General features: G+C 50.4%; 2 protein-coding genes across 5 annotated transcripts in view; both read left to right on the top strand.

The window, feature by feature from the left end:
• The window catches only part of Atp9b (ATPase phospholipid transporting 9B (putative)), a 219,926-nt gene extending 213,143 nt beyond the window's left edge, over positions 1-6,783 (top strand). Inside the window, exons 27-30 of one of the 2 annotated variants that reach the window (XM_055628014.1) lie at positions 1,657-1,714; positions 2,597-2,800; positions 4,821-4,853; positions 5,602-6,783. In XM_055628014.1, coding sequence (XP_055483989.1) covers positions 1,657-1,714; positions 2,597-2,800; positions 4,821-4,853; positions 5,602-5,738 — 432 coding nt within the window. In that variant the 3' untranslated portion in view covers positions 5,739-6,783. The remainder of the gene's footprint in view (positions 1-1,656; positions 1,715-2,596; positions 2,801-4,820; positions 4,854-5,601) is intronic. The other variant, XM_055628015.1, reaches the window with a different exon arrangement.
• A 21,721-nt stretch (positions 6,784-28,504) lies between these two features.
• Nfatc1 (nuclear factor of activated T cells 1) lies at positions 28,505-134,341 on the top strand. Of its 3 annotated transcripts, none has more exons than XM_055628019.1 (10): positions 28,505-28,631; positions 41,944-43,045; positions 57,389-57,548; positions 73,335-73,537; positions 74,985-75,157; positions 76,874-77,014; positions 85,636-85,691; positions 89,358-89,490; positions 103,227-103,612; positions 132,509-134,341. In XM_055628019.1, exons 1-10 carry the CDS (start codon positions 28,505-28,507, stop codon positions 132,509-132,511), a joined length of 2,484 nt encoding a protein of 827 aa, XP_055483994.1. In that variant the 3' UTR covers positions 132,512-134,341. The 3 variants fall into 3 exon arrangements, with proteins under 3 accessions (XP_055483994.1, XP_055483996.1, XP_055483995.1); XM_055628020.1 differs by lacking the exon at positions 28,505-28,631 and adding an exon at positions 32,852-32,989; XM_055628021.1 differs by lacking the exons at positions 103,227-103,612; positions 132,509-134,341 and adding an exon at positions 90,371-91,363.
• Positions 134,342-142,153: the final 7,812 nt, after the last annotated feature.

The following is a 142,153-nucleotide window of genomic DNA, read 5'->3' as shown; positions in this document are numbered from 1 at the left end:
ACAAATGCCCCTATTAACTTCCAACATCTAAACTGATCATTTTCTCTCAGTCTCAGTGTATTTCAGAAAATATGGCTATCAAGTAAATCTCTTTACTTACACAAGACATTAAAATTGGGTTTCCTAAAGTAAAATCAGTCACATGCTTAACTACAAATGGATTTTATGACCAAAGACCAAACACACTACTGTCTGACAATGGACATGCTGTTGAGAATAGGTGCTAACCCTGCTAAAGTTCTCTGCTTTTTAAAACCTGTACTAACTCTAACAAATTACAGCATAGTTGAAGTCTTCTTGTGCCCATATATAGGAAGGATTTGGGCTCAGTCAGCATCTTCATGGATGAACACTTACAACCAAGGAAAATACTTAAATAAAAGTGTAACTGTTGTTTACAGTGCCACTTATACAGTGAGACTAGTACATGGGATACAGTAGTTTGCACATGTACCTGCATATGTGTAAGTTTTTTGCATGTGTGCAGGTTCTCAGAGGCCACAGTGTGCTCACATCCCTGGAACTGGAGCTATAGGTGGCTCTGCACTACCTTAGGTTGGAAGGGCACCGCTGAGCTGTCTCTTTAGCCCTGTAGCACACATCTTCCTATTCGTGCACTTTAATCACTAAACGTCCCCAGCATCTTCCAGTTCACTGTGGGATCTAGGCTTTGTGTGTTAGTGCTGTCATGCATCCCTGATGTTTGCTCCTGGGCCCCCATAAGAGTCCACCTTTCCTCACGGGCACATACAGCCACATTTGCTACAGGAAACTTGCTCCCATGGGAGTGAAGCTGGGGGAAAGGCATACATTAAGTGTAGAACTTTGGATTCTGGTTCACTGACACCACAGGATGCAGGGAGGCACGCAAGTAGGAGCTGAAGGAGAAGCCCAGGCTCCCCCATTCTTGACCTATGCATGCAAGTACCTCCGTAGTGAGAGGCTCACACCCATCTACTCTGGCCTGTATCGCCCGACAGATCTCTAGCGCTGAGAGTTAAAGGGATGGAGCCCATGACTATATATATATATATTTGAATTGCAAATCTTAAGCTGTGAGATTCAGTGGAGATGAGTGTGGGCAGCATGTCTTGTCTCTGGCCCACCCTGCGAGCCTGTGCTCAGGAGTACATGGGAAACCATTCCATCTATCTGTGCTGGATTTACTTATGTGGCAGATTTTCCTGAAAGGATTAACAGTCAGAAAATTTCACTCTAGCTGGGACAAGATATAATTGAAGTTCCATTTTTATTTGGAAACTGAGAAGTAAATATTTATTTCCAAAAAGTAACAAAGTAGAGGGAAAACATTTTTAACACAGTCTTTATCTCCTATTTCAATTAAATTCTTGTATGTAGATACTAATGTTTGGGTTACTAGGAATTCAAAGGGCATGGCTGTGGCTTAAGAATTCCTCAGATGAGATGAGAAGGCATATGAGACCCCCAGCCAACCAGAGGCATTCAGAACATAGCCATGATGCCCACCCAGGCAGCCTCTGAAGGTATTACAGCAACACCTGAGGGATCCTTTTGTCAGGTCAGGATAACAGCGAGTTGGGAACCCTTGAGGAGCTCCCCATCCCCTGCTCTTGGGGAATGTAGTCCAGCAGGATGTTCTGCTCTCCTAATGCACTGTTCCACTGTTCACCTTAGGGGAGATCCCTTTCCTTCAAGACCTTCCTCATCTGGGTGTTGATCAGTATTTACCAAGGTAAGACGGACTCTGATTCTACAATACCAAAGCATGTGTATGTGTGTATGCATGCGCACGGAATGTGTTGGCAATACTGTTTTCTGTTGGCACACAGCCTGCAAACTGAATTTCAACAGCCTAAGATTTCTTTAACAGTTATTTATTGGCCTCTGTTTACCTTGGAGATTGGTATTCCAGCATGCGGATGTGTGGATTGACATTCTGAGAAGAGCTTTTTGGTTTGACGTTGAGGTTTTGAAATTTAGAGGTTAGAGTCTCTTATGGGTTCAGTCAAACTTGTGTAACTGAGGCTGGTCTTGAACTCCTGATCCTTCTATTTCCACAGTCTAAGTGCTAGGATTACAGGAGTGTGTCCCCATGCCCAGGTTGTATAGTACCTACTTAGCTGCATTCTCCATCCCAGACTGGTACTATTTAACTGCTGTGTGTCAGCTAATCAGAACACGTTAATAAGCAGTTCTCACGTTTGCGCTGCACAGTGGTTTTCATAGAGTGAAGATAGTAAGGCTCTGAAATATCTGTTATGTAACCGGAAGCTATGGCCCTCTGCTGGAGTTCCAGGGAGGGGTGGATTTTCCTTGCATAACTGGGTGGCAGATCAGAGAGCTCATGTGAGACATACTGTGAAGTCAACTAAAGGGGAAGTTGGCTTCCTATAGATCTTTAAAGTTTGTGAGTCTCTGCAACTGCCACAATTCAGTGTTGGACTGAACTGCTCATCCCCCTCCCCCCTATGAACTGTCTGTGTTCGTGGTCCCGAATGAGTGTGTGTGAACCAGCCACTCACGTGTGCCCTTTTCTAGCTAGTTTCTATGGTAATGCGGTTCCCAGGCCAGCGAAGCAGCTATCCTGAGAGTGTCTGCTGTGCCCTTCTTACAGGTGGCATCCTCATGTATGGAGCACTGCTGCTGTTCGAGGCGGAGTTCGTCCATGTGGTGGCCATCTCCTTCACAGCGCTGATCCTGACGGAGCTGCTCATGGTGGCCCTGACCGTCAGGACATGGCACTGGCTGATGGTTGTGGCGGAGTTCCTCAGTCTGGGCTGCTATGTCGCCTCACTTGCATTTCTCAATGAGTATTTTGGTAAGTACTTGTAGCTTTGATTCAGTGTCTGCAAGTGGTCCTTAACCCTTTGTGGTCATCTCTTCAACACCTTATATTATAGACAAATCCCATAGCAGAAAGCTTTACAACACAGAAGTTTGTTTTATGGAAAGATAAAAATCTGGTAGTGATTTATAAAATTAAGACCTTTACCATCTTGCTTATGCTTGTTTCCACTCATTTTCTCTACAAGAGCTGTGCCATTTATGTTTTTCTGGTGCAAGGCAGTGACTGTTTCAAGACGCCTTTGGAGAGGGAGTCTGGGTGGCTGTGAGGCACACATGTACCGCTTCCTTCTGCTGTCTGCAGAAGTTACAGCAGCCGAGCCAGGCTCGGATGGTAGCCTTAGGCTCCTCACCATGTGAAGCTGGTATCTTTACCAGCTCTTCCCTGAAATGGAGTCCAGTGCCTGTTGCTTCCAGCGCATTCCTTACGTTGGCCCCAGCCCAGCTCACAGTGATGTGCCAGGTAGCCTTGGGACTAAGGGGTCTCTCTGAGCCGAATTCCCTAAGAAAAAAGGTCCTAAGTGAAATGTACTGGGTTTCTTCAGGAGTTCCCCATCTGTGAACCTACACTGTTCAGTCCTCAACATTCCCAGTACCTCCCATGCCCCTTGGCTGGTCCACCCTCACCTGGCCCACTCTGTTATACACTGCTAGGTTTTGTCATTCTTCTTCCTCAGCCAGAGGCTAAGAATGGCTGAAGCCAAACATCTCAACTGTGTCATTGTGGTTGATAATACAATCTCAAGTTTGACTCTTCTTGAGATCTGTAAAACCAAGGCAGAAAGGGAAGAGGATGATGTGCTCATTTGAGTATTGATGAGTGTGCTGCCTCACTGGGCCCTTAGAGGAAGAACAGTCCCAGTTTCCTGGGTTCAAAGCAGGAAGTGTGGGCATGGTCAGTGTTATACATTCTTTCAGCTGCCTGAAAGCCAAGCAGTGTACTTCCTGGCCCAAAAAGAAAGGCTCCAGGCTTCAGAAAGGAGAAGCCTTTACATGTCCCTCCTGGGTTCTTCACACCCCTGACAGCAGCAACAGGTTCCATCCTGAGCATTTGTCCATACAGATTGGTCACTTACCTGCAGTCCCTGCACTTCACAAAGAGACACTGTGACTGTGGGTGATGGGTGTAGTTTGCACACTAGTGCATACAAAGCTATTCCAGGTTCTGGATCAAGCCACAGTGAGCAAGTTCAGTTCACAGGCCGTCACCGTTTAGACTGAGCAGAGGGCGATACAGTTTGGAATGGAAGGAGTTAGCTGTACATTAAAAGAAACATGAAATACGCACACGCACACACATAAAATGCCTGTGGCATGTAAGAAAAGACTTTCAAATGAGAGTGACACCATTATTTTTCTTTGGAGCACAGTGTGAACCACATTCTCCTATGGAGAAAGGTTTTGGGTTTTTGGCATTTCAGAATGTGTCTATCATTGTACATTGACAATAAGTCAAAATACTAGGGCTGGAAAACAAATGACCATTATCTAGCTCATTGCTGTAATAAGCAAAGGTTCATGGATTCTATAAATAGGAGTTACACAAGTGACACAAGAAAGCCTGTCACAGGACTGTTGCCTCTGTGCCCCATGCTCTCCTCTGCCAGTTGCAGCTGATGGTGCCTGCCCTGTCCAGCCAGGCTGCACAGAACACATGTCATGCACATGAGCAGGCATGAGAAGCCCTGAAGTCACTCAGGTGCAGCAGAGCTCAATAGTGGACATGCTTAGACACTAGTGCACATTCAGGGAATGTGTCTTGGTGCTTGCTTCAAAGTTACAGTGACATAACTGTTACATTGCCATTCATTGAGATTATGTGGCAGCAGGCCATGGAATGAAGGGTAAAACCCCAACCACAAGTGCATTTCATGCTAACATTCTACTGCTTTTTAATGCATTTCTCTAATCAGTAGCTAACTAACCACTTAAAATGTCTGAACCTCTTTTAATCTATCCTTCATCTGCTTTGTTCATGTTTTCTCTTGGCACAGGTATAGGCAGAGTATCTTTTGGCGCTTTCTTAGGTAGGTAAAGTTATTATTCCCTTCCAGAGTATAGAAACTTAGCAAAATAGCAATGTTAAGCATGCTTAACTAATTCTTTAAAAATTCAAATAAAAACCAGTCTTCTTCTAACTTGGCACTTTTCACCTCACCGAAACCTCATGAAGCCTCCCTGAGCTAACTAGCTACACAACGTGCTTCTAGGAGCTATCTGGCTAGGTGAGGGAGGTCTCGGGTCTAGCCTGCTTTCTTTCCCTAGAACAGACTTGCTTATAAGTTGCAGCTGGGGGCTCTTTCCAGCTGTGTGTGAGCATGGCCTGGGCTCCGGTCCTGGATGTGAGAGTCTGTGACTGGGAAGCAAATGCTGTCAGCCCAGCTGCTCACAACAGTCTGGGGATTTCTGCAGTTTGTAGGCTCTTAAGCACGTTAGGCTTTTCACATGAGGACTTTGATGGCCTAGTTAACATCAGAGTGAGCCTGTGTCCTCTGAGCAGCAAGGTGCAGGTCCTGTCAATCATGTGAAAGTACTGTCTACCTGTTAGCCATCTGCAAGCCCTTCCCAGTGCTAGGCTGTGCTCACTGTGTTGAGAGAGCATAAATTAGACAGGTATACAGATTAAACAGCTAGGCAGGACAGACCTGTGTGCACAACCATGATGGAGCCAGTGGCTCTGGGGATCCTGAGGGCTCAGTTTGGGCTGTGGCTATGATCTTAGGGGCTGGGAGCTCCCGTAGTTGGCTCTCATTCTTCAATACCTCCTCCTGACAGATGTTGCCTTCATCACAACCGTGACCTTCTTGTGGAAAGTGTCAGCCATCACTGTGGTCAGCTGCCTTCCACTCTACGTGATCAAGTACTTGAAGCGGAAGCTGTCCCCTCCCAGCTACTCCAAGCTGTCCTCCTGAGTATGACATAAGGCCAGGTAGAGACCCTCCTGTGCTGGCAGCATGAGGGATTGGCACTGCTGGTGGGCCAAGGGCTGAGCTCACCTGGCCTTGCTCACCAGTGTCTGTACTAAAGCAGCGTGAACGGCCACTGGAAGGAAGGGATTGCCTCAGCACAGCTGGGCAGGGCTCAGTTCCGGGGCATTGAAAGCATAGCTTCTGCAGTGTTCCAGCATTCGCCAACTTTCTTTGATGGTGTGCTGTAGAAAGCCATTCCTGCTCAGACTGGAGATGCCATGCCTGCGCCCGCCACTGCACCTCAGCAGACAGCGGGCCTGCTCATCCACGCTCTGCCACTGGCACACTCCTCTTCAGATGCAGTTTCGCTTTTCAGTGGACACCACACACATTCAAGTGGCCAAGCGGTGACACCTCTGATATTCTAATTCCGTTGCAGCTATGAATGTAAACCATTTTTCAAGGCACTGCTGTTAGCTGATACATTTTATATCTGTAAAACCATGCTCGGAACTGTTTACGTAGAGCTCAGCTGTCCTGTGCAACTCACAGCACCAACCACGATGCTTTGCTTCCTGAGTAGGTGTTCTGGTCCATGCGGTTATACTCTTGAGTACTTGTCTGAGCTTGTGATGGCAGGCCTTCTGTGGAAGGCTACACTGAGGGCTGACGGGACCTCCTTGGAGGGCTGCTGGACTTAGAGCTGGCCCCACACACTGTGTGTGCAGCTGCGCACTGCGCAGCGTGTGCCCATCACACAGCGGGCCTCTGGCCTTGGCGCTTCACATGCTGAAGCAGGCTAGAGGAGTCTCCTTTGCACTACTTTTTTGTATTTGCCTAGACTCTTCAGCTTGACTTCCCCCTCAAATGTGGGTCCCTAGGACCTCAAAATCCTTGGGGAAGGACAAGCTGTGTGAGTGAACACTGAGGAGATACCTAACAGGCCATGGGACTGTGCAGTACCCTCTGCCCTCTCCAGGCTCCTGTGAGCACTGCTTTTCAGAGGAGAGACTCTCTGGTCACAAATAAAGCTTCATTCATCCCTACAGTGCCTTTTGACTTGACCACCTTTATTTTAGTAAGGAACCTGGGTCGCCTGGTCCTTTCCAGACCCAACTGCAATCAGGAAAAGCTGTGTCTTATATTCCCCACAAGGTGTCACTGTTTGTTGTCAGTTCACAGGCAGGTTTTCTTCCGCTGAAAGAGGGAGCCCAGAGGTCACTGACCAGCCTATCTGGCTGGACTTCATGATGTCCCCATCCCTTCGTTGATGCAGTGTGAATTACGGGTATCAGAGTCACAGAAATGCAAGAGGCCATGAGATAAGGGCACATTGCTTGGGTCAGGGTGTAGACTAAGTGCAGATCACAGGCTCGCCTGTGTGCTATTTAGACCTAGAGCATACACAGGAAGCCAACCAACATGGCTGTAAAGAGTTACCGCCTCAGAAAACAATACCACAAACCTCTGGGGTTCAGCAGCTTTGCTGCCCAGGCTTTCCCACAGTGGTGGAATAAAGCAGGAGTAGTCAGGCTCTCAGTCTTCGGAAGCTGAAATGCACAATGTCCTGCTTAGAAGCTGTGGGAAGCCAGTGTGCTTGCTCATCCACAAAGTGAACGTAATCTCCCCCTCAGGATGCCACTGTTCGGGTCACAGGAGACAACGATGCGAGGAAGCTCTGACCAGATGCCTGGCACCGTGACTCAGAACATCTGGGGAGCATTGGTCCTTGTCTGGATTGAAGAAAAGTACTGCTTAATAAAGGATCATTAGACCTGATGTAACTCAGGCCTGCGAAGTAGCTCTTCAAGTGTCAGGGGGAAAGAGCCATCGTGAAGAGCAGCGTTGTGCTCCTGCTGGCTTCTGAGACAACCATGCTGGGTGTCATTTTAAAGTCTGGAGCTGGCTTGCCTCCAGAAATTCTCATGGACAGGCTTGCCTGCTGGTGAGCACTGCCCAGCCCTCACCTCACAGGGCTTCCACATCCTGCTCCTCTGCCTGTGCAAAGGAATGGCCTTAGTCTATCCAAGGGTCCTGGTCTTGCACTGGGTGCACACAGGTATGTGCACCCATTGGGAGGAGTTTCCTTCCCTAAGGCAGGAAACTTCCACAAGTTCCTCCAGTACACATAGGGATGTGACAGATATGGTCTTGCTCATTATGCGTAAAAATGTGTGTGTAAGGAAGCTGGCAGAACAGAGAACAAGTGGAAAGACTCCCTGGAGAGATAGAGTTGAGCCAGGACCAGAAAAGATCCATTCATGCCAAGAAGGAAACAACACTGGGGCAGAGGAACAGATGGAGTGGAAGCGGAGTGCAGAGTAGTGGAGTAGAGCTATAAGAGGGTGGCACAAGAAAGGCCAGTGAGGCAGATATGGCTGAACAGAGGGAAGAATGAGTAATAGATAGATAGGAGTGGCTAGATTAGTGGGTGAGTAGAACAGTGGTTGGATGGATGGATGGATGGATGGATGGATGGATGGATGGATGGATGGATGGATGGATGGTCCAGTAGGTGAATAAATCAGTAAGCAGATAGGCAGATAGCTATATGGGTAAACAGATGGATATAAGGTGGGTGCTGGGTGGATAGGTAGTCAGGAGAGTAGATGAACTTCCAAGACCTCATAACAGGTCCACCTAGGAACCACCATGCTTTTTCTTTTAACTCTTGTGAAATCAGAGAGGGCCTCATTGTGTTCTCAAAGCCTGTGAAATCCACAAAACCATAACAATTTGTTACAATGGCCATTTTTTTTTTCCTGTGGTGTTCAGGGCCCTGCTAAGAGGCTATAATAGAAAGACCAAGTGCTGCTTCACCTCTGGCGGAGGCCTAGGGACCTCTCCTGTGCAGCATCCAAGCATTTCTATATTGCCACCCTTGCAAAGGAGGCCATGGGTGCTGTGTATAAAGATGACTTCCTTAAGTGCACTAGAGGCCTTAGTCAAAAGCCAGGTGACCCAGCTGGGCAAAAGGCAAAACCAACTACACACTAGACAGAGACAGAGGACTAAAAGCAAACTGGTGGAGCAAGTACAAGCCAACAGGAGGTATCCTGAAGCCAGGTGACTACGAAGCAGTATTCACAGTAGACTGCATAATAAAAAGGATAACTTCTGACAAAGAGAACACGATGGAAATTCTGTTAAGGTAAAGCAGATTCGTGACAGAACACTCTGGTCTCAGTAGACCAGTTGCCTTCCTAAGCACAGGTAGCTTTTTCATTTTAGTTTCATTTTTTAAGAGTTTTTGTTTGTGTTCATACGGTGTATGCGGCGCACTCACATGTGAACGCAGGTCTGTGCACCCATGCACACAGAGAGACCAAAGGGGGTTATGGGGTGACCTGCTCTCTCACTCCCTGCCTTTCTCCTTCAAGACCAGCTCCCTCAATCTGGAGTTAGGCTGATAACCAAGATCTCGAAGTGATCCTCACATCTGCCATCTGCCTCACCTGGCACCTGGGTTATGGGTGCAAACAGCCACACCTAGATTTTTCTGTAGGTGTTGTGGACGTGAGCTAAGTTCATGCTTACGTAGCAAGTGTTGTTACCCACTGAGGCTCTCTCCCCACCTCTGTGATTGGCATCTTTACCACTGTCAGTAGCAGCAAACCTGAAACAGGAGAAACTAAGGTGATGCTATCAGCCCTCTACCCTACCCTAGTTGGCATTTTCAGGCTATGCACACAGCCACTGCAGAAAACAGACCAAGTTAGACCGTATGCTGGGTCAGTAATAGTTCCTAGAAAAGTCCAGAATCAAGGAGATGTTGGCACACATCTGTAGTGCCAACACTTAAGAGGCTGAGGCGGGGGATTGTACGTTTGAGGACAATGTGCTCTACATAACAAGACACTGTATCAGAAAACAAGAATCATATGGCCTACTTCTAAAGAAAGTGGAAGAGGGAAGTGATTAGAGGAATTCTAAACTATTTTCAACTTAATGAACATGTCAAAGTTTGAGAGACACAGTCAAAGCCATGCTTGAGGGATGTATAGGTTTAAATGCTTATATGGGGTGTAAAATCAATAGACTTCACTTTTGGGGAGCTAGGAGGAAATAGCAAAGCAGGCCTAAACAGGAAGCAATAGTAATAATAATACATCACAGAAAGGTTCACACTAGAGCCAATAATCCCAGAAGCCACAAGACTGCTGAGGAGGATAAAGGACTAAATGTCCACCCTGTGGTTCCATTTGTTAGTGGACACAGCAGCAGGTGGTCACCAGGGTTAGCGGAAAAGCACACCTGGGAAGATCAGAAAAGCAAGAAGGTCTGTGTGGTTCGTAGTTCCTGAGGTGTCAGCCCATGGTCTTTAGTGAAGCAGAGAGTCACATCAGGGAGTGTGTGCTGGATCACAGCTGCATTGTGGAGGGAGCAGGAAGCAGGGAGGCAGAGGAAGGAAGGGACCAGGTTCCATATCCCTTCAGTGCACACTGCAGTGACCTAAGCTCCTCTCACTAGGCCCCATCTCTGACTGGGCCCCATACTCCCCACAGCACCATCTCCTGGGAATCAGACCTTCAAGACCCAAGCCTTGGAGGGAACATCTAAGATCACTGCGGTAACATTCTTGGGGCCTGCAGGACGGGGCAGGGCGGGGCAGAACATTCTATGAGAGACGGGCAACAGCAGCACTGTAGTCCATTCCTGGCCCATACTGTACATGGCAGATGGGCTGGGGTCTTCCTCATAACTCACATGTTTAACCTGTATTCAAAATAAAAGTTTAAAGAGGACGAAGATCTGCTGAGGACTGAGAGCTCAGACATGTGAATACTTTCTGCTGAGTGGTCAGGTCAGACATGTCAGACCCCTAAACTAAGTGTGGGAAGCAGGCCCAGGCCTGGGCAGCAACTCTTCAGATTGCTCTGATTGTTCTGGAAGGGGCGCTAGTTGGCCAAGCTAGTCAACTGCAAGCAGAAGTTTCCGATTGGCGGCAGTGCATGGCCTGCAGGTAGCCCCTGTGTGGGCCAGGCCTCGAGGCCACAGATCCTGTGGCCTAAGTAATATCTGCCGAAGCTTTAGGCCCTGCGCTATTGCCGAGGAACAGGACTCCCCAGGGTTGCAAAGGCTGCCGTAGGTGCTGGGAGACAAGGCTGCCAACCTGTCCTCACTGCTCCGTGGTCACTTTTCCCGGGGTCAGTCCCACACCTCTCTAGCACGGGGTTCTGGCATCTCCTACCACTGGCATCTTTGAGGGTAGGCCTGACCTTGCAAGCCTTCATACCTTGTAAGAACAGATGTGCTTAACGAGTGCAGTATCAACAAGAGCTGGAGAAACTGAGGCACAGAACCTTGACAGGCTTCTCAGTGCAGGTTGCTGAGCTGGCCGTGCACGCAGGGGGCACATGTGTGGACCTGGCTGTGCCACAGATCCCTTACTTATCCCTGCTAGCACATCCAGGCCACTAGAGAAGACCCGAAGGGAGTGGGAAGGGCTAAGGTCGTAGAGCTGGACACTGACAAGCACCTTTGTCCTTCCAGCTGGACCTGCAGCCCCAGCCCCCGGGAAGCCCACCCAGGGACTCCACAGGATACCATTCTCAAGCCTAGCCTCTCCAGTCTTCTCATCCGGAGAAGACTGGCTGACCATCACATAATTGCAAAAGCTATTATAAAAGCTGTCCAGTACTGTAATTGCACAACCATGCCAAGGCCACATTTTCCCTTCAGCTCCTTGCAAGTGACCACAGTATTTGGCCGGAGCCACAATGAGACATGATCTGTTCAGCTCTATCCACTCCCCTCTTTCCTGCCTTTGGGCATTGGCTCATGACTTGACAGAGCAGGATCTCAGTCTGGGAAGAGCCCTAAAGTGTCCAGCTCTGACATCGAACAGGCACATGACACCAACCTGTGTCAGATTATAAAAATGCCCTCCACTGGGAGAGATGCCCCCTCACCACCTGTGGCAGACAAGTAAGCTGGTCCCAAGGTCATGAGAGCAGGAGAACTGGCCCCATCCTTCACTGACTGCAGCACTTCACAAGGTGAAGAGCGGGCCCTTCACCTTGCCCGGGCAGCACAGTAGAACTGGCCTTGGTGGCAAAGGCCCAGGTGAGCTGGCCCTGCCCCTTGGTGGCTGCAGTATTTAATGACCTAGCTGGGGCAGCAGCGGAGAGCTTACCTGGGTGGTGTAGGCACAGGAGAGCTAGCGAGCTGACCAACTCAGATATCATCCAGGCCCCACATCCAGGGCTTTGAGTTGGCCACCTCAGTATCTACCCAATCTATAAACTGCCGGAGCACATGGAAGGGCTGGTCCTACAGATACAAAACTACAGGTTCTCCATGACCCAGGTATCAACAGGATGTCTGAGAGGAGGCCCGTGAGGATCCAGTCTATATAGTTGAACAGAAGTCAGAGGCATGGAAACAGACCGTTGGTGTGTTGCAGTGAACATTTGCAAGTAAAGAAGTATGGACAAAAGGGTAAACTGACACACTGTGACACAGCTTGCCCGACATTTTAAACTCTTACATTCTTTGTGGAGAGTTGCAAGGGTGCAAGGTGAATACAAAGGATTGGGAGATTGAGTGGCGTTTGGGGTGCATGATGTGAACTTTACAAAGAATCAAAAAAAAGGAAAAAGTCCTCCAGTGCGTCTCCTCCCTCAGTCAGCTGGGGACCTCTGAATATGGGTGTAATTCCAGATCTTCCCAGGAGGGGGCAATAGAAACCAAGAAACGGTGCCTCCAAGTTACTCTGGATGCCCAGGCTCTGGAAGGGTTAGTCAGCTATTGGACAGAATTAGCACTCCCTGGATGCCACGTCTTCATGGGATCCAAAGAGGAATCCTGGCTTTATTCTGACAGAGGAACGTGCTGCTGCTCACAGTCACTTGCGTGCAGTTCGTATCTGGTTTTGCCTGAGTGGGAAGCCAATTTTCCTCTGCAGCAGAGCCCCAACATCCAAGTTCCAAGTGTCTGGTCCTGGCTTTCTCTTGTGGGAAAAGTTCTAGAGCAATAACCCAGGGCCTGGGGCTTTCACAAGCTGCCATGCATCTGGAATGTCCTGTGTACCTGTGGAGCCAGGGGTCTCTGGATGGCTAAGATCTCCCCATGCATTATGCTGATCCTGACACAGCATTGGTGACAGAATCTCTCAGAGCCCGCCACAGTAGCTTTGACCTAGAGAAGAAGTCGGCATCCTGGCATCCTCCAGACAGACGTGGAGTATTCCAGAGTGAGTGTACTGCAGGCTGCGTCCTTCCCCCGCAGCCCGGGCAGTGCTGTGCCTGGCTCACGGGCAGCTGGTCTGCTTCATACAGGCCCTGGACAACCACGCCAGGGTGCACCATGACCTCATCCTGGGTGCTGCTTTGGCATAGGTGCACATACAGACGTGGGCAGCTTTGCAAGCGTGGGGTTCAGCAGCAAGCATTCTGGTGTCTTTGAGAGCCCACCCTCAAGGGGAAATGTGCTGGGATAGTCCTTCCCTCTGGAGGAGGAAGGGTGGAACCTTAAAAGTTGAACATTAGTGTAAGCCAGAAAGCAGGGGTTTCATGTGAAAGTGGAGTTGAAACATTGCCTCTTGATGTGTCCACGGTTTGAGAATCTGAAGATTTCTGGCATCCCAGCCAGGATGTCATCCATATCCACAGGGCCATCCAGCTGCTCCCAACCAGCAGCCCTCTTCTTGACCTAAGTGCTGAGTGGCCCTTGACTCAGTTTCCCCCGAGGAAAACAGCCTGTGTTTGAAGACAAGGGTTATGAACAGGGCTCTCTGAACAAGTGAAAGGCTGAGCATCAGAGCAACCTTGGGCTCTTTGGGAAAAGTGGCTGTAATTCTATGCCCTTAAACTGCAGGCACTACGTTACCCTGCCAGGACCTGGTGCTACTGATCTGCACTCAATTAACCTGCGAGGACCTACTGTCCCCAACATTCATTTTTTTGTTTTAGGTTCTCGGTTGGGTAAGGTGCTCACAATACTAGACACTCTCCACTTCTCCCAATAGGCCCCAAGCCTGGGGGAGAGAGGTAAAGTGCAAAGAACATAGAAACGGTAGGTCCTGGCCTACTGGCCTGACCCCTCTACCCTCCAGCAGCTCAGGCCCCTCACATATAGGTCAAGTTCTGCACAGAAGATTAACCTGGGTCACGAGAAGGATGTGGGCCATTTCCTTTCAATTATGCATCTGACTCCCTCATCCTGGGGGTGCTATTAATTGTTGGTCTCTCTCTCTCTCTCTCTCTCTCTCTCTCTCTCTCTCTCTCTGTGTGTGTGTGTGTGTGTGTGTAAATAGTACTTTGTAGCTCCCCAAGGTTGTGAAGCTAACATTACCTGTTGTGGGTCTGTGGGAGAAATCACTGTCAGCTATCCTAATTTCAATGACTAATGAAGTGTTCACATCATACATGCAGAACCCATTCATGTTCATGACATATATATATAGGAGTCCCCAGATGAACCCCATCATATCGTGTAGAGCAGCGCAGAGGAGCCCTTCCCTGTTGAATGTGCAACAGCTTCAGGACATCCACATGCAGCCGTTTCCAGGGTATCCTCCATGACAAAGCAGAGGGGAGAATGGGCAACTCAGTGGCATTCTCATTCCAGGTAACATTTCTGGGGACATGGGATATCTCCTGGGGATGGGTAGGGAGCACCTGGCTTTGACTCTGTGGCCATTCTGCCATGAATGACCTTGACTCCAAGGTTCAGCAGACTATGGATAGTCCTCAAAGGATGTGACTGGATGTGGACCATACCTCCCTGCCTCAAGCCAGCTGGGGACTTCCAGGAGGGAGGGATGGGAAACCAAAAGCCCAAGGAGAGGAGTGGGAGGCCTAGAGGTGCCTGGAGTGGGCTCTGCCTGCTCTGAGGACCCCCTAGCTGCCGCCGTTTTCTGATTGGTTCATGCATCCACTAACAGCACCCCCTTCCGAGGTGAGGATGTCTCCTGGGACAGCCTGGGTGGGCCCCATCCTCAAATTGTGACAAACAAAAAGGGAACAAAGTGGCAAGAGTAAGACACCAGGCCAGACTGGAGGAGAGGCCTGGATGTCTCCTATCAGACCCTCGGTTCTCAGGGGCTTTAGAGCCAAGGAGCCAAAATACCAGCATGGAGATACACGGTATGTTAGAAACAAAGCCGGAGGGGGTGGTGCTGGTGCTCCAGAGATGGGTCATGGACTAGGAATTGGGCGGCTATGCCACAGGCTAACTTACAAAGCTGTGAAATACCCAGGCACAATAGAACAGGCTACCAGGGGCTGCCAAGGAGCCCAGGATCCAGCAATGGGGAGAGACATATCGTGAGACCTGGAGAGATGATGGGTCTTCTGACCCAGCATACTGAAATGGAGGAATGGCATGTTGAAAACCCCTTCCCAGGACTACCTGCTGGCATCCTGTTCCTTGAGCCACTTCAACACTTAATACATAGCTACTGTTGTAGTCCCAGGCCCAACTAACCCTCTCTTAAGGATAGGCTGTCCACTGCTTTGGGTTCTCCCTGCTCCCCACCCCCTTCACAGACCACCCACCCTTGAGATGCACCAGCCTGAATGCCCTCAGTTCTGGGAGAGGAGACTCCTATAAATGCCATTTCCAAAGCCCACAGCTCAGATGCCCACACAAGTCCTTCAGAGAACGACGGGCATCAAAGTCATGAAGGAGAGGCAGTGTGCCCTCCTGGGCAGCTTGCCCACCCACCCAATGGCCAATGGACTAGGAATTGGGTGGCTATGCCACAGGCAAACTTATAAAGCTATAAAACACCCAGGCACAATAGAACAGTCTCTAAAAGGCTCCTTCCTACTAGTTAGCAGGCAAAAGCGGAGCCCTCTGTGTGGCCTGCTACTATCACTGGCCATGTCTTTACACTTGGCTTCACACCTCAAAACCTCGGAGAGAGACCTGCCCCGGCCCCATACCCATGTACTTCTTTATGCTGGGCATTAGTTCTGAAACTTTGAGTAACGCACTGCCTGTCCCAGGCCTCCTGTGGAGGCCAAATGTGAGGACACAATGGCATGAGGACTGGAGCCGTCAGCCAGTGTTTAAGAAATGACCAGGCAACAGTGAAGGGGTACAGGGCACTGACAGTCTGCATAGGAGAGGGAAGGGGAGACGCACAGGAACTAGAAGGTTAGCTGTCACTGTGGCATGTGTCTATGGCTACGGATACTCACAGGTCTGAGAAGGAGGATCATTTGACCCCAAGCCTTCAGGGGCAGCCTGGGCAACGCAACTAAATATAGTCTCAGAAAGGAAATGAAAAAAAAAAAAAAAAGGAGGAGGAAACACGGGGAAAGAGAAGGGTGGAGGAGGAAATGAAGTCATGGAAGGGAGGGAGAAAGAGAGAAAAGAAAAGGGGACAGAAAGGGGAAGGAGGGAAAAGAAGCAAGAAGAGGAGAGGGAAGGAGAAAATGAAAACTAGCAATCAGACATTCTAGTTAGTCTTTGGAAAGAAGGAGCTGCCCTAGTGTATGCTTCAATGTGGTAGAACTCAAGGGCATTTGCTAAGTGAAGCAAGCTTAACAGGAAAGACAGTTGCCACAGGGTTTCATTTATTTACAAAGAATATTTTACTGCTACATGTATGAATGTCTTGCCTGCACTTATATATGTGTTATGTGGGCACCTGGTGTCTGCAGGGGTCAGAGAGGGTCCTAGATCCCCTAGAACTGAAGTTAGGGTGTTTGTTAGCCCCCACCTGGAAACTGGACAAACTGAGTCCCCACACCCGGCATGGAGCCACCTCGCCAGCACCCAGGGTTCCATTTCTGTGGAGCCCTAGAATGCCAAATCTTTGAGACAGGCGGGAGAGCACTAGAGTCCAACATAGACCTAGTGAAGACAGGCTCCGTTTGGGAAGACAGAAAGTCCCAAAGATAAACATGGAACCATCACACATCGTGAAATATGTACACTCTTAAAATGGGCTACTTGGGCTGGGGAGCCGGCTCCGTGGGGGAAGCTATTGCCGGATCCCGGCAGCCAGAGCGTGGCAGAGTGGTGCTGGTGTAACAGCAGCAGGGCGAGTGGTGCAGAGGAGACTCCCCGGAAGCCTGGCGGGCGGGAGGAGTTGCGGCCATGATCAAGAGACAGGTGGAAGGAGAGAATAACACCTGCGGTTGTGGTGTGGTGACCTGCACACGCACGCACATGGCACGGGGTGCCCGCACGCAGTCATACCCGAAACAGCTTTTAAACAGGGCGAAATAGTCAATTCCATGTTATGTTTGTCTTACCAGTCCTGGAAAAGTAAAACTCCTTTAAAACAGACTGTCTGGAGAGAGCGTGAGCCTGGGGAAAGCCCCCAGGCTCGTGGGGACCGCCTGGGCATGCTCTGTTGGTAACTTGAAGCCTTGCTGTGGAGAGGCTCATGTTCATTTACACTTTGGCAAGATGCCACTTCCTGTTTCTAAGAAGAAATAAAGGGCTGAGCAGACATAAAAAGCTCCACATCTTCTTGGACATCAAACGGCCCCACACAACCTCTTGATGGGCTGAGTGTAAATGAAGCAGAGACACATGGATTAAATTCCCCCTGCAATTTACTCCAGTTTAAAAATTAATGGAAAAAGTGCCTGGCAAAACTTGTTTAGAGCTTTATTGAACCAAAACAGTTTAAAAATAGTTTGGGAAGCTGGGCCTGCACTGGGTGGATGGAGCTGTGTCTCGCCAGGCCGAGGGGCTCCTGGGGCAGCAGAGCCTCACGCTCCGCAGTGGAGAAAACTGCCACCCATGAGGAATGAAGGCAGCCATTTGATATCAGAGAAGGAAAAGGAAAAGTGCGGCCTCATTACCCAGGGCTGGGGGCAAAGCAGCTCACTGTGGGTTACAGCTTAATTAAAATATTCCAGGAAAGTGAATGTTTGAAGAAGGTTACAACGTTGCCATCAGAAAACTGTTGTTTCTCATTACAAACATTTTGCAATCGTTAAAAAACAAATCTGTGGGTTTGAAAACCGACAGAGAGCAACCCTGTGGGCTAGGAAGCAGCGTCAGAAACCCCCAGCTGCCTACGGGGAGAAACAGGCCATCTCACGGTGGTCACCTTTTTGTGGGGATTTCTTGTCCTACAGAGTGGAACAAAAGTCGGTGGTGACAAAGACGGGCTGAGCTGCTTGCAAACACCTGAGCAGGTGAGGCCATCTCCAACCTCCATCTGACCTTGCTGACCTGGCCAGCAGGACCGCCAGGGGCAGACACAGGTCTCTCTGCAGGCAGCTCAGAGAAACTTAACCGACCTCTGGCGGCCGGCCTTCTCCTGTATGGTGTGGCGTGTCAGCGAGGCCCAGAGGACACAGCAGGCTCTGATGATGTCTCACTCTGTCACCATTTTCTTCCTGCTCGGAGGAGTGTTTACTTTCTGATACCTTCCAAAACCACTCTTTTCATCCAGGGGCAGGAAGACGAGATAGTGACCAGCCGCATCCAGTGGCCACTGTCCCCCAAGCCTTGACTCTGGGGTCCTGTAGGCTCCTTTCAGATACAAAAAGGAGGATCCCAAATCACACCGGGCTCAACCCACAGGGAAGTGATTTTGCCACACAGCTGAGAAGTTCTGGGTCAGGTTTCCATGAATACTGGAGCCAGGCCTCAGACTAGTCTCAGACTCTGACCCTGGACTGGGTCCTATACTGACTGACTTCCTCAGGGTGGGTAGACAGCCAGGAGCTTTGGTCTCTGTAGCCTCTAAGGAAAGAACTCGAGTGGCTAGCTTCAGTCAGGTACCCACCATGGGCCAGGCAGGTGGTGAGCAAGGGGAAGCCTCACCCGCAGAGAATGGAGACCTTCTTCCAGCAAACATCATAGGATGGAGCAAGCTACACCGGGCAGGAATGGCCTGGGTGCTTTACCTGTTAGAGGTGCTGGCCCAGAGGGAATGTCACCCTGTCCTCTCCACAGCGGGTTCTTTGGAAAAGAGCTGAAGGGGATAGTCGCTTAGGCCCGAGGAGAAGGCAACTAGCATTCAAGGATATGATAGTGTGGTGTGTTATATGCCACTGTGTTCAAATACCTGAGTGTGATGGCTGTTCTTGGTTGCCAACGGACTACATCTGGAATTATTAAAACCCAAGTGGCTGGGCACACCTGTGAGGGATTTTTTTTAATTAAATCACTTAAAGTGGGAAATTTTACTATATAAATTTTGGTAGGGTTCTCTAGAACAGAACTCTCTCTCTCTCTCTCTCTCTGTGTGTGTGTGTGTGTGTGTGTGTGTGTGTGTGTGTGTGTGTAAAAGGGATTTATTAGAATGGTTTACAGGCTGTGGTCCAGCTAGTCCAACAACATGGCTTGGACCAATTGGAGGTTCAAGAATCCAATAGCTGTTCAATCCACCAGGCTGGATGTCTCAGCTGGTTTTTGGTATATGACAGAATCCTGAAGAAGTAGGCTCTAATACCAGTGAAGGAATGGACTCGCCAGTGAGAGGAAGCAGGCGGAGAGAGCAAGCTTCCTTCTTCCATGTCCTGCATGCAGGCAGCCAGCAGAAGGTGTGGCTCAATTCCAAGGTGGATCTTCCCACCTCAAAAGATCTAAATTAAAAGTGGGTCTTCTCAGCCAGGCATGGTGGCCCATTCCTTCATTCCTTTAATCCCAGCACTCAGGATGCAAGAGGATCTCTGTGAGTTCAAGGCCAGGGTGATCTACATGGTGAGTCCTAGGACAGCCAGAGTGACATAGTGAGATCCTTTCTGAAGTGCGCGCACGTGTGTGCGCGCACACACACACACACACACACACACACACACACACCCATTTTCCCACTTCAATAATAATTTAATTTAAAATAAAAATCCCTGACAGGTGTCCCCAGCTGCTTGAGTTTTAGTTCATTCCAGATGTAGTCCTGTTGACAACCAAGAATAGCCATCACACTGAGGCAGGCCACTTCAGAAAGGAAGATCATTTCTGTTCACAGTTCTGAAAGTCCATGATGCTGTGGGTGTTTCTGTTTCTTCTTCTCCTTCTTCTTCTCCTCCTCCTCCTCCTCCTCCTCCTCCTCCTCCTCCTTCTTCTTCTTCTTTATAAAATGTGTCAGTTCACAGTGGCCAAATCCACTTTCTCCATGCTTTTAATGCCATACAATGGGATAAAGCCTCAACACGGAGCCCGTGGGGAGCACTCAGGAGTGCCAAGCCACAGTACCTGATATTCTGGAGGGACAATATCAGGGACCACAAGCTAACCTTAAATGGATAAAAAGTTATTTGCAAAAGCTGGAAGTTCAAAATCAATGTGTCAGCAAGGTCTAGCCCCTCCCTGGTGAGGATGAGGGTCCCTGCCTCCTCCAGGCCTGGGTGGGCTGCCAGGATCCTCTGTACCCCTTGGCTGGCAAAACATCCTGCCAGCTCTGCTTCTATCCTCCCTTGGTGTTTGCCTTGCTCTCCTCTGTGAGAAGTTTTGCTGGGTTAAGAGCTCCAGTGATTTCATCTTAGCCACCTCTGTGTGACCCCACATCCAAGCCAGCTCACATTCACCATAGGTGGCATGGCTCAGCCCTTCAAGGTGTGGTCAGAAGATGAAGTTCAACCCACAGCTAAGATGTAGGGCGCCCTCAAGAGTGTCCTGCCCATACCCATCACCCAGCTTCCCTGTGAGAAGGAGCCTGTTAGCCTGGCAGTACAGGTAGATGGGGAACTGAACTTCAAACACAGTCTGTGAGAGCCGAGCTCCCAGCAGGAGGGCTGGTGAGCTGCACTAACCCATCCCCCCAGGGAACTGGTGAAATTACTTTTAAACCCCCATTTAAAGTCTCTGGAAAGGAACTGACACCCCAAAGTCTCTAAAATGGGCCCAAGGGCAAACAGCAAATGAAGAAGCATCTGTGGAGAAATCCCTTTGGGGATTTAATGAGAGAGTGGGCATCTGTGGCACCTCGACAGCCCCTCCCCCACTCACTTCATCAGCAACTGCCAAAGACTCCCCTGTTTTCTTAGCTTCCATTTGGAAAAGCCTGAGCATTGTGTTTGAATGCCTGCTCTGCTCTGCCAAGATGGGGTGGGGGAGCACAATGGTAGGCTGTGCCACAGTGTGGAATGCTGGGAAGATGGCTAGGTCACTTCAGCCCTTGATGCAGTGGACCCAGGAGAGGGACAGCAAGGTGAGAGGATTAAAGTAAGATCAGAGACAGGATGTGATCTAGGTGGACGTTTGCCATCACTCCCATGCCTGGCTCTAGTCCCCTGGCTCACCTATGCCTTGGAGAAGACAGCGGTCATCTTCTCCCAGAGGGTCTGGCCTCACAGGCAGCAGAACACCTAAGGGTGCTCAGGAGAGGGCCAGGGCACCATGGAGTAGAAATATGCGGCCTGGAGTGCAGAATGCCTAGTTGTCAAGAGAGAACCACAGCTGAGGTGCTTCCCTGACGTCAGAACCACAGTAAGGATGACCCCAACGAAGAAGGCACTGTGTGATAGTCCATTCGTGGAGCAACTTTTGACCCCAGAGCATTGCTGAAAATGACACCCAATCCAATGCCAGTCAAAAGTCTGTAACAGGGGAATACAGTCTGGGAGGATAGGTCTCTACTCAGGCCTGTTAGGCAGGTGACTGGGAGTCACCTGGCCTCCCAAGGAGCAAGAGCATAAGCCAATGCTGCTGGGAGAGGGCACAAACCTCACAATGATGGTTTCAAAACCACTGACAATAAGCTGATAACAAGAACAAGCTGTGCATGGAGTTGTAGGCATGTGTGGAGACCAGAACTAGATTCAGTGTATCATCTAAACTGGCTCATTTCCAACGCAAACTCCTGAGATGTGCAAGGAAACACAAACCATACGTATCAAAACACAGACAAAACACAGAAATTGTCTATACTATTAACAGGTGTTAGATCTAACCAAAAAACAGTAATACCAAGACTTTAAACTCGCCTCTGTAAATGTGCTCACAAGTCTGAAGACTTAGCGAGTGAAGAGCTGACAGGAAAAGAATCCCAGCAAACTCCAGTGAAGGTGAATTCTAAATGGAGTCTGAACAGAGAGAAGAAAACACTAAGAAGAACCAGAGCTGAAAGGCACAGCGGCACAGTAACTTCCACAAAGGAACCCAGTGGGGACTAACCCACCAAGCTGCGCTGGCATGAAGAGAGAACAAGTGTGGTGCTATTCCAACTGAGATTAGGCAGGCCATGAACTGAGAAAGCATGAGGAGAGAGGAAAAGTGGGGGAGCATCTCTCTCTCTGTGTGTGTGTGTGTGTGTGTGTGTGTGTGTGTGTGTATACACATACACAGAAAGAGAGGAGAGAGAGAGGAAGGAGAGAGACGGCAAGAAACACAGAGAGTTTGAAAATGACACAATTGTGTAAACCAACCAACACCACCAGAAAATCCCAAGAAACTTCCTTGAAATTTACAAGGAAGGTAAACTTCAAGAGACCCACGAATTGACCCCAAGAGAAGAAATATCAAAAGCAGAAATGGGGAGTATTGTCTCTTGCAAGGGATCCCCAGTAAGGTTAACATCTGACCCTGAGAAGAAGCAACTGAAGGTAGAACACAATGGCCAGCATGTCCAAAGGGCACTAAGAAAGACCCATCACAGGCGCTTGTGTTCCTTCCTTCCAACTCTAAGAAGAATTAAATACTTTTCCCGGAGAAACAAAAAAACAAGAAAATGATGCAAGCAGAAAGAACCTCCTTGCAAGAAATACAAGGCAAAAGCAGGAATGTCTGGACAGTAACCTGTAGAGTCCAGGAGGCAATCACACGATTTTACAAGCCAACGTAATTGCATGTTTTCTTTCCTTCTCACAACTCATTTAAAAAACAATCGTATAAAATAACGTGCATCTACTGTAGTGTTTTGCCCTTAGCGTACAGAAATGTAACCCAGGTGTAATGTATTTGCCAATAACAGCTCAGAGTATCTTAAGTGACTGCACGTGGTAAGGGCACAATTTCCACAATGCACTATGAGGTTTGTTGCCTCACTGTCTGTGGTGCTGTAGGACATCACCCTTCTGGCAGTGGGAGAGCTGCATAGAAGAAATGTTTCTGTGTTTCACTGAAATGGACTCGGGATAAGCTGAAAGCCCACCATGAAGTTACATGTGGCTGACAAACACAGGAGCAGCCTCTAAAGGATGCTGAAAACTAGGGAAGCACATTTTCACCAAAACCATCCTGTAATGCAAAGAAAGCAACAAAGAGACCAAAAGGAAAAGACATGGAGAGAGTTGAAACAAAAGTTAAAAAACAAAACAACAAAAACAAAAACAAAACAAAAACAAAACCAGCCACTCCTGATGAGACCTAATAGACTAGGATCACATGGAAAGGGAGGAGGACCTACCCTATCAGTGGACTGGGGGAGGGGCAAGGGTGGAGAAGACAGAGGGAGGGAGAGGTTGGGAAGGGATGAGGGAGGGGGCTACAGTTGGGATACAAAGTGAATAAACTGTAATTAATAAAAAAATAACAAAAATTTAAAGTATATTTAAATTAAAAAAAAAGTAAAATTCAACTTTATCAGCTAAAACATGAAATGTGAGCGGATTGACATTCCAATCATAGGGCAGCAATTGTCAGACTGGATGGTAAAAACATACAACTTTATGCTGCCATCTGGAGGTATGCTGGGGAGGAAAACTGCACACTCAGTATCACGAGGAAAAATATACATCAAAAAAACTTCACAAAAGCTGAAGTGGCTATACTACTGTTAGACAAAAGTGACTTTTAAAAATGTTGTCAAAGATTGCTGAACTGGATGCTGAATTCCCTCCAAGTGTCATGTGTTGAAGAGTTGGTCCCTAGAGAGGTTGAAGCCATTTAGAGATGCGTGGGACCTTTGGTCAGTGAGACCACCTGTTAAGAACCCCACGTTTCTGGAGGCAAGACCTTCATGAGGTTGATGCCCCCCCCCCCCAGCCTCTTTTCCTCTTGCTTCTCTACAGAGACAAGAGGCCTATCCCATGATCTCACAATGACAGACTGTCCTGCCATAGGTCCCAAAGCAATGCGGCCACTCAATAATGGGTTCTTCTCAAGTGTACATCACGTTCTTCTCAAGTGTACATTTCCCAGGACAGACTATCCTAGGCAACCAAGCAAGCTCTGGCTGGTGCTAGATAGACCTCTCCTTTAGCAATTAGGCAGGCAGGCAGGTGGAGGCTGGTCCAAGACCTGGAAGGGCCCCAGGCCGAGGCAGGGAGACATAGGGGGTCCAGTAGGTACTTGGGTTGATAGCCTTCAGGAGCGGAGCAGGTTGACTCCAGTCTCAGGGGAGTGAGTGTGACTCAAATGGCTTCAGGGAGGAGGTCCCTTGGGGCCACTATAGGCAAAGGATATGGAAAGGGAAGAACACTAGGTATCAAGGAAACAGTTCAGCCTTACTTCTGATTTCTTGAACAAATGCCCTAGGGAAGATTGTTAGTGACTGATTGATTTTTGGTGTGTGAGTGTGTGTGTGTTTTGTTGGGGGGGGTGTCAATTTCTCACAGTGAGACAGAATACCTGAGAAAGTCAACTTACGAGAAGGAAGAGTTCATCTCAGACATGCTTCCACAGTCTCTTGGCTCCCCTGCCTTTGGGCCTGTGGCAGAGCAGGTCAATGTACTGCTGGCAACAGAGTGCATTGGGACAAGCTGCTGACCTCATGACCTTGGACAAGAGAGAGAGGGGGAGAGGGAGAGAAAGAGAGAGAGATGGAGAAGGGTGTCCTAGGACATGCCACTTCACCCAGGGACCCTTCTTCCACTAGGTTTCACTCCTGAGGGAGTGCTCCATCAGCTGGAAGACAAGCCTTCAGCTCTGGCCTCCAGGGCGTTTTGGCCCAAACTGTTAGGCATCATATAGTGAAATGGGAGCTGCGCTGGTACAGGGAGATCACTGAAAGGCTTCTGTGTTATCCAGGGAAGAGGAGGAGATTAAACAGGTGGTTCACAAGTAAAGCAGTAAGCTCTCTGAACCCCAATCTATGGTCCTCCAAAACAACCAAGGGTGAGGGGGAATGTTGCAGGTGCTGTAATTAATTCCAGGCAACTGTGAGGCTTCACTTGACTGTAAAAAAAAAAAAAAAAAAAAAAAAAAAAGCATTTTAAAAGTAACCTGACTGCACACCAAATCAAGAGAGGTCTTTAGCACCAATCATCTAACCAACAAACTAACCAGCAAGGTGTGGTGCCACCCTGTAACCCTGGAATTGGTGAGATGGATGCAAGAGGACCAGGAGTTCAAGGCCAGCCTGGGCTACATGAGACCGTCTTTTCAAAAACAACACCCTTGAATTCTGGCTTGTTAGCCTCCCCTCTATGGGCTCTGGAGAACCTTCCCAGCCCTGGGCCTCCTCGCCGTGCTGTGGGGTGAAGGAGATGAAGCCAGTCAGAAGCTCCAGGTGCCCTACTGGGAGTTTTAAAGTAACCACCATTGTGGTTCAAAATGCAGATGGCAGTGAGAACATGAGTATTTAGCTACAGACGTTTCATACGGTTTAGGCAAGCAACACGCCTGTGGATGTGTGGCTCTGTGCTACAAAAACGCTTTCCCTAGCCTGGTGCACCATACCTGCCCACAGTGCCGAGTGCACAGCTCCTAGATAGGCCAATGGATTGAGAGTCCTGCCTCTAGCAGCTCGGGGTCCCTGCCCCTGCGTTAGAAGCGCCCACCCTATCTTGTTGGGCTTTCCTGGGCACTTATGTTTTCATACCTGCTTAGGATCAACAACTGTCAGGCTCTTGGAAACTTGGAGCACTCGGTAGATAGCCAAACGCTCCCCAGGAGGAAGGATTTAGCACCCAAAGACACCTTTTAGATTGTGAGCTTCTGGGGTGTATTTGCCCCAATAATCCACAGAAGCAACAGTAATCTAAAAATAGTCTTGTTTTCTGTCCTAAGCTCCTTTTAACTTTGTTAGTCATCGCCAACCCTTAAAATAAAACCCGTGTAACGTCTCTCCTGGTAGCAGCTATAAACAAACCTCCTAGAGGAGGCCGAAGGAAGAGGAAAAGAGGCGGTAGGGACGCGCAGGGAGCGCGGCCGCGGGACCAGGCTTGAGCCCGAGGTGGCCGCAGGGCCTGGCGGACAGCTTGGAGCTGGCGGAGCTCCTGCGCCGCTACCTCCGGAACTCCCTGCGCCTGGCGCGCGGCCACCGTGGTCCCGGCAACGGCATTAAACAGAGGGAAACAGGCCCGGGATTCCGTCGCCCGCGGGGGATAAGGAGGGCATTGAGACAGACAGGAAAGGGCTTTTCTGGATGGGGTGAAAAGTTATTTATTGGAGAGGGAGGGGGAGGAGCAGACAGGAGGAAGAGGAGGAGCAGGAGGAAAAGGGGGGGAGGAGGGAGAGGAAATGAAGAAAGAGAAGGGAGAGATTAAAGGTCCTAGCAGAAGGAAAGGAGATCAAGAGGAAGAGGGGAAGGAAGAGGATATGCAGGAAGAGGAAGGAGAGGAGATGAAGGAAGATCCTGAAAGAGTCCTCGCCGCTTCCTCCAAGTTTTGCACAGCTCTGCAGGTCCGGAAAGTCCAAGAGGACCGACAGGAGTCTCTGACGCGACGTGTTGGAACTCCTCTGCCCTCCGGAGTCCCCAAGGTCTCCGGTGGGCCTTGGTCTCCCCGCCACGCCTCGACGAAGATGCCTCCGCCCCGCCCCGCCCCGCCCGGTCCGTGAGGGACGGAGAGGGCGGGGACGAAAACTCTCCCGGCAAAATTTTGGCACCCTGGTCTGGCGACAGCAAGACTCACTGAAGAGTGGATTTTTTTTTTTGGGGGGGGGGGGGGGGGGGGGTCTTGGGCAGTGGGGTCTTGGCACCCCCTAGCGGCAGCCTCTTCCAAGGCGCGCACGGAGGCTTCCGCGCATCCCGGCAGGTTTTGGGGTTCCGCTTTGGCATCCTGGCCTCTCATCCCAGCGCCTCATCACTGCGCCTTCAGCTACTTAATAGCTTACTCTCCACATCCTCACGGAGGCAACCTCAGCCTCGCTATCCTCTCCACCACCTATGCCAGTGGCTCCCTCCTCTGTGCCAGAGGCAGAGAAGTATGTGCCATGCCCAGCCAGCTCTCCAGTGAGCAGCAAGCCTGAGGCAGTGCGCCAGAGGCCATGCTGGGCACCTTCAGCGTCTATGTAGCACCCACCGCTAAGCTTCTCTGCCGGGATAGGAAAAAAAAAAAGGGCGGCTTTTAGTTCGCTGGAGCTGAGGCCACAGGAAAGAGCCGGTAGATACTTCTGGTGGAGTGGATGGGCTTTAGCCAAGCTTTCATATTACTTCACATCGGGCCCAGTTGGCCAGCCCCACTCGCTGGTTGGATCAGATTTCCCTAGGTCTTCGGGTGTGAAGCCCCTTGGAGAACCCACTGGCTCAGTTCACGCTCCGCGCGCCCCGCAGTCTGGCCGCCCCACGGTAGACACCCCCCTTTTTTTCTTTTGGGTTTATTTTAAAGCACGTGAGGTGTAGGCCAATAGATTTATGATTTCTATACCCCAGACATCCTAACTGCCCAACCCTCTAACCCAAAGCCAACAAGAAAATACGGTCGGCTTTTGGCAGCAGAGCTGCGTCCTAGGAGACGCAGGGAGATTTGAAAGAGAAATAAGTGCGAAGCGAGGCGGGACAGGATCCTCAGAAGTTCCCCAGCACCAGCCTCCTGCAAAGCCAGGAACCTCACAGTCCCGCCCACAGAGCACCCCGCGGTCCCTGTGGGTCGGCGGGCACCCGGGGCGAAGCCACGGAGGTGGAGCCGCGCAGGTGGGCAGTGCTCCCCCAGACGCGCTGCCCCTCCCTCCCCACGCGGCCAGCCACCGGGGCCGCTCAGATAGTTACGGAGTAAAAAATGACAATATCTGGCTGTCCCGGGACGCCCAGGCAATCTGTTAGTAATTTAGCGGGATGGGAATTTCCTTACTCCCGCCTGCCAGTGGAAGCGCTTTTCCAAATTTCCACAGCGGGGGAAGCCTGCGATTTTACATAATGACTTCAGCATGCAGGGCGTCTCGGCACCCCTCCCCCGCCGCCCGAGCCCCCTGCCCCTCTGAGAGGGGACACCGGCCTGCCGCTGCTGCCTTCCCGGCCTGGCGCGCTCGCCCACCGGCTCCTGGCAAGCCCTTTCCTCCCCGTTCGTCCCCGCCTGTCTTCGGGTCCCCCGACTCTCCCCAAGAGCCCGTTTTTCTCCTGGTCTCCCCTCACCCCGCTTCGGGTCCCTACCTTCCCCGTGGCCACCTTTGCCCACCTCCAGGTGCCTCTGCGGACCTCCGGGTGCCCTTCCTGTCCCCTGGGTCCTAGTTACCCCTGCTGCGCCCCCTCCCTCCCCGCCCGCCCAGCGGTTCCACCCCGGGGTACCCCTGTCCCAACCGGGGCGCCCCGCTTGCCCAGCGAACTGCAGGCGCTGCGCGCGGAGGGCGGCGCTCCGCGACTTGTCCCCCGGGCCCCGCGCCGGCTCGGGCGGGCAGGGGCGTGATGTCACTACAGGGAGGGGGCGCGGGAGCGGCCGGGCGGGCGGGAGCCGGGGGAGGTGTTTTCCAGCTTTAAAAAGGCAGAAGGCAGAGCCCGGCCCTGCGTCAGAGTGAGACCGAGAGGCTCCTAACTGGGCGGCAGTGTCGCCGCGCAGATCCGAGCGGCGGGGCACGGGCTCCCGGGCGCCGCGCACGCCTCCGACCCCGCGGCCAGTCCCCGGCCGCAGGCGGGCCTGCCACGCACCCACACCCCCTGCATGCCACCTCCCCGCCGCGCGCGGCTCTGAGCCCGGCCCCGCGCGTGTCTGCGAGGAAGAGTTCCGACTCGGGAGCCGGCCCGTGGCTGCTCCCGGCGCCAGCTCCCGCTCCTCCTCCTGCTGCCCGCCGCCGCCGCCACCGCCGCGTGGATGCCAAGTACCAGCTTTCCAGTCCCTTCCAAGTTTCCACTCGGCCCTCCGGCCGCAGTCTGCGGGAGCGGAGAAACTTTGCGGCCCGCGCCGCCCGCCGGCGGCACCATGAAGGCGGCCGAGGAAGGTAAGCCCCGCGCCCCTCCCTTCGCCCCCGAGTGCCCCGGCCCTCCGTGCCCGCTCCCCGCGCCCCGCGCCCATCTCGAGTCCTCCCCCGGGGCCAAGCTGCCCCGGCTGGTCTGCGCGTCCAGGGAGGGGCGCGGGCGTCCGGCCGGACAGCGTGGCACACAGTGTGAAGGGTGTCCCCCTGGTGTTTCCCCGGCGCAGCCCAGATTTCTAGCGCTCTTTCTTGCCAATAGGTGTCTCCTCTTCTCTAGCGCTGAGTACTCAAACTTGGCTTTGGCTGGGGTCGCGGAGATCCCAGACGGGGAAACTTGATTCATAGGGGTGAGACTTGAGCATGGGGCATGGGAGGGCCTTCAGAATGGAAACCCCAAAACCAGCCTGGAATGAAGTGAGGCTTCTTTGGACAGCAGAGATGGTCCTGCTTCTATCTCAGGAAGGCGAGCCCATCCTTTCTGGTGAAGAGCAAATGACATGAAATGTGAGGGTCCTGTACCCTCCCAAGCGGGTCTGGTAGGTGCCTCTCACTAAGGGCTTGGTCAACTGGCCCCAAGTGGTGCAGGTTTCTAGATACTTCCCAAGCTTGTGGCCAAATGTTGGATTCAGACAAGAGTTCTGCCCTAGAAAATGCCCTGGGAAAGATCGCAAAGGGACTGCCAAGTTTCACGCTGCTTCTTCCAGGTAAATAATAGGTGCTGGAATCAGCCCTAAGCTGGATGGCATGCCCCTGACCTTCTGCCAGGACCCTTCGGGTCTCCTCCAAAGAACCAGCCAAATGACTTTTAAAGCATTTAGGTTCCTGCAGGTATCTTTGGAACACCCCTTAGAGGATGTCTGCCTTTTCAGCATGGGATAACCTGACCTGTGTAGAGTAAGAACTGGGAGCCATGCTCCTGATTCTTTTTTGGCTCCGAAGATGTTACTTAAAATTACTGAAAGTGAGCTGGACCCCTGCTAGGGCAGCCATCCTTTAGACAAGCAGTTGGAAGGAAACATCAGCTTCCTGTGAGATTCTGATGAGTGTGTCAGGCAAGGACAGCAGTTCCCAGAGACCTGGGCCTGAGCAGTTCCCTGGGCCTCTTGCTTATCTTCAGACCCAACAGCCATAAGCTCAGCACAAATGGATCTAAATTTTCAGAGTCCCGGAGTCCAGGGTACCAAGTATTACATTTACTTTGAATCAAAGGGGGGCAGTTATAGTTTGTTTCATGCCCATTGCCCTCATTTTAACGAGGCCTAAATATTGCTTCATGTTCTCAGGAGGAGCTCTTGGTACAGGGAAAGTTAATGGTGTTTTTGTTGTGGTTTGGGTTATGAATTTCTTGACACTTATTTCCACACACATTCGTCAGTCACTGATTTTTCTTTAAGGCACGTCAAGCTTATATTCTTTACCTGTAGAGTTACCGTTCCATTATTCAATAATCTGAGGTGTAATCTCAGCACTAAAACAGGAGGGTTGCCATGAGTTAAAGCCAGCCTGGGCAACAAAGCAAGCACCAGGCCTGCCTTGGGCTACAGTACAAAACAAAACTTTTTTTTTTTTTTTTCACAAAAGGAAAGGCCATTGACAAGGGTGGGGTGGGGGTAAGTAGTCATGTGTGTGTGTGTGTGTGTGTGTGTGTGTGTGTGTGTGTGTAACCTACCTAGTAAAGGAAGTTTGAAAATGCCTCTGCTGAAGCAGTAGACTGGAGGCAATAATGCCCTTAGACCAAATCATGTTGGTCATTTTTCGTGGAGAGTGCGTGTATGTACCGGAGCCAGCCAGAAACTGTAGCAGTCCTGAGACAGGCAGACAGGCAGGGGAAGGGAAGTGCACGCGGCAGGTTAGTGTCTGCCATTGCTGAGGGCCATGGGGAATGGCCCTGTCCTTCCTGAGCGGGCCTTGCCCCCCTGGGCACCAGCTGCTCTCTGCCGCCTTCCGATTCATGGCCCTTTAGATGGAAGCTCACCAGGTCTGGCCATTTCTGAAGGCCTTGTGCCACTCTGCTCTGATGAAGTCCAAGGAACACAAGCCTGTAGCTAGCCACAGTGTCGGAGTTGCCTCACACAGCACCCCACAGGCTCTCCAGAGCTGAACAAAGCTGGCCCTGTTCTCCAGCCAGTTAGCTTCATGGCATTGTTTCCTAATCCAGATTAGAAAATGCTGAGGCCTTGTACCCTGCTTCATCACACCCCGCGCTGGACCTGGCCCATTAACATCTTGCAGAATTGGGAGGAAGTGGTCCAAGCTAAACACTTCTATCAAAACTGGAGTGTCTGCTGAACTGGAAGACCAAGCTTCGTACTATAGAGAGGACAGGCAAGGGGGCTGCCTGAGGCACAGGGGAGCATTTCATAAATCGTTGTGTTGGCTGATTCCTGCGTTAGGCAGTAGACAAGGAGGCAGCCTCACCAGCCTCTGAGAGAAAGGCCCTGTGGCTTCCTCTCTTTGGTCTCATCATCTGGGGCATGTGGACCGGGGAAGCCAGGTGCTCTGCAACTTTAGCAAAAAGCTTTATTCCAAAAGCGGACAAGAAGGGCTGTTATGTGTGTGTAAGGGTGGAAAAGGTGGATAAAGAGACATCGAGGTTTCTCCACACAAAACAGAACTTCCATTTCCCTGAAGGTCAGCAAAAAAGCAAACTAAAACAAAACAACGCTCCAACATGCATCTCAAAGTGAGAACTATTATTAGAAACGAAATCAGGCCAGACTGAACTATGGTTTATCACGGGAGAAAATCAGCTATTGAAACAGGGTCCTGGGAGAAGTGGCAGCCCACGTGAGGCCCAAGTGATGGCCTCTGGAAAAAGCCATCCCCCGGGCCCATGGCTGCAGGGCCCGGGTGTGGGACATAGGGGACACTTGAGTCTGGTGGCAGGTACCAACAGTGACCACCCTCTTCCTTCTCTTCCTGCCTCCCTCCCTCCTAGGTTTGATACTGGCCTCTCCTGCCCTGGCCACCATTTTCCTGATATTCCAGATGTTGGCTTATGTGGTGCCAAGACACCAGGAAAGTTAGAACAAAAAGCTGGGAGAAACAGGAAAAGATGGACCGGGCTCCACAGGCCCAGCCTTTTCCTTCTGACTGCTGTGTGCATGGCACTCTGTGTCTGAGAGGGTAACGCCCAGCACCCACTCAGCCTCTGGGAGCTTTGAAATCACCCCTACTAAAACAGGAGTGTGCAGTGTTTCAAAAGCTGAAAGATTAATGAGGTCGTTAGTGCACGAAAACAGGATTTGCTTCGAGTTAGGTGCCCCCAGAGCGAGATGGCCACTGTTGGCAAGCTTGAATGGTTTGTAAGCAACTGTGCTCTGGGGTTTGACCTGCAGAGAGGAGAGCACAACCCTCAGGAAACCCTACCCTCATTTTCCTGTTACTTTCAGGTAATTTCTTTAGTGAAAGCTGGGCTAGAAAATGTACCCCCCCCCCCCAGCCTTTACTGCTTGAAGTTGGAAAGCTCTGAGGTGGGCTCTGTGATGCTTCCCTGAAGGTGGGTTTTCTCCAGTCATTCTGCTCAAGCAGCAACGTGGATAAAGCTTGTAGATAAACCAGAAGAGGCCAGGATGTGTGTGTGTGTGTACATAGATATACACGTATATATATATACATTTTGGTTTTTGTGTTTTTTTTTTTTTTTTTTCTTTTCTTTTTGAACTCTTGAACTAACCCAGTAGCCTGGGTCTTTTTCCTGGTGCAGGGAAACAGCAAGACCCGGGGTACCTCCTTCGGCTGTGGACTGCGCACCACGCTGAACAGGACCAGGGGACCATCTGCGAGGCCGGGCTGCGGGTCCAGGACGCAGCTCCAGCCCCGCAGGCCCTGCGCTCTGGTCCGGAACGATCGCGCAGCCCGGCCTGGGCTGTTGCGCTCGCCTTGCTACCGCCGGCAGCGCCGGGGTTGGGGCGCGGACGCCTGGGCTGCCCGCACCGGGCTGGGTTCCTGCGGGGCGGGAGTAGCCTAAGGGAGACCGAGGTCCCTCGGGGGCACGGGGGTCCGGCGGGGGACTGGGCACCCCCCGGAGGGGCGGGGATGGAGCTCGGACCGCGCGGTCCTGCGGGCGCGCGAGGGGAGTCCAGGCGGCGCTCGGGCTCGCGCGCGGAGTTTATTTAAAACTCGGAAGCCGGCGGCCGCGAGCGGCTTGTTTATGTAAACCCGGAAACACCCGGGGGGACAGGGGCGGGACCGGGGCGGGAGGCCGGGGAGGGGACAGGGGAGGGGACAGGAGGCGGGGGCCGCGTCACGCCGGGGACGCGCGCGGGCGCTTGGCGCACCACTGCCGCGCGACCCCGACATGACGGGGCTGGAGCAGGACCCGGAGTTCGACTTCGATTTCCTCTTCGAGTTCGATCAGAGCGGCGGGGGCGCCGCGGCCGCAGGTGGGTCCGGCGGGGGGCGGCGGGCGCCTGCACCCCGCCGCGGGCCTGAGGTTGCTCAGGTCGCCGGCGCCCGCCCCGACCTGGCACCAGCCGGGACCCCGGGCCGCCGCCCTGCCTGCGCGGCCAGGAGCGACGCGGACCAAGTTGCTGCCTGCCGCGAGGAGGCGGGAGGCCACCTGTGGGGCGAGCCTGCCACCGCTCCCCCGCCGCGCACTTCCTGGCATCGGAGCACCGGGGCGCGGGAGAGGGCTCTCCCCTCCTTCCAGGAGGCCCGGCCCCGAGGGGAGGCTGTGTCCCGCGCAGGACTTGGACCTCGTAGTCCGGGGACAGATGGTCAGCGGCGCTGCCAGAGGGCGGTCGGAAGCCGCCCTTTCTGAGAGCCCGGCTGCTACCGCCTGGCCCGGGGGACCTGGAGCCAGGAGGCCCGGCCCTGTGCTGACCGCCGCCGCAGCTCCCTCGGCAGGAAGGCTCCCACCGCTTGGGTTTTCAGTCCACACCTCAGCCACCAGACCCTGAGAGCTTTCGCTGTCTTTCATTTTCTCTTCTCTCTGTCAAAAGTAAAGCTTCCAGCCAGGCCAACGCTCACTGTGCTGTTTCCCCGCACTGGTTTCTCCTAAACAGTAACGACAGCCCAGTTCTTGCACCCCCACCTCCCAGCAGCCTGGCCCTTTCCTCCACCTGACTTTCTGTTCCAAGTTTCACACAGCGCCAGACAGCAGCCTGTGCTTGCCTCGGGGTCCGCATCCCAGCTGTGTGGGGTTGGAATAGACAGAACACTTGTGTAGCACCTCCGAAATGACCCTGTCATATTTTCCGTGACATGCACTACTTTTTTTTTCTTTTTAAATTCCAACGTCTTGTTCGCTTTTGAAGGTGAGTGCTCCAGCTTGGCTGTCACCACCCAGCAACTCTCATCTGTCCCCCATAAAACCCTTTCCTGATAGGTTTCTTTTCTCCTTTCAGGGCCTAGGTTACAGGGCTCTGCGGGCAGTGAATGAGGCAACTGTTGGAAGGAGGTCTGGGGCTACAAGAGGAGACCCTTGGCGTCTCTTGGCCTTGTTGCTTTGGAGGATTCGGCTGCTGTGACAGTGTAGGGCATCCGTCCGTCAGTTCTCTCCAGAACTCTTGTGCTCTAAGCAGAAAAGCCTACTCCTGACCTCTTAGGGTATCCATGTTGGATTTGGATGACAGGGGGCCACTGTGGTTCTGGTTCTGCTCTGATGCCTTTAGCTCCTTTCTCTTCAGGGATAAAACCATGGAGTGGAGCCTTCCTGTGTCTCCCTTGTTTACTTTGAATGGACAGCTGACTACAGGTCCAACAATAGGAATGGGGACAAAGATCCAGAGCCACAGTTCTGTACCTCATGGTGCCCTGTGGACTGCCTGGGGAGAAGGGCCTCTGGGAGGCTGCAAACTTAGTGTTCATCTCCACAAACTCAGGGGAGAGAATCTGAGGGCAAGTGTGTTCTGCCCGCTCAGGCAGACCATTAGCAGGGTTCAGCATCCCAGCAAACCACATTCCCTGCACCCCCCCACCACCCAGGGCCTGGAGTCCTTGACTCACAGCTGGACACACCAGCTCTCTCAGTACTCTCTTTTTGAGCCGTATTTGGACACGTATAATGTCCAGCCCATTCAGGGAAGGAAGACAGGGGTTTGGTTTGGGTGGTTTTCCATGAAGGAGACTCTGAGCAGGGCCTCTGGGGAGCGTCAGGCTCCTTTCTGGGCCCGGGAGCAGGTGGCCCCTTGAACTTTGGGTGGCAAATGGGTTCAGGTCACACCCTCCCCTCGCACATGTGAGGGAGCCATGCTGTTGATGGTTTTGCTTTGGAGTCGGCTGAGTGGAAAGGTGAAGTGCTGTGTCTCACTGCAGCCTAGGTCAGGTGAAGCCCCAACTCGGAAACGGAGTGCTCGCTAGAGCTGCACAGAGGCGCAGGGGTGAGCCTGCGTGCCCTGGGAAGTGCGGGTCGGGTGTGCCAAGGGTCGGCAGTGAAGCCCAGCACTTCTAGCTTTCAGGTCGGAGGCCACGGGAGAGCCCTGAGCCAGCACTAGGAAAAGCTCTTTCTCCCTTCTCTAATGTTGAGAGAGGTGCTGGGAAACATGCTACATGAACAATACATGTTACATTTCTCTCTCTCTTTTTTTTTGAGAGAGAGACTGACTCAGGCTTTTTTCTCTCTTATCTCCAATATTGTTTTAACATTTTATTAATTATCCAGTTACATTATTTATATTATCCAGTCATATGAAGTTTCTAAACTCTCCAGTCCCTACTGAATGGTAGGAGCGTCACATTATCTGGAATGGGTCTAAACATGAATTCATGAATGAGAGAACAATTCTGAGATCAATTGCAAAGTAACATTTGCGTTTTGCAGTTCATGCTGACCACACATATTCACAGATTGTGGGAAAGGCTACCCCAGAGTGCAGGGGGCGGCGCTGTATGAAAGGGGCATGGTTCCCCCACACACCCGTAGAGGTCGGGCTGGGCTGCAGTGGGCCTAGGCAGGTCCACATTGTTGCTCCCATCGCCTACCCATCTGAAGGGTTCTTGCCTTGATCTTTGGAGGGAAGGCTTGTGTCTGGTGTGTTATTTGCAAAGTGCTTAGCAGGTGTCTGGTAGATGTATAATAGTCATTTGTGAGGGGAGCAGAAAGAGAATGTTTTAAAGTAAAGCCTAGGACAGAAGGGGACTGGAATAATATTCTCTTCCAGTATCAGGCATCCTTCTGTCCCCTCCCTGCCGACCGGTGGGCCAGGGTCAGCTTCTGGGGAGAAGGCAGGGCCACAGTCCCTCGGGGTCAGGAAATAGCTGCTCTGCTCATCAGCTGGGAGGGTGTGCCACTTCCGCCCCAGGGCTCCTGTTTTGTAAGTTATTTTGGCCTGACCGCTTAGTTCTGTCTCCGTGGCAACTCGAGAGGAAACTGGCCAAGGCCCTGGGCCCAGACAGCTCTGCCCACCAGCTCCAGGCTTGAACAGTGTACCAGCAGAAAGGGGGCTTTGCTGAAATGAGACTGGGGAGAGCTTTTATTCTCAAGTGGTTTTCCAGCACGAAAAGGGGAGCCTTGCTGGTGGGTCAGTTCCCGCTTTAGGAATCTGCGAGAGGAGTGGGCCCCTTTCCCCAGAAGAGCCCTGAGTATGCTGAGGTTTGATGTTTTTGGAAAGAGGCTTCAGTCTCTGCTGGGAGCAGCCTCACTGTGCTTAAGTCTTGTAGATGTTTTAATCAAGGACAAACTTGTCTGTGTGAGCAGGATATGCTAGCTCCGTATCAGGTTTTCAGAAGCCCTCGGCTCAGCAGGAGCAACAGAACAAGTGAAAGTAACACTTTCGTGTGCAGCTGGGGGAATGTGGAGGTCTTTGAGGTCTTCGAGGAAAGACCCAGGCTGGGCACAGGACCCTTACACATGCTGTGTGAGCTTATTTGTGGATCATTGGGTGACATTTGCTGTTGCTTCAGCAAGCCCAGCTCTCTGCCCTGTAAATCTCCCTTCGGCACCTCGTTGCACAGTACCTCAGAACCTGTTGCTGTCTGTCACTTCACAGGACCAACCCAGTCTCCATGCTGTCCTCGTTAGGGAGCACCATCCAGTGTTCTGAGTGAACAGCAAGGGCCTGGCTGCCCAGGACTGTTCTGTGTTCCATTTTTCACCCCCAAGCCTGGACACTTATAGCCTCACTCGTACCCTGCAGGCTCTAGCACACGTAGAAAGACCAGGGTGAGCAGGCATCAGAGGACAGGCCTGGCTGGCAGGCTCTTCCTGGTTCTATTTCTAGCTTCAAGTCCTGCAGTGCAGCCCCGGGAAAGGATAAAGGGGTGTTCCTTAAAATGAAGGTGAAGGCTGGCTGTGGTGGGTCCTGCTCTGTGCTCGTGAACAGTGGGCTGGGGGCTGCGGTAGCCATGCTTACGGGAGGGTGTCTCACATGGGAGGCGTGGCACACACAGCATTGTTCTCATTCACTTCAGCAACATGCCAAGTGCCGTGAACCAGAACACCCGCAGAGTGGTTTCACTTACAGCAGGTGCCGTAAGTCACCTGGTGGGCAGCAGGCGTTCTCCTGCAGCATGTCTAAAGAGGACATATACCGCTACGTTCGTGGTGCATACCGCTCACCGGTAATGCCGTGCTGAGGCTGCAGTAAGTTCTTACTCAGAATCGTAATGTTGGGGGCAGTACGGGCTGTGGCGTTTGCAGAGGCTGGTGGGAGTTGGCCAGCCCCAGAGCTCTGGTTACCTGCACCCCATCTCATCCACATGGAATACCACAGGCAGCAGGGACCTAGAAGACGGGCCAGAGCACCTGCAGAGGGTGGCTGGGCCTTTGTTACCTTTTATTACATGAGATAAGAGAATGTGTGCTGTGGGAGGCCTTTGCTTCCACTTTTGCTTTTCTTCTGTGGTCCTCTGCACCTCAGTTTAGTGGCCCATTCAGCAAAAGCCAGGCTGCCAGGCACAGCAGCGTCTGATGTCACACAATCAGTCCCAACGTTTCTGGATTGGTAAGGAGATGGCTGGGAAGCTTGGCATTCCCTATGGACCCTATAGAGCGATCCGTCTGAGTTGTGGAAGCTGGTACAGGTGGAGGGCTAGTCCTGCCCCTGCAGATCCAGGCTTTGTAGTAAGAGGCAGCTTAGCCTCCTTCCATGGAGTCAGTGGGCACTCTTGCTCCAGAGGACTCTGACAAGAGAGACAGACACAGCTCTCACCGACAGGTTCTGGGCATTTAAACTTTCATTCTGGAGTTTGACCAAGGAAATCTGCATGCAAGTTAACTGGTTTTGTTTTGATTTTATTCTATTTTTGAGAAAGGGTCTTATCTAGCCCCAGGCTAGTCTCTAACTCACTGTGCAGCCAGGATAACTTCTACTCTGTGATCCTCCAGCCTTCACCTCCTGTGTGCTGGGCTTACAGGGTGTGCCTGGCTTGTGTGGTGCTAGCCGGGGCACCTTGGACACCGCTCAAGTGTTTACTAACCGAGCTATATTCCTAACCCTGTTTCTGTTTCTGTTTTTTTTGTTTTTTTTTTTTGTTTTGTTTTTTTTATAAATATTTTATGGATTTTTCTTTGCCCCATTGCATCATATTTTATTCAAACATTTTGGTTTAAATAAAGGCCATTCTTATAATGTCCCAGAGACCACGTGCCGAGTCCCACAACTTCTTCTTTTTCTGCATCTGGGCCTAGACTGAGAAAGCCCCCTTCTTCCTCCTTCTCTGGCCTCAGACACCCTGTTGCTAAGACGGCCCTAAGGAGACAAGCCAAATTAGCTGCCTTCTGCCCTCTGCCTGCCACCCAGCCATTTCTTCTGGAATCTTCCAGTACCCCAGGCAGCTGAAGCCTTGGCCGCAGGGGTGTCAAGGCAGGACTGAGGAGAGCCAGGGTTTAACTTGGCTTGTTATTAGGAGTTTCTAGAGGACTCTTCCAATTTTCCCTTCCATCCAAAAGAAGGTGGTCAGCCATAGGGCCAGTCCTGGTGTGGAGTAAATAGAATTCTTTCATTTGGGAGACAGAGAACACAGGAGCCAGGCCCTGCACCACTGCAGGTGTTCCTCCTTTGGGTCTGGCAGCCCACGGCCTGGGTCTTCAAGCTCTGCACAGAGACCTGGGCTCAGCTTTCCCAGTATGTGCACAGCTGCTGTGATACCAGAGTTTCCCATCAACCTTACACTCAAACCTTTTTTTCTTCTGGAGTTGGGTTTTCTTAAGATGAAAACAGATTCTTGAAATGTATTTATGAGTATTTTGTGTGCATGTGTAGATGTGCACCACGTGTCCTAGTGCCTATAGAAGTCAGAAGAGGGCATCTGGAACTACAGTTACAGATGGTTGTGAACTACCATATGAATGCTGAGAGCTGAACCCGGGTTTTCTGCAAGATCAGCGGTGTTTCTAACCACTGAGCTATCTCGCCAGCCTTGGGAGCCCAGTCTTTTCCAGTGTTCTGTTATTGGCCGGCTTCATACAGTGCACAGAGCTCTAGGCACAGGGACAGCATAACATTGGGGAGACGTGACTTCCTAAACGGATTAGCTGCCTGCTTAGGGCTGGGGACTATGAGGCCATCTCACCTGGGTACTGCTTGGGCAACCCGTGGCACCCACATGGGTGTGGTCGCTACCATTCTCAGGGTGTGTTCCTGAAGCTCCTTTGTTCAGAGCTGGTGCCTCTGGCAGACGCTGGCCCTGCCATGCTGTGTCCCATACCCACTGGAGACTGTGTCTGCCCTGGGCTTTGGTATTGAACCCTTCTGAATCTGGTGGAACTGAGGCCCAGAAGACTGGAGAGCAGAGCACACATGTTCTCATCCTCAGGGGCCCTTTGGGTGATGAGCAGGTGGGGTCATGAGGGACACGTCCATGTGTGTGTGGCAGGGAGATTGTGAATTTCTGAAGACCTTGGGAAATGCCCTGAAGGGAGCCTGGCTGAATGTGAACACAGGGACAATTGCTAGAGAAACTTCCTGAAGGAGGCGTGTTTCAGAGGATGTGGCACATCAGAGTACCAGGTTGTAGTCCAAGTGCACAGGTGAATCTGAGCAAAGAGAGGCAGGCATCCTTTCAAGTTATAGCTGACCGTAAGACTCCAGCCCTGGTGGAAGTAGAGTTGAAATCAAATTACTAAAACTCCTACCCTGTTTGTCTACAGTTTTATCCTCCCTTTTATCAATGGTCCATTAGCAATGACGCTGTGATATTTTGGGGTCCTTATGTTACACTTTTGGTTTTGGTGGACTTCATACCCAAAGATGGGAAGATCTTAGCCGCATCTTCAGGGCCATGGAACATTGATTGTGCTTTTTCATAGAAAGTTCTAGAGTGGAAAACTCTGGGCCAACTGAGGGAGAGCTCTATAGCAGCAGCATTCCCTGTGTCTGTTGCCTTTGGTGGTAACAGCAGAGAGGAAGGCTCCTGGACACATCACCTGGTAGAGCTGCCCCTGAATAGGGTCCTTGGTACCTTGTCCCAGACTCTCTTGTTGGTGACCTCACAGAGGAACCAGACCATCTATTTGTCTCACTGACCACCCTTTGGCCTCTAGGCTTGGCTTTCCCACTTGAGCTTGTCTCATACCTCTACCTACTGGGTCCTTTGGGGTTAGTGTCTTTCTCATTATGTACTGTGGACAGTCTGTAACTCTGATCAGTCTTCCCTAGGACTGCATTTTGGGGTACTGGGGGTGGCCTGTCTCTGCAGTTCAAGACTGAGCTGTGTAGCTGGACACAAAGGAGGGTTAATGGCAGTGGGGAGCCCTGCAGTCTTGTCCAGTGCTCAAAGAAATAGCCTGAGCTTGGGAGCTCGGCAAAGGCCTCTAGTCTAAGTCCCAGTTACCACCATCCACCAGTGTTGTCTCTTCAGAAGTGTTACCATCTCTAGGAAGCGGCTTTAGGGTAATTTAGTACAGTGTCGTTTTCAGTGTTGGGCTCCAGCTTCTTGAGACATGGAGCTCAGACTGGGAAGCGGTGTCCCTGTGACAAGGACCTCCAACCACAGCCTGGTGGAGAGGTTCCTGCTTCAGGTTGCTTCTGAGTCCTCTAGCTGTCCCTTTGTTCCTCTTTGTCTCATCTCGGGTCTTTCCAGAGGGCCTCTGTGACCCAGGGACTGAGGATGACAGAGTCCTCCCACTGGACTCTGGAGTAGGACCCCAGTCTACCTCATAAGGACGCTGCTGTGTTGCCAGAAGGGTTGTGAGCCGCCTGCCATTGGTGTAGAAGACTGGGAGTGAGCAATAGTGGAAACTGCCTGACCTTCCTGAGGCCTGGCCTGTGCCTCTAGAAAATATCGAAGGGTTTGGCTGGTGCCTAGAGACACTAACATTTCTGGAGTTTTCTTTTGCTGGTTTCTGATCAGCAGAGAGCAGCGCTGTCCTTGAACACAATATCTCCCAGCCTGGCACTGGAGCCTGGTGTGGATCTAAGATTTCCTTGTTCTTGTTTCCATTATTCAGAGACCTGGAAATGCTTGTCTCCCAACACACATGAATGGGCTCTAGGATTCGGAGAGCCTTTCCGATAAGAAACCCAGAAGCATGGCTTTCCTGTTGAGTAGCAATAACAACAATGGTTTCATTTTTTTCAAGTGCTTATCAAAGTATAATTAGCACATACTGTTTGTGAGATCTAGTTGTGCCTTAGAACCATCTGTTCTGTTTTAGAAGTTCTAGGTACCAGCTAGACCCGGGTAGCCATAAGAGCAGCTTTAGAATTCACATTTTCATCTATCCTTTGGGTGTGCTCTTTGAAGCCAAGCCTTTAGGCTGCTTGGTAGTGATTTGCCACCAAAAAGCTATGGAAACGCCTGGGTCCCTGTGTCTGAAACAGAAGCCTGTGTCTACATATACACTCTTTCTCCCTCCAGAGTATATCAGTCCTTCTGTCTGTCACCCACCACTCATGCCCCAGTCCATCCACTCGTGAAACAAAGTGAACCCCTGGCTTGGAACTCAGAATGCCCCTACCGTGCTCAGCCTCTGAAGTGCTAGAATCACAGAAGTGCTTTGCTGTGCCTGGTTCTGCAGACAGCCATGAACCACAAGGCAGGCAAATTTCTTGCCACAATGGAACCTGGAGAGATGGCAATATAAAAACGCATGTTAGCTTGTGATGTATGCCAGAGAGAAGGAAGGGGAGAGGGGATAAATTGGAGAAGGCAACTCGGCTATTGGATAAGGATTTGAAATCACTACCAGCTAGGAAATGCAGAGTTTGATTGAATAGGAGGACAGCAGGCGACAGCCGTGTGGCTCTTGGCAGGGGACATCTGGCTGAGGGAGACTGCTGCTCTGGTCTAGAGTCAGGCAGGAGGCCTTGGAGCAGTCTGACCTCAGGATATTTCCAGAGGCTACAAAGAGGGACCTGGAGCCCTCAGGGCTGGCACCGGGTCTTGGGTTCGCTGCCCTTGGGAGTGTGTGCCTCCTGCTCACTGGCCTCATGGCATCTTTTCTCTTTTCTTCCAGAACACTACAGTTATGCGTCCCCTGGCGTCACCTCCACTCTGCCCCTTCCCACAGTGCACTCTTCCTTGCCAGCACCATGCCATGACCTCCAGACGTCCACCCCGGGCATGTCTGCCGTTCCTTCAGCAAATCATCCCTCGAGCTATGGAGGGGCTGTGGACAGTGGGCCTTCGGGGTACTTTCTGTCCTCTGGCAGCATGCGGCCCAACGGGGCCCCGACTCTGGAGAGTCCTCGCATCGAGATCACCTCCTACCTGGGCCTTCACCATGGCAGCAGCCAGTTCTTCCATGATGTGGAGGTAGAAGATGTCCTCCCCAGCTGCAAGCGGTCCCCGTCGACCGCCACCCTGCACCTGCCCAGCCTGGAAGCCTACAGAGACCCCTCCTGCCTGAGCCCAGCCAGCAGTCTGTCCTCGCGGAGCTGTAACTCTGAGGCCTCCTCCTATGAGTCCAACTACTCGTACCCGTACGCATCCCCCCAGACCTCCCCATGGCAGTCACCCTGCGTGTCTCCCAAGACCACGGACCCAGAGGAGGGCTTTCCCCGAGGCCTGGGTGCCTGCCACATGCTGGGATCTCCAAGGCACTCCCCATCCACCTCTCCTCGGGCAAGCGTCACAGAGGAGAGCTGGCTCGGCGCTCGCGGCTCCCGACCCACATCCCCCTGCAACAAGCGCAAGTACAGTCTGAATGGCCGGCAGCCCTCCTGCTCGCCCCACCACTCACCCACACCATCCCCGCACGGCTCCCCTCGGGTTAGCGTGACCGAAGACACCTGGCTTGGTAACACCACCCAGTACACCAGCTCTGCCATTGTGGCAGCCATCAACGCCCTGACCACTGACAGCACTCTGGACCTGGGTGACGGTGTCCCTATCAAGTCTCGGAAGACAACCCTGGAGCATGCACCTTCTGTGGCCCTCAAAGTAGAGCCGGCCGGGGAGGACCTGGGCACCACTCCACCCACGTCTGACTTCCCACCCGAGGAGTTCACCTTCCAGCACCTTCGGAAGGGTGCCTTCTGTGAGCAGTATCTGTCAGTGCCACAGGCCCCGTACCAGTGGGCAAAGCCCAAGTCTCTGTCTCCTACGTCATACATGAGGTAAGCAGCCTCTGGTTGGGGCTAGAGTGCTGTCCTGGCTCCTCTCTGGAAATGGTGATATGGGGACACATAGCGTTGTCACAGAGCCCTTTGTCTTCTCTTTTGGTGGCAGCTTCCTCCATGTGATCTCTGTCTGCCAGTTTCTTTCCTAAAGACACTTTCAGCTGGATCAGGGGAGCCTAACTTTCTCGAGGCCGTGTTCGTGTGTGCCAGGGGCAGGGTCGCAGCACGTGGATGCGGTGGTTGTAGTTCTGCTCACGGCAAGGCTCATCGCACATGCACAGTTGTGTTTTTAATAAGCCAAGTGAGGCAGCCATCCTCCTGTGTGTGTTCTGCCGGCTGCTCACCCACTTCCTTTCCCTGCCTTAATTGCTATCACCGTGCCTGGGGCAGATGGGCCCTCAGCTCCACAGTCCCCCAGAGCAGCCAGCTCACCAGTGTTCCTGCCTCCCAGGAGACCAGCATGTGCTTGCTGGCAGTCTGCGAACAGGGAGTGAGAACATGTTACAGAACTCTGGTCTTAAGTTGTTGGTTTCTCTTCTTAACGGGCTGCAGGGCTGCTTGCGATTCGCTGGGCCCGCTTCACTGGCTCAGTGCTTTTATTTTCAACTAAACAGCTTTCCTGACAGGTGTGCTTCTCATGACGCCTGGCGGACTGTTTTCTGCCCCAGGGTTTTCACACGAGGCATTAAAACATCTACTCAGGCCATTGAAAGCGCCAGTGAGATCAAAGAAAGTCGGCTTCCGCAAGCTGAGGCAGGTGTCATGCCTGGGACCGCCATGTGGCACGGACCATCAAGGCCTTTTGCTTCCCATTCCCTTTTCCTCAGGGCAGTGCTCACTCCCCCTGATCTCTAGATGTAGTCCGTGACTTTGAGTCCACTAGCTCCAGAACTCTGGTGGTTTTTGTTTTGTTTTGTTTGTTTTGTGGGGGTCCTTTCCACACAGTATATCCATGCGGACATGTCTTGCTGGGGCTACTCCAGAAGGCTTAGTGGCAGCGGTGAGTTCCACTGCTGAGCCTGGCACTAAGTTGTAGTAAAGAGAAGGCCTAAGTGAGACCAGCTTGTTTTGGGCCCAGAACTGAGGATAGGGGCATGGAGCAGAGCTGTTTCCTGTTTTGCTGCATAAAGGACCCTGTCATTCTGTCCTGTGTCCCTTCATCTGTCTCAGGAGGCTCAAAGGGATGGCAGTTCAAGCCATGTTCCTAGAGCATGTCGGGAACAAAATTTATCGCAAACACAGGAACCTGAAATCCGTAAAGAACTGCCATCCTATCATTATGACTCTTATTTAACTAAAATCAAGAATATTTCAGCACCGCCCTCTCAGCTGACATTATCAGCATTGCACTTCTGATCTGTGGTTAGCAGCTAAAGCTTCTTAAAAGTGAAGATTCAGGTATGCGCATGTGAGGTGTGCTGGGGCCAGAGTGACAGGAGCCGACACTGGTGGCTTTCACACCAGCAACATTCTCTCTAGCCCAGGGGCTTGGAAGCATGTGTGGAGGCTGGCTCCTCCCGCCACCCTTCCCTGCCTTGCCCTAGCCAGTATCTCCTACTTTGTGCCATGGTCATCACCGCACCCAATTGCCTTTCTTCCTTTAAGTACCGCAGACCCGGATCCGGGCTCATGCTAATGACACCAACTTGGTTGTCTTTAAAGTTCCTTTCTCGGGATCACTCACCCTCCAAGATACTAGGGTATTTCTGGTGGCCCAACAGCTGGCTATCTGTCACAGCCTGCTGGTGGCACAGGCCCTGGAAAGCACTTGCTGTTTTTTTCCTCAACTGAGGAGCATTGACAGGGACCTAGTGGCTTGTGATGCCGTGGATTTTATCTCCTGGTCTCAGAGGCTCTGGGGTGGCTGTGATACCATGACAGTACTGTGCGCTAACACAAACAAACAGAACCCCATCCTGGAGGCTGAAGTTCACCTTTTCCCACTGTTTTGGTTCACCTCAAAATATGTTTCCTGGACCCTTTTAATGGGTTTCCATAAACTCACTAATGGCTGCTCTCGGCAGCTGGAAGGCCTCGTGGAAATGAAATGTGTAGTGATTTGACAGTCATCATGAAAAAGCCAGACTCTCTCCCCACAGATGCTTTTAGTGGACAAGCACCAGGCAGGAGGGGACTCAGAGGTGACCCTAAAAGGCTGTGTTTCCACTTGCACCCCAGATTTGGGCTGGGGAGTTCCCACAGTGTGAATTTATCCCCAACCTCCGTCCTAGGCGTATCTGTGCTTTCAATTCTGTCCCGGCTCTAAAGAGCGTTGTAGCAAAGGACACACTATGGCCATCTCCCTGAGGGACTCCCACTGTTCTGGGGCCATTTCACTTTAGGGATCTTGTCTGTTTTTATTCTTTTCTCTCCCCACCTCTCCCCCAGCCCCAGTGTCATGGTTTGTGACGTAGGCCCTAACTGGATGCTGCTGTGGGAAACTGGCACAGACACTGTAGGAAGTTGCTCGAGGCCCACTGATGGTGATAACGATGCCGCCTGGGCAGGTAGAGCCACCTTTTATGTCGCTGCTGAGCATAGGTAGGAGTGGGCTAGGAGAGACAGTGTGGAACAGGGTGCTGACCCCTAGTGATCTGTGGGAAGGGTGTATGTCGGAGCGCCTGAGTCTAGAGATGCTGGCTTGCATTTGGTTGTTCCTGAATGTAGTTTTCAGATGGTGGCTTACAGGGAATTGTGTGTGGTGTATGTACCCAACCCCCGTGCGTGCGTGCGTCCGTGCGTGCATGCATCTGTGTGTGTGTGTGTGTGTGTGTGTGTGTGTGTGTGTGTGTGTGTATGGTCACAGGTCAACTTTGGGTGTCTTCCTCTATTGCTCTTGGCTTTTTTTTTTTTTTTTTTTGAGACGGTGTCTATCGTTAAATGTGAAGCACTAGGCTGGTGGGCAGATGAGCATCAAGGACTCACTTGCCTCCCCACCCACCGTGCTGTGCTTACAGATGTGTGCCAGAGCACCCAGCTTTTACGTCCTCGTGTCCATGTCCCCGTGTTCACGTAAACAGCAGGCACTTTACAGACATGCTGTAGCCAGCGCCTCTTTAGAGGACTTTTGTATTAACCAAAAGGTTAAGTGACTGTTCATCATCCATCTCACTCTGAGCCCACACTTCAGAACACCCATGCTGTGTGTCAGAGCTCAGGTCAGCTCTGCACCAAAGTACCGTCTCTCCTTCTGGGACAGGCTCATGGGAATTGTCTTAATGTCCTCAGCCAGCATGATCTCTGGACCTGCCTATGAAAAGGCAAAATTATATGAGGAATTCAGAGAAAAAAGGAACTGGTTTGGGCCTATCGGGAGCATTTTAACTAAGTGTGTCTGCGACCTCGACGGCATATTTGCTGAGTTGGATTTCGGTGTACAGACCATTGCTTTCTAAAGAATAGAATTCCCAAGTGGGTGGGGCAGACTTGGCAAAGAGAGTTTATTCACAGAGCTGCTTGGTTCAGATGATAAGAAATGGGTACATTGTTCAAATCAGTTTAGGTCAGACCTTGTTGCTTTCAGGTTTTGGCTGTGACGCTGGACGCCTTGATGATACCAGTGTCTTTGATGATATGCACAAGAGTTAGCTTCAAAAGGTCCAACAAGTCCTCTTGCGTTTGAGGTTATCAGAATAGCTCAGAGTTTATCCTACGTGGGACTAAGATAAAATACGCCTGTAGACGAGTCACAATAAACCCAGGTTTTATCTTTCTCCACACTTGCCCTACCATTCTCATCAGGGGATTTTCACTTTGGATTGCTGTTCAGTGAATTCAGTATCCTTGTAGCCTGAGGAAGGCACAGTGTTGGTGAAAGATAGTTCTGGTTCCCATGGGTCCTCAGGTCCTTGGGGGCAATGGCCCACCTCAGCAGTCTGGTGGCAAAATTGGCCTGTCCATATCTGTGACCTCTGTCAAAAACATTCATGTCTCTGGGCTCTGGTGGACTCACTGGGCACATGATGATTGTAGATTGGTTACTAGGTAGAGTCTAGGAAGGCCCTGACCTTCTGTAGAGCACAGAAAGACAAGTGAATCGGTGGCCACGGTGATCAAAGTTAGGTATTAAGTGAAACCAACTCCCTGGCTGGGGAAAGTTAGTGACCAGTGATGGGAGCCCACACAGACTGCAAGCTTCATGCACAGGTGACATGCACAAACAAAGCATCCAGGTAGAGAGGCTGTGGTGTGAAGGGGGGGCTTGCCAGCCTGTAGTCCACAAGCACTTTGTGTTTTCAAGAGCTATCTGCTCTTTCTCATCAGCTTTGTAATTGGCCTGTGATATCCCTGCCCCAATTTGGGGAGCTATACGCATCACCAGGTTGGGTCTTCCTGCTATGCTATAGACTGTGGATGTCTCTGGGGACTTGGAGAAGGAGGATGGAGGCTGGTTTGGGACAAGGAAGAATGCTCTGTCACCCCACCCTCATCTTAGGGAGGCTTTGCAGATAAAGAAGCATTGGGCCATGTCAGATCTTCACACAGCCACCTCATCACTGACAAAACCAAGGAGGTCTCCTGTTAACGTGCCCAGATGATAACTGACAAAGCCCAGACAGACACTGATCCCAAAGCCTGCACCCCAAGTGCTACCTCTGTGATGTCTCTGACTCTTGGTTATCCTTGGAGTCAGCCCTCACATGTGCCCTATGTTATACTGGGGGCAGCAGGTGACCTAGGGCAGGACTGAACCCAGGCCTTTGCAAGGACACGGGGGGGGGGGGGCTCAGAGCAAGACCCTGAGGACTCACTGGCCCTAGAGAATGGGACTAACTTCTAGATCCTTTGGGGTTACAGGTGCAGCATTTACGAACTGGGGGTTTTATATGGAATTGTCTGGTCCCTTCCCTTGTGCCTCTGCAGTGGTGGCTGAGATGCAGGACTCCTGTTCCTCGTGTCCGTTCAGTTTGGTTCTTGGACAATGGGTCTTGCCTTGTTTCCTTCTGCCTGGAAAGCTAGCCTGGTGTTTCTGCTAGGACTTTCAAGGAGGCTGTGCACATGAAACTCTGTCATGGGTGAGGCTGGCTTTTGGTTTTCCTTTGAGCGTTCTGTAAAGAAAGGGGAACTCATGCACTTCCGCATTGTTGGGGAGAATAAGATGACACCAATCTCTGAGGTTTTGAGCTCAGGCTTTTTAAGTGCAACCAACTAGACCTTAATTGTTGCCAGTCTCAGAAAAATCAGGATGCGACTTTATGTCTCCCGGAGGGCAAGTAGGCCATGCCTGGTCTTTCTTGCTTGTTCTCAGTCAGGTCTGAGAACAGAGCTCTGGCTCTGAATCCTTCCCTCATCTCAAACGTTAAGGCTTCCAAAACTGCTAAGCACTCTGGCTGGGAGGAAGTGTTCAAGGCCACATGTGTCAGTGACCACAGATGAAGCTGTCAGCTTTCTGCTCACAGGTTTTCATCTGAGAAAAGCTGTGTGGAGTCATTGTTAGTTACAGTTGGGGTTGCATTGGCGCGAAGTCCCTGCCTAGAGGGAAAACCCAGGTGGGAAACACTGGTACAGTTCTGATATGTGGCTCTTAGCTGAAAAACAATGGGGCTTCGTATGTGTGTGTGTGTGTGTGTGTGTGCAGACACCATAGGACATCATCAACTATCATTCCTCAGGCTCCATCCACCACTTTTTTTTATGAGAGAGAGAGGAGAGGGGTCTCTTACTGGCCTGGAGCTTGCCAAGTAGGCTGCTGGCCAGTGAGTCCCAGGATATGGCTTCATAGTTTCTGCCTTCATAGCATCTGGCTTTTATCCCTAGAATGCAGGTTCTGGGGATTAAACGAAGGTCCTGTGCTTGCAAACACTTTGCTAACTGCACTATCTTCACGGCCGTCTGTCCGTCTTTTTTTATCATCTAGTCTGAAGCCTCTTCTGGAGACAGGAGTCTGACAGGTAGGCATTGCTGAACTTGGAAGAGTAGCCAAGGACACTCCATCTGGTGTAGGATTATGAGAACACTTACAACTTCCCCTGAAGTCACACCTACAAGGGACGATTACAGACCTTTGCCGGGTGATGGTCCTATAAGGCAAAGAGAGGACTCGCCTGCCGTGGTAGCTAGCACTACATGGGGTTTTGCCCGCCACACTTGGCCAGCGTTCCAGCCTCATTGCGAGATTTCCCTTGGGACATGATGACACATAATATTCAGGCGAAAACATTGCCAGAAGGTTTGGTATGGGAGTGGCCACGAACTGTTGCCCCTGCCCAGGGCAGTCCTACATAGGTTGGACTAGCTAGCTCTGCTCTTGCTGTATGAGCTAATGCTTCCAGAAGGAGATCCACTCAGGTGACCAGGATGAGCAAGATGCAGAATGAGGTCTGTGCAAATGCCTAGCTTACCCATGCAGCTGAATGCATCTGTGTGTGTCCAAAGCCCCAGGCTACCTCCAGACAGTAACACTCTGTGATGACCCTGACTTTGCCAGAACTGGAACTCTAGAACCAGGGAGCCCTGTGCAGCCAGTGACACTAACAGACTAGCATCTCTAAGCTAGGGAAAGAGCTGTGGCATCTTGCATAGGCATCCGACTGCAGTAGTGAATTCTACAGGCAGCAGAACCATGTCTGGGTTCCTCAACTCCATGCGAAGGCGCCCAGACTCTTCCGAGTCTCGTGATGATTGAGGAATGTCTGCCTTGTGACAGCTCAGGGAAACATGGCTGAAAGGAGGGAGCTTGCTTTAAACAACGATAAATGGCAGTGGCTTCCCTATAGGCTGGCACCATATTGGACAGGCTGAACCAACTTTCAGAACTTGACCGGCCACTAGTTCAGTGTCACTTGGAAAGCAAGTTGTAGGGAGTGTCAGAAGTATCCTGTCACTTGCTTGTGCCCTGCCCTATCCTCACTAGTGTGATGTTCAAGTTATTGTGTCAGTTTGTTTTGATTTTCATTTTTCATAAGTAACGCATGGCAGGTGTGTCCTAAAGCATTCTCATTATTAAAACATCAGTGCTGTGAGTACGGGATGGGCTGCAGCTGCGGGAGTCACTTGGTGGCTAGAGAAAGGCACTGTGTGGAAGAGGAAGGTGGGCACTCAAGAGAAATGCAGGGTATGCAGAAGCCGGCCTGCCCCGGGACAGAGGGAGAGGCTGCACAGTTCTTTCCCCACAAAAATCCTCTGGGAAATAATTCTCCATCTGTCCTTCCTTCCTTCTTTCTTCTTTGTTTTCCAGTCTGAAACAGGTGGCCAGGGCAGAGACCTTTCTGGAGCCTGTCCCGGGACTTAGGAGCCCAGGTCTCCCGGAGCCTGGAGATTCGACCTGGCACATAAGCTCTGCCCTCCAGCCACCCATGACCAAGGTGGCAAGAGTGATCAGAACAAAGATATGATGCCAAGCCTTGGAGGGCAATCTTGAGCTTCAGATTCCCAGGAGGAGGCTTGTGAGATACCCTGGGGTCAGGCATTCACTCTGCTTTCTGTTACAGGGGCTCCTGCCTACTAGGCTCTGCCCTTCTCCTTGGCAAGAGTCCCTAGTTTTTCCTGCCCTTTGCCCCAGCCATGGGACCAGCACAGGGACTATGTGGGTAGAGCACAGATGAGTGGAATACTCATCCTTATTATTACTCTTAGGCTGTGTCAGGTCCTGGATAGCAGGGAAAACTTTGTACTGCACAGCCTTGTGGTAGAGGCTGAACCACAAAAGGGGGAGGCAGTTCCTTTGTCCTGAGCCCAGCTCTAGGCAGGTAAATTGGGAACTGGGTACTTTTCATTCTCTATCCCTGCTTACACCCAGGGGTGGGGCCCATGCTGAGTACCTGTCTCCCCTTGGGTGTAGAGGAGCCATTATTTTTTGTGACTTGCCTAGGACACTAGTCCAACAGACAAGATGGACAGTCACCAGTCTTCAGCCAGGACAGTGCTGTGTGCCAGAGCCTTAGAATATCTCAAAGCGTCCTGGCTGCTGAGGCCTTGATCCTATCCCCACCCTCTCCAACTGAAGAGGAAACATTTTGTTAAGGGTCTGGCTGTTGGGGCCTGTGGTCCCTAAGGTCCTTCCAGGTTGCTCTGGGTAAGGTAGGAGCTCAGGAGCCTGGGCTAGGCAGCCAGGAACCCTGGGCAGAGATGACACTCATGTTCAGACATCGTGAGAAAAACACAACTCATGTATTCTGCCTCCATCAGGCTGTCCCCTAGGCTGTCTGTCTTGTCTGAGGTGGCCCCCACTCCTTTTCTGTCCAGGTACCGGGTCAACCTCTAAGAAGGCCAGCCCTTCTTGGGTGAGGCAAGCTTTCCCAGGCCAAGAGTCCTGTGGTCAGGGGGGGGCACGGCCCAGATGTGCACTCTGAACAGTGTTGCTGGGTGGTCCTGGGCTTGGCCTTGGATGGATGGACAAATTGAGCCCTTGAGGCTCAAAGTTTGCAGAACCAGCCAAGAAGTACATTGATAGCCTTCAGCAACACTTTCTCTTCCCTCCCTCTCTCCCTCCCCATTTTCTCCTTTCCTCTTCCCTGACCCTCCTTTTTTCCCTACTATCTACTTTCTCCTCTCTCTTTCTCTTTCTCTTTCTTTCTTTCTCTCTCCCTTCTTAGTTAAGGAAAGCCTTTGGCTGCTGTCCCTGAGACAATGTGTTATAAAGTCAAAACTCTTCTTTCCCTTTAACTTGCTTCCATTTTCTTTCACAGCAGACTTTAGGCTTAGATTAGGTTCATAGCTTCATGGATTTTAGATGACCAAAGCATAGACAGCCTTCATGTTTTCCTGGAAGATATGCATGCATAGGGCTTTTAACTATGAAAGGCTCAGAATTGAAAATATTTTACCCAAATAACTTAAGCAAAACTGTGTCCCCTCTGGGTACTGCCACGCAGGAATTACTCTTGTCCCTGCAGCTGGGATGACTTTCCATGACAGTTGACACAGCATGAGGACCCAAGTTTGGCTCCCTAGAACACACATGTCATGTGTTACCGTAATCTCAGCAGTCCAGGGGCAAAATGAGAGGCAGAAACTGCCTTCTCTTTAGAAATCCACGGACCAGCTTAGCCTGGCATATGTAGCAGGAGGCCAGTGAGACCCTGTCTCAAGTAAGGTGGAAGTCAATGACCAAGTCATCCTATCACACATGGACACATACACATATGTTCACACAGAGTTACCACAACAAAACAACTCATTCATTATTTCTTTGTTATACAAACCAGGTTCATTACTGTGTACTCATTTTTCTGTCATCATCCTTCCTGACCCCCATCGCCCAAGACAAGGTTTCTGTGTAGTCTTGGCTATCATGGAATTCACTCTCTAGACCAGGCTCGTCTTGAACTGAGAGACCCATCTGATTCTACCTCCCAAGTGCTAGGATTAAAGGTGTGTGCCACCCCTGACTGGCTGCCATCACTGTGTGATTTAAAAATATACACATAATAAAAAGAACACTTACCATGTAACTTTTTCTGCCATGGTGATCATTTCAGCTTCAGCACTCTAAATCTGCCCCTGACAAGCCATGTCTTTTGCTTTCCAATGCAAGACATTTTAAGTACAAAACTCCAGCATGGAGGGTCCTGGCTTGCCCATTGCCTCTGTTTGCTTGCCTTCTCTTCCTAAACACCTGTTGGCTTCTCGAAGCTTCAGCTGACATGTTCTAATGTGTACAAGGTAGGAATTCAACCAAACTGATTATGTCACCATCACCTCACGTAGAAACTCACGTAAATTAAGCCCCCATCTCAGGCCAGTGTTTGCAGCTCCCTAATTTGGAATTGTCCTAGCAGTTGCTGGACTCGGGTTTTGGGTGGATCCCTTTCTTTTATCAGCATTCCTCCCTCGGATCTTCGTTTTTTTTCCTCCTCTCCTTTTTACTTCCCGACAGAAGTTGTTTGGGACATTCACACCCCCATATGGAGGTGTTGTTTGGCTCTTCTGTCTGTCATATTGGTGTGACCTCTAGGATCCTCTGGATCCAGATTCTAGAGTAGCCCAGTGGCCTTTGCATGTCTTCGGGGGCAGATACCCATGTCTGTCTGTGGTAGCCCAGGTATTCAGTCACTGTTTTAACCCTAGAGGTCAGTGCACAGAGCAAGCTTGCCCCTCCCACCACTATCCACAGGAGGTGACTAGGCGGCTTCTGGACTACCAGGCCCTGCCTCAAGTAGATGAAGAGTCTGAACGGGAGAGGAAACTATGTGGCCTTGACACTCTCAGTCCTTAGCTGTCACCCTCCCAGCCTTGGCCTTGAGCTCAGATGAAGGTGACACCGTGCTTCTTCCTGCAGTAAGAACACTGGGTTAGTTTCCTGGGACCCTGTGGTAGCAGACGTGCAAAGGGCAGCACTGGGAAAACAAACGTGGAGCAAAGCTTTGTCTTGAAAGACTCTGTGGCCCACAGGTGTCCTCTGACTGCTGGGCTGGGGCACATGCGTGGTTCCCACCCGGGATGTGGCACCTGTACAGCAGGTTGGGAGCTGGGAGGAGAGGCACACCTGGGTGCCACTGAGCAGCCTAGCTGAGCCGGATGAGAGGCTAGTGAGGTTGTGCAGAAGCTATACACGGGGAGGTGGAGCGGGGAGATGATGCTGGCAACCTCCAGCGGCCCATTGGAGAGATGAGCTCCCCCAAAGAGCCTGGCAGGCTCCATGCACCAACTTCAGATGCTCAGGGGCAGTGAGCTGGGAACTGTGGACCTGGTGTAAACAGGAACAGAGAACGTGAGCCCACTGTGGCCTCGGGTGTGGGATCTGGTAGGAGCTGGTCTCTGCTTTGACCTGTGTGCCAACAAGCGTTTTCATGCTTCCTGTCAGTAGGAGGCGGAGCCTTTTCTCATGGGAACAGTGATTCAAAACAGGAGAGCTGGTGGCTTCTCCCTGCATGACGCCTACATGCCCACATACCAAGCTCTGTGGAAGGTCTGACTCGCCCATTATCAGGGGAAGCTGCCCATCATTCCCACGCAACCTCTGCCCCTATCCCTCCTCCCACAGCATGGAGGCTACATTAGCCTGCTCCCTTCAGACCCTACAGCAGGATACCATACTGCTTTGTGACCCAAGGTCCTCCAGACCCCAGAATCAACACACACACACACACACACACACACACACACACACACACACACACACACACTTGCTCACACATATTCACACATATTCATGCTGATACACACACACAAAACCACTTTTTTGTCTTTGTTTTCTTGGTTTTTTGAGATAGGGTCTCTCTGTGTAGCTTTGGCTATCCTGGACTCACTTTGTAGACCAAGCTGGCCTTGAACTCACAGAGCTCCGCCTGCCTCAACCCCCAGAGTGCTGGGATTACAGGTGTGCACCATCACGCCCAGCTAAAACCACTTTCTTGGGAGCTTGATGTGAGGCCTCTGGGGAAAAGAGGGCACACTCCAGATCTCTCCACTGTTGGATCTAATTGTCTGATATTTAGCTGCAAAGCTACCATTAGCTTAGCATAGCCATCAAGGTGATCAGAGACCTGAGAAGGATAAATTATAAGCTAAATAAATATACCAATCCATGTGCCAATCAAAATGACAGGGAGATCTAAAGCATGGGTAAACATGCTTTAGCCAGCAACATGGCCCAACTACAGGCTACTCACATCCAGGCTGCACATGTTTTGTTCTGTAATGTGTTTCTTTGAGTTGTTCCTTTAGTGGTTGTGTCATATAGTACACACGTGGAGGTCAGAGGACAGCTTGCAGGAGTACATTAACTTCTTCAATCATGAAAGTCCTGAGGCTCTAACTCAGGTCTTCATACTTGGCAGGAAGTAGTTTCAGCTAATGTTTCATCTCTCTAGGGCTCAATCTGTTTTATTTTTAAGATTTTATTATTTTTAGTTTTGTGTGTATGTATGCGTGTGTGCACATGTGTGCCAATGCCTGTAAAGACTACAGGTGTCTGCTCCTCGTGGATCTGCAGTTACAGACAGTTGTGAGTGTCTGACCTGGGTGCTGGGAATCAACCCCGGGTCGTCTGGAAGAGCAGCCAATGCTCCTGACCACTGAGCCACCTCTCCAGGCCCTGTGCTGTGTCTTAGCATGTTTGTCTGTCATGTAGAGTTAACAAGGCCTGGTGTTTCTCTATGACATGAGATTGTACTTCATAGGTGCAGCTTCAGAGCAGATCCAGAGAAGGAGGCAGGCCCTGCTGGGGTGGAGGCTAAGCCACGGGAGTATCCCGAGGCCTTAAAGGTCTTCAGTAAGACACAGGACCAAAACTGAGCAGATGATCAGGGGCCAGATAGTTCCAGAGGTTTTACTTATGGTGGATCAGAAGTATTGTTTTCACTTGAATTCATTCTTTATGTACGGTCCACTGCTTTCTGGCTTGAATTCAAGTGTTGTGTGTAGGGGGCAAACAGCACCCTTCTGGGGAGACAGTTCTGGAAATGAATAAAGTATAGTATATCAGGTTGATGTTTTGACAAGTTGGTGTTGGTGTTGGGAGCTTCCTGGTAACTCTTGGAAGCATAAGACTAATGTCTTAGGAACCCCAAAATGCTGACGCTGTGTTCAGGACTGGGCAAAGATACAGTCCCTGATTTAATTATGTAGACATTAATCAATGGCATTTCTAATAGCAACGGACTAGTAATCAAAGTCCAGCCATAAAGTAATATTTGCATAATAAAATGTAATGTTTCGATTAAACAACTTCCTTATGAATGTACTAAGATGCTCATTGATCTTTCTTTTAACAAGTTAGGATATCAGATTATATGTTTTGTGAAGACATTCCCCTTGCATATCCACAATGTCTCTGGATCGGTGGTGTGTGATCTCAGATTTTAAAGTGTGTAGGTAACTTCAAATAACTTCATTTGTACAAATCAAGGTTCTCAGGGGCCTGCCTAGACAGCTGTTTTCTGGCTTGCAGTGAATGGAACTCTTATAAGGATGGAGTTGAGTTGAAAGTGTGTTTGAAGTATGAAATTGTGGGTCAGTCCTGAGTGCACATCCTTAGCAGGCAATCACAGCCACCGGGTCTGACATCAGAGACCCTGTAAGCAGCGGAATCGCTGTGACGCCCTGCAGTTCAGACCCCAGGAGGGCAGCCGTGGACAGGTGGTGGTCAGCCAGGTTCTCTCCTCCAGCCTCGTTCCCATCTCATCTAAGGTGCAGTCCTGTGGGGTTGGAGAGCTGTCTGATTTATCTTTTTTTTTTTTTTAATCAGAGTTGACAGTCTTAAATGTGTAAATCATCCTTTTTTTTTTTCTGCCCCTGTTCATCATTCTTTGTCTGTCTCTCTATCTGCCTGCCTGCCTATACGCCTGTCTGTGTCACTCTTTTTAAATTTTCCTAGGGTTTGAAACTAGTTTTCATTGTGAAGTTTGTTTTCGTTTGTATTTCTGCTCACAGCAAAGCACAGTCTTTCTGTGCAGATGTAAGAAACACTATAAAGAGTTACAGTTGTGGGCTGTCTTGCAGTGCCTCCTCCCCAACACCTGGGTACCCATTCTTCCTCTGGCTCTGAGGACTGTGGCCCCACAGGCCTGGAAATGCATCTTGTCCTGGAGGCAAGAGGCCGCTCAGCTCCCATGGGGTGTCTTCCCCAGGATGCCCCCTCCCTCCTGGACAACCCCCTACTCTGTTGCTCTTCCTTCCGCCTGACAGCTGCTGGGAGCAGGGTATGTGACATACACAGGAAACGGCCTTGACAGGCCTAGTGTGAGCCGCTGAGTGCATGGCCGCCTGGCAGAATCAGGAAGCCTGTCCCTCTGTAATGTTTCTCTGAAGCCTCAGGGAGCACTACAGATGGGCCCAGCTCATGCCATCAGCATTCCTCTGTGCCGGGCAGATGCGGCGTACTTACTGTTGCGTGTTTGTGAGTCAGATTCCTGCAGGGATGGCCCAGCTTGTACCCACATGGTGACAAACACAGGTGCATCTTGTTATAACTGGAATGGAAACAAGGGACAGTCTGGAGGAGGGAGTGGGCCAAGCAATTCCTTCTTTCTCTTGAGTCTGCTGTAACTTAGCATTGCAGGGGGCAGTTATTCCCAGAGCCCCATTTGGCCAAGCATGCCTCTCGGGGCTCTCTGCAGAAGACGATGACCCTTCCTGCTCCTAGCAAAGGGTGTCCAGAGCCCTGCACCCCACTGGTGACTCTCCTGGCTGTAAGCAGGCTCTGCACATCTTCCATTGCTCTGGGCAGTAGATTAAGTTAGCGTTTTAAAGACTAGGTGATTTCTTTCATTCAAGCTTTGACCACAGATACTGATGTTGTAATCATGGCCTTACAGAGACTTACTCTCCCATCAGGGTGCTGATGGATGTCAGGTCTGACAGCGCTGAGGACTGATCCACTGATGGTGCCTCAGGTACGGCATGGGCAACCGTGTCTTGGTTTCTACCTGCGCTTAAAGCTCCTCTGTTCCTTTGCAGCCCATCTTTGCCTGCCCTTGACTGGCAACTGCCATCCCACTCTGGTCCCTATGAGCTTCGGATCGAGGTGCAGCCCAAGTCTCACCACAGGGCTCACTACGAGACAGAAGGCAGCCGGGGGGCTGTGAAAGCATCAGCTGGAGGACACCCCGTTGTGCAGGTATGGTGTCTGCTGCGACCCTGCCAAGCTCATGTCTTGGCACTTCTCAGCCTAAAAGTTTCGGAGCCACAGCTAGGGACTTTCCTTAGACTTTAAACACCTCACTGACCACACACCCTCCCACAGGCACCGTGAGGCCGAAGGTTAGCTACTCCTCTCCTCACAGAGGGGCTGGCTGAGCAAAATTCAAAAGTCAGAGTGCAGTTTTTCTGAGTGGGTATCACTTTCACACTAACATAAGGTTAGAAGAAAGATGGTAGGTGGGAGCATTGTGAGTCAGGGGCTGGCTGTGGGTACCATACAGTGCTTTGCATTACATCATCTCTAATGGTTTAAAGGTTTGCCCCAAACAGACCTACCCGCACACCTGGCTCTGTCTCACCAACTGTTCTGCAGCTCTGTTCTCCCTCCACAATCTCTGCCCCTGGAGTAGACACATACCTTCCACCCACACCACACACGTAGGACTGGAGGAAGAGCGGGGTCTCAGGCCTGCAGGGCAGTCTATGCTTGTCAGCCTGCCTGGAGGCGCTACGGGTAGGGTCTGAGGGGGCAGGTTGTGAGCTGGAGTTCTGAGGGGAAGGTGGCTGAGATGGGCACAGTCACACCTGTGGCACTTTGGGGAAGAAAAAAATACTTGGCGTAGAAACAGTGTTCACTAGCGGCAGCCAGAAGGCACTTTGGAAAGTAGGAGGCCCGACAGCAACATCACAGATTCCCCTCCTTTCTCCACCTGGACGTCACTGTGGCTTCCTGAAGGGCTGTGTGAGTTTGTCACTGCTCCCTGGTGTCACACCTGTCACCCGTGAGCTTTAGACCCCCGGACATTACTGTTTCTAGTGCCACAGAGAAGTGCTTGTTCTCTGCCTGGCTCTGGGTCACATGGTGTTAGGGAGCGCTCTTTACCCAGTATCCCGACATCATGAACCTGGGTGCCCACCCCTGTTATTTCAGGACTGATGCAAACTGGAAGGGGTACTCAGCAGGGCACCCTGTACTTTTATTTTATTCCACTTAGGTAAATAAAAAGCTGGCAAAGGCAGGAGGCCATGGAGACAAATGGCTGTTTGCCAACGCAGCAATCAGCCACATGGAATGAGCCAGGCGAGGTGCAGAGATGCAGCGCTTTAGCCGCGCTTGTGGGTGATATTACGGTGATATTTGTGGCCTGTGTGCTTGATGCCAATTAATACCCACTTTGTTAGCTGCTGGATGTGATAAAAGGCAGGCGACATCGGCACACACACAGCAGCCAGCTTGACATTTTAAGTTTCTACCTTCCCAGGTGGAAGAGGTCAGGTAGAGCCTGCCTTCAGCTGCGCTGGGTAACTACAGGTATTTACCTCTCCTTTCCTGCTGTGGCTTTCATGGGATGAAAGTGCATTATTGTTGAATGGAATGGATTTTAATAAGAGAGGAAATAAGTCTGTTAAGGAAAGGCAGGAAAAGTAAGTGGCGAGATAATGGCCAAGCGCCTCCGCTTACTTGGATCATATAGGCGAGAGGCACAGGGCGAGAGTTGAGGGGGGAGATGGGGGGAGTGCTGGGCGTGTGGGGGTGCAAACACTGTGCCTTCATCAGGAAGATGAAGCAGATGCGAGTCTCTGCTGGCTTGGGTCTGGTTTCTGTTGGTTGTGAGAACCTCAGCTGCTTCTGAGATAAAGCCATGAGGAGTGTGAGGAGCCTTGTGTTTGGGGGAATTTGTGTCTGTCAGCCACTGATACCCGTCGCCGTGTGTGTCAGCTGCGGAGTTGACATGCTGCCCCTGGAGAACCAGGCTTCGGGCGCTGTGAGCACAGAGCAACATTGATCTATCAGGGAAGACAATATCCAGGAAATTGAGGCATTTCTGAGGAATGGTGAAATTTAAAACAGTGTTTAAGAAGCACCTTCTAAATTATTTAAAGTGGTGTTAAGGGAAGGTGGCAAAACCAGGTCAGGCTGGTGCTGCTGCCACAGAATAGCCACCCCCCCACCCCCGAACAGTATTGAAAGGCAAAGAAAAACAATCCCTAGCCAAAAATGCAAGGTTTTATTGTACGACTCATTGTGAGAAATTAGGAATCCAAGGAGTTTTCTGTAGTATTCTCACAAAGTGAGCTCACACCTATGCCAGTGTGAGGTAAACAGCTAAAAAGAGGGCATTTTAGGGGATTTGTTTTCTTTTTTGGTTGGCGGACCACAAATTGGATAAAAATAGAATTTGCACGTAATTATGAAACACACAAAAATAGAAGATTCTCTTGGTTGCCACGAAGGCTGTGTAACCACAGAGTTCTACCCCAAGCTCTGGGTTATTTTGACACACCCTTCAGCACCAGCAGCTCTGGTGTCTAATCGTCTTGCTCGTGGAGGTGGATACATCACACAGCCGTCTGGGTGAGGGTATGGACCACTCCACATGCCCGGTGTGCAGACACTCCACGAACCATTTTGTGGCCAGTAGTCTCGGTTGTATTCATAACTGCTCAGGGCTTCCGTCTCACACAGAACTTAGAAAGCTCTCTTTCATTCAGCACTCTGTCTGAAGTAGATCCACCATCATATTTCCCTCTGCGTTTTTAGAAGTTTCTTTGTAAATACAGCAGCAATCTGTAGAATGGAAAACCCCAGTAATGCCCAGAGTACAATGGTAAAAGGGAGGAGGCTGTGCCCCTTGGACTTGGGGTCCAGAAGGAGGCTTCTGGACAATGACCCTCTTCCTTGTATGTGGTGTTGGGACAAGGACCAAACTTGGACACACGGGTAGAACCAAAGGCCATACATTTCAGACAAGGACAGGGCACCTGTGCCTGGCCCAGCTTTGCTCTCAGTGGAGAGGCCAGTATCTGTGAAGGACCTGACTAAGCCATTTCTCTGTCCGGGCTCTTAGCACTCTCCCTCTGCCAGAGACTCTCCTTTGGATTGGCGTTCTCAGGGTTCATTATTTTCCACCAGGATGATGCCTCTTTTTCTTCCATAGATGTCTTTTTCATGCTAGGGACCAGCCACTCAAAATAGCCACAGGCTCCCACTAGCCGTTTCATAATGACCAAGCTACCCAGTCTTCAAGAATTCTTTATAATGAATGATGACCTTAGAATATGCCATCAACTGAAAAACATTTTACCAAATCAGAATGAGCAATTTTGGATTATTCTGGACTCAATGAAGGACTGGTACGGGCTTACCTATAGGCTATAGGACCAGTTTAAGAGCCACCTTGCAGCCCCTAGATGCACATGGTCTGTGAAAGTCTGTGGGGACATCCTTGGTGACACGGTTGCTCCCCTTGCCTACTTTGTCCACTGTCTTCTGTCAGTTACAGAGACAGGGGCCCCTACATCTCTCTAAAGTGTGCTGTGGTCTTGCTTCCAATGTCATACTGAAACCAGTGAGAAAGGGGCAAGGTTTCCCTTGACCATGGTACTTGCCTTGGTAGACCAGATGTCACAAATATTTTGTCTAAAGCAGGGGCAGCTGGTCAGGGCCTCTCTAGCTCCGCACAGCAAGACTGTATTGAGCATCATCCTTGTCCAACCCCCCTCCCCCCCGACCTTGATCTGGCCTCTGGCTATCAGTTCTCCATGTCTGCTGGGTCTTAGCCATGGCTAGCTAAGGATCCAAATTCTCCAGAAGCTAGGCAGGGAGGTCTAGGTTGTCCTAGAGTGGATTGTGGACTTGTGGACTCCTTCTTTTAGGGGCCCCCACTGCAGCATGTGTGGTGTTTTGTGGTCTGAGGATTGTCTCCCACCTGGGGAGGGGGGTCACAGAATCCAGCTCTGTTTACCAATCACCAAAATGACTTGCCTGATAGCATCTTTGCATCACACACAGGCCTGCTCTGCTTGAATAATTAATAGTCTGCTGAAATATGAACACTCAGAAGCTGGTCAGTTCCCAACATTAAGGTTCGCAGTGCAGCACTTGGCATTTAGGACAGTGACCAGCATAGCCCCTGTCTGGCTGTGAAGGACTCAGACCAAAGAGACACGAGCAATGGCCCAGACAGGGGACCTTGGACTGCTCGTGAATATAAGTGGTATACTCTCAGGGCACAGACAGCAGTTGATTGAGGGTATTATGGAACCAGGGCAGAGTCATCGGGGATGCCATGACAAGCCCTGGCTCGTGCTCCAGCACAGGGGTCTGGGCAGAGGCCAGTGGCGTTTCATGGCCTTAAGGACCCTTTGGAGGTCACTTAGCTTGTCCCTCTCCCATATGGTTTCATGGCAGGTGCTTTTGCTATCATTCAAGACATTAGACAGCTGCGGGGTCCACTGGGAGGTGACTTGCATTTCTCAGGTTGTTAAAATTGTCTTCTAGCCAGTTATAATTTATATATATAATTTATATATTTATATAATTTATTTATATATATAATTTATAATTTATTTTATCTTGTTATAATTTCTTTTCTTTCTTGGTGGTGTCTTTCCCCCAAGTCCCAGGGGGGAGATTTTAGAGTGTCAAAAACATTGTGAGGAACGGGTTCCTGAGGTGTTTCTGACCTGTGGCCAGAAGGTACCTCGTCATTTGGCTCAGTGGCCTGGAATGCTGTGTCGTGTGTCAGCCTACTTCCTCCATTCTCCCAGGTGTCTTCTTTGGAATATACACCATTGGAGGCTCGCAGAGAGCCAATGTCCTTCAAGGGCCAGTGAGGGGGTTTTGCTAGGTGTTCTGGTAAGAGCACCAGGTCCCCAGAGGGCCAATGAAACACAGCACCTCACTCTGCCTGGGGCTGCAAGCTGTTAAAACATGCACATAGCAGAGGTTAACCCGCAGCCCTGACCCCAAAGCAGAACCATGCTGGCCCTAGTCTTCTCAGAGCCAGCCAACCTGCGTGAGGTCTAGATTAATTTTTTATGGATCAGGCTGGACACTGCATGGAGTCCTCTCTCCTTTCAGGACATTCCAAGGCAAATGCTCTCCTGTCCCTTCCCATCATGCACAGGGTGACTTGCCTGCTCACCTGAATGCTTCCTCTCCCTTCTGCATGTGCAGTCAGCACTCATGTCCACTGTTCAGAAAACATAAATTTCATGGGAATTCCTTGAGGGAAGCTACAGGTCTCCTGATCATAGTACAGCTTTGCTTATTGTACAAGCTCCCGATAGCAAAGCTATGGGGTGGCAGACAATTCGAGCTGATGAGCTCTCATACCCATGTTAGCGAAGTGGAGACTGGCCCTGTTTGCTTACACTGTCCACAGCAGTGTCACTGAAGAAAATAACCGCCCTCTGTTAAGCTCTAACGATGTTCCCAAGGCTAAGGCTTCATATGGGTTCTCACTATCCATTTGTGAGTACACTGTGTGTACCTGGGAGCAAAGACAAGCAGAGCTATAGACATACACCAGCCCCCTCCCAAAACAAGGAGCCTACAAATAGGCGGTCTTTGCTACTTCGTGGGTTCTCCTCCTCCCACCCCCGCCCTTTATTTCCATGGTTTCACCCTCTATCACTAGATAGGAGAGAAGGAAGGATAGACGGGGAGAGAGAAAGAGACCTCTGGGACGACCAACAACGTCCCACCCCACCTCTCAGGGCTCTAGCATTTCTAGGCCCTCTGAAAAGTTCCCAGAATTCCAAACACCCCGCAATCGCAGAAACTGCAGCTGGCAAAACCACGCTTCTGCTAGAGCATCAGGCAAATCAGAGTCAGCTGCTGCCAGGCAGTCCCACACCCCACACCTGGAATTCAAGCCAAAGCACATTTGTATATTTCTGTGTTTTTTAAAGAAACCATCTGCAGGCCTGTCACCAAGTCCCCAGACCTGATTTGGAAGGTGTGGCTCCTTTGTTCCAGGCAAGGGACAGAGTTTAAATGATAACACTGGGGGCACAGAACCTGCTGGTGGTTTTCTAGTCATGTGCTAGCAGGGCTTGTTTTTGGTTAGCCAGATGACATAGGTCCGGTCAAGCCCCTCTTCTACCCTAAGCTCCCAAGCACCACCCGTGGAGGCCAGTGAGGTGAGGACTATGCAGCTGGAGACAAAACAAGAACCAGCATTTCTAGCAGCAGTGCTGGCAGGAAGCAGTGTGTCTCTGGCTGGCTCGTGACCACACATGGACCCGCTTCCTGATGCCTCTGTGGCTTTCATTGGTCCTGAGGACTCATTGGCACCACAAATGTCACCGTCTACCCATGCGCTGTTCTGATGTGAAGGAGATACAAATTGTGGGTGTGAAGCTGTGACTGTAGAGAGTGTTCTCTTGGGAGTCTCAGAAGGATGGGTGCTGTCTCATTGCCTGTCATGTGACTGTCTCCGACTCAGGCCCACAATGGGAGGTGTGGGTTGAGAGGGTCTGCTGCTGTGTGCCTTCCCTGGCCCAGTGGCCTTGGGTTCGTCTCCTGGGAGAACACTGGTTTCCATCCTGTGTGGATGGAGGCAGTTTGGTCTGCATCAGCACAAATGGTAGCAGGCCTTGTCTAGGCAAGCATGTAATCATGTCCTCACTGGTTCTTTGGGCAGATGTTCTTAGCGTGGACCCAAGGCTGAGAGAAGGAGCAGTCGAGGGCTGACACCCCTCTAGTGTGGCATCCAGAATGCTGGCAGCCACAGGCTGGACTCTGCAAGGCAAAACAGTTGGAGTTCAGGACAGCAGCCATATTTTCTTGTATGTCTGGACTTGGTGTCACCATGGTGGCATGTTGGGACATACTACGTGGCATGGTATAGGAGGCTGCTCTTGAGGGCCTCTTCCCTGTGCACAAGGTGAGCACTAGCCTAGAGAATCACTGTGGAGTCTGGATGATTCCCAGGCAGGTGTCCAGGTGGCTGCTTCCTGAGCCTACTGTGGCCTAGTCTATGAGGTACTGAGCCTATCTGGGGAGTTTCTGTATCTGCCTTGCAGCTTTGCAGAGGGAGTCTGTTGGCTTTTGGTGTCCCTTTCCTTGGATTTAGGTGGGAAGAGAGTGGGTGAACGCTGCCATCTGCAGGGCCAGCCTCAGGGATGCTAAATGTCATGCTCAGTACAGAGATGATCCAGGCTGATACGCACGGGGCTCACTGATCTGTGATTTCTGGCCATGCTGACAGGTCCTGAGGACACTGAGGCCTTGGGGGGGGGTTGCTGAGACATGGTGAGGTCTGAATTCCACCTGCATCTTGCCTGAGTTTGTGCCTGTCTTTCTCCCCAACCCCTTCCAAGCCCCTAGGCTTGGTGGGAATCAGTCCTGTGCAGTGGTCCCTCGATCTTGTGTAGAACAATGGACCCTGATTCAGCCACATGCCCCTGGTTTAAAATTCCCACAATATCTGGTTGATGCCCAGATCTTGAAGGGGAACCCCATCCACTTCTAACTAAGGAGCCTTCAAATAAGGGGGAGAGAGGTTCCTGATCTCCCAGTCAGCATACAAGGCCAGGAGGTGGCCGTCTGGGAGAAGAACAGAGGTGCTGAGCTGGAGAGTGAGCGAGCGTGTGCGGACGGCAGCTGCCCTGAGGTGCAGGCCTGAGATCCATACCCAGGGGCATCCTGGCTATGGCTGTGAACAACGTTCCTCAGATGTCCACTCTGAGTTGTTCTGTGGGTCCTGCCACTGCTTATGGCACCACAGGTCACAGAATTTGCATCTGATGAATATCTGAGGCAAAGGAAAAATTTCAGAAAACTGGTTTCTCCTTGGCCTGCCATGTCCCCCTACCCTACTTCCTGTCTGTCCCAGCCTCCTTCAGCTCAGGAAAGGAAGCACAAAATCTGTGAGTGAACTATTGCCTGGGATGGGGCCAAGTCCAGACTCTGACCTCACAGGTGGCACAAGATAGTACTGGAGATGCCCGCACATGGGCAGGGCCTCGGTGGCATGTGTGCTTCCCATGAAGACAGGGAGCCAGGGCTCTAAACTCTGACGGGCTGAAGTCTGTCCGTTCAAGAGGCAGAGCGCCATGAGGCTCACAGTCCCTTTCTGAAAGCCACAGAGAGTGTCTTCCTTCTTGAGAACCTGCGCTCAGGCCTCTTATGTGGGAAACCGCACCAAATGCTGAGCAGGGGACAGGTGCTGGGAGGTGGGAGGCCGGGTTCCCAGGCCTCTGCAAGGAAGGAGGGGCATGTTTGAGCCTAGTGCCTCCATTGAAAGCACATGCTTTTTTCTGTGGGTGCCTCAGGAACATCAGCCTTTCTCCACAGATTTGTTCGCTGTGTTGAGGATGAAGCTAGGGCATCCTAGGCAGGCACGCTGCCGCCTGAGCTGCTCCCACAGCCCCAAGAGACATTTTTGAGTAAATGAAACAACAGATTATTAGGGATCTGGAACAGCTTCAGGCCCTCAGCAAGGTGGAATGACTTTGCCAGTGGAAATCAAGTCCCCATGAAGGTGTGACAGTGAGGTTGCCAGTGAAGGCCCAGCAGGCATTGCCAGTGTGTGTGGTCTCTGACATTCATGCCCTTGAAATATTTCCATGAACACACCCATTTTGGTTCTCATTTTATTATTTTTCTGCCTTCTCAGAAAGGTTGAGAAAGTTTGTACATAAAAAGACCTGAAGGAGCCACGTGCCGCCTCTCTCTGCTTAGCTGTGCTGCCCTCAGCTTCAGACTGTTTCAGACATGTGTGCCCTGGCCACTAGCCCTCAGGATTTGGGGAACAACACTAGACATAGCTTTGTCTGTGTTTATAAACATGGTTTGGATCATTAGTATGTAAGTGTCCTCCTAGAAAGAGTCCTCAGAGTTACAGGAGTGACAGGCTCCAAAACGTGTGCTCATACAATGCAGGCTCAAATGCACACCACACAAACACACATACATACATACACACATCATACACACACATACACACACATACATACATACACACATCATACACTCACATACACACACATTCATGACACACACACGCACATAATTCTCTTGAAGGTAAGTATTTACACCAGTTCCTATGTACATGAATAGTTACGTGCATAAGCCCATGCTTAGGCATACATAAACAGGTACACATGTCACGTATGTCAGTACATGTGCACACATATGCCTACTTGGGACACCCTGGAATCGGGAATCTTCTGTTTGATTTTGTTTTTGCAGAGCTAATCGCTGCTGTGAATTCTGTGGGTAGCATGCTCCGCTGAGCAGCAGGGACAGTAACTCCTGCCTCCCGTGCTAGGGAGCTGAGCCCTGAAGCTCTGCTGTACCCGTCTCATGGGGAAGTCCTGAGGCCTTGTGTCCTGCAGCCCTTGCTTAGAGGACTGGGGTTTCCCGAGTTTTGCATTCTCTGGGACTGTGAGCGCCTAATAGTGCAAAGTGCCCCTCCTGGTTGTGCAGAACAGGGCAAGTGCTGTCTGTTTGGCACCCTTCCAGGTGCTGCCGAGTATATGAAGCTGGCTTTGTCTTGTTTTTGTAATGTATGCTAGGCAAATTCTTTACCACTGGCCTACACTCCTAATCTCATTTTTAACCTTGCATTTTGAAATAGCAGTCTCATTGAGTTGTCCAAGCTGGCCTTAAACTCACTCCATGGCCTATTCAGGCTTTAGACGTGTGATCCTCCTGCCGCTGCCTCCTGAGTGCTGGGATTACAGGCCTCCACCGCAGCCTGGCTCTGAAGCTATGCTTCATTCTCCCCCTGAGTGTCTGTGAGGGGTCCTGCCCTCATTGTTCATTTCTTTCCTCCCAGACGGGCACGCAGTGGCATCCTGAGTGACAAACAGTTCTGCAGCCAGGATGCTTCAATGCTCGTTGCTTTGGGGGGCACCCTTGCCAAGGAACAGCAGCTTACCAGGGGCTGGGCCTTTAGCTACAGCTGGCTTGATGGCCCTCACCTCACTAGAGCGACATCATGCCCCTACCCTCTCAGGTTGTGGGGCAGGAAGATGGTCAGACCCGGATCCTACGGGTGCAGTGAAGGCCCCCAAGGCAAAGTGCCGAGTTCTCATCAGGGTGCCTCTGTGCTCCACTAGGAGACCAGTACTCTGCCGTCTCCAGGAGAGGGAACTAGAACTAACAGAATACTTCCCGTCCCTGGGAAGAGATGTCCCCGGGCAGCGGTGTTTTATAATGAAGAATTAGGGCTGAAAACAATCTGAGATAATGTGAGTACAACATGAACTCTTAATTAACCAAGTAGAAGAAAAATAGTGAAACCCTCCGTAGGGTGATCCCCAGCCAGAGGAAGGAAAGAGAGACCAATCTGTGAACTGCTTTCTCTTGTCTTCTGGGGTATCTTGTCTTCGTGGCTGACGTTACTCAGGGTCTCGAAAGCAAATTTCTCCTCAAGTTCATTATTTCAAGCATGCATTATGTCTTGGTGGAAGACATGATGATGTCCTTTGTTTAGTAACCAAGTCAGAACATGTGGCTGAAAGGCAAAAGGTTTTCTCCAGTTAATTCAGACCTTCCCTTGCTGTGCATGAAGGTGTGTGTGTTGGCCCAACCTCTGCCCTGAATAAATTTGTCCTCCATCAGCCTGTTGGCCTGTCAGCTCACTATGTAAGTGCTGAGGTGGCACAGGAGCTAAAAACAAACATTTTAATGTGCAGGAAACTGAGGAGTGCTTACCCCGTGCAAATGGAATAATGCATTTTGTTTCATTTAGAGGGAAGCCGAGGAGATGTGGGTCTGACAGGTAACTTAATAAACGTTGTTCTGACAGACACTGTGAGGAGCAAGAGGGAGAAGGCCCCTGCATCAAGATGTGTGAATTAGCTTAGATTTCTTTTTTTAAAGTAAACTTCGTGCTTTAAATAATAGATATTTACCTCCCAGGTTAAGCCTTAAATATTCCTATTTTCACTGAAATGATATGTTTCCAAAGGTTAAAATTATACCGTGTTCACTGCCTTCCATGCCTTAAGAAGACTGTCATAGCAGGGGTCCTGGGGGGATTTTGAGTTGTCCTTTTGAAGTCATCTGGCCTGAGCCAGGCTGGGATAGAGCTTCGGCTCACTCTGAGCCTTGCCTGCTGAGAAGGTTTTAATCTAGATGTATTTACGTATTCTTGTGTTAAATTTCACAAGATGGAGTAACACCAACTGGCACAATTGTCTTTGATTTTCGTTTGTTTGTTTTGTTTTTACATTTCACATTGTAAAACTATTCTAATCCAATGCAGACTAATGGTTTCTTAGTAGATTCGTCATAATGCAAGAGACAAGTGCCTGACTCCCAGAGGTTGAGGCCCGGACCAAGCGCTGTCTGCAGGGACCTCTGTGCTCACACAGCTTCATAGTTCACAAGGAAAAAGCACTCTGTCCCCGCAGATTCAGACGCTGCTGGCTGTGACCACTCTGGCCCGAGGGGGAAGAGGTGGCTTTCTGTGCTGATGGCCATAGAAGGGAGACTATGTGGCATCTGCAATATTCATTCATGCAGCCAGGCCCACAGCAAATGGGGGAGCTTGGGGAAGGGACAGCCCTGTAGCATTCTGGCGCCCCACTGTGCTGTCTCAGGATGACCAGGACCCTGTGGTCGGCAGGCACCTGCGCATGCTCTTAGCACATGGCCCACCTGAAAGTATCTCACACATTGTTAGTGAATCCCAAGTGATCTGGTTCACAGATGCTGTGACTACATGACGAAACAGAAACAGAGCCTGGCCCATAGCTCCTGATCCAGGTCCAGAGAGAAATCCTTCCGACATGACTCAGGGCACAAAAGACGTGAGCTACACGTCTGTGAACACATGTGTGTAGACAGGAACAAGAGCACTGCCATCTGCACCTGCCATGCAGACTGTCTCGCGCAGGGCTCGTCGACACTTGTAAAACCGCCCAGATGACTGCCAGAGTCTCTGTTGGCTGTGGCACATGCACTCAGGGCTTGCCACAGGACAAGCATTAATTTTCAACATTAATCAGCAGCTGCCCAGAGGCCTGGGGAGACAAGGGTCCCCTTGGAGCCGCTGTTGTCAGGGAGTGGCTGGGCTGCGTATTCAAGCATACTGTAACACTCACCATCCCATCTTTTCATCACAGATTCTTGTGTGCACGGCTGTGACATCTGCGTGGTGGCAGCCACAGGGACCAGTACGCTATTTCTGGTCTGCCTCTCCACCGTGCAGTGTGCTGTGAGTTCTCTATCCACCTCTGTCTTGCCTGGTGATCTATCATAGAGGACTGGTGTTCCCAGCCCCAGCTTTCCTTAGAGCTCCAGAGGATCGCTGGCCCTCAGTGTCCCGACTGTGCGGACCCCTCTCCTGACACTGGTCAGTGATGGGCCATCTGACAGGGACTGAAGTTCTGTGTCTTTTGCTAACATGGTGTGGAGGCATGGTTTCTGTGGCTTGAGCTATGCTGTGGAGTCTCTGGGTGGATGGGCACAAGCCATTTCTTACTCTCGTCTAAACCCCGAGTGTCTGCATGGACGAGTCTCTTGGCCTGGGAGGAAATTTGTGGGCTCACAGAAAGTCATCCCAGATTGCCTCGTGGGGCTTTGAGTTGGGAAAGAGAAGGTTTTTGCTGAAGAAAAGTGTTGGTGTGCAGGGTTCTCAGATGAGTTCTCCTTTGCCTTCTGGGTGCTGTCAATGCCTATCACCTTGTACCAATTCAGCAGGAAGGGGACAGAGCTTCTCCAAGTCCATGTGGTGGTCTGCTGGCCTCCTCCATGTGAAGGAGGTGTGCTTTTACTCCAGCCATCAGAGGTGAGCCCTTTTGTGGGGCTCCTACTCCACCTGGCCTCCTTTGCTTATTGAAGCCACAAAGCCCTGAGCCTCTGCCCCATTAGCTTCTGCTGAGTGGGGAACACATTTTTTTCTTGCTGCTGCTGGTGGCTGGGTGGGCTGGTAATTGAACTTGAGGATTTGGGCTGTACCTGTTTGAAGTACAGTCCTAGTCCCTGGTCCTTTCATCTCGAGGTAGGGCTGGCACTGGCTGCGTGCCACATGCTGGTGGATCACAGGACCTAATGAAAGCCATGGTGCCTGTGCCTCTACTAATGAGCCCCTGGCATGCATCAGGCCAGAGGCAGTGGCTGAGACCTTTGCATGAGGAACATGTGAGAAGCCCCACTGCCTTGTAAAAAGCCAATACCCGGGGGCCCACATCAAAATTGAGCAGCAGCTAATTGCACTGTCTGATTTTTCTGGTTCCCATTTCTAGGTTTCATTGTTTTTTTTTTTTCCCCAGTGTTTCAAAATGAAGGGCACAATCCCCTACCAGCCCATAAGGCTGGACTTACATTGGAAAGACAAGCTGTAAGTGGGTAAAGCCTGGGGTCCTCTGTAGCTGTTCTCTTCCCTCTAACCTCCCTTTCCCTTTCCAAGAATTTGTGGATCCACTTCTTGTAGCTGAGGCTTTTTTTTTCCCGTTAGGGTCTCTTCCACCACAGAACGTCACCCTTTTCACTGCAGGACCCTGGAAGACTGATTGGTGTTTTCTGGTGGGGGCTGTTCACCTCCCTCCTGTTTTGTGTTGCTAAAACCAGACTCCATCTCAGGTCTCCACCTAAATGTCACTCTTGGTTCTGAGTTCCATGTTCCAGCCCTCAGCCCTTCTGCCACCTTGTGGCCAGGCCATTTCTTTGTGGCCTCCGTGAGGGGCTGTGGGCTTAGCCATTAGCAAAGTGGATGACAGTGACCAGAGGAGGCTACACTTAGTCATTGACTGTGTCCTCGAAGCCCATAGCAAGCACGGGTGGCTCCTGACATCATCCAACCCAGGCTTCCTTCAGGGCAGCTGGGCACTATGGGACATCACAAGCATGGCCCAAGGGGTGGACAGATTTCATGATTCTGAATAGAATGATGGGAAGGGCGGCTTCAAGAAGGCAGGGGAGCCAAAGCCAGGCCTGCAGGCTGACTTTCCTCAGTTTGTATGAGTCTTTCAGTCTCATTATCCTAGGTTCCCCTGCGGCTGGGACCAGGGTCACCCTGTGCAGGCATATCACCTGCAGCCCCCAAGGCCTCTGAGCAAGTGGGGCACCTCAATGCTCATCATGGGTTTGATGGAGGCTGTAGGCTCTTGGCCCATGGCTTAAAGGCCTTTGGGTGGCGACAGTGGTCTTTTGACATATTTTGTGGCTATGACTTGCCTAAGGAGAGAACAGTTTGACTCTCTTGTTGTCACTGTTTGTCACCATTGCTGTTTTCAAAGACTTTGAAATTAGTCCAAGTGAGAAGAGAGGTCACGAGAACAGTAGGAGAGTGAGCACAGACTACAGGACCAAACAGTTCTCAGGCCCTGTGGCAGTCCTCTCCCAGTCCTCCCATGTCCTCACAGGGCCATGGAGGAACCTCCCTACCCTGTAACACAGCATGAAGGGCCCCCCTTTGTCCACATTCTCCCTGAGGTTGCAATGCCTTGGTCCCAACATTCCTTAGTTGTTGACTAAATGCCATGAGACACACATTTCTAATAACTAACTTTTGGAGGAGGGAATGCACATTGGGGACCAAAGGAGAGCAAGGTTGACTCCTGGAATGATAGCTCTGGTGACCCCACTTCTAAACTCTGGTTATTTATTGTGAAGGGTGCTCCTTTTTTGCACAAGGACCACATTGTGGATGTCCCCTGAAATGCAAGTCACCCACCAGTGGCCTGGGAGAAGTTTATTTGTCCTGGTTTGAGTTATGCAGCTATGGTGGGAAGGATGGTGGCTATGAGCACAGGCAGTTTCACTGTGTCTTGTCCCTGGGGGCAAGGTGCTCTGTGTCCACTTGTGTGAGCAGCAATGAGGTCAGCTGTGCAACCAGCATTGACAGGGCACTTGTTTTCACTTCTTTCTGAAGGAGAGGTACAAAGGACTGTCATGGAAAGATGGCGTAGACACGGTTTGGTGGGTGTGTGCGTATATGTGCGTGTCTGTGTGGCTGTGTTTACAGTACATGCATGCATGCTTTTATACAATTCTTACCAATCACAAGTGAGTGAGTAGTCTGCTAACTTGTCCCATGATTGAATGTGGAAAATCAGGCTGTCTTTTGGGAAACTTGCAGGATTGATTTGAGGAAGCAGGCAAAGCCTACGCTCTTGAATTCTTGAGGTGAGGCCACCGTTCACAGAAGCCAGGCCACCTCCATGCCTGCTCTGCTCACCTGGCTTGGAAGGGTGTTCCTTTCTCAGAAGCCAGTTAGAAAGCCCCACAAGACAGATGTGAGCTGGGAATGCCAGGGACCATCAGGCTTGGCTAGAGACTCATGGTCCTTCCGTGGCAGCTTCACCTGGAGAGCAGTGAGCATAGGAGTGTTCCACGTTGTCCCTGCTGCTCGTAGTGTGTGAGCAGTGTGCAAGCTGCCTTTGTGTGTGTACATGGAATATCGTGCATGTGTAACTGTGTGTAGTTTTTGTATGAATGCTGCTTTATGGGTGCGTGTGATGATTGTGTGGAAGTGCAGACATTTGCTCATTGCCTCTAGGTGCGTCTGAGCCCGTGTGCACACTGCCTGTCTGGTTATACATGTGCAAAGGCATGTGTGAGACGTGCATTTGTACATTGGTGCATGTGTGGGGACATGTGCTGTGTCTTTTGAAAATAGGACCAGGAAAGTTCGAATTCTTAGCTATTCCCAGGGCCTGCAGGACAACGAAACCTTAGTTTTTATTTTATTTTTTGATAGTGCCTCATTGTGTAGCTCTGGCCATCCTGACACTATGTAGATGCTGGCTGACTTTGAATTAAGAGAGTGGCCTGCCTCTGCCACCCAAGAGCTGGGATTAAAGATGTGCACCACTGTGCCTGGCTGCATTTTGTAATTATAATTTTAAGAAGAACTAATATTACATCACATGAATCTGGAGGACAGGGCACTGGGCACCGGGCACTGGGCACTGGGCACAGCTTTCCTTTTGAGCTTGAGTCCCAGCAGTTCATGTGCACGGTGCTTAGTGAGGTTTTTTGTTGTTGTTGTTTTGTTTTGTTTTGTTTTCTTGCCAGCTACATGGTTACTTGGAAAATGAGCCGCTCACACTACAGTTGTTCATTGGGACAGCAGATGACCGCTTGCTGCGGCCCCATGCCTTCTACCAGGTCCACCGGATCACGGGGAAGACCGTCTCCACCACCAGCCATGAGGCCATCCTGTCCAACACCAAAGTCCTGGAGATCCCATTGCTTCCAGAAAATAACATGCGAGCCATGTAAGCAGAATGGGGGCCGTGCCTGAGGTGTAGGCTCCTGCTGCTCTGCCCCAGCCCCTGCTGCTTTGGTCCCAGCTCCCAGGCCGAAGGCCCTGTGGCAAGGGCCTGAAGAGACTTTACGGCAGATTTGCATCTTTCTGGGCTCTCAGGTGCTGTGTGTTGTTCCACCTAAGCGTGTGTCAACCGCACAGCTGTAAGCACTGCCCCCAGTGCCTGCGTTTGGTTCCAAAAGACAACACCTGTTTACTTCTGCATGCAGCAGCACTCACTCAGGCCGGTTGAAATAAACATGGAAATAGAAGGGAGGTCAGTGCCTCAGTGCCTCACAGTGTTTTCACTCAAGGCTGCCTGCGGGCATGGCTGATATGGCCAGATCCCGAGCGCAAAGCCCATATGGTGCACAGTTAGCCTAGAACAGAATTTATTAATAAGCTCAGAGCACATCGCATAATATTGAGCAGGGCTCTGTTACCTGCAAGGAGGCCAGCCTGGTGAGGGGAGCGCAGGAGATGAGGCAGGAGGGTGGGGCCGTGCCGAAGAGTACTTTGTGTGCACTTTGACATGTTCTTCACAGCTTTAAGCCTTCTAAGATGCAGATGAAAGGGAAAGCGGTCTCTGTGTGTCAACTTCTCAGGGGCCCAAGGGATTTACTCTGCAGGACTTCATTGTCAGCCCTTGGGTTTACTTCTCCAACTGCATAATCTGAATTTCCCAAGGACAGGACACAGTCAGAGGGTCTCAGAGGAGGCAGGGTCAGCCACAACGGCTATGGTCACTCTACCATAACATACTGTAGTAGGGCAGGGCCTTCAGCAAACACAGCCACGCAGCCCAAGACATACCCTGAGGGCTACGTTGGTGTGTGTGTTGGTCTACAGGTCCCACATACTGCTTGACATGGGCAGCAAATGCTTGATTTTCTTAACATTTACGGAGAAAGAAAAGGTATTGGATTCATTATATCAAGATTTTTTTTTAATGTATGGCATGTTCTACTGGACCCTAAATTTGAGTGAAATTATGAAGCAAAATGAAGTTACATGAAACGCTAGAAGAAAAGTTTTACAAATCATAAAAGATCTTAAAATGAACAAAGGAAACAGTGTCCCAGGCCTTGAATGACATTGGCTGGGGTGCAGCCAGGTGCACAGGGAGGCTGATCCTTGAAAGCTTTTTCTCTCAGAGCTGACAGTTCTCTGTCACGCCCTCTGTCCTCTGTGGGGTCTGTGATGTCTGGGGCAGTGAGTATGTGGTCCCAGGAGGAGACCATAGTCTACACAGCTACTCGGTTCCTACCCTGCTGGCATCTTCCCACAGGCTTCTCCCCAGGGAGGGGGTGCTGGGGCACCCAGCAGGAAGGCTGAGTCGTGGTCCATCCTGGCAGCCAGGTGCTCCTCTTGTTCAGTGCCAGGCCCTACAGCCAAGCCATGGCTTCTGTTTTCCACAGCATCGACTGTGCTGGAATCCTGAAGCTCAGAAACTCTGACATTGAGCTGAGGAAAGGGGAGACGGACATCGGGAGGAAGAACACCAGGGTTCGGCTGGTCTTCCGAGTTCACATCCCACAGCCCAACGGCCGGACGCTGTCCCTCCAGGTTGCCTCAAACCCGATCGAGTGCTGTAAGTAGCAGGCCATGCTGTGTTAGCGCTTGCTCTGAGCTGTGCCATCAAAGGTCTGTTTTAGCAGGCTTCCCGGAAACTGTGATCCCTCTTAGGTCGACCCAACTTCCATATCAACCTAAGAGGGGTCTGTCTGGGGTACATATTCCCACGTGCAGCTGGGTGCTGGTTAGAATCTGACCAAAGTACGAAGCATTCCTGCCCTGGCAACTACAGAAGTAAAAGGCAAAGTTCTTTTTGTGAAGCAGAGCTGTGTTGACCGCATCTACATTTATTCCCTCTTCGTTTGGGGGAAATTGAGAAAAGGAACTTTGGCTTTCCAGCCGCCATACTAGACAAACCAAAATAACCCCTCCTCTTCATCTTTCTCCCCTTTCTCTTCTCTCTTTCCCACCCCGTTCCTTTCCCTTCTCTTTTTCTTTTTGCCACCTCCCTCTCCCTTCTTCTTCTCTTCTAGTCTCTACTTCTTATCTCCAGGTTGTGTGTGTACGCATGCACATGCATGTGTGTGTGTTGTACATGTTTTGTACATGCATGTTGAACAAATGCTCTGCCCAGGGGTCCATACCCCATGTCTCAGACCTGAATTTTTAAAACGTTCCACGACTATCCATCTTCCCTCGTAGTGCCAAGTGTTTGCTTTTAATATGTGAGGTGGCCTCCAGAATGTGGGCAAGGACTCCTTGGCCTTGGAGAGGAACGTGTATGGCTACCACCTTCCTATGTCATACAGGGTTGGTCCCTTGTTAACAAGCCACATATGTCCCAGGAACCCTGTCAGGGTTTATCCGCTCTGCCTCCCTCTACCCAGAAGCTCTCTCCCATCCGGAGAAGTGGACTTGTGTAGGGTCATCCAGACCTACGAGGAAGCACAAACAGTTTTGGCCAGCCCCTGCCGGTCATTCCCAGGGCCTTCAGGCTGTGCCCATTGTCCAGCTGCTCTGGCATTGTCCCCTTGGAGACTTCCACCACGGGATCTTTAGTTCCATGCTGAGTTCCCTAGCTCTGCCCCCCATGGCCCCTACCCCCTGGACTGTGAAACAGGCTCACCTGTGGATTCAACTAATCCCTGCTTTTCGGAACAAGCTGAGTCTTCTGTAGTCACACACACAAGCCCGTGGCACTACCCTCTGTCTCCTTCTCTCTCAAGCCACTGGACACCTGACTTTCTCAAGCTGGATCCTCTTCCCTATGAGGTGAACTCTCCCCTGCCCTGGCTTGTCTGACAGAAGGGAGTCTGGGGACACCCATCTGACGCAGATGCTCAGAATGTCACCTGTCTCCAGCCTCTGCAGGCTCCCTTGCCGCTTCCACCCTCACGAAGTTGCCAATACCCGACTGGCTCTCTCCCAGGGGCAGTCAAGCTTTCTGCTTTGCCCCTGCCCCCAGGCTCAGTCTAGCACTAGAACAGCCTTCCTGCCCAGCTCTTCTGAGGGACTCATGGCCCTTCCACTCCAGGGACCAGCATTAGAAGTCAGAGTTCAGATGGCTTGCAGCTTTTGGAGACAGTTGTTCTAGCATGGCCCACGTTCTGACATAGTTGGAACAGTGCACCTACAGTCTTCCACATGACATGGGTTAAGACCCAAGTCAAGGGCTTTGTCAGTCCCCAGAACATCTGAACATTTATGTCAAATGGCAGCACCTGGGGCCCAGCTAGGGTTCCTGCAGGCAGCGAAGACACAGCTTCACTCACTGTTGCCTCCTCTGACACAGCCCAGCGGTCGGCCCAGGAGCTGCCCCTTGTGGAGAAGCAGAGCACGGACAGCTACCCAGTCATTGGTGGGAAGAAAATGGTGCTATCCGGCCATAACTTTCTGCAAGACTCTAAGGTCATTTTCGTGGAGAAGGCTCCAGGTATGTTCTTCAGGATGGCCAGATGAGTCTCTGCTCTCGGTGCTGGTGGGAACTGGTTCCTGACTGGCAAGGTGGATGGACTTTCTGCTTGCATGATCTGTCTGCACAAGGGTGTTTGGTCATAGCACGAGCAATTGCCAGACAGAGGTAGCTGTCAGCCCAAGAGCTTGTGTTTTCATCCCCTTTGGGTTTTCGTCAGGTCAAAGTTCACCTTTGGCATCTCCAGGCCCAGACTTTTGAAAGCCCATGTAAAGGAAGCCTGCAGGTTGGGCTTTGAAATCACCTACTTGCTAGAGTTGTCTGTGGTGAGCCCCAGGCCTGGCACCTGTTTTGAGCTCTGCTGGGCGTACCTTCTGGCCTTCCCCCTCTCCTTTCCCTACGTAAGGGAGATCTCCCTTGGCTTCTCCAACCTTCTTGGTATCCATCGTGTCGACATCACAGCCCAGGCTGTTATTCTCTTAGTCACTGGGATTTTTAGTGTCTCGGCCATATGAGTGTGTGTACAAACCCCCATACCTCCCAAAGATTTCCATGAGACTACAGAGCACGGCACTGTTACTGTTAAAGGTGTAGCCTTCTGCTCACACTAGCCTGAGAGGGAAATGCAGATTCCAGGGTGAGCTCAGAAGGGGTACTGTCCTGAGGAGCTGTGCATTTTCTTTACCTTTGGAGTCACTGTGTTGGTGTAACCCCTGGGGCCCGGAGTGTAGCCCTGGGTCACTTCGTTGGGACACTAATCCCAGTTGCTCATCATTTCTGGAACAGTGGGGGCCTTTCTGGTTCCAGATGGAGGCAGCCACTTGCTAGAGAGCTGTAATGGCCAGAGAGGCCCAAAACAAAGGCCCAACCAGCTGTGGAGCCCAAGAGAAAGAACGTAGTCCTCTGATACTTGGTTTCAAAGAGCAAGGGGAAAGCTGGGCAAGAGGGTCTCTTGGGTGGCTGTGGCGGGTGTGTGGCCCAGAAAGGGTGTCTCCTCTCAGCTTCGGGAACTCTCCTCTACAAAGATTGTGTGCAGTTTGGAATTTTGGACCCAGGTCCTCCTCCAGATGGGTTTGGGGGAGGGGGGATGCCATACCCTACCCACAGGGTTCTGGGGCAGCATCTATCCAAGGCTAGTGATTTGGAGGCCTTTCCTGCTTTTCATCCTTACCAACTGGAGTTTTCTCGGCGGTGGTCAGTCCCGTACTTACCCTCAATCATCAAAAAGCACCAGGTCATTCAATAGCCTCCATAATGGGATCTTGATTTTGCACCACTCACAGGAAACCTAGGCACTTCAATCAACACAGGCTTTCACATTTAACTCGGCTTGCCTCTGTAATCATGCATATAATTGGAAAATATGTTTTAAATTATAACAAAAACCCAACTATGATAAAGAGAATTAGCAATGCCCACACCCTTCTCTGAGGAGGTTAATTCTGAAATCCTTTGACCTTCTCAGCCTCAGGCAGGCCTCACTGTTGGACAAAAAGCACTAGACATAAAGCTTTGCACTCTGCACTATAAGATCTCTGTGCTCAACCCGAGGGTAGCCACAGACCCCTGCGGCTTCATCACAGGGCAGGACCCAGGCAGCCTTCCTGTCTGTTTATGGGGAGGCTTGGGAGGTGCCTTCCACTCAGGGGAATTGACCACAGCTGTTTTGGCAGCTCTCCGAGGTGGGCAGTAGCGGGGCTGAGCCTGGCATGGTGCAGCGGTAAGGTAGAGTGGCAAGATGCGGATTCCTGCCTAGGAGGTTAGCAACCTTCCATTGACCACAAGCCCCCACCTTGCCCCGCTGGAAGCCCTGTCTCACCTTCACTGAATTATTCCCACCTTCAAGCTAAGCTCACGAGGTTGCAGGTTGGGTCCCTGACCTAGTCTCGCTGGCTGCGGGTGATGATCTTTACAGGCATGCGGTAAATGAGTAGATGTCACGAATACAGACAGCCCATGAGCTTTAATAGGTGAGAACACTGCAGTTCTGTGTCTAGACAACGTCTGTTGTTTCCCTTTTTATAATTAGATTATTTGCATGTGTACTCAGGTGTGTACATGCAAATAGTATTTTTCTGAAGGAAAGAAACCAATGTCTGCATAATCCTCTTACTTTACATCAGGTTTTCTAAGCAAACGCCATCACTAACCATGTGATGTATCTGTTTTTTTCTTGCTGTTTCTTTCTGAGAAGCCACTAAGCTCCATTTAGATTACAAGCTCAGCTGGACTCCACCTTCCGATTGTCTGGTCAGCTTCAAAGCTCTGCTTTTAAACTGCTACTTGCAGGAGGACCACATTTGGACGTGCTGAACAGTGAGCTGGGCAGGTGGGGCTGGCCTCTCTGGAAAGGGCCATCTTTGCGGCTGTGACTGTTGTGGGCACTGTTGAGTCAGGCAATCAGGACTGTAGCCAGGGGTTGGGCTCTGCTTTGTCTCCCCTGTGTGATGCAGGATGCCTGAGTCACAGGTACCCTGATATTCTGTGGGCCACCATCCAGTGCTCCGGGTCACAATGTTCAGTGACTCAAAGGTTCCATGTATTCACTGGAGCAGTTCCCCTGCCAGAAGGATTGTGGGAGTGGGTGCTGTTCTGCCGTAGGGATTGGGTAGGGATGGCAGAGCCAGTTGTTGGCTCCTGCCCCATGCACACTCCTGCCACTGCACTCAGCAGCTGAAGAAAGATGCCCTCATGGCCTCTGGAGCTGGCCCTCCCTTGCTCATTTGCTGATGTGCTCTAGGAGGAGTTATTGCCCCAGGGCAATGAACAGCATGGCTCTAGCTTATCCATAACGGCAAGGCTGTGCCTCTTCTCAGGCCTCATCATCATGCCAGGCAATGTAACGAGTCTTTCTTTCAAGACTGACATGTTTGTATGTGAGCGAGAGCAGCAATGCTTGAGCAGTGAAACCGCGACGTCTTCCTGAGCTAGGCTCACTCTTGTGGAGACTGACCCATGGCGAACAGGGGTGCTGGCTTCTAAGGGTACACACAGCTGTGGCGCTGGCATTGCGTGTAGTTCTGTTTACATGCCTTGTGGAAGGCCATCTGGGTGTCTATTATTGCGCTGAAGCTGGGCCAAAACCTGGGTGACCGAACACTCAAACCCCGATGCCGACAGGTGACACCCACTCCTCCTTACACCATCATCTGCACTTGCTCCTCGGTGCCACTGCTGTCTGTGTCCCCCAGAGTTAAGTGTCTCCCCCAGACACAGACCTGGTGAGTTCTGCTGCCCACAGATCTGCTTTCCTGGACTGACCCTTCCTTCCCTGTTTCTTGAGAAGGTTTAGGGACCCAGCCAAGGGGTCTGAGGGACATGTGTTTGATCTGGAGTGTGGGTCACAGACATGTCATCATTGTCAGTGTGTCTCTGGGGACAGAGCTGGCCCCAGGGCTTGCCGGAGGAGAAGGTGCTAAGCTGGGGAAGAGAAACCTCTGGCAGCTGAAGAAAGCAGGGCCCTGAGAGGGTCGAGGACTCCACATGTGCCATGCACTCTGAAAGGCTTTCAGTCTGCTTGTTAAGCGTAATTAGTTTCAAGGGATCCCTGTGTGGGTAGCACCTGCCCCCGGCCAGAGCGTAAGGTGACCAGGAGCCCTCATCTCTTTTTTTCAAAGTATGAGCCTGTTCATGACCACAGGCTTCAGGGCACACTGTCCCATGACTAGGAAGCAGCCTACAGGGAGAACTGTGGCTTCACGCCAGCTTAGAGAGAATGGGGGATGTTAGTACAGAGTTGTGTCCCTGCAAGGGGTATGTGTGTTACTGTGTATGCAATGTGTGTGTGTGAGAGAGAGACAGTGTGTTTATGTATAACTGAGTGTGGATGAATGTGTGTATATGCTAGCGTGTCATGAGGTATGCGTCTGCCAATGTATGTGTGTGTGTGTGTGTGTGTGCGTGTGTGTGCATGCATTGGGATATTACTATGTCCCTACGTGATGTGACCGAGTACTCTGCACCCCCCCCCCCATGGAATGTCTCTGCCACTTGCAGCACTAAGCAAGGGCACCTTAAGTCCCCTGTAATTCCACCAGGTGGCTGTTACGGTCAGAGACAGTCAGCCCTGTTTCACCTTCCATGGGGAGGGAAGTGAAGTTCCCACAGTGGTCCTTTCGGCGGTCAGTCTACTACCACATATAATCCATGTGCTTTGGGCTGTGTGGCCACAGAGGCCTCTTCCCATCTGCTTCCTCGACAACTTGTAAAAGGCCGCAGCTGCAGCTGCCATGGGCTTTTCTACTCACTGGGTGTCTTGGGGTCAACTTACGGAGCTGCACATACCCTGAAGTCCTGACCAGCTGTAGGAAAATGCCTTCCTCTTTCCAATTCCCTGGCCATGGTGCTAGGGTGAGCCAGCGCAGAGGACAGTGTCTGCTCCCAGGCTCTGTACGTCATCAGATCTGTGCACATGTGCTTGTTTTCATCATGGGCTTAAAAATATCGCATTGCTGACCTGGCCAGGCAAGGTTCCACATGGCTGCCATGCACAGTCACTCAGTAAGACTTGGGGGAGAGAGAGAGAGAGAGAGAGAGAGAGAGAGAGAGCACCCTTGAAGTTCTGTCTTACAGGCATGCCCAGCTCTATGTGGTTCCAGAAATCACAGGCCCAGTAAGGGAAGGAAACGGGGGACAGTGCCCATAGCCCTTCTCACAGACAGTGTTTCTAAGAGGCTTAGAAGGAAATGAATTTGGAAAGTCCATGATAGAGCTGCCCCAGGCATTCAGAAAGTAGATTCTGCCCAGAGGCCCCTAGGAGAGATCTGCCTCATATCCTGATGCTGACAGGCTGGCTATTCCTGTGGGCTTCATGGGCAGCATGAACCCACCATCTCAAGATGGAAGGCTGGTCCTTGACCATCCAGTCCCTCTTCTTCCTCGAGTGTTTCCAGGTTACATTTGTCAGCCACACTCACAACCCCACCAGGTAACAGCTTTCTGCTGAGCGCCTGTAGCCTGCCTTCATACAGATCTCTCACAGGATGCAGTTCTGGTAGTTCTGCAGCTATCTGCTCCATGCCCAGGATAGTTTAAGCTCCATGAAAGAAGTCCCTTTTCCATGAGCAGTGGCACAGGGAGGGTGTGGCTGGGTGTGTCTCTGAGGTTCCAGTACTGGAAGTGCTCATCAGGGTGGCCATGTGGGAGATGCTGGGCTTTGCAGGGTGGAGTCTACTGAGAAGGATGAGGTGTGTGTGTGTGTGTGAGAGAGAGAGAGACAGAGACAGAGACAGAGAGGGTCACCTTGTGAGAGACCACAGTGCTAGTTAGCAGAGCAACCTGTTGTGAAGGGCAAGCCTGGCCCTCAGCCTCTGGCCTCTTGCCCAATTGTGGAGCCTTTTCCACACACAATCCTACCACATGGTACTATTGCTACCAGCCCCCACTTGGGACTGAGTGGTTGCTGAAGCATGTCCAGCTTCAGGTGTTCTATTTTAGCCACAAGGAGCAAGAGACGAAAGCAGTTTGCTCTTCCCATCCCCCTTCCAGACACCTGCCATCCCTCTCTGTACCTTGAGGATTTGCCTCTTTGGGATACTTTTTGTCAGCAGAGTCAGTGTTTGTGCTTTGCAGTCTGGTTTCTTTCACCTGATGGCATTTTTTTTTTATCCCCTTGGTAGTAGATCCCAGTTCTCTGTCCATTTCTATGACTGACCAGGCCCGTGTGGTCAGGTCAGTAGATGGACATGGGGTTGTTCCACTCTCTGTGATCATCGTGAATGAAGTTGTTGTGAATGTTCATAAACAAGGTTCTATGGCAGCCTGTGCCTTCCTCCTGGCACATACCTGGGTATGAGTCTGTCCTCAGCTATTCAATGCCACCAGGCTGTTTTCCAAAATGCTGGGCAGCCTCATTCTGCCTTGGGGTTCTGCTAAGGAATGCAAAGGTGCCCACCTAACCTGGGAAAAACAGGCCTCTAGGGCACCAAGGGCTGCATGCCCAGCTTGCAGGGTCCGTGGAAGGTTGGAGAACCCACTTGCATAGCAGGCTATCTGTGCTCAGAGCCCCTCTGTAGTCCTGCTCTGTGCAATCTTTGTTGTGCTCATCTGGCCTCATGACACATCTATCCTAGTGCTTCACAAGGCTGGGGTGTTTGGACCTGCCCCTCCCTTGAGGCTGATGGGATGCAGACACAGAGCTAGAAGGATGGAGCCTCGTGCCCCACCCCAAGGAGGAGTCGAAACATATCTTGGGAAGCTTCTCCTCTCCTGAGTAAACTTCAGCTGCTTCCACACGTGGAAACAGTGGCTCAGCCCGGACCCTGGCGTGTGACTGGCCTGTGGGCCTGTGGCGGCAGCAGCGTCCCGAAGCCAGTGGACTCTTTCAGACCTGCAGGCCGCCTATGTGGAAACCTTGGGCGGGTGTGGTGGGGAAGCCTTTCCGATGACTCACACTGCAGGGAATTCCCTAATGATTTGGAATATTTTTATTTCTGAACTGGAGTGCAGTTTCCTACTGGGAGTCTAGGGAGCTCCTGATAAGATGGGACACAAAGGCCCTTTTAGGATGGCCGGCTGGCTCCCTGCCTGGTAGAAGCTGAATTCTGTACAGTGCTGGGTTAACTAGCCTCTGAGCCGGGGCTCCGGTGCCTCTGGGCTCATCTGATAGTCCACAGCGTCCCTCACAGCTGCTACCTTAATGGCTCCCTCAGGAGTACAAAGGGCCATCTCCTCATCATTGGGCCCCTGGTCTCCTGTCAGAAGCAACTGGCAGTGTGCATTCAAAAGTCCTCAGGCAGCTACTGCCAGACCATGATGAGGATAACAGAATCACTGTTTCCTCACTGTGTGACAACTGCAAATGGAGGCCCTGGGTCCGGATAGGACCAGGGCTTTGAATGCCTGGCCTGGGAGAAAGTGCTTCACTGTAAGCACATACATCTTGATGGCTCCAAGGAACCGTACTTCAATGTGAAGCAAAACCTGATGGGTGATCTGACTTGGTGTGACTTAGAAGACAGGAATGGAGGAGCTCCCTCTTGTCTGTTTATTGTTGGCATGGTGCTGGATGGGAGCTGGCCAGTCGTGGCATGGCAACTCACAATGGTTCCTTCTCAACCACTTTTTTTTTCTTTTGCCACATGATTTGAACTTACAAAGCACCCTCCTCAGGGGTTTGGGTTGGTTTATGCTTCTCTCCGTTCCCAGAGGTGACAGACCTCCTGAGCAGACTTTTAAAGGTTGTGATATGTGACTTCCTTCCACAGAATGCCTCAGTCTCCTTCCTTCCTCTCCAGGCATACCTGCTGCCTCTCCATTGTGGAGGGCAAGCTTACGCAGCAGGCAGCTGGATGATACACAGAGCATGGTCAGAGAACTGTGTGTGGGTACCTTGTGTTTGACCCTCATGGCTATATGTTGGCACAAGTGGCTGAGGTTGACAGCACTTTAAGACTATCAAGGCCAAGGGGTTCACTCTTCTTGATATTCCAAAGCTCTAGGGGTGTCCTGTTGTTTTCCCTGAGGGGCATGAATTAGGGATACAGTTAGTACCCTTCATGGGCTCATCTGATGGGTGATTTGCTCAGGGCCTGGGGTGTCTTGGGAGCTGGTGTGGCCCGGTGAGGCTGGGTGGCTCTTGGAGCCTCTGGTGACTCACATTTCCACCCTGTGCCTCCACCCTCCACCCACCACCCTGTCCAGCATTGAGGGAAGGAGCTGCTGTTTGATTTATCAGTAATGTGGGGTTAGTGACAGACAAATGGAGTGTAAGCAGAAACTAAGCATGTGCCCCAAACGGCTCATCTCAGGAACTGACTTCACTTTGGAGAAGATAAAAGCTGGGATGGATATCCGTCAACTCAGTGGCCACCCAGCTGTCCCCAGGTCATGGGCCTGTCAGCAGGATTGGGGACTCAGAGCCTGTGAGTGGCAGACACCCTTCCTCTAAGCACTAGGTCCACACCTCATCGCCAGCTGAGAACAATAAGTCCTTTCACTGTGCCTATGGGAGCCTTTTCATATTTTTTTAAAACATTCAAATGGCCACTGGGCTAAGGTTAAAAAATACCAAGTGTTTTGCATTTCTAGGTCCTGATATGGTATGAAGTAGCCAAAGAATGGCTTTTCTTCTCTCCAAAGCATTTCCTCTGGGCAGAGGCTGGGGAATTCCTCTGACTTCTCCCAACACACATGGGAGGCTAGTGGGACATGACACTAAGTGGCAGAGCCGAGATGTTCTCTAAGCACAACATATGTCATACTTGCTGGGCTTGAGGGTTTTCCCTGACTCTCTTCTGCAGTGCTCTCCCTTGGAAGAGACTGAAGTATAGGAACCCTTTCTTGATGTGTGTTGGAGCCAGTAAGATGTATGTAAACATGGGCCCAGAGCTGGACCGTTAGAAACACTAACGGTGTGTGGCTCCCCCTCCTCAGGAGGCGGGGCATTGTCTGTGGACCTGACTAAGTACTCTGTATCAGGTCAATACTTGCCATCCCCTGTGAGGGAAGAATGTCCGGGGGACCCAGAACACTGCCCTGAACCCCAGCCCTAAGCAGTTCGGCCGTGTCCTTCATTGATCTCACCATTCTCTCCCACTCTCGCCTCCCTGACCTTCAGGTTCCGGGTCATCTGGAAGGTACTGAAGACAGACTAAGTGTGTCCCCACACAAAGTGACAGATTTCTTTCTGCCCTTTGTTCCAGATGGCCACCATGTCTGGGAGATGGAAGCGAAAACTGACCGAGACCTGTGCAAGCCAGTAAGTACTTAGAATCCTGTAGCAGGCACTGGAGGCCAGTCTGGGGCTCCTGTTTGTTAAGATGAGGCAATGCTTGGGGGGGGGGCAGTGAGAAAACATAACTGTAAATCCCTTGCCCAAGCAAGTGCTATTAGGATAGAGTTGGGACAGTAATGGTGACCATGAGCACCATGAGAACTGAGGCTGGGCAGAGCTTCAGGCCTCTTTATGGTAGCTATGCCTTGCTTTTTAGAGGTACCAGATTGTGTAGCCCTGTCTGAGTGGCTACCTCTGGGAGATCCTGGTGTTGTAAGCCTCATCTGTGGACACCCAGCACTGCCTGGACATGCCACTCTTCCTGTGTGACTTGTCACCACCCTTGCCAGAGGACACCTCAACCACCCTGCACTCTTGTTTTGAACTGGCCATGGATGAGAGGGCAGACTGAACCGGATAGCTTAGATCTGCTGGTTGGATGTGCTGATGAGCTGCAGTGAGTGTGTGCCACGACCCGTGGGTGACATAATTAGTCTGCCTCCCTCCTGCATAGACATGGCGCCTGCCCATGCTCCCTCTTCACCTTCACACCGGGTCATTACTATTGGTGATTGGCTATTTCCATCTGAAATACTTTTTGCAGCAGCAGCATGTTTCTGACTGTTGGTGTGTCTTGCTCTCTTTCCTTCCAGCCATTGGCCTAGTCATCTAAAATGGCCACTGGAGACAACGTGGAGCCAGGTCTTACTTGCTGATTCCACTCTGTCTTCACCATTCTTACAGCCTGCTTGCTTGTTTCCTTGGCTTTTGCAGAGCTGGAAGTTGCACAAAGGGCCACACATGCTGGGTGAACGCTCTACCATGGAGCTAAGTTGACAACCCCGACAGTGTCTTTTAATTGGACTTTAGGCCATGGATATTTAAAGCAATTATCAGTTCAGAGCAGTCAGGAAACCATCACAGAGTTCTGTCTAGTCTCAGAAGAGCGCAACAAAAACCAGCAAGTAGGTCTCCCAAACTCTAGCTCATTCCAGAGTTCTTTCCAGTAGTCTGGGAAGCATTCTTGTGAATACAGGGAGTGGGGAGTCATTGGGGTGCTCCCAGGGTGCGGAAGTGGGGTTTAAATGATTCAGAAACCTTGGACTTTTTCTCTTGGGCCACTTGTGAACATTGGGCAGCAAGAATCTCATCAACAGGACACGCTGATAATGGGATTAGCAGAGTAGACAGGAACTCATAGCTTCTGAGGAAAGGTAGTCATGGCTCCCGTCAGCATAGTGGTCACCAAGGCATCTGCTTCTCTTGCAGCAGGCACAGGCTGTCTTCCTGTTCTCCAGGTGTTCATCTCTGTCAGGATGAAACATCTGCTGCTTCTATTCCTCTTGGGCACTGATCCACTCCCAGAAAACCTTTCCGAGTACTTGCCAGGGAGAAAGGTCCTCCATGGCCAGAGTGACACCTGTTCATTAAGGTGAAACATTAAACATTCACCCATAGCACCCTGCTTCCTTCCTCTCACTGAAGAGGGCTTTCTCTGCCTCAGTCTCTCTCTCTCTCTCTCTCTCTCTCTCTCTCTCTCTCTCTCTTTCTTTTTTCTAAGACAGGGTTTCTCTGTGTAGCCTTGGTTGTCCTGGACTCACTCTGTAGATCAGGCTGGCCATGAACTCACAGAGATCTGCCTGCCTATGTCTCCCGAGTGCTGGAATCATAGGCGTAGGCATGCACGTTGCATTTGCAGATGTTTTAAAGATGGGTTTCTTCTGTGTATGTGGCTAGGCATTGCAGCCAACTAACAATGTGACCTTAAGCCAGTGGGTTTTCCTAAAGCCTGTGCTGGCTGCAGCCCTTCATCTCTGACCTTGCTGACAAGCTGCCATCATTTGATCTCAGGTCACGCTTCCTCCAGCTTCCTTCCCTGTGCTTTAGGGCAGAGCTCCCTCGGAAGAGGTATGCTTATAAGCATGATGTATCTGTGCATAGGATTGAAGTGCATTGACCTGTGTCTGTCTCAAGATGTGACCCTCTTTGGTCATGTGGGATCGGTTAGCAAGCCAGGGACAGCCTGCCCCTCTGGCCCTTTCTGCAGTCCTTCCTTGGGGCCTTTGGGGCTTTTTCTTTCTTGATACTTAGCAGCTAAGTATCAATAAGACATTGCTGTGTCTTCTTGCTTCCTCTTGAAGAACCATTTCTTTTTAGACTCCGTAGTAGCTGCTACCATTGAGTGACAGCCATGCATGGGAAGAGGCACTGTCTGTGGTCCCCTTCAATTTAGCAGGTCCTAGAACCCGCCATGGTGTACCCCCTTTCCTTTCACCTGACTGAACTCAAGCATTCCAGCCAGACCACTAAAATCTGGACACAGCCCACACTGGCTTGCCACAGTTTTGGGCAGCCTCCTACAAGGTTGGGCACGTAGCATTGGGCAAGCACACTGTAGCCTCCATCATCCAACTTTTGCTTGCCCCTCCCCCACCACTGTTTCTTCCAGATGAAGAGAAGCCAGTGCAACAGCTTCAGCAGGCTGATGAGGGAGTGTGTCTTGGGAGATGGAGCGCAGGGGATGGAGCCCAGAGCTCATCTTAACCAGTCCTGCCTTGGTGCCCATGTCTCTAAGGGCTCTCAGTGCCAGGCTCTCTCTCTCTCACACACACAAAAGAGGCTGGACCTGAAGTTCTTCAGATTTCTAGTGCTGAGGTTTTATAACTCAATGAAGTTTGCAACAATTGATTTGCTAACATTATAACAAGCTCTGGTTAATTACATTAACAAAAGAAATGATACCATGGATTTTTCTGACACATTTTTTTTTTCCTGGACTGTTAAACTAAAATCACATGATGAAAGAAACAAAATGAAGAAACTTTATGGATTTGAAATACCCAGTAGGATTTAGGTAAAGCACTCTGAAGCACTGACCTTCCTTAGGGTGGCTGTGCCATGCTCAGGGTCCTCAGCGCCAGGTACCCCTGGAATCCCACAGCTCAGAGTCCTCATTTAATGTTCCATTCAGTTCTAAGTACTCATGGCTTGCATTCTTGTTTGCTCCTGAAAGGGAATGTAAAAAGCTTGCATGTTTCTGTTTGAAAGTGGGAAAGAAAACAACAGCCAACCTCAAGCTGTCCTGTTTTACCTGTGTTCTCAACTGTCCCTCTGCCCTGGGCTGAGATCTGTTTGTCTTCCTTTTGAGGATATTGGGGATTCTTGTGGGACATTGTGGCGATTATTACAATGCCACTCTGGACAATGCCCATAAAGAATACCACCTCTTGTCACGAAGACGTGCTTCCTATAAGTAGGCAGAGAACAGTCTTTTTGCCTAAAGTCACTGGGCTTTGGATGAAGAGGTAGTAGATATCTGGGATATCTGCTGTCCAGCAGGAGGGAGGCAGCTCCACTCTCTGAGAGATGCTTACACGTCCTCTTTTCTTGCCTCAGTTCCACCACAAAAGGGCTCTCAGCCTCTGGCCATGTAAGAGGTCAGGCTGCCTTTTTCCAACTTGTGATCAAACGTGAGCAAGTCACACACAAAAGTCATCATTGGAGATCCTGGGATCAAACATGAGCAAGTCATACACAAAAGTCACCCTCAGAAGCCCTCTGGTGTCCAGAGATGGCTGTTTGGTGCCTCAGTACAAAGCATTCCTGCTCTGTAAGGTCCTGACTGTTTCCTCTTTGCTGTTTTCCCACCAGAATTCTCTGGTGGTTGAGATACCACCTTTCCGCAACCAGAGAATAACCAGCCCTGTCCAAGTCAGTTTCTACGTCTGCAATGGGAAGCGGAAGAGAAGCCAGTACCAGCATTTCACGTACCTTCCTGCCAATGGTAACGCTGTCTTTCTAACCTTAAGCTCTGAAAGTGAGCGGAGAGGAGGCTTTTACTAAGCAACGAGGCTGTGAGAGGATGTTGTTATAAAAAGCAGCGTGGCTCGCTCACAAGACCAAGTCGCCCACCCCCTCAAAGAAAAGCGAAGCCTGGGTGTGTTTTCCTGTTCTGGTGCATGCCGGGGTAATCGCTTGCTAGCCTTTTGCAAATATGCAGCGGCCAAGCAGCTCCACCCCCTCAGGAGCTGATGTGGTCTGGGTGTATGTCTAACCTCTGTGAATCTTTGGGGGGAGGTAGAAAAAAGTATTTCTTAGAACAGTTTTATAGGTAGCATCAAAAATAAGCCTGCCACGGTCATTGGGGAACATACATGACTCTGTCCTCATGGTGACGGCGCCATGCAGCATGCAGTGGGTCCCCGCTGGATACTGTCATCCCCTGGTGACGTGGGACTTTGAGATGGAAGTTCTTCTGCTCAAGTTTACTCATTTTGGGAATGGCTTCTTTTCATTCAGAAACAGTCAGCTCACCTTTTCAACTTTCTAGGGTGTTTTATTTAAGAAAATTCCTTTTTTTTTCCCTTTTCTTTTTAACCCTCCCCTAAGCTTGTAGAAAGGTGTGCCCCAGGCATCCAGGGTTTCCTGTGTGGTGCAGGCCATTCTCCTGTGGCAGGATGTGTGTGCAGAGAGCTGAGTGGGTTGCATTCCTGAGTTTTATTGTATTTTGAGTAAGCGCAGCTATGTCAGCAACCTTTTTATACCGTTGCTCCCCTAAAACTTAAGATATTCATATAAGAGGGAAATTATACGATAATTAATTACCTGTGGAGCAGCCGCATCGTTATCTTAGTAAAATCAAGTTGTTTTTTTTTTTTTAAAAGGTTTCAGCTTTTTTGAAGTGTAAAGGCAATTGGAACAGCTTAGACAGTAAGAAAAAAAAATGGTATTCAAATGCTGAACTTAACTGTCTTATCAGGAAAACCCTAGAAATGCCCTTCAAAACTAGAACAAAAACTTTGTTAAGCTCTCATACAAGGGCACCAGTGTCAGCGATTGTAAGAACACCATGGGTGACCCCAGCACAGCTGCCCACACCCCATCCTGCTACCACCCTGGCATGGGTCACAAGTCTCTTTCTCTTGGGAAATAATGTACAGTCCTTCTCACAAAAACAAATATTTGCTCTTTATTTTCTGAAAGTGCAACAATTGTGCCCTAATTATACTTCAAGCATGGTTGATCCAAAATTTAAGAAGGTCTAAACTTTATAAAGAGAAAAAAAAAATCCTTCTCTAAAACAATGTGGAGACATAATGAAGATTAACTTCCCTTATTGGATGGCATGTCTGAGTTGTTGGTGAAGGTTTTGAATGGTGCTCAGTTTCAGCAGAGAACACTGTCAGAAGGGTCTGAGGCACAGTGCACACAGCGAGGCCCCACGGCCTAGTGGCTAAGTCTACCACTGCCGTCCTCCCACACTGATGCAGCATCCACCATGCCAGCTGCTCTCCACCCCACCCCAGGCTGCCTCCCACACTCCACGAAGCCTCTTGCTGGGAACCCCCCCAGCTGCCCATCATCCCCGTTTGCGGCTCAGGCCTTCCCCAGCCCCTCTGGATTCAGCCACATGGTCCTGGCCTCTCTTCAGCCTTTTCATCCTGCTGCCTGACTCTTACTTCCAACCCCAAGATGGCTGCCCACCGCCAGCATGGTCCCAGGAGTGGCCATGTTTCCTCGCCACTAGACTGTGAGCTCCTTCAGAGAGACCTGGGCCACTGTAGGGTTGAGTCCCCAGTATTATTCATTGTCTGATGCCTGGCTGGCTACCAACATGTGTTTTTTTTTTTTTTTAAATAAATAAACACACAGATGGAGAACCCCAGCTCCTGTGTCCCGTGTTCTCTTTGGCGCTCTCCCTCCATGGTCCTTGCCATCTGTTGCTCTGGGGTATATCTCTGAGAATACTGATGCTGACAAATGGCTGTATTCATAGCACCCATGTTTTCAGACCACTGTGTTCAAATCCTGGGCACTCTCCATATGGCATATGACAGGCTCTTAATTAGCCTGGGTCTATGATACTTGTGGTTTTTCTCTTTGAACACTGGCTGTGAAGTTACAAGCCTTCCCCGTGAGTAGTCCTGTATTATTAAGTGGGTTTCACATCCATCTGTATTTCATGTGTCTGTGACCGCCATGGACACAGGTTTTTAAGGTCATAAAGTATGCTGTTAGGTGTTTGAGAAAGCAGGAATAAATCTTTTAAACCCTACCTGTGAAATTCATTTTCATCCATAGATATATAAAATTGACTCTTTTTAGATTTTTTTCAAACTTGGGAGTGAGGCTGCTTCAAGAGGCTGCAGCAGGCACCTCTTCTCCCTTATCTTTGTGGAAAGGCCCCGTTCTTGCAGAGTCCAGGTCCCTTAGAGTTGCAGGGTGTTGGAAGTCCAAGTCTCCCAAGATATTTTACTGCTTACGAGCTTTGTCCACTCCTTTGTCATTGGAACCGCTCCTTTTGCCTCTACATCAGATTAGCTCGATTGATTGACACACACCTTCTGCCAGCCTCTTTCTTCCTTAGTCTTCGTAAACTGTGACAGTGATCAGGTGGCAGGAAAACAGGGCAAGTGTCTGGGACCTTTGCAGTCTGGGGGGGGGGGGCTGATGTCTTCTTTTTCTTTCTTTTTTTCTTTTCTTTTTTTTGCTTTCTCTGTGTAGCCTTGGCTGTCCTGGACTCACTTTGTAGACCAGGTTGGCCTCACAGAGATCTACCTGTCTCTGCCTCCCTGATTCCTGGCTTGGGCTAATGTCTTTTGCACATGGTCTGTGTTGACCTTGTAAGGGCAACTTGGTTCCCCCCACACTTGTCTGGGGTGTGTCTAACAGGAAAAGTTTCCAGATGCACATAAGACCCTGTGAGCACAGTGAGCACATCCCGTTGGAAACCCTGCAGCGTCTCTGGGATAGTCATCAGGCACAGATGGTAAAAGCCCCTGCAAAGAGAGAGGAGGCTTTGGAGTGCCCAGACCCAGCCAGAGAGGGTCTCCTGGGATTCCCAGCTTCTTGTCTATCACGGTTTCTGCTTTACTCCCTGAAAAGAGAGTGTACTGTCTCCCTCACTAGCTATGGGAGCTGGGGTGAGCCCCATCACGAGATGAGGGCTATACCAGGAATGTCTAGGGCTGAGCCCTTGTTCCAATATGTCAGTCAGAGCTCCAGAACAGTGAATGGATATGGGTAATGTCTCCTGTCTGGGTTGCGCAGTGAACATCCCTGCCAGTCCGAGCCCTCAGAATAGCTCTTTCTCCCAACCATACCGGCAGGACTGGCACCAGTTCACAGCCACAGGGGTACTTTAAAAAGAGAAAAAATCCATTTATCCTAGAAGCCCCCCCCCCCCAAAGCCAGTGTTTCTATACCATGGAAAAACAAATCGCTATAAACTGTGGAATTCAGAGATTCTATCACTTCATCTGAGACCATTTTAGCCAGTTAGGAGTCAGTCCCCTGACCTTCCCAGCCAGGACAGGGCTGTGCAGGCGAGAGAGCCTTCTGTGCTGATCCCAGGAACACCTACCCCCACCCCAGCACTGTGTACCTGTATGAGGATAGGCGCTCACCTGGTGGCAGAGACCAGTACATGAATGTAGGAGAGGAAAAGAACTTGAGCGGGACCCCATGTCTGTCATGCAACCCTCTGAGCAGGTGAACCCCACAAGAACAGGTCTGTCCTCCACAATCAGGAGTCCTTGGACCACTAAGGTCCACCTCCCCAACACACACACACATGCGCGCGCGCACACACACACACACACATACACACACATACATGCATGCACACTTCTTTGCATGGACTCTGGGGTGGAGCCATGAGTGATCTGGAGAATAAGGTACCACAGGGAACTTTCTTGAACCCTTCCTGATTATCAGTAAGTGCCTCTTTCAGGCCATATGCCAGTTACCAAGATACATTTCTATATCAGAAGAATAAGGGGAATTGCTTCTGCCAGATTCTTGGTTGAATCACTAGATTCCAGAATCATGGAGACTTGGGTAAACCTGAGCAGAGGACCTGGGCCCACCATGGAAGTAGAACCCCTACCTTAGGATGATATCATGGGCCTTGTAGCTCAGTCACTGCCCTGACCACAACTCTACTGGAAATACCAGGCCTCAACTTGTAACCGCCCTGGCCTGGGTACAGAGACCATGATGGCCTGGAAGTATCACAGAACATGGTTGTTTGCCTGAACACCCACTGCCTGTCATGCAGCCACTCTCCTATGAGAAACTGAGGGCGAGAGAGAGAGAGAGAGGCTGAGGGCTGCCCTGCTCCAAGGACGTCTTACAGAGAGATCATGGAACACAGACATGATGAAGGGCCAGACAGTTTCCCTCACTCGCCATCCTTCGGCTTGAGCCTTTCTTTCACTACAGAGCCCACAGAGGCTTTAAACAACAGGGGTCACTACGTGGTGTGAGACGTGTAAAGTGATGTCAATTCTAGGGACTCTGCGTCTTGTTTTTCTCCCTAAAATCTAAATAAAGTCCCTGTGGAGAGAACAGACAAGTTGGACAAGTGAGAGCTGCCTGGCTGCTGGAGCCACAGGCGGTTTATGCCCTCAGCTTCAATGACCTCAGGACTCATCTAGCCTTTGCAGCCATGGGAGGGTGTATGTCTTGATGTTCCAATGACCCTGATCAGTAGACATTTGGGAGAATGGCTGAGGGCTGCCTGAACCTTTGGATCAAAGAGTCCTATCCCCTTAAACTCTCAAATCCATCTCCAGTGAGGAGGGAATCTGTTTCTCATACCTACTCTGATGTGATGAAGATAAAGAATTAACTCTTGCACCCATGCCAGCCCCCCTGCACCCAGGAGGATTCTAGGCATCAGAAGAAGCCACTTCTCCACCCTGTGGTCTCCCAGGTCTGCCCAAGTATTAGAAGGCCTCAGACTGAGATGAGAGCTGGAGGCACCCTTGCCTCGATGCTACCATGATGGCGCTGAAAGAGGCGGACCTCTTAACCATGTGATGCGTCCATGTGCATGCGCACACCTCATCCTTCCTCCGACTTTCCATTTTCACACAGGGAAGGAGCTGAAGGGTAGAAGGTTGTCAGGAAGATAATAGAGACAAGAGAGAGAGAGCACAAGCTATGGAACACGTGTGGCACCTGGACTGCTGGCCGAGGAAGGCTGTGACATTTGAGCCTCCAATGAGGAACCCCAAGGATAGAAAACCTGCAGTTTACAGGAGCTGAGGAGAAGGCCAAGGGCTGCCCTGCCCTGTGCTTTCTTATGGAGTGATCACAGAACACAACAGCCCATTAGGATGAAGGGCAGGAAGATAGTTTTGTTTAGAAATCTAAGGGCCATGTGCCACCAAAAACAAACAAAAGTGTGAGTCAGAGTGAGCTGAACACCCAAGGAGACCAAGCACCGAGACGTGCATGGGCAGGAGTGTGGCCAGGTGTAGGCAGCTCTGCCTGTGGTCTGCCAATAGACTGTCTGCCAGATGCCGCCTATGAAGTGCTTTCAGGTCCCTTACTGCCCTGCCCAGCTCTGACCTGTGTAGAATGGCAGAGCCTGAGGCCTACCTGCCAGAGGGGGAGTTACTGTCAAAGCACAAAGAGCAGCTTCAGCAGCTAGGGGGTAGAACGCCATTGATGTATGTTTTTGGGATTTGTCGCCTTTGTGACTGTCCACTGCCATCAAGCGTAAATGCTCCTCACTCCCCACCTGGCTGTGTCCCAGCTGGTCCCTCTGCGCTGTGGGCTAGTGCTCACAGACAGCATAGCTCTTTCCTTTCATCTCTGGGGCAGGGCCTGCTCCATCGCTGGGAGGTAGGACCTAGAGACATGACTGATGTCTGCGTTCATTTTGATACTTCCGGAAAGTGGGTATTCCCAACCCTTACCTGCAGGACAGACGGAAACACCTAATGAGATGGTACACAAAAGGCTTGAGCCAGCAAGTTCTTGGCATGTGCTCGGGGATCACCTCTATTTCCGGTCCCCAGGGAGCTGAGATTTCTCCCTTCTTATATGTGCATTCTGCTGGAACATTCTTCCCCCTGTGCAACCCCACACTCCCCTACACCAAGTACATGCATTTTTACATGCTCCAGGTCTAAGCTGTCTGGAAGACTAGACTTTATGCTGGAAGCCACACACCTGCACAGCCATTGTTCATGCTGAATGGCAGGTGAACCTTTCCATCCGAAAGCTCACAGTATCTGTGGACACTCAGCAGGAAGATGTATGAAGCCTCTATGGCCTGGACTTGGATGTCTCTATGCATTCTTTGCCCCTGTAATCTTGCCCCCGAGTTATCATCGCTGGCTGTGTATGTTGAACCTGAAACTTGGGCTTTAATGTCACTCTGCCATGAAAACAGTCTGACTTTTGTTTTCTAGGAGTTTTAGACTTTGAGCAAATCCCCTGTTGTCCAGCACTGGAAACATAGCTGGTAAATTGATTCAAGACAAAACTTGTGTTTTCTGGAAAATGCAGGTGTACAGTAAGGGGGTATGATGGAAGAGGTCCTCTCTTGCGCTGAGCGTGCATGCTGTGAGGGCCGTGGGAAGGCTTCAGGCCCCTCGGCGCCTGTGACTGCCTGACAGTCAGGTTTCACTGTGGACAGGAGAGATGACATATAAGGGCCTGGCTGCCTGCTCCACTGCAATGACAAGATGCCGCCAGCTGGCTAACATCAGTTACTAACCACACAGGATGGCCTAAGAGCCCATCCCCAATTGTCCTGTTGGGGATTGATACTTCAACATGCATTTTGGGCCATCCAAGTTCTCCCACCTTCTCCATATGCAAAGCTTAGGAAGGAAGGTATGGGCTGTCATTGACAGCTGCCCCAGAATGCCTGGAGAAGCAGACTGTGTACCCACAGCTCTGCCTCAAAAGCTTTACAAAGACCCTACTGTCCCATAGCTGGAAAATCTTAGTCTGTAGGACTGAATTAACCCATTGGTTATATGGGCTCCATCCTGTATGGTGTGTGATTACTGCGTCCGTGAGTGGTGGCTGCCGACTTGGTCTGCAGGAGCTCTTCGCACACTGGGGCCTGAGCTGGCCAAGAGTACTTAAACAGAAACCCAACAAAAATTCCATCAACACAGTTGTGTGGTTTCTCTTCATGCACCCAGATGCTGTGTTCCCGACAGAGCAAGGGGATTGGAGGTGCAGGGATCAGACATCAGTGAACCTTGGCTGGCAAGGTTGCTCAGCTGTTTATATTTTCTTTAGGCAAGCTGTCGTATTTCCCCAAATAAAAGGGTTGGGTTTCTGAGGTGCTGATAGCTGGTGGAGCCTGGAGCTGATACCCCAGAGTGCTACGTTTAAAATGGGAATTATTCTGTCTGTCTGCACAAAGGCCCATGGGATGATTGACCCATCCCAGGCAAAGAAGGCCAGAGCCCACCTGCGTGGCTCTGGTCCACAGTAGACACTGCAGGATCCCTCAAGCATAGACACATAGTCTGTATCATCAGGCCCATCTGTAGGTGTCACAAGAGGGGCCAAAGGACATACCCACATCACTCCAGAAGAAATATATCCACATCGCTCCAGGAGAGACACTCCCACATTGCTCTAGGAGAGAGCCATCTCATTCCACTTGCTCCTTTTAGAAGGTCATGCTCCACCCTGCTTCCTGTTCTAGTAGTCAAACCTATGGTGTCCTGCACCTTAGGCAAGCACTCTTAACCACCAAGCCATATTCCAGCCCGGTGGAGGTTATGGAAACCAGTGTGATATCTCTCTGGCTGAGACTTCCTGGACTCCTCAGGAAGATATACACTACGTTAATCCACGTGAGAGCTGGCCGCTCCCATCTTCCTCATCTAGGTGGTCAGTCTTAAGGCTCAAAGCCAACCTTTGAAGCAAGAGCTTCCATCTTCTCCTGGGTCCTGTTGAGGACCCTCTGGCTGCCTCCTCTCTCTTCACCTCAGTTACTCAATGGGCGTTTGTGAAATATACATCCAGCTTCCTGGACGAGATATGGGCGATAGGAATCAGCTGTTTACTGGCAAGCTTGTGTACAGGGCAGCAGAGGAAGCTAAGGCAGCTGGGAAGAACTGGCTATTTCCAGGCTCACACTATAGACCACTTCAGAAGAACCCGTGGCTAGCAGACTGAAGAGCAGGACCTCCTGGGAGCCTTCTGTGTGCCTATACTTACAGCCCCAGCCCCAGCAGGTGTTCAGCACAGACTTATTCCTTAGACACACACTGTAGAGTGCCTCAAATGTGAGCCACAGAGAATCTGGCTCTCACCTGGACCTTGTGCACAGCAGGCAGCCTTTGGAGAGTACCTGTAAGATATTTTAGAAGCATAGTTGCCCAGAAAGAGCCTCCCAGCCTGACCCGGAAGGACAAGTCCAGAGGCGAAACTCTGTGAGGTCTAGGAGTGAGTAGAGCACCAACAGAACATGACCTCCCCAGTGGCACCCAGATGAAGCCTGCTGTCCTCATAGAGAAGCATCCTCCACCCGCTCTTGCCATGTAGGAATGGAGAACCATTCGCTAGGCTTAATTCTCAAAGCCTAGTGGTGAGGAATGTTCTTCGAGACTCTTTGGTGCACAGAGCATCATTTCTGGGCCTGCAGGAGATGGGGCTAGAAATGAACCTTCCCTCATCACATGACTGAGCATCTGTTAATGATAATGTCATTGACACTTGGTTGGAGGAACCCTGGAGGCCAGTGAACCCCACAGGGACACAAACTCTGAGGTAGCTCCAGGTCACACCTGACAGCTGTCCTTAGACTGTATGAGGAGCAGGCTCCCCACACCCGCAACTCTATCTGAGAGTCCTGTGCCCTACAAGGGACCATGATGTCCAAGGCTGCAGGACCAGAGTGGAATGGGTGTCTGTCCGGTGCACACAGTGTCAGCTATGCCTGATGACACACACAGCTCTCATGGGCACACAGACTCAGCATTGTGTTGTGCCGGGTGTGAGGGAGCAGTTACAGCAGGAGCCAGCAGCCCACCTCATTCATGAGGGCGTGCTTTGTGCCTGACAGCTGGCCCAAAAGATTGCCGTTAATCCTTCATGCGCTTGCTTTCCATAATAAAGCATATATCATAAACTCGCAGCTTTGGTGCTATGATGTTTTCAGCGTGCCATTCCATAGCATGGCAGTGAGCTGCACTGCCCAGATGCCCTTACCTGCCCCCCCCCCCCACTCAGCCTAGATGGAGACATTGCGTCATACCCCTGCTTCCCTCTGGCGCAGGGGACGGACCAGCGCCTGGGGCTTCTGTGCAGCATACATTCTTTCTATTTCCTGACTAATAGGAAACAAGAGGCCCCTTCCTACCCGGCTCTCAACGCCACACGAGAAATGCAGACACAGGCGGTCTTCAGATGTCTAGCCCTGGGGCTTCTGTGGACACCGTGAGGGGTGGTATGGAACTTCATTTGAGGAGGCAGTTGTGGGGAACCCCAGAGAAGGGCCAGCAGAATATGACTCTTGGATCACTCCTCTGCCAGAGGGACAGGCCGCTCTGCCTCAAGCAGTTCTTAGCATCACCAGTGGCTTCCACCTTTGAGTGATATGTGGCCCAGCTGCCTCATTCATGGGCAGATACCATGTCAGGTGTGGGACTGTGACAATGTGCTTTGGACAGGAGGCAAGGGCCTGCCACCTTGGGGTCCGCAGGTGGCAGGAGACACTCCGTGCCCTCTCTCCCTTTGTGCCGACCCGTGCAACACTGTCCCCCAAACACCGGGCTGAACTCTGGCTTCGAGAGTGAGGGACATAAACAAAATAGTGTCACTGGAATGGTAATTCTCAAGTCTCTGTCCATACCTGTCCAATAAAACAGGCCTCAACCCCCAGGCTGGGAGTGTGGTAATTTGTGAGTAGAGCTGGTGTCCCAGTCCAGACAACCAATAAGAAGGAGGCAGAGGGCAGAGTGGAAAGGGAGTAGCAGTGAGGTGCCAGAACACCATAGGAAGTACATAGGGTCCCCCCAAACCCCAATCCTGGCTCATTCTGCATCTCGAGAGAGAACCTTGGCAATCCGACTGAGACTGTCAGGGCTCATGTTCCTTGTGGACATGTAGAAGCTCCTTGCATTCGTCTTGTCCCGGCGACCGTTCAGATCCAGGAAGACCTGAGGTGGTCAGCGAGATGTTCAGACAGTGCGGGGCTGAGGGATTTTTAAACAGGTCCTAACAACACAATCTACAGGACTCCCCAGTGCAACCACACCCACTGCTTGTCCGGCCTCTGGATTGCTGGCCCAGGTCCAGCCCACGCTCAGAGTCCCTGCCCCTGTGTGGCAGGTAAATTACATTCTCTGGCATTTACTGGGCAGCTGTGTTTGGGACTGTGCCTTTCATGTCATGCTGGGCAGTTGGGGTTGGGTTTTTACAGATCTTATAGGCCGCTTTATGGGAGAGTTGCCTTGGCCTTGGGACCTGGCTGGGGACACAGTGCCATGAACAGAGCAGCTCAGTCTGGAAATAATTCAGCCTTCAAGTCATGTCAGGTTTTCTTGGTTTTTGGGTTTTTTGTTTTGTTTTTTTAATCACAAGCTCTGAAAATGACCAGTCTTGTTTAGAATTGAACCTTCACATGCAGACATTGGCTTTGAGTGGAGGGACTCCTACCCTGACTCCTTCTTGCTGGTCTACTTCTGCTCTCAGTGACACTGGTGACTGTTCCCGACCAGGCCTGTGCTCACAGAAACTGGCTGGACACTGCTTTGCCCCAGGTGCCTCTCAGGGTCTGCCCTCTACTGGGTTCTCGCCAATTCTGGATTTACAATGTGGTTGAGCCAGCTGGACGGAGACTGAGTGGGGGTCGTTCCTGAAGCATGGCTTACCCCCACAGAGCTGTCTAGACGGGCTCGTGCCTGGAGCTGAGTTAGTACCTGAATAACACATTTCACTACAAGCTGTAGAACCCAGACGGCCAGGGGTTTCCTCCTCCTCAGCGGCTCCTGGGAGCTACAGTCCTTAGGAAGGGTGGGGCCCACAGCCGATTTCATATATTCGACTTTCTAATGTCAGAGGGATGGGTTTCCCTTCCTTCCTTTTTTGTTAAATGCCAGGATGTCCGCCACCCTCGTTCTTAGCAACGCCTCCCATCCCGCAAAGCAGTCTGAGGACATTCCCAGAAAGGAGGCTGTTACCTGCCTGCAGCTATGACTCCCATGGCCTAGGCAAGAGGACAGATAGGGTGGCTGATGAGCTGACCGAGGCCTTCACTGGAACGATTTTCTGGGCAGCACTGAGTGAAAGAGCACTTGCCTTGGGCCCCCTACTCCTCATCACCCCTTTTACCACCACAGCTCCAGAGGCAGCTGATGACTGTTGGGGCTAAGGGCTTAGTGGCTAAAGCACAGATGGGGAGGGTAATGGGGAAGACTGGGGAGGAGCGCTTCCAGATCCCACACTGATCAAGACACCAAGTGCCTGTCTATAGGCCATCAGGAGCCTGAGTCACCTCCATCTCAACATGCGCCTGGCCTTCTGGTGTGACTAAGTCCACTCCCCTCTCTCCAAGGGTGCCTCCCTCCTTTGACACCCAAGGGTGGCTTGGAGGTCAGCTCTGGGGTCCAGGCAGGTGGACCTTTACAGACCTTGTTGGGAGGCAACCCATAGAGCCCACTGCCAGGCACCTGTCCCTCCTCTGAAGCGCTTGACTCACAGGAAATGCTGGCAGCACCTCCCTTACTCTCACGCGGCCATCTGACCTCTGATTCCCAGCCAGTTGTCCTGGCATCATAATGTGTGTATCGTCGCTGGCATGAATCCAGCATAAGCCACCTGGTTTCCAGAGCCATAGTGGGCACATGTGGCAAGGTGTCATGGGCAGGGGCTCTACAGCCTCTCTTGGAAGGCTATTGGGGCACCACACAAAGATCAGCCCTGCATTAGCTGTTGCCCTTGGCTCACCCTGCTCAAGTCACACTCTCTGAACGAGCCACTCTGGGGTCGGTCATCCTGGGGTCACACCTGGGGTCACCTGGACTTGCATGCAGAGCACTGACTGGAGGACTCACACTACTTCAACCAAGTGTGGTTTTGGGGCTGAATACAAGAGTCTGAAGCTGAGAGTCTAAGCAGCATGAACCGCTGCCGTCCACCCTGATGGAATGTCTGTCAGCTTCTTCAGAGACACAGCCGCTCCAGAGCCTGCCTCACCCACTCAAGCCAGAAGTCTTAAAGAGCAGAATGAATGAAAATGGGATGAGGGAAGCTGCAGCAGCCAACAGCTCTGTTGCCTTCTGTGGCCATAGAGACTGAGCCGCTGATGCTTGAGTGTCCCACAAACCTATCACTGGGAAGAAGGCACACAGAGCAGCAAGCTACAACTTATCCCCAGCCCAGGTCCTGGCCAGAACCTCCACCCTACAGTGGGGGCCGTTCTGTGTGGGAGGCTGCCCTTCCCAGGAAACTCCCAATGGAGGCAGGCTTCAGAAGAGTTCCACATTCGTGGTTCACAGCAGCTGGTTGTGCAGAGGCCTGGTCCTGATGAAGAACAGATGCACATTCCTGCTGGCTCAGACCATGGCTAAAGATTATTTTCCTCAAAATGCAGATATGCTTTTATTTATTCACGGAGAAGCTGGGCCTCCCTTTGTGGCGTGCGTGTTTGTACGTGGAGTGTGTGTGCCTCTTGAAGAGGCCTCAGTGGTTGGGCCGTCCCTCACGTGGCTGACCTGCTGCCAAACCCACCCATGCATAGCGTGTGAAGAGGAGAGACATGCTGGAGAACTCTGTAGCTGCTCGTCGTGCGCATGGCTCACGCTGCACAGTGCCGCTGAGGGCCACCTGCAACAGTGGCCAGGAAGCAAATGGGAAGAGTCAGGTCCTAGTGTCTGCTTGCCACCTCTTCCTCTGACATTGTCTTTCTAATTCTCCTGTAGAAACTGAGCCCCTGAGCAGAGAAGCTTGCTGTCTGCTCTGGCCACGGCCTGGGGCTGGTTCCAGGCCACAGAGGCTGCATCTTCTCTGTGGCTCTTCCCTATACTGAGAGCCTTTTTGTTAAAAGTGGAGAGGGGAACTGGGAGGCCCTGCTTGGGGCCTTCTGTGGGTTTCTTAGGGCTGTGGGTTTCCGAGGGCGCTGGGGTCTCCTGTGGCTGAATGGCCTCCTGGGGCTGTGGGGTTTCCTGGGGCCTCTTGGTCTCTTCTCCTGGGGCTGCTGGTCTCCTGGAGCTGGCTGTAGACTCCTTAGTTGGGTGTGTGAGCCAGGAGGGCTGCATGGAGATATGGTACACTCGCCCACAGGAAAGGTCCTTCTGGTTCGATGTCTCCTGGCTTCTCTGCTTCCTCAGATGCTTATCCACCTCAGCTTGCTCACTGAATCCAACCCAGTGCATGCTCAGTTCCCACACCCGCAGAACTGACTAAAGGCATCGGTAGCAGCGTTACAGCAATACCTCCAAGCTGAAGTTTTCACTTTGATTGCTACAAATCCACGGGCCCTCAGGCCCAAAGCTCCTACTGCCGTTTTGCAAATAGGTTTTTATAGCACGCTAGTGCTGGGGGAGATTCCAAGGAAAATAGTCCTCTTCGTATTAGAACCAGCTGTGACTTTCTCAGCCAGTGACTCACCCTGTTTTTAATTGGGTGGGAGAACCGGCAGAGACAGAGGGGCTCAGTCTGGGCACTGTTTGTTTTGCACGGGGTATCCTAGCCACAGCGTAGCCTACCCATCTGCAACTTATGTTTGTTTAACTGTTTCTTCCCTCCTCACAGTTCCAATTATAAAGACAGAACCCACGGACGACTTTGAGCCAGCTCTGACCTGTGGACCAATGAGCCAGGGGCTTAGTGCTCTGCCCAGGCCCTACTATAGCCAACAGCTCACCATGCCTCCCGACCCCAGCTCCTGCCTCGTGGCTGGCTTTGCCCCCTGCTCACAGAGGAGCACACTGATGCCCACACCTCCCAACGCAAGCCCAAAGCTGCACGACCTCTCCTCTACTGCCTACCCCAAGGGCCTCACCAGCCCCGGCCACAGTGGTCACCTTGGACTTCAGCCACCAGCTTCGGAGGCCCCCACCATGCAGGAAGTGCCGAGACCCATGGCCATGCAGCCCAACTCGCCTGAGCAGCCCCCACCCGCCAGGCTGCAGCCGCAGGTGAGTCCACATCTGAACAGTAGCTGTTCCCTTGGTTGCCAACAAGTGCTCTGTCCCAACAGCCCCTCTTCTCCACTTCCGTCTGCTGCCCACGAGCCAACCTGCTTACAGCCCTCAGCCCTCCCTCCTGACATGGGCCGCCAGCAGCAACAACTGCAGAAGGTTCAAAGAAATGAATCTCCAGCCGCACTGCCAGAGGTGCGTGAGGACAGTGATCATAATTTGGCCCCTATTCCTGTAGTGATCAAGCAAGAGCCTGAGGAATTGGACCAGTTATACCTGGATGATGGTAAGTGCCTGCACTCGAGCAGGTGTGCGCACAGCCACTGGCTTTGGGAAGGAAGGGGTGACACGGGTGGAAGACAGCTCCCAAGCTGTGCAGTGTAGTGTAGAACTGTCTCCACACAGCAGGCTGCATGTCAGTGTTTCTGCTCCGGCCATCTTGGCGACTCCTGCCTGGGCCATATTGGCTCAAACTTAAGACTCTCAGATTTGGTGTCGAAAGCAAAGCCCAGGTTGACTGCCCAGGTCAACCTCAGAAAGTCACAACAGAAAAAGAAGGCCTCTCCCAGAGTGTGGCCATTGTAGTTCAAGCATCTAGAAGCTTCTTAGAGAAAAGTCTCTAAATGAACGCCTGGTTCAAGGCAGCCATGTAAAAATGTTCAGATGTGACAACACCGTGAGCCAGTGTGAGGCCAGTGGATGGGAACTATGCCAAGGTGGCTTTGTCAGCATGTGCGATCTCCTTCCAGGACAGGGGAGCTTGCTCTGGGCAGAGACATACCTGGATAAGTGTGTCCAGCTGTGCCCAGACCACTTGTGGTGGGCACAGGATCTGTGAACACTAACGCTTCTTTCTCTGTGGTGACAAGGTGTGCCTTTGTTCTGCATGTGTTTGTTACTCTTCTTTTGGATTCCTCACTGTCCCTGCTGAGTGATAAGAGTCTTCCTGATCACATGACTGTCACAGTGGCCAGACATGTGACTGAAGGCCAAGAGCACGGCCCACTGGGAGTGGGTTCAGTGGTGTTTTCCAGCTTGCTCGGGTTGTTTGTGGGAGTTGGGGCTCCCTCTGAGGCCAGCTGGTCTCCCCAGATGTGGGCTGTTTCCCAGGCCAGGTGCATAGCAGCACACGTGGAGCAGGTCCAGCTCCTCGCTGCACCTGGACTCAGGTGAGGCCCGGGATGGCACCAGGGCTCGCTCGACTCCACAGCTCTGAGGCTGAGGCCTTGCAGCCTCTCACTCGCAATTCCCTGAAATTCTGCCCAAAAGGCTGATGACCCTTTTGTTTCAAGGGAAACTCTGAGAAGAACATTTGAAAGAGGGTGCTGTCCTCTGGCTTCTGGGACTTCTCCTTGATGCCGAAGGCATAGGGTGAACTGGGTTGGGGATGAGAGACTATTCCAAGCTCCCTGTGGACAAGCCCAGTGTCACTCCACCCCCAGGCACACGGTTAACAAGGATCTTATATTCTGGGATTATAAAACTTCTTACTGAACATTGTTCTCCTCTATATTCCTAACTTAGAGCTTTGGAGGATTGATTCATGCAAAATTTTTGCTCAAAAATCTATTCAATTCTTGAACCTAGAACCTAGTGTCCTGCTCTTTGGCACATTTGCTGGGCATGCTCATGTGCCTCTGAATAAGCCCTCACAGACTTTTGGGAGGCTTCCTGCCTCCCTGGTTCTCTAATCTTTGGATCCGTGTTGGAGGACTGTGGCTGCCCTGAGAAGTTTCACTTGGACTCAACCTCATACATACAGTTCTCCTTCCATGTAACTGTGGGGCTGGGGTAACAGCGATGCTTCCCAGCGCTGCTTCCTTAGCAGGAAGAGTCCGCCTGTGTTCCTGGTACCTGCTCAAGTGGACACTGGCCAGGGTGGACACTGGAGACTACATCTAGACTACATCTCACCTTCTATGGTGCCTCAGGGAGGGGTGGTGTGGGCCTGTGGGAGCATTGTCCTCTGGTCAGAGGCCAGCCCAGAACTCCCACATCTGGGCAGTGCCCTCTGGCCCAGAGACAGGAAGCTGATCTTGGCCAGGTTTCCCACTGACCCAGAGGCCACTGTGGCCGACGTCAGACAGGCCTTTGTTGTGGGCATTGAATGAGAGCAGGTGAGCCTTTGGGGAGGAGGGGACACTGCGTCCAGGAAGCCACAGAGCAGAACTCGGGACTTGGGCTGCCCACACGTGGCACGGGATGTATTTTGTTGAGTTTTACGACGTGCCCTGAGAGAACATTTGAGAGTCTCCCATATCGGGGTGCAAAGAAGGGGTGCTGACTTAGAAAACAGGAAACCTCTAAAGGAAATGAAGGGTAAGAAGAGGAGCCTCGTATTAGGCATGGGGACATGTCCTGGATGCTGTGTCTTTTCCAGTGGGTCTCAGTTTTACTTCCCCAGGGAAGGAGCAGAAAGAGAGAGGCAACAAAGACAGACAGAGACACACACACACACAGAGAACGAGGACAAACTGAAACACTACAAAATCTAACTCAGAAAGTCAGACCCTGTTTTTCCAAATTTCTTGCTTGCAGTCATTCTTCATCAATTTACCCAGTGTGGAGAGCTACATTATGGAAGATACACTTTATTTAAAAGTAGGAAGGCCGAGGGGGTGGGGGCAGGGATGGGGGTGACCCTCTCCCAGTCATCAGGTTGGGTCCCTGGGACATGTGAGAAGAGTGTGGAGCAGGCTTCAGACTCCTGCTTCCTCCTGGAAGCTCACTCTCCAGCGAGCAGGAAGTGCCCACAACTGTCTCCAGGGCGGTGTCTAGTCTGGAGTACAGTCACTGTTGGAAGGGACACAGGGACAAACTGGTGACCTGGAGGCCCCCAAGCCGCAGGACACGTAGTAAGAAATCTGAGGGAGGAGGAGTGGCTAACTGATCACCAACAAGCCCTTCAGTGCCTAAAGGTCTCCTTTAATTGTGTCTGCTGGCTTCGGGGTTCACACTATGCCATGTTATGGCTGCTTGGTCTGAGAGGAGGTAGGAAGAGTGGATCTTATTTACGTAGTGGTTTTCATGTGGGTGGGTTGGTTTTTTTGTTATTGTTGTTTTGTTTTGTTTTTGGCATTTTGATTTTGTTTTCTAAACACAAAGAGAAAAGACAGTACTAAAGTATGATATCCAGTCTTTGAGAGCCTGTGAAACTCCCACACAGAAATTCTCAGTGTCAGCACCATGAGGCCATCAGGAAGTCAGTGCGGGGCACAGCACAGCCCCACACAGGGGCTACAGAGCCACATGTTAGGGTTTGGTACACCTCCCAAATCTCTCCTTATCTCAAGGAGTAATTTAAGTTACAGATAGAAAACAAATCCCCCCTTTTCCAGGAGTCCTTTTATTTCTACCTTTAAGTCTTGCTGAGAATGTATTTGACCCATTCATAAGCCGCAGTGAATATGTCTCTGTTCCAACAATCTGCATAAGACTAACTTAAACTTCTCACGGTTAGATTGTGAAGGTGTTACTGCTGTGGCGCTCACACGACTTTAAATGCAGGCGTTTTGACAGGTTCTGCCAACGCTGAGCGTTAGCTGTTTTTGTGCTGTCCTCTTCTGTTGCCTGTCGTGGTCACTCCACTGCGTGACTGTGCTCCACTCTGTCACACATGTGAGTGTGAGCATGCCCTTGCACTAAAAGTTCCCCCTTCGCGCACATCTGGGACTCCTAAGACACCACAAGGCATGCAGGGTTTGTTCCCACATCTGTGCAAAGGGGACCCCGCCACAGAACTGCTTTGGTGCCACGCAGCCAGCCTGCTTTCAGCTCTGTGGCTGAAGCAGCCTAGAGGCTTTAGCCTCTCGGTCTGTCATTGTGCTCCCCCCGCCCCACACACATACCCACACACTAATGGTGACCACCCCACGGTCCTCGCCACAATCAAGCCTTTCAGCTCCATCAGTGGCTGCTGGCTGTCCAGTAGTCTAGATGTCATTAAAACAACGAGCAGGTAGACAAGGCTGCCCAGCTGTGTCTGCTGGCTGCCTGAGTTTCTTTCACTCGCCCTCCCCTTCTTTCCTGAGCTTAAGCTGCTCTGGAAGAGAACAAAAAGCTTTCCTCATGGAAAGTTTGACTAAGCTGGCATGGTGCCCAGGCCCAAGCCTTTCCCCGTTGCTAGCAATGATGGCAAGAGCCTGTATACAGCGATCAAACACACCAAGTCATGAATACTGCAGACACAGGCCACCCCATGACAGATAGGAGAAAGAATTCAGCCATGCGCATATCTCACTGGGCCAATCCTTCATGCCCTGGGGTGCCTGCCTGTGAGTTGGGAGGCACAAAGGTTATGCTACACATCACCAGAGTCTGAGACTGCTGTAGGCACGGTAGACCAGCCAGCTATATAAGTAGCTCTTCGGAGTCCCCAAGGGAGGGATCTCCCAACATTCACCAGTTCACCAGGCCCAGGCCTGTAGCTGCTGCTCCAGAGCTTCCAACTTCGCTGCAGGCCGAGCAAATCACAAAAGGCTAATTCCAAGCCCTTGTGCACACCACAGAGCATCAGGCAAGCAGATGTTAGCATAAGTATTTCAGTTTATATCTAGATGTACTCCCGTAGAGCTGCACTGTGGGGCACGCAGTCAATTACCAGGAAGCTTGCTGGGAAGTACCAGAGGGCTAGTGTGTACTCCAAGACAGAAAGAAGCCGGGCCCGGGCCTCTGCCATCTAGAGGCTCTCTGCCCCTTCCATGCGGACAGACACAGGCAGCCAGTGGGATATGACCAGTCTGCTGAGTCGGACTTTCTAAACAAAGTGTGTTTGGCCACCATTGACCTGTACTGGAGCTGCTGCAGGCCAGCAGCCTAGAACCTGTGGAGTCATGATGTGCATCTCGGTGTTTTCCACATGGCAGAAGGACAGGCAGGACGAGGGCTATTCCACGGACAGCTACCACTTGAGGGACTGAAGTAGAGCATCTCTGGACTCTGAGCACTATTTCCAGTTGCATAGCTTAAACCGTATATGTTCTATGCAGAGTCCTTGGAGTTATCCTGTATACCATCCCATATAGTCTTCTTCTGGGGAGGGGAATTCAAGTGCATTGCTTTCCGCCGTTACCAACAATCATTATTAACAAGCCAAGCTTGTTTTCTTCCTTATATGAAAAGTTTCTGACATTATTAATTTGAAGTAAGACAATTAGGCAGAACAGAAAAAGCTGACAGCCGGGGCTAGACAGACTCTCTGGGCCGAGAGAGCGTGCTCGTTGGTGCCAAAGATCTCTCAGAGCTTCGAGGCCAGGAGGGTGCTCAGACACATCTCTGAGGTGGCTCTGTGGGTGTATCTGTGGCACTTCTGCAACTCCCGGCAAACTCTAAACAGCAGCAACATGTCCCTGTGTGTCTTGTGACTGAAGGCAGGTTTGGTTTTTTCCTTGCATGTGAACACTGCTCTCCTCCTCTAGACAGGTTAAAATCCTTCCAGAAAAATCCCAAGGATGTTTTCCTATATCTTGTCACTTCATAGAGCCATGCTGTGCAATCTAGGTGCATTTTTTCCCCACATATTTAGTTGGTTCTGCAGATCTGTACCACTATGTTGGCTTCAGAGCACAGAACCATCGAGTATGGGTGGTATTGAGAAGCATGTCCATCACATTCCGTGGTAGCCAGCATGAGTGTGGCACCCTCTGTGCCCTCTGTCGAGACTGTTCCTGAAGACTGGAGGGGTCCCTTACTCACCTGGCTCTAAGTGTTCCCGCTCCTGGAGCCACAGCACTTGTTTGAGGAATGTTCTCGATGTGATAGTGTGTTCTTGCTTCTGGGATCCAGAGGATCCGGGGGCCCAGGTGAGCTGAGCACGGGCGGAGAACAGTGGTGGCTTAATCATAGTGAGTGCCCCCCTCCATGCTAGAAACATCATCCTCAGCCCAGTGTGACCCCTGACGCTAACACCAAGGAAAACCTGTGGCAGCAAAGGGTGAACACCATGGAGCAGGCACTGTAACTTCTCCCATCTACCCCATCCTGCGAGCAGGAGCAGATGCCATTTCCAAAGGCAACTGCAACTTTGAGAGATGTTATTTGACAGTCGTGAGTGGCAGACTCCAGCATACCGTCTCCCCAGGCTTAGTCCACCGTGGAATATCCCCCCACCCTGAAACATGCAAGTGGACACTACATCTCTGGCATGAGCTGGCCTCAAGAGCCAGGGAGAGGTCTGCTAGGTACTGTGTTATTCACCACAGAATTCCTTCTAGTTCTGTGAGGTACTCTGGTATCCTGGCAAGGGCAGAATGGAGGCAGAAGTTTCTAAACAAGGGGTGGGTATCTCATATGCCAGCTCTCCTCCGAAGCAACAATGCTGGCAAATCTACTGAGTCACCACTGTTAGGATGTAGACTTTAAAAGGGCAATGTTGCAAATTGGAAAGCCAGTACTCAAGAAACCTGTTTTAGCTTGGGGTCACCCACCTCCATTCTTGTCCCATGGAGGAACTGATATCTTACCGTAGTCAGAGGCTGAATTCCCCCCAAACCCAATATGCAGTCAGAACTCAGGATGGTCTCAGTCTCAGGTGTGTTGGAAAACATCTGCCTTTGGCCACACTCACAGTGGTGGCGATGCTGAAGCTACTCAAGACTGTGATATCAGGGTGCAAGCAAGAGACCAGCCAAAGTAGCCAGCTCAGGGTCAGACGAAGCCCTACCATCCTCCATTGCCTGGATAGCTGCACGTGTGCAAGTGTGTGAGCACGCTCGGGAAGGGAGGCCAGGTGCTTGCCTCTGCTGCCTCGGGACCACACAAGCAGAAGAGAAGTCATGCTGGCCCACAGCCCGCAGTCGAAGGTGTGGCCGAGCATGCAGCATTTCCTGACAAAAGCTGGAAGATTTCATGGCTCATGACTTGGAGAAACCTCACAATCGACTGACCACAGACCAGGAGCTCTTACAATGTAAGTCTGAGCCCAGCACAGAAGCCTACCAAGCAAATAAGAACTTCTAGGAAGGGAACAGAACACTTGGTGTAACACCCACAACAGAGGCGGTTCTCCCCATGTCACTCAAAGCAGCCAGGGGACTCTTCAGGTGAGGCTCCCTGCTCAGGTGATATTGATTTGTGGCAAGCTGATGCTAAAACCAACCACAGTACCTGGTAAAAGTTACCACACAGACACATAAAAAAGTGATGTTAACATATTTTAATGAACATATTATAATTCCTTTCTTTTGTCTTAAAAGAAAACTATAAAACAATGATTATAAAACTGCTTATGGACTTATAAAATTAAAAAATGCACCATTTACATGACAGTAACACACAGAGGAATGGGTGAGGAAGAGCCACATCATATCAAAGTGTTTATACATTACTGAGAACTAGAATAACCTGAAATGATAAATGGCAAAGGTGTCAGGCCTAAGCGTGTCCGCTGCAGCACTGCATGAAGTGTGAAAAGACTGAGAACTGGGATAAAAAGTCAGAGACTGTCAGACTGAATTAGAAACAAAACAAAATAGGATCCAGCTATGCGTTTCATATAAAAGATGCACTTTTGATTTGAACATGACAGCAGGTTGAAAGTTAATGGTGGGAAGGGGACATCTTACCAAAGATCTCTGGAGCAGCTTGCACTGAGGTGCAGCCATCTTTTGTGGCTGCTGAAGGCCTGACCCAGGCTTGCTTACAAAGAGGCTTATTCAATCATTATTTCAAAGGTTGAGGGGCATGGTACCAGAGCAGGCCACTTGTTGGTCGGACTCCTTCTCAGTTGTGTCCCATCATGTCAGAGATGTTCATGGATGGAAACATCTCACCAGCTATGGAATAAATCATAGAGAGAGACTGGGACTCAATGGATCCTTTTAAAGGACAGCACCATCACATTCTTGGTTCCATCTCTTAATAGTGCTACTTCTCAGTATCACCTCCTGAGAAACAAGCCTTGGTTCATAGAGTAGCCTCTGGGGCAAAAGCAGTGAATATTAGATAAGACAAACTTCAATACAAAATGAGTGTTACTACAAAACAAACAAACAAACAAAAAAACAGTGATGGTGAAATTCCTTTGAGCATTTTATAATTGCAATAATAAATTGGTACATACAATACTGCCCCATAGGACATAAAACAAAAAAAATTATAGAACTGAGGGAATATGTAGACCCCCAAAACTCCTAGATGTTTCTGTACTCACCTCTGAGTGGAACAAACAGCTGCACAGAAATCAGCAAGGATATAAAATAAACCTGACCTAGAGACTCCCATAGGGCCTTCTAGAGAAGCATGCATGTGGAAGGTTCCAGAACAGAGTTCCTCCTAGGATATAAAGCAAACCTCAGCGAGTTTATAAATATTAATTTTGAACACAATAGAAATAAGTGTGAAACTGCTCCGGTTCACAGCTTATTGGTGGATTAACACAGTTCTAAGATCCTATGTATAAAACTAGCAAGCAAGAAATTGTAAGATAATTTGAATTAAAAGCAAATGATACGTGAAATATCAAGACTTATAGAATGCAAGAAAAGCAGCTATTTATAAGGAAATTTATAGCCTTAAATGCCGATATTAGAAACAATTAAAAAGATCACAAATTGATAGCCTAAAGCCTTTCCCAAAGACTCCTCCCTCGTTTCCTCCCTGTAGCACCCTCCCTCCCTGTTTCCCCTATTCCTCTTCCCCTACCCCTCAGAGAAGGGGAGGCCCCTCCCATCCAAGCATATCAGGACTGAGTACATCCCCTTCCACTGTGGCCCTGACAGGGGAAAGAGATCTAAAAGCAAGCTTCAGAGTCCATGTAAGAGTCACCCTGCCTTCCCCTTACTAGGGAACCCATATGAGGATCTAGCTGCCCATCGACTACATCTCTGTAGGGGCCCATGCATGCTCCTTGGTTGGTGCTTCAATCCTCATAGGCCCCCTTGGCCCTCGTTAGTTGTCTCTGTTGAGAGTGATGAACCTAAGGCAAGTCAAAGGAACAAAAGAACAGAGGTAAAGCAGAAAACAATGAAATTGAAAAATAAAAGAGAAACCAATAAAACCAAAAGACTATTCTTTGAAAATAAAAAATGATAAATCTTCAGTTTGATAAATAAAAGTTATACATGAAAGCTGAAAGTCCTACTGGCTTTTCAGCTACTAACAGGATTATAAAGAAATGCTAAAAGCAATGTGGTGCCCACAACCTTGACAACCTGAATAAAATGGAAAAACTCTTAGATACAAATTGCCTAAACTGACTCAAGAAGAAACAGAAGAATATGAATAGACCTATAACAAGCAGAGAAAATAAATTACTAATTTTAAGATATTAACATAAAGAAAAACTTAGGCCAAGACAGCCTTATTGGTGAATTCCATCGAACATTTCAAGGAGCAAAACTATACCGGTGTTCACAAGCTTCCAGGAAACAGAGACAGGGCGCACCTCCTACTGACTCTTGATTGTAATGTTATGTGAAAGCCAGAGGAAAGCATCACAAAAGAAACATAGACAAAAGCAGGATGTGAATTCAGAGGCAAAAACCTGTGACAAACCAGGCCTGGTCAACAGCACTTGAAGAAAAGCTGATACACCGTCACCGAGTGAAATTCACCCCGGCAACGTGATGTTGGCTTTTCACACCTGAAAAGCAATGTAGAATGAAAACAAGCATTGTCCAGTCATCTCAATAAATGGAAAATCCGAAGCCATCCAATCCAAGCGCTCACCTGATGAAGATCACCTCCAAAAGCCCAGAGTGGACATCATGCTCCCCGAGAATGGTAGAGCACCACACCCCTGAGGAAGGAATGAGGCAAGAAATCCACTTCCGCTTGCATCATTCTGAACAGGTCTGTGCAATCAGGCAAGAAAAAGAAGTTCAAAGACTAGAAAAAAAAAAAAGTTAAATGTCTTCATTTGTAGATATGTGAGCCCATATGTAGAAAATCCTAATAAATCTGCCCCAGAAGAAAAGAAACTGGATATTCAAAGTAATTTGTAGTTAGATATGAGATTAGAGTACAGAGCAGTTCCACTTCCACATACAATGAGTAATTTTAAACAAAATTATTGTTTTTATAATACGGTTAAAAGGATAAGACAGTTGCGAGTAAACTGACCGAAGCAGTGAGAGACACTCAGTCACCAGCATTGCGGACGGAGCTTCAGCTGGGAATAGGCACAAGCTACATGTCAGTCACGAGATGGTAAGTGACTGCGTGACAGCCTTCTCCAAGCCCATCTGTAGAATCAACACAGCCTCCAACAGCGCACAGCAAGATTGCCCCTAGAAATTGACAAAGTCTGAAAATTAGAAAGAATTTCCAAGAGTCAGAATAGCCCAGACAATTTTGAAACCAGAGAACAAAGTCTGAGACCTCACACTTGTAGATTTCAAAGCTTGCTGCAAGCCTCAGAGGCTAGGAAGACGGCTCAGTGAGTGCCAGGGCTTGCTGTGTAGCTTGAGGACCTGAGTTCAAATTCCCCCCAAACCCACCTGAAGGGCCAGACAAGGCCACACATGCATGTGTAAGCCTGGCATTAGGAGTAAAGGGTGACATGAGGCTTGTTGAGCACCAGCCTAGCTCTGCTTTAGTATCCTTGGAGATGCTTTTCCAAGGAAATAAAACACAGAGTGACAAAATAGGACTCCTGTGGCCTCCATATACACAGGCACATACACTCACACATGCACCCACAGCAAACATAAACCCCATACACAAAAAAATTACTGTAAAGTTATCGTTCTTAAGACAGTGTGGCTCGGGCATGAGATGGACACCAGGGGCGTGGGACCCAAAATTACATCCTTAGGTTTGTGGGAAACTGGCTTTTGACAAGGAGATCAAACCATTTGCTGGGAATAAAGACTAAGTTAGAAACAAACCAGCCCAGTGGCCTGGTTGCATATTCATATACAAACAAACAAGAAAACAAAAAAACATCATTTCACAGACAGGCACACAAACTCAGAGTTGACTGTAGTCTTAAAACTTTTTATGAATTTGAGAAAAATTTTAAGGCTTTCATTGGATTAGGCAAAGATTTCTTAAATAAACTAAAATTCTGACAAACGGAACTTCATTGAAATTCAACACTGTGCCAGCCTTGCTGACACAGCAAGACCCTGCCTCAAAAATGAAAAACATCAAATAAACAGGAATAAACTTGTCAAGTTACTGAAATATTCTTCAGTGGTACCTTGGAAGCCAGAGCACTGCAGTGTGTATAAAATATACTTTTGCGAGTCTAACGGGACCTAGGTTGCAGATCACAACTTCTGGCTTTGTGAAATGAGCTCTCTCTCTCTCTCTGTGGCCTATAGAGAGGCTCGAGGCAGGCTTGTATGTGCGGCACAGAACACCTTCCTCCTGGTCCTGCTCAGTTTGACTGTTGTGTTTCAGCATCGGGTCCTTCTCTGACCTCCTTCCCAGGCTGCTCCCTGTGGGGTCTCACACAAACAGGTGGGAAACAGTGGGTGGGGAGGAGTGACCTCTGCATGCCAAATCTGTCTTCCTTGAGAGCTCAAACCCAAGTACGGTTTTTATGAGTTCTGTTAGCCATTCAAAACGCTCACGGTCAGAAGAAAACGGCAAGTAGATGGTGTCTAGGCTGTCCCTATGAACCGTTTTTCAAGGAGTGTCAGAAGAAAACATCTTCATAGGATGTGAACCAGCTTTGATGTCAGACACTGTCCTCAGAGACCAGCCCATGGTCCTCATCACAATTGACTTCAGGATCACTTTGGGAAGCTAGGCAGAGGTGTGGCCTCCTCAGGGTAGGCTTCATGGCATGGGCTGACAGGGAGCTTTCGGGCTCCAGCTGTGGCGTCTCTGTGATGTCACTGTGTTTAGTTTTAGTTTTGAAACAGGGCTCTTCCTTCCTTCCTGATTATGGAGGGCCACTGACACTTCAAGGTGTCTGTCTCAGTAGCCCCCAGGCCTAGCATGCCTGATACACAGGACAATGGGCCAGGCATCCAGACCCTCCAGAGGTTATCTCCAAGAGGCTTTGTTCCCAAGCCACAGGCAGTGCAGGGAGCTATCCCAGTCGCTCCCTCGCTCCCTGCTCCCTCAGAGGGGGAGCCTTATCAGCCCTGTTCCCACACTGTGAAGTCTCCTCAGATGTAGCCTGTCCCTATCAGCTCTTCCAGCTGCTGGTTCAGATACGGCAGGAGGTTGGGGTCTGGAAAACACAGGGGACCAAGCTTGGGCTCCACCCAGAGCAGGCTAGGGGTAAGGAGGGAAAACTCACAGCTGTGCCTGATTCAGGGAAGTGGGAGTGGGTCCTAGGCTGGGGGGTTGAGCCTTTTGATTGTTGTGCAGGTCACTGGGGCTGTGCTCCAGAGAGCCAAGGCTACACTCACACTCCAAGACTGGGTGGTACAGATCTGCTCTGCCGCATCTCCCAACCCAGGACTCTTGCTTTTAAAGCCACTGGTTTGTTAATACCTCCTCCCTGTTTCTGCTCCGAAAGTGGATGGGTCTACAGTTTAGTCTCTCCACAAATGACTTTACCAGGCTGTAAGTTCACCCAGCAAGGACTGGAAAATCCGTGGCAAAAGCTCAGTAGCCGACTTTCTGTAGCAGATTGTAAGAGCTGGGAGGAGCCCTCAGCCTAGAGACAGGGCCCTTCTTGCCAGATGACAGGCTGACTTGGTGTAGTATGCATTGGCTTGTGCCTTCAGTAGAATGAAGGTTTGGGAAGGAGGTGTGTGGTGTGCGTGCGTGTGTGCGTGCGTATGTTGTGGCCATGGACCTGGGGAACTCTGTTTCATGTCAGTTCTGCATGCTGTTTGCTGTCCTTGGCTAAGCTCCCTGCTTTCACAGCACCAAACTTAGAGCCGCCTGCATGTGCCTTTTCCTTTTTTTTCACAGTAGCTGTTGCCAGCAAGCTGCAAACTACCGTATATCACTCCAGTTTAAGAACCTAAACTTTAAAACAAATTAAACTCTTGTTGACATTGTAATAAAAATCAGAATGAAGCTGAATGGCTCAGTAAAAGTGAACTTCAATTATTTTTGTGGATTTCGGATTGTTTCCTGGGTTTCCTAGACGCCAGCGTAGAGAAGCTATTTCCTCTTGGCAGATGGCTGGAGAGAAAAAAGGGTGGAGGAATGGCTGGGGTGAGGTGGCAGGCGCTGGTGAGGCCTGGGGAGGAAGCCAGCCTCAGTCACCTGGATATTTGCTCTGGCCTGATCCACAGCACAGCGTCTGGAGTCGGAGGTGTAGGGATGGATTGAGTGAGGGTGAGGTGGAGGAGGAGTAGGAAGGAGTGGCATGTGAGTCTTTGGTGTGTTTTAACTGAAGAAAGGAGTTTTAAGTGTTTGTCAAATCCTATGTGTTAACTAAATGGCCGTGCTGGATTTAAAAAAGCTAAAGGCAGTCTGCCTGTCCTTCTTGTCCAAACCCTGGTGAATGGATACAGTAGCTCCCCCCCCCGTCTCTGTCTCTCTCTACCTCTGTCTCTCCCTCTCTGTCTCTTTCTGTGTCTCTTTGTCTCTTCATTTCTTCCTCCTATGCCTTGTCTTTAGCTCTATCCCCCTTTCTCTCCTTCTCTTATTGCCTCCTATTGCTGTCTCTCTTTTGTCTCTGTTTTCCTGTCTCTCCTTGGCTCTGCCTCTTGCCCCTTCCTTGTGTCTTTTCCTATTTCAGTCTCTCCCTCTTCAGCTCTCACATCACTTCTTTCATCATCATATTAACTGTAATATTTGATTTTTTTTTTTAGAAAAAGTATTTTTTTTTCTTGCTGAATGGAAAAAGTGCTTTCCTCAGGATTGACGGCCAGCTTTCCATCCTTCATGCTGTTTCCTGTTGTGGTCATGCAGAATTAAAGTGCTGCATAGCAGCAAGTGGATGGAGGTCAGGCGAATCATTAATTTAAAGAACATCTCTTGGGAGGTGTGGATGGGAGGAAGTTCTTACCTGAGTTCCAAGCCAGGGGTGCTGAGACCCTTGTGGTCCTTTCCCCAGCAAGCCACTTCCTGCCTTCTCCTTCTGCTTCCTGTTTCTCTGCTTTCAAGGCCAAGCTGGAAACGGGGTTCATGACTTTCAGTTCATAATGTTCCTGAGGCACCATCTAGGGGCTCAGCTCCATTGCAGCTGGTGCTCTGGGCCCAGATTGCCACTGCTCCCAAATCTAGGACTTAGGCAAGCTGAGACCTGACCACCAGTCAGTCAGGGAGCTGGCCCTGGGTCACAGGTGAGCTGACAGCCCAGTAAATATCCTGTGTTCCCATCTGGAAGGAGGTTCCAGGCCTTCCCTCGTGCTTTACTCCCCATTGGATCTGTGCAGATGTGGGTTTCTCTTTATTCAGCCTGATGGCCAGGACTTGATTCGCTCAGAGATTTCTGACAGAGCATCTAACTGTGCTTCTGTATGCAAGCAAACCTTGACTTTGTGTCCACCGTCTGTGAAGTAGGGGGCATGGAGACCGAGCAGGGAGGCCCTGAGCTCTGTAATGTGCCCCACATGCCCTGGCTTTTCCCATTTTCCCTGACTCTTTTACCTTGGTGTTCATCCCTCTCTCCCCTGTTTCCTCACAGGAGGAGTTCTCCTCACAGGCAGGAGTTCCTGTTTTCTCACCTAAGAGACTGCATTCAAAGTTTGTCTTCTCACTTGGGGGTTCCTGTCTCCCCAGTCTCCTCAGGTAGCCCTGTCTGCCTTGTCTCCGCCCCTATGTCTTCACCCAGGTCCTTGTTCTCTCACTGGGATCTTAGTCAGGAAAGCTAGGCACACACTGTGTGCGGGCTGCAGAAGCGCCTATGCTACCTAGGTCAAGGCAAACCACTCACAAAGCCCCTCAGAGTGTCTGGCCTTCAGACCAAGCCCATGTAGCCTATGAACTAAGTAAGAATTGTTGGCTGCATATTGGTCTTTATTCTGAAGATGTGTTTAAGGTTTAGGGGGGCAGAGACAGAATTAATAGTAAAAGTACAGAACACTATCCATAGCCCTTCAGGAGAAATTCCATGAATGTAGACAATACGTAGACTGCAGAGCAGCACCCGAGTAAGCGGGGAGATGCTTGAATGGATCGGTCGGGAGGCCTTACTCCATCTTTGAGTCCCAGTCTAGGGAAGAAAGCGAGTAAGATGACCTGCTGCAACCCTGACTTCACCCCTGCAGCGCTGTGCACACCTCCTCGCTGTACTATTGCCTGCATTGTGTCTCAGAGTGGCCCCCACACTGTTATTACACATAAGTTACAAAACCAAAATCCAGTATTGGCAGATACCTCAGTCGGTGCTTGTCAAGAGGGTCCCAGTTCAGCTCCCAGTGCCCATGTAGCACAAAGGCTCCCAGAGATCCTTATAAGTCCAGTGCTAGGGAGGCAGACAGACAGGTAGATGCCTGGAGCTCACTAGCCAGCCAGCCTGGTCTGCTTGCAAGTTTCCAGCCAGTAAGAGACTGTCTCAACTTAAGTCGATGGCATTCAGGAATGGCTACCATTGTAGCTCTATGGAACGCTCAGATCTCTGGCCCCTCGGGAAGCTGGGTGGATGTGGTGAAAATAGTTTAGACAAGGAGAAGTTCCACACCCCAAATCTGAACAATGTGTGACAGGGAGGACCGTACCCACTGTCCCTGTGAGTCGGGGACAAGAAGGGTATGAGACTGCAGAAAAAGCTAGGTGAGTAGGTGGGCTTCCCAGAAGACCACTGTCTCCCCCTAGGCCCCAGCTCTCTGTGGACATGGGGGTGGAGGTTTGTGATGAAGGTGGCTCTGAGGACTTGCCCCTCTTCCAGCCAGGCTGCTAAGTCTAGTCTACGAGCAGTGGAAGAGACGGTTCCTCACAGAAGGTGTGGGAGCTTTCTGGGCAAGCATGCCCTGCCATACCGCAGCCCAGGGCCTCTCCATATGTTTTCTCACTGGCCTCGGAAACCGTGCTCAGGCAAGGCTTGCCTCACAGGTGGGGCTAGAGGTGGTCTTCGGGACCCAGGGTCCTGCAGTGAGGCCTGGTGTTGGGCAGTTGCTAGTGGCGTGCGTTAGCACACAGAGTCAATTAGAGCAGGTGCACACCAGTCCTGTTGATTTGATTTAGGTCTGAGGAAGTCTCCAGTAATGTGCAATTACAAAGAACTTAATGGCCCTTTATACTGAATGCAACTTCCATGGCACCTAATATACTTTGATGAATTGCTCATTATGTGCTGTGTTGGAATAACCTCTGTAAAGATTAATAATTGGATAATCAATACAAAAATTCAATCTTGGGAATTTTTCCCTCACTCGAGGGTCAATATGTGCTCAAGATCATAGGGTCGCTTTTGCTTGCGTGTTTCTCACTCCTCCGTCCCTCTCCTTGGTTTCCAAGTTGGGAATCTCTGTTCCTGTACAGATCTCAGAATAATGGAGCAGGGACTGTGAGTGATCATGTCTGTCAGCAGTTGGTGGCTGGGCAGATTTGCTTTCAGAGTGGCTTCAGTCAGGCAGGGAGGGCCACACAAGATCCCTGAGGTGTCCTATCACAGGGGCTCTGAGAATACAGGGGACAGGCCCAGAGGATAGGCAAGTAGCCTTTTGTAGATGGTCAGAAAGGTAGAGTGTGGCAATGGGTGTCCTGGGTAAAAGGTAAACAGTGGAAGCTGCACAGGGAGAGAAGCGTCCTGCCTTCGGGTGGTAGCGGGCAGACTGAAGAGATGGGCAGGGCTGTGGCATGCCTGGCTGTGGCCCAGGAGGGGCCAGCTTTGGTAGGAGTTGGTATAGGAGTGATGCCCTGGCTAAACATTGTGATATCTGAGCTCAGACAGAAGAACTGACTTAGTGTACTCCTGGAGCCTGCAAGGGCATCAGCAGACCCACTAGTCAAGGTGAAGGAAAAACAAACCCAGGCAGGAAAGAACAGACTGGCCGAGGTCACGGCCAGAGAAGAGGAGCCCTCCTCCACGACAGGCAGCAGTGAGAGAGAAAGACAGGGAGCCTGGGGCTGCCAGGCCTCTTGGGGACATAGGTTCTCTTGGGCAGGAACTTCTGCACCCCAAGGTACAACCACAGCCATCTGGACTTTGGCTGAGACTGAACCCTGGGCCCTGGGAGGTAATGTGTAAGGCAAGATGATAGACACACAGCTGGAGGCAGTCACACACAATTAATCCCAGCACTTCGGAGGCAGAGGCATGTGGGTCTCTGTGAGTTTGCGGTCAGCCTGCTCCACACAGCGAATTCCAGCCTACCCAGTGCTATGTAATAAGAATAATGGAACTCTGTCTCCAGTTACTTTATGAAAACAGACAGTTGGGGTGGTGCCTGCCTGTAGTCTAGCACTGAAAAGGTTCAAGAAAGAGGGTTACACATCCATCCCTGGAAAAGTGGAATAAAATGACTACCAAGTCCCACTAAGTAAAGGCCCCACTCAGGTCCCTTACTGTAGACTCAGGAATGTCCCACCCACCCTGTGCCTCTTAGCTGCATGGGTTTACAGGGCTTTTGCTCAAGCGGCATGAGTTACAGTAGTAATATTGAAACAGCCCTGTAAAAGCCATATTGCTTACTGCAGACAGGAACAAAGAGCAGGATCTTCACGAGTGTCACTTGAATTCCCTTTTGAGTATCTGAGAAAGGCCCAGGCAAGCCATGGCAACTCCCACAGACTCAGAACAATCAGGCCCAGCTGCTGCCCCGAGGTGACCCAAGCTCAGCAGGTGAGCTCAAGCGGCTGCTTCAGGTGGCCCCAACGTGTGGGAGCACTACAGTCCGAATGTGTGCCACGCTTTAAAACTGTGAGGCTAGAAGGTGGCAACGCCTGCTCAGCTAGTCCTCGCAAAGGACTTTAGACCCCTGAGGAAGCAAGCGGCCTCTCCAGCCCTGCTCTCTGCTCGTGGCATTCCCCCTTGCCCTAATGCCTTCTGCTACCACATCCTGAGAATCCTTAAGGATCCCAGAACCTCAGCCAAAATATTACTTTCAGCATCATGATTTCAGTTTAAAAAATAAAATAAAAACAATTTCATGGGGCCAGAGAGAGATGGCTTAGTGGTTAGGAGCACTAGCTGCTCTTCCAATTCCCAGCACCTACAGTGATATTCACTGCTGTCTGTTACACCAGTCCCAGGGGATCTAAAGCTTTCTTCTGGCTTCTGTAGGTACTGCATGCACATGGTACAGAGACATACATGCTGGCAAAAACACTCATAAAAACAGAATAAAAATGAAGAAAAAGTGAAACAAATTCATAAGTGCTTCCTGGGATTTGGGCAATATTTGGAATATTTTGAAAGTGAGGAAACTGGAAAATGGAGGGAGTATACTTTTCCTGGAGGGTGTATACTTGGTCTCAGTTGGGTCAGCTGAGGAGAGGTGTGTTCAGGACATAAGAACAGACACAGCTTCAGGCTCTCCTGGTCTCCTCTGTGGACACTGCTGTGGATCACCAGAACCCATTAGAGTTCTGACTCTCCTCAGGCTGGTAGAAGGTGTGGATGCAACAGCGTCCTAGTCCCTCAGCCCAGGCTGTGTTCACCATGACCAACTGAGCTGCATGAGGAGAAGCGGACCCGTGGCTCTTCAGGGCTGAGGATGTCAGGCCAAGGGTGGTGACAGGTCCTAGAAGGTTATGACACTGTGCCCACATGGCCTTCACCTCATATGGGACAGGGGTCAGTTACATCAAGGGGTAGGTTGAGTGTGTGCTGCCAACCTCTGTGTGTGGGTGTGTCTATAGGTGTATCTGTCTGTCAGTCAGTCAATGTGTCTATGTGTCTGTCTGTGTGTGTCTGTGTGTGTGCCAGAAGTCATGTCTCAGGAGCCACCCACTTTGTTTTTAAGACAGAGTCTCTCAGACTTTCTAAGTAGACCACTCTGGTTAGCCAGTGGACCCCAGGGCATCCTCCTGTCTCTGACTGCTCATCTCCTCATCTCTGGGGTTCCCAGTGTACAACCTAGCATGGGTGTTTATGTGGGTTCTGGGGTTTGAACTCAAGCCCTAACATGCCCGACAATGGCTTTGCTGTCATTTCCTAATGCTCAGTGCCTTCTTGTAGAGGTGCTAATCTTCAAATGGGAGTGTTCCCAACAGGCATATGACAAGTAAGGCAGCTTCTCCACACGTCACATCAAAGACAGACACACGCCCGCCTCATCTGCCCTGCCAAATGCCAAGGTTGCTGGGTTGGTCAACATCAAAATCTGATGTCTTTCTCATAAGCAACTCTTCTCTTTCACAAAGTGCAATGATCACAAAGTGCATAGCCGACAGCATGACTGACAACCTCTTCGGTAATGTAAGGTGGAATGAAGCAGGACCCACTTCCCATAACCACAGGAAACAGGCAGGCGTGGGCCGCCTGCTTTGCCGAAGGAGCAGACCTTTTAAAATGCAGCGCCTGGCACCCCGAACCTACTGCTGCTGAGGACCCTCAGCTGGGGTCTCCCAGGCTCCGGGTGGGAACCAAGATCTGGAGTGCAATTTTTGCCTCTTGATGCTGATCGCTTGACTTTCTCATGCTCCGTGTTTGAAGCAGCAACGTGTGAATCCCACTGTTGCTTCCAATGCACTGTGAGGCAATCAGAGCCTGCTGTTGTGTTTGCACACAAGACCCTAGCCCGTGCCGAACAGGCCAGAACAATTCAAAAGCGCCAAAACGGAAACTCATGCTGCTCGCTCTTCAGCTACACTGGTTTTATTTTCACTTAAAGTTTTTGTTTCTTTTTTCCTATTCCATTAATTCTGTTGAATGGTAATTTTGTAATTTGGGGAGATAATATTTTGTATTTTCTAACAACACAAGGAAAGCCCTGGAAAAAAGAAATACTTGTTGGTGGTTTAATGATTCTGGTGAGTAATTGCTGAATGGAGTTTGGCACAGACAACATAGCAGAGCAGATGATATGGAAACATTCTCCAGTCTCATCAGCTGGATGGCCAGGCCTGTGGAATCTCCCGCCACGTGGCCAGCCCCGCTGGAGTTTCCACATGGCTGTCTGCGTGCTCGGGAGTTTTCAGGCTAAATAGGGAAGCAGGCTACCTACGGTAGGAAAATCATTCTGTCTTAATGGCTGCCAGGCCCGAGTAGCAGCAGCGCCTATCAGCGCTAGCCCCACTCCAGGCGGAGGGCCATGTTTTATTAAAACTGTGACTTGTTGTCACTCAGTCCTTCCACTGTCCCACTCTCTCCTTCCAGAAATAGCAAGCCCCGTGGCGGTGGCTTATTACGATTAAAAGATAAAAATAAGCGAAGGCTGACATAGGCACAGGACACCGAGGTAAGACGGGTGCTTACTTTTTAATGAAAGTTGAGAAGCTGTGCTATTTTTCCACTGCTTCCGAAAGCATCTTTGAGAAAACCAGAAGCGTGGACCACATTCAGGCATGCTGGAAGTGTGCATTTTCCAAGTTGAGGTGGTCGTGACACATATACTGATAGCCGGTGACCTCTGCCTGGCTCACAGACACGGCACTGGGCTGTGGAGGGGCGGGCTGCTGTCAGTGGGCAGTGATGAGCATGCAGACTGCTGGACGTGGGATGATGGCTGAGCAGAGCACGCACTAGCGAAGGAGTTCCCACTGTAGGCTCTCTAGAGCATTGATTCTCAACCGCCCTAATGCTGTGACCCTTTAATACAGTTCCTCCCGTGGTGGTGACTCCTGACAAGAAAATTATTTCGTTGCTGCTCTGTAACTGCAATTTTGCTGCTGTTATAAATTATAATGTAAATACCTGATAGGCAGGACATCTGATATGGACCCCCAAAGGAGTTTTGATCCACAGGTTGAGAACCACTGCTCTAGTTGGTTGTGCCGTCTTGAGAAATTTAGAACTTCTAGGAGCACAGCCCCGAGCCAGCCCTGGCATCTCCTCCCTCCTAGTTTCTGACCTCTGATTCTCGGGGCCTTTCTTTGTTCCTAGCTCCTACCTAGTGCAGCACCTCGTGTGAGAGCAGAGTCTGTAGAGACAGCGCATAGAAACATCAAGAACTACACACCAGCAGCTCCTGAGAACACAGATAGGCGACTACATGCATCTACCCCTGGAAATGAAAGTTAAGGCAACGGAAATGCGTGTACACTGAGAGTTTCAACCACTGTCATTACAGGCCTCTCTCGTTCCGAGAACCGTTATATTGTAAACGTTCAAAGCGACAAAGGCAAGGCACTTCTTAGAAGTTAGTTATTTAAGAACTGAATCCAGCTTTAGGTATTTCTGGTTCTACTTACCTAAATCGCTATGCTCTTCGGCTCCAAGGCTAACTTTAGCTAAAGGTTTTAGCTAAAGATGCACTTTCTGGGAAGGTTAACGAATACTTTTTGTAATTATCTTTTAGTCATTCACATGGAAGAGAATGCCCTTCCTGTTTGGTTTGACTCTTTACAAAGTTATTTTGGCTTCTCTTAAAAATAAAAATATTCTCAACGGTTTGTAGTCTGGGAGAAACATGCATTTTTTCTGTCCCTCAGGAGAAAATGGAGTCAGCGAGTATCCATTGCTTTCGTGACTTATGTTTATTTTTATACAGTGTGTCCACACAGGAAGGTCCTTGGGACCCCCACATGGTCTAGTGTGGGGCTCTGTAAGGATCTTTAAAGCTTTGCTTCCCTTCCTGCTTCTGTGGAAAAGATGAAGACACAGCTCTCAGGAAAGCCCTCTCTTCAGAAATGAAGGGTACCTTCGTGCCTGCAGGCAGCCTGTGCTGAGGGTCCTGGGTTTGTGTCATGGATTCCTGAGCCCAGAGGCACAGTTACTTTCCTTGTTGAAGCCATCATTGTTGCTGAAAAATCAGGGTGTTTGTATCACTATGTTAGCAGAGAAGAGCTTTTCGATGCCACAGCAGTGGTGTTTTGTTTTGTTTTTAGAAGTACGGCCCTTCTTGTTTACTAAACTCTTTAAACGTGGACTGAAATTGATGAACCAGAATTCTAGTGTCTAAGGTTGAAAATCAGGCATCTGAATATCACCAAAACCATTTTTACCTGTCTTTCCCAGTTCCTCATTCCCCAGGCTGAGGGCAGCCCCCTCCCTTGTGTGGTGGCATTTAACTGGTCTCTTCACATATTTGGGTCGCTGCTCATCCTCAGATAGTCCCACCAAAGAAGAGGGACAAACAGACCATGCGGGCATGTGGGTGATCAGGCAGGCAGAGGGGGCTCAGGTGTGCCAAACCTTTCCCCATTTTGCCCGGATCTCATGGCTGCACCTGACAAGAAAGAGGCTTACAAAGCTGACCTTGGTGCTGACCTGAAAACCCAGCGTGGTTGTTTGCTCTGGTAACCAGGGTACCGATGTGCTGGGGGAATCTGGAGGATAGAGTAGAACCACCCTTGGGCGGCCATTTTGAGCCCTGCGCACAGGTTTGGCCATGCAGTGTGGTTCTGCTCTGTTTTGCATCCGATTCAGCCCTTGTGACTTCCAGTCTGCTGCTGGCCGGGGCTTTTCCTCCTCCTCCTGACAGTCGGTGAATAGAAAGTTCACCAGAGAACACGAGCGCCCTTTTGACTGTCACACCCGAGGAGCACCATCGCTTCGCCCTGTAGAAACCTGGAAAACTCTTATATTCCCTCAGAGAGCCACAGCTGGTCTTCCTGTGACAGTCTGGGAGCTCTGAGTGACAGTAGCACACCCGTGGGCTGTTTCCTACCTGTCCCTACCTTCCCTCACCACTTGAGGACTAGCCAGCCCGAAGACTAGGTCATTATAACCTCAGGCTCCTGGGAGCCAGACAGATGAGCCTCCTAAACCAGTTATTCCCTACATCGTGGCTGCTCAATGACATTAGATGAGTTAGTGGGGGGGAGAGGCAAAGTACTCTTACCAGAAGCAGGCAGGCATCACCCCTGGTTTGAGACTTTCACTCAGGGACCATTTATTTTTCCATTAGCTGACTGAAGGGCATAAACAATGGGAGAGGCAGGGGCCTGCTGCCACCTTCCCTGCCATACCTCCCGCCATGGTTTTCCCAGACCCAGGGTGGGTTTTCTGATCCTTCCCACAGAAGATCACTCACGAGTCTGAGTGATGTCCCACCTCGTCTGTGGATGCTTCCGGGAAATGTGTGAAAGGATTGTGTTCACTGCAAACAATATCCTGGTATTTTCTCATGAGGCATATGGTGGATTTAAGCCATTACTTTCTTCCTGGGTTCTTTTGTACTTCTATTCTGACCACAGACATCCTGCATCTAGGTGATGCAGGACTTGAGAGCCCAGGTTTTCCTCTGGGACAGTTACTTTCTGCTTCAACTTAAAGGGGAACCGCTGCTACTCTCTGCAGAGTCCTACCACAGACCCTCAGACACATTCACTGTTAATTTACAGGACTGCTGTTAAGGTGTGTGAGGCGTGCCAGGTTGAGATCCCAAAGGGAAGGATTGAAACGTGTCATATTTTAAAATGAGGCCGGAAGCAGAGGTATTTCCACTGAGAAACGGTGCAGCCTTCTTTTAAAGCCTCACCTTAGCCTGTTCACATCCAAGAGTAAAATCCACCAGACGTAAACCTGCCACACTGCAGGAGTATGAATGCAGTTTCTGAGCGAGTATGCCAGCAGAGTTCCCCAACAACTGAACTCTCAGCATCTCAGGAGTATTCAGTCACTGGCTCTCTGCCTCATAGCAAAAGAGATATGAGCCTAGGGCTGTTTGTTCTCACAGTGTCCCGGAAAACAAGTGACAGCTCAGGCTCTATGTGGTTCTTTGATTGCTTGCCTCAATCTGCCCACCTTTTAAAAAAGACTTCAGGACAGGAGAAATGACTAAAACAAACACAACAGCCCAGCTCTTTGGATGACATCGTGAGCTGACAATGGGACATGCCTTGATGTGCAATGCTTTGTTTCATTTTAAGAGATTCAGGCAGCAGGGAAGGAAAGTAATGGTAAATAGAAGCCTTGCCTCGGAGACAGGAACTCTGTGTCGTGGGGAGCTTTGCAGGTTAAAGCACTGAGGATCGGGATGGCATGAGGGAGAGTTTAGAAGAGGGAACTGGCCAAAGGACTTCAAAACCCTGATCCCTTTGTTCCCTGTCACTTTCTCAACAGGTCCTGGGCAACCAACCTAGGCTTTTCATGAGTTCACTGGTGAAGTATATTTTTAAGATTCACGTCTAACCCTGTGGACTTTGCTGTGGGAACACAGGCAGCAGAAGGGGAAGAACCAGACCCAGCTCTGTAGGCACAGCATCATCACTGGCCGCTGGAGACAAAGGCCAACAATTCCCACTTGGCCTTCTGTGGTCTCTGTCCGTGGCAGAACTAGTTACTTCGCCATCTCCCTTATTCCCTCCTTTGATTGCTGCAAGCCCCGCCCCCCATACAGAGAGAAGCCTAGACCCCCACAAAGGGTGCATAAATGGTGGGCAAAATAATTGTTCGTTCCTTAAAGTTTGACTGAAGACCCTCAGTCGATTTTAGAAACCAAGAATTCAAAAGCCATTGGACACTGCCTAAAAGCAGTAGAGGTGGAGGTGGCAGCATGCAGCCACGAACACACGTTGGCTTGAAGTGTTCTCTGCACGGTTAGACAGAAACGCGCAAGTGACCAGACGTGTACGCTTTGGCTCTCTCGGGCACCTGAGAGTCCTGCCAGTTTTCTGAATAGATGCCAAAAAGGAAGCCAGCAGCTGTGTGAAAGTGCACTTGCCTCTCTTGGGGAGGACTTTCTGCCTTGCTGGTTATTTGCTCAGCTCGTGGATGCCGAGCCAAGAAGCCTCTGTGCAGAGTTAGGAAGAACCTTATTAAGAGGTACAGGTATTGTGAGCACAGGTGGAAGGCTGTGCCCGCACTTTGAACTCTTTAGTCTTCATACTTGAAGAAATTTGCTGACTTTCTAGTTCACTCAATTCCAGGCATGCACACCAGGGTGGGTGTGAGTGTGGGTGTGTAGATGTGACTGGTAGGGACACACGAAGCCTGTGGGCACATCCCAGGTTATCGTATCAATTCAAAGTGCCACACACATAGTTGAGAGAGAGAGAGAAAAAGCAATAGTTTCCACCTTAGGAGCATTTTAGAGAAAATCAAATATAAGGGAAAAAACCCCTTCTTACTTATTAAATTGAATTGTGGTCTAACAGTTTGCCACATCCTGTTAAGGGACATCTGACTAAGTGAGCAGAGGTTCCTCTTTCAGGCAAGTCGTAAGGGTCACATGTCACCTGTAGTTCAAAACACCTCTATAAAGAGAAGACATCGTGTCAGTGGAAAAGCTGAATAAGAAGATGGAAATTATCAGTGGAGAGAAGACACGGTGGGAACTCGTGGGTGTCATTGCCACAGCTGTATGAGAGAGAAAGCCACCCCAGAGGAACCAGCAGAGCCAGGGAAACGTGGGCTGACAGGGACCCAGAGTGATGACCTCATGGAAGAGAAAGTGGTATCAGGAAAAGAATGGGGCGGGGGGGGGGTCAAATTGTTGGGCAGCCATCTGTAAAGTACACTACCTCAGGTGTGTCCCTTACCCAGCTATGAAAGGGAAGTACAGGTGACTTTGCAGGCTGTATCACAGACATGTCTGTAGAAAAACTCCCCTCTGTTTTACAAATGGGTGTGTGGCGTATCATGATTGTAGTACTACCTACCCCAGCAGTTTGGACAGTTGTATGGAATGCCATTAGAAAGCTGGTGTCCATCTTTGATGTCCATCAGTTGCTGCCTGCCCCACTCCATCCCATGGGCAACTTTGGGGAATAAATGACATTGGAGGATGGCCGTGAATTTGGAATTTCATGATCCTAACTGGACTGGACGTTGTGAGCCTGGGAAACAGTGGATGTACTTCTAGCCACAGGCATCGGGGCAGGAAAGCTGCTCAGCCACCTGAACCCACACAGCAGGTGCTCAGGAACAGCCCTCCTAAGAACTCAGTGATAGCCCCGAACAAGATAGAGAAAGCAGAATAGACATTCGGTGGCCTACTGCTGCCTCCAGCTGGGGACCCGCATAGCTGCCGACCACTGAGTAATTTCCCATCTCTCAGGAGGGCTCTCCCCTTGAGGTTCAGGTGCCCCAGTGGGCCGCAGGGGGAAGCCCACAGCTCATGTTTCTTCCTCTTTTACCCTTAAAGCATTTTTGTGGTCTTGTCAGGCCCAGGAGTAACTAGAAGATTCTCAGCTGCTTTGCTTAATGTCTGTGAGCCGTCCCATCGCCCTTATCCCTCAGAACTCCCGTATCACGATTGCTCTTCAGAGCATCTTTTTGTGACATTGTTACCACATCTACCTTAGGCCACATGGTTACTCCTCAAACTTCCCTCTGCTGCCTCAGGCTTCTCTCTTAAATTGTCTTACATTACGCCTCAGAGCTCCGCTATATCAGCATTTCTCAGACCTGCCTTCTGTCAACATTACTCCTCGGTTCTCTCTCTCTCTTTGTGTGTGTGTGTGAGAGAGAGAGACATACGTACACATATGTGTGGGTGACATGCCTATGGCATGCAGGGAGGCTAGAAGAAGGTCTGGGTATCCCATTACATGACCTTGGGTCCCACTGAACCTGACCGTGGCTGGCAGCCAGCAAGCCCCCATGTTCCTCCTGACCCTGTACCCCATAGTGCTCACAGGTGTGCAGCCACACCTGACTTTTTAACATAGTTACTGGGGATTTGAACCCAGGTCTTCACACTTGAGTAGCTAATACTCTTGCTCACTGAGTCTTGCTCCCAGCCTCTCCCATGCTTCATTGTTACCCCTCATCCCTCCCTTGCTCGGCCTATCACCGTTACTCCCCGCCCCTCGTTTCCCGTGCCTATGCCTTAGGCTTCCCTTGTTCTCCTCAGCGTTATTCCTCATTCCTCCTCCTGTCACCGTTACTATTTGTGAAACTTCTTTTCACCATTAAGCACTGCCAGTGGGAAGACTGGTCTGTTGGTCAAGCTGCCCTACTATGGGAGTGAGCAATAAAATGCTGATTCTCTCAGTGTAGTACGCTTGAGTGGAGTCTCGCTACTTGTATAGAGTCCGGTAAAAACGTGTCTGGAGCCCGTGACATCACTTTTGCCTCTGCACGGTTTCTCATCTCCTAGTCTTGGCATTTCACACTCTACAGAATCTTTCCCAGCCCCACACGTCCACCTGCCTCTCAGACACGGTCACCAGCCCAGGGCCCCAGGTGAGAGCGCCCTAACTCCGCCCCTTCCTGAGAACCCCGTCTGGCCAGTGAGCACCCAGAGCCCTAATGCACTCAAGGCTTAAGGACAGGGCAAGACAAATGGGGGTACCGTGGCAGTCAGACACAGCGGTCAGTCCCCGGAACAGAGATGGGTGTGTCCCAGTGGAGGCTGCTGTGACTCGTGTCCACCTTCACACAGAGCCCCTTGGCACACAGCCCTGTGCTTCAAGGAGATGTCTAAGCCCTTCTAACTTGGCCCCAAGAACCCCCAGTTCCAGGCAGGCCTCTTCCCACCAAAACAAAACAAAAACCGTAAGGAAGGTCTTTCTTTGTCAACTGTTCTTTGACGTGACACTGATGAAGTATGGTGTAAATCAGGTGCCTGGTACACGAGGGCTGCACAAGAGAAGGGGGAAGAGCAATGAAATGCCTCTTATGCCAGGGTATCCCTGCCTTATGCCGGGGAGCCAGACACGAGGCTCAGCTGAGGACGTTGGCAAGCGAGCAGTGAGAAGAGCCATGAGGACTCAGGAGAGATCCAGAGGGGGTCATGTGACTGCGGCTTGGAAGGCCCTTGGTCCTCCTGGGGTCCCTGCTGCCCAAGTGCGTCTCAGAGCCGTGCAGCACCCCGCACCCACACCCTGGGATCATGGAAAATGCTGGTAGCTAAGGAGCTCCCAGGGCACACTCCAGGGACAAGTTGAGTCCTGATTGCTGGTCCCAGACCAGCCTGTGAGCACCTGGGCCTTGTTATTCCTCATTAGTGGCTGTGAAGTCACAGGGCCAGAGGGAGCGTGCCTACCTTCTGGTATTTTCCACACTAAAGGCCGAACCCTCTCCATAGTGTGCTGGGTGCTGTGGTCAAAGATCAATCCTGGATCTCCATAGAGGGGTGGAGTGGCCCTACCCACCCCAAAGGAGCTGACCAGGAAGCAGCCATAGTTCCTCTTCATTTGAAAGTGGGACTCTGGAGGAAACAGCCCCAGAAACAGCAAATGCCCCCAGGCAGGGGTGCCCTGGAGCGTCAGTGGCCCTGATGCAGGGAGGTCTCTTGCCTGGCAGCCCCTTTCAGGCAAGCCTGAGCTCTGTTTGCCGCCAAGCTTCTTCCTTCTGCTATCAGTTCTCATGACACAATTCCTGGTTCCCCCAGTTGCACTTTATTATTGTTATTCTTAAAACTATTGCTGAGGAAGGGGTGTTGAAAGGCAATTTAGGGAAGGGAGTGGTGATGAAACGCACACCCCCTGATGGCTCCAGGAAGCGTCCTCAGACAGGCTGGGGCCTCCATGAGTGAGCTCCAGGGGCTTATCTAGGTGCGGGCGGGTGCTCCAGCCCATGGGGAAGGGAAGCCCGGGTGGTTCCGTGACGTCAGCGTGGGTGCCCTGCCTTCAAACTTTGTTAGAAAAATGGGACGTGGTGACAGCCGCCCAGTGACATTTCCTATCTCAGTGTGGATCAGGTGGCTGGTCAGAGAGAGGCAGGGTGGAGAGGGAGTGATGTTGTGCTGTTTGGCCTTCCCTAGCTTCTCTCATTTCCTGTCCATCTGCCAAAAATCACACACTGATAGTGACCATCACTGGTTTGTGGGGGCCACTGTGACTTGACCCCCTTCAGAAAAACAAGTGAAGTGCCCCAAACAAAGGGAGGTCCATGGCCATAGTAGGACCTACCACCTTCCGTCTCAGCCACCAAGCACATTCCAGGAGATATTACGGTGTGTGGATGTTTTGTTTTACATACTTGGGGAACATCCTGGTGTTGACTACTGCCCTGGAGATGGTGTTCTGGAGCATCTAAGCATCACAGACTCAATATAACCCATTAGAAATGTGGTTATTGGCATTCCCTGCGATTAACTTGGAGGCTGGCAGTAAGGCACCATTTCCCTAATACTCTCTCCTCTCATTTTCTTGCAGTAAATGAAATCATACGCAACGACCTCTCCAGCACGAACCCCCACTCCTAATTCAGCACGTTGGAGCTGGCAGAAGCATGGGGAATTGGCTCAGTGCAGACAACTGGGCTTCAGCAATCTAGACTTTGATGAAATATGGACCCACATCTGGTACCACTCAGAAATCCCAACTTACCGAACACTAGGAGCTTATGTCTGAAGAAGTAGCTCTCTAACAAGGATGCAGGAGCAGAAGAGGAGCCTGCTGCATCTTCAGAAAGAAACACCATCTCAAGGAAAGAGAAGGGCTGACCAGTGAGGCCGGGGAAGACACTGGCCCACGAAAGAAGGGCCTGTGTGGCAGACTGTCCCCAAGCCTGACCCTCCTGCCTACTGGATTAAAACACTGGAAGTGCCTTATTTAGTCTGACCACCACACCAGGGCATCGTGGAAGCAAGCATTGAATTTTCTACCATGAGAGTATTTGTAGGAGCCAAAGCTTTCTATAAACACTTCGTTAGGACGCTTTATCCTTTGTATTAATTGATAGGATTCTGGCAAGCTATGGCTTCCTACTCATTTCCAACTTTTCTGGCTGTCCCACCCAATTCGCCTGCCTTATCCAGTGCATATCAGAGGTCTTCCAATCTGTCATCTCCGCTCTTTCATAATCAGCTCCCTCCTCTGTGTGACTAAACCGTAGGTTTGTTAATAATAGCATGCTGGGATTTTTGCTCTTAATCTGGCTCCGAACATAGCGCAAGGAAATCGCAAAGCACGAGACAGGGTCCTGGACAGAACAAAACCTGCCTTTTACAGGACAGTGCTTGTGTTTGCATGCATGTATATATAGGCATATATTTATGCATAGATATTCAAGAACGGAGGTGGTAATGACCAGTCCGTGCCCAGCGGGGGCTTCCATGCTAGCAATAACCAGTGTCCACCTTGAGAATGCAGCTCAGAGTCCAGACCCGACTTTCCAGCCCCTTCCATCAGGGTCTGTCACCCCTGCACAGGCAGGTGGCATTTTCTTATCTCATGCAGTTACTTGAGCACTTTAGGCTGAAGCAGAGCTGTGCTCAAATGCCCATAGGCTACCAAATGGCAAAATCTGAAAGTGGTTGTAAATAACCATTAAAAAAGGAGTGTAATCTATTTGTTCAATTATAAGATTATTATTTCACAGAAGCCTTATAGCTCTCTGCTTCATCTAAGAAAACAATTACCAAAAACAAAAACAAAAAACAAAAAACAAAAACAAAAACCAATGTCTATATGCAGTCTGTGGGTAGTGTGTTTTCAGATTAGTTACTGGTAACAGATAGGCTGGTTTTGGCTTTGTGTAATTAGCTGCTTGTTACACTTACTAGCAGTGACCTATTTTTCCTATAACCAAAAAGCATGGTTTAATTAAAACATGTTTAATGATTGTGCCTTAGGAGTTAATGCCCCCTTATGGAACATGCCTGAATTGCACCTGTGGGCGGAAGAGCTGAGTTAGTCGGAGTCATGACCAGGTGGGGGAAAAGCTCTCTCACAGGAAGATGCATCTTTGAAATGTTCGTCTGTGCGATGGTGTCTTACCTTTCCCTGACTCACAGAAAGACACAAATGTCCGAAAGCCATATTGAACGTTTTCACACGACTGTGAAGAGCTGACGCTCGCCGCCTTGTCCACACACAGCTCCTTCCTGGCTGCCGGCGGGCTGCGTTCTGCCTGCCTCTAGTATGTATCCTGTGTTAATTAGCATCATGCATGAACCATTCTTAGTAGACTGTCATATGAAAGCAAGCGTTTGATATTTGTGTTGGCTGTCTTTGTAGTTAGAAAATGGATCCAATAAAGCAGTATTTTTTCTTTTTTCTTTTTTTTGCTGGACAATCTGTGTGAGAGTGATTGTGGGTCACTCTGCTTTTCTTCTCTGTTGCCCATGAATGTGGAGATCTGTACAAGTGCTTTACAACATGGATCTGGCTGTTTCTGTGTCATCTAAACACAGGAAGAAGTATGTCTTGCCCATCCTGAGAGGAATGAGTGGATATTTGGTGTTGTTCTCAGGAACTGTAAACAGAGCACTTCAAAAATGCTCATCCTGTCTAGGTGGGGAAGGAAGTTGCTTACGCCAAAATACTTTCACTTGGAGAGATTCTGGGTGAGGTTCTGACCACACACATGCTCTTCTGTGCTTTAGCAAGAAAGTGTGTGTGCTTCAGTTGGTGTGGCCAATGCCTCTCTCACGCCTCCACTTACTATTATTTTCTTCCACACACACCCCTCTTTAAGCTCTGGTGAAAGATACAGACTAAGGAGACATGGGCCTGCCATAGCATTACTGACCTTAAGTGTCTCCAAAACAGTATTCTGTCCCCAGGACTTCAGTGCCTTGCGTCCTTTGCTGAGAGGTTTCCAGATTGACTTAGAGTACTAAAGAAGCTTCCCTTTCCTAAAGTGATGCGTATGTGTCCACCTCTCCAGGGTGCTGCCTGGAGGTCATCTGAAGTAAGCTTTGCCACAAGCTCACAGGGCCTGTCCAAGGAGAATAACCCAAAAAGGGACAGAGGATGATGTGGGAGGAGGAGGAGATGGACTATTTATTGTATCCAGAATCTTTGGTCTGATAGTGGGTCTAAGGAAAGCAACAGACTTGTGTGTCTGCAGAACAACTCTGAGGCTACCTGTTTCCTCACTGTACCGGGCTGGCCCAGCTGGGCCTTGAGGATGGTGATTTTGTGCAACATAGGTGGTGCTGGGAGCTGCCCTTGCCAGCATGTGCTTTGTAAGTTCCCATCCCCCCAGTGCCAACAGTAAAATTTCGTATCTCTCCAAATACACACAAATTTACAAAACTATGGGTGGATTCTGCCCAGGAAGTTGGGTTTATGTAACACTATTAGTTTTTGAACCTTCTAGGTTGGTTTTGATAAACGAGGAAATGTTGGACAATCTCTAGATTCACTTGTAGAAAGGAGGTCGTGCAGGTCAGTAGGAAGCAGCCATGGCAGATGTGTGTGGCCCTCATGCCTCCCAGAGCAGAGCTGCCATTCTCAGGGTATGAGGGAGCCAGGAGAGGCCTCAGCTTTGCTGGGACTGCTGTGTCCTCTGGAGCACTTCCTGCTCTGCCGATGGATACTAGCTTCCCATAGAGTCTATCCTCAGTGACCAGAACCACACAGCAGCCATAAGGAGAAGTAGATTTCCTCAGACTTGTTGAATATGAGAAAGAGAAGCAGCAACACAGAATAACCCCACACCTGCTTCATTTCTGACCTGAGAGTTTGGGGTGAAGACCCTGATAAATACAAAACTGGTCCTTATGATCAAGTGCAGACTGAGTTATTTTCCCTGGAGTCTCCCAACCTGGGTAGCCAAGGTTTATTGGCAGGGCAGATAATCAGTCCCTGTTGATGGACAAGACCAGCCTGAAGTCTCTGACTTCACCCATGAATAAAGCTCCCAACCTGTTTGCCTCTGTACCTATACTTTGGATAAGCAGATATGGGTGTGAACAGGGTCTCTTTTCAGTGCTAATAAACTGTTTGAAGAATTTCTTCTCCATAGAGGGCATAAACTGTATGTGGGAGTATCTAATAGGAGATCTGTAGGGAGGAAGCTGAGGCAGACGTATAGAACTCTTTCATCAGCGTGTGTGCATGTATGCTTGTGTGTGAATGCACAAGCACGATTGTAGAGGGCAGATGATAACCTTGTGTTCTGGTTCTTCAGGAACCAGGGAGCCATCCACTTCGTTCTTTTGAGACAGGGCCTCTTACTGGCTTGGAGCTTGCCAAGTATATTAGACTGTATGGTCAGGAAATCTTGAGGGGGGCATCTTCCTATCCCTACCCACCCAGGGCTGGGCTTTCAGCTACGTATTAACGTGCCTGGGTTTTTTGTTTGTTTGTTTGTTTTTATTAAATATGGGTTCCAGGGACTGAATCCAGGTCCCCATGCTTACAAGACAAGAACTTCAGATAACTTTGTCTGTTTGTTTTTAGTGTGAAACACTGTGGCGTGTGTCTGTGTGTTCACAGGATGTGCGGCCCATGTGTCCAGTCCCAAAATGTCTTCAGTACCCCCAAAGCATGCTTGTTCCTGTGACCCCAGATTCAGACACTTAGCTCTGTCCTCAGTAGATGTTCTGGCTTGGGACGGTTGACATAAATAGGCTTCCACCACAGTGTCCTGTGAGCCTGGCCACTGTCTCCTGCCCATCTCTGTGGTGCGGCTACAAGGCAGTGCCATGAACCCACGCACGCAATGCTGTATTGTGTAGGCCCATTACCAGCCGCTCATCCCTCTGCGGCAGATGCTGACAGCTGCTCACCTCCAGCCTCCGTGAGCACTGCCGGTGTTGTGAATGCCCATACACAGGTATTCTCAGCTCTTTGGGACGCTGAAGAGTGGAGACCCTTGTCATATGGTAACTGAGCGCAAGCTTACAGAACTGCTTAAATTATCCATCCCCGACACAGACCCGGCTCACTAACCTAATTTGGAATTACACATGTGAAGCACATCATATTTATAACTCTCTATGCCAAAAAAGAAATTAAGTTAGGTCAAAGATGACTGAACGTTTGCTTAGACGGAAGCTGAAAGCAGACCCTTAGCCTGCCTGTGGCGGCTCTTACCAGAGCTGGCCCGTTTAAGTTTCTGCCGGGAAGCTGGGACCACAAGAGCTATGTGAGTCATGCCTATGGTGCCAGCTGAGCCCCTGGTGACATTCCTTTCACTTCATACACAAACTAACACAGTGGAGGAAAAAAAGCCATAGTAAAGGCTTCCAGAGCTGGGAGGAGCAAGCCTGGGGTGAAAATGTCCTCAAATGCCAGTCATTGTGGATATGGCAAAAGAAGCAGCCCCGGTCCTTACACTCTTCCGGTGAGGCACAGAGCACTCTCTGTTTCTAGGTAGCGTTGTCAAAAAGCGTTCTTACCTTCTCCAGGCTCTGTCACCAACAGGCTTTCAGACATGATACTTGGACCCTCTGTTTGACAGTGCAAGGGCTTGCTCCCAGAAGCCTTCCTTTCATCTAAAGAGAAGGATGACACAGGTCAGGATCTATCTGAGGCTGACCTGAGTCATTGGAAAGGACCATGGTTGCCTGGTTCCCTATCAGCCCATCCCTCCCACCCTCCCATGCCACCACCACCCCCCATTGTCAACTGGTTTAGTCGGTTTTCAGATTCCCAGAATGCCTTACACTCACACTGCCCATCACGGATAGGGGCCACCACACTAATCCAGCTTTGTCATCACTGGCCAGAGAGAAGGAGAATCATGGCCCTACGATCACTGGTTATGGGGCTATTTAGCTACCAAGAGTCTCCCTTCCTTCCTAGCCATTTGCTTTCAGAAGTAGCAGTGGAGCTCTGAACTCCCTGGGGACCAGGGCTACCAAATGGCTCCAGACCCCCAGTGTTGTCTCTGGCATGGTCCTGTACAAAGTATAAATTGCAGTCCTTATGTAGACTGTGAGGACTAGATATAGACAACTGCATCCATAAGCCCTGTTTGGGTGTAGGGACCAGGGTGTGAGTGGCTGAAACCACAGACCCTCTGTAGGCACTGGAGCCTCAGTGTGGATGGCTGCATCCACAGCCCACTATGGACACTGAAGCCTGGGCATGGGCAGCTGTGTGCACAAGCCCTCTGTGGACTCTGGGATCTGGCTTTCTTTAGCCCATGCTTGGATGCCATTATTCAATGCTGTGAGCGGAGATCTAATTAGTGATCTTTGAGGAAAGTCTTCCAAACTTCAGCTTCCTCATGCAGACAAATGGAGTCAGTGATAAGGCTGCACCCATAGGGGCAGAGAGCTTAGTGGGGGAAGGAAGAGCTGAAAGAAGCCCCACAGTGGCAAATCTTATCCCCTGAAACCCCTGACCCCTCCCTCAGCATGAGTCAACTTGGTGCTACCTGTTGAAGAAGTGCTGTAGACAAGACATCCAGAGACACCAGACTCAGGGAGGGCAGGACAGCCTCATCCCATGGTCATGAAGGATGCTCTCCCTGGGAACCAGCCATTGTGTTCTGAACGATTTGGACCATAAAGGAGGCCATATGGAGGTGAACACTGCTGGGGGTCAGCTGACAGCAGCCAAGAAAGCCAGAAGAGAAAGGATAAAAGTCTGGGCTAGTGAGCAAGTGTGAGGTTTCCTGCCCAGACTTGAAACTCCCTAGTAGACACAGACCAGCAGGGACCAGCTGGCCCTGCCAAGCTCTGCCCTCTATAGAATAAGGGTTGTCCTGTGAGGCTATTAACTGTTGAGGTGTGTGTTGCATGTGGGCAGAGAGGTAGCAGTCTGGGGACTTGCAGAGCTTTGTGTGCTATGACAAGGGCAGGCTGTATTCTCTGGAACAAGGGGGCTGCAGGAGAATAGCAATGGTCTTTGTCAGATGGCCTTGTGAGAGCAGAGTGTCAAAGAGCAGAGATGTGATGAGGAACTGATCAACCATAGGAAAAATCACTATGAAGGACGTGCCTGGCCTTTTACATGGTTTCTGTAGGTTTGAATTCATGTCCTCATGATTGTCAATGCAGTGTGATATGTCCTCAACCCTTAGTTTATAACTTTGGTACTTTCTGGGCATCTGCCCATCTCATCTAAGTTGGAAACATACAGTGCCCTAAGAGAATCCACAGCAGTGACCTCTCTTTTACCGGTGACCTTGGCTATTTGAGTTTCTTTTGTTTCCCTCTGACCCATCTGGCTGCAGGTTAAGTTTTGTGGACGTTTTAAAGAAAGCTAAGGGAGGCAATGCTCTTATGGGAAAACTCACATATTAGTGCACCCAGAGTATCTTTTAAGGAAAAGAAGCCTAGCACACTCCCAACTATTTCTGCCCACCCTTCTTTTTTCTTGAACTACAACCTTAAACCAAACGTTTAAGGCTGCTCCCCCACATGAGCATGTATAGACACCTCCAATCAAATCCCAAGGCTTCCTTTGTTCAAGGAAGGAATCATTTGGGAAGTAGGTCCTGTACTCTCATTACCTGCTGCCGGCAGTTAATCTGTCTCCACTCTGTTTGTTGGCTGTGCTTGTTCGGGCTTTGCACTCACTCACCAAGATGTGAAACACTGTACAAAGCAACTTCCAGCCTCATTCAGGAATGCTGGTTTCCACCGTTTGTTCGCAGGCTCTCGCTTTCCTTTCTTCATTTTCATTACCTACTGTTCTTGATATCTGTGGCTGTCGGTTTAGCTTGTCCCAGGATCATTTGAGAAGAGGGTCTCAATGGGGGGACTCACAAGATCAGGTTGTTCTGTGGGAACGTCAGCGCCATCATCTAGCAGGTGGTCCCAGGTCCCAAGGGAGCCTGTTCCGAGTCCCCACCCTGGCTTCCCTCAAGGGTGAACTGTAACTGGTACACTGAAATAGGCCCTTCCTGCCCTAAGTGTCTATTGGTCCGTGTTATCACAGCAGCAAGTAGGAAACTAGAACTTGTACTTTCTAAAGATAGGGGCTGAGGTCACAGGTCTGAGACCTTAGGCAACAGGTTTACAGTAACGTGGTTTCCCAAGCCTCCCTTCTCCACTGTTTATCAAATACACTTTCATTTCATGAGATCCAAAGTCATTCCTAATTTCACAGTGGCCCCTTTAACCTATTGAAAGTATAGATTAATCAGATTATGCAACGTCATTTGAGGCTTGTTTTATAGTGCAGCACATGTGATATCATGGTAAACTTCTCAACACTTGACAAGATTAAAAATTCTGTTGAGTGTAGTTGAGTGGAACATTCTAGAAATCCAGTGAGCTAAAGCTGCTTGATAATGCTGCCCAAGTCTTCTGGCTCCTGACCCACACCCCACCTGCTTGTTAAAAGGTGCCAGCTTACCTTCCTAATATTCTTATTTCTCCTGGAACCTGTGTCATGTGTTTTGAAACCCTATTATTTTGCTAGTTAGGTTGTTTAGAATTGAAACGAGCTCCTAGTCAATTGACACCTTTGCTCCCTGTCCCTGGAAACACTCTGCTGTGAAACCGTCCTGCTATGGTCCATTTTGACTACTGTAACATGGTGTACATTGATTTATTCATGATTGAACTTTTAACCCTTTTACATCTTCTTATTTTTATGGGCTTATAGATTGGTCTTCTTGCTTTTTTAATACAATTTCATTTTCTCTGCCTCTGCAGCGGCGTGGTTTAAACTACTATACTTAATATAATTATTCATGTCATTAGATTTACTTATATAGTCTTGTTTTCTATTTGTCTGTCACCCTTTCTTTTCCACTCTTTTGGGTTTCTGTCTTAGTTGTTCCTCCTGTTGCTGTGATCAAATTCCTGAGAAGAGGCAACTTAAGAAAGGTCTGTTTCATCCTGCAGTCCAAGAGCGTATAGTGTGTGACAGGAAGGCATGCAGCAGGCATGGTTGCTGGGGTGTGCAGCTCTGACTCCTTATTTCATCACAAATCAGTAGATCAGGAAGCAGAGGGTGGGCAGGAAGTGGGGCCAGACTAAGAAAGCCCAAAGCCCACCCACAGTGACCTATTTCCTCCAGCAAGATTCCACCTCCCGAAGCTCCTCCAGCCTTCATCAAAGGTGCCCCCAGCTGGAGCTGAAGTGTTCAAACACTGGAGCCTGTTAGGGACCTTTCACATTCAAACCACAACAGTGTTTTCATGGCTCCATATTTGCTCCTTTGCTAGTTCACCATTTAGCCCTCCTCTGTTACATTAGTTGTGCGCTAGCCTTATCTGGGCTGGAGGCTGTACTGTGTGCCTCATGTCAAAATATAGAATCTTCATTTCTGCATGTCCTCTTCCTCACACCTAGCTCTTGTGTTTTTGTCACTCAGCACCTTGCTGCTCCCCACACGGCAGGCCCTGCAACATGCTGCACTTATTTGCTTAAAGAGGAAATTATACCCTACAGAGATTTCCATAGGAAAGTAGAAGTATTTTGCATTTTCCTGTGTTGCACCATTCCCGGAGCTGGCCTGTTTCATACCTGTTTGATCCCCAGTGTCCTTCTCCTAGAAGAGAACTTTCCGTGTTATGGCTAGGTCTGGCAAGGTATGTTACTTCCATCTTTGCATGTGTGAAGAACAAGCTTTTATGTTGTCTCTTTCCTTAATTTTCTATTTTAAGATAAGTTTAGATTCACAAGAAGTGGTTAAAAAGCAACTTTTTAGCTCCCTGGAAGATGGCTTAGTGACTTAGGGCATTCTCTATGGGGACCTAAAGACCTGAGTTCTAATGCTTAGATTAGTTCCCCAACACCCATGTAAAAAACTAGCTGGGGCCATGTGTGCCTATAACAGCCAGTGCTGTGGTGGGCAGCCACAAAACGGTCCCTAGTGTTACTGGATTCAAACTCTGTTTCAGGGGAATAAGACGGAGAGTAATAGAGCAGGACACTGGGCACCCCTGCCTCAGGGCGCACACAAGCACACACACCACAGAGAACCACCACACACCCAAAAGTCCTGATTATTTTAAAGTGTCCCACCAACACTTTACCACATCCCCCTCAGCACAGGAAATAGGTGTGGGTGCAGCTCTCAGGGTACACTCCGGCTTCCCTGGCCTTATGCAGGAGTCTCTGCAGTTTTCTCATATATGTACACTCACATAGCCACACCCAGGACCGAGACCCAGGACGGTGCCTCAGTTTCCTTATGCCCCACAGCTGCTAATCTGCTCTC

The sequence above is a fragment of the Psammomys obesus genome, unplaced genomic scaffold, assembly GCF_907164565.1.
Source record: "Psammomys obesus unplaced genomic scaffold, mPsaObe1.curated_primary_1811, whole genome shotgun sequence".
Lineage (NCBI taxonomy): Eukaryota > Metazoa > Chordata > Mammalia > Rodentia > Muridae > Psammomys > Psammomys obesus.
Note: the sequence above shows the minus strand (reverse complement) of the source record. Positions and strands in the feature narration are given on the sequence as shown.

Coding starts and splice junctions, on each gene's coding strand:
- Nfatc1 (XM_055628019.1), top strand. CDS start 28,505: ATGCCAAGTACCAGCTTTCCAGTCCCTTCCAAGTTTCCACTCGGCCCT. Junction 77,015..85,635: donor TTTCGTGGAGAAGGCTCCAG/GTATGTTCTTCA, acceptor CCTTTGTTCCAG/ATGGCCACCATGTCTGGGAG. Junction 85,692..89,357: donor ACCGAGACCTGTGCAAGCCA/GTAAGTACTTAG, acceptor TTTTCCCACCAG/AATTCTCTGGTGGTTGAGAT.